This window comes from Dryas octopetala, chromosome 8, assembly GCF_963921425.1.
Source record: "Dryas octopetala chromosome 8, drDryOcto1.1, whole genome shotgun sequence".
Lineage (NCBI taxonomy): Eukaryota > Viridiplantae > Streptophyta > Magnoliopsida > Rosales > Rosaceae > Dryas > Dryas octopetala.
The window spans coordinates 8280773-8395447 of record NC_141373.1 but is presented as its reverse complement, the minus strand read 5'-3'; the positions used below and the strand labels follow the sequence as shown (position 1 = coordinate 8395447).

The 114675-nt window shown below is 35.8% G+C and overlaps 18 protein-coding genes, 1 long non-coding RNA gene and 3 pseudogenes across 28 annotated transcripts; 12 read left to right on the top strand and 10 right to left on the bottom strand.

The window, feature by feature from the left end:
• Positions 1 to 3829: 3829 nt before the first annotated feature.
• On the bottom strand, positions 3830 to 5389 carry LOC147276849 (B3 domain-containing protein Os01g0723500-like; annotated as a pseudogene).
• Positions 5390 to 8407: 3018 nt separating this feature from the next.
• LOC147276848 (B3 domain-containing protein At5g18090-like) lies at positions 8408 to 11232 on the bottom strand. The gene is made up of 7 exons (XM_086255572.1): positions 11143 to 11232; positions 10613 to 10988; positions 10335 to 10505; positions 10063 to 10226; positions 9320 to 9704; positions 9048 to 9205; positions 8408 to 8641 (listed from the first exon to the last, which is right to left on the bottom strand). The coding sequence occupies exons 1-7, from the start codon at positions 11230 to 11232 to the stop codon at positions 8408 to 8410; spliced, it is 1578 nt and encodes a 525-aa protein (XP_086111698.1).
• Positions 11233 to 12745: 1513 nt separating this feature from the next.
• Positions 12746 to 15341, bottom strand: LOC147276847 (B3 domain-containing protein Os01g0723500-like). 6 transcript variants are annotated; one of them, XM_086252839.1, is made up of 5 exons: positions 15077 to 15341; positions 14477 to 14867; positions 14210 to 14373; positions 13685 to 13917; positions 12946 to 13126 (listed from the first exon to the last, which is right to left on the bottom strand). In XM_086252839.1, exons 1-5 carry the CDS (start codon positions 15164 to 15166, stop codon positions 13087 to 13089), a joined length of 918 nt encoding a protein of 305 aa, XP_086108965.1. In that variant the 5' UTR covers positions 15167 to 15341; the 3' UTR covers positions 12946 to 13086. The 6 variants fall into 6 exon arrangements, with proteins under 6 accessions (XP_086108968.1, XP_086108965.1, XP_086108966.1 ...); XM_086252840.1 differs by having other exon boundaries at positions 14210 to 14367; XM_086252843.1 differs by having other exon boundaries at positions 15164 to 15341.
• Positions 15342 to 17281: 1940 nt separating this feature from the next.
• LOC147276846 (B3 domain-containing protein Os01g0723500-like) lies at positions 17282 to 19035 on the bottom strand. Its single transcript, XM_086255571.1, has 4 exons — positions 18946 to 19035; positions 18418 to 18769; positions 18145 to 18308; positions 17282 to 17518 (listed from the first exon to the last, which is right to left on the bottom strand). The coding sequence occupies exons 1-4, from the start codon at positions 19033 to 19035 to the stop codon at positions 17282 to 17284; spliced, it is 843 nt and encodes a 280-aa protein (XP_086111697.1).
• A 2123-nt stretch (positions 19036 to 21158) lies between these two features.
• Positions 21159 to 24033, top strand: LOC147276845 (wall-associated receptor kinase-like 1). The gene is made up of 3 exons (XM_086252830.1): positions 21159 to 22158; positions 22443 to 22562; positions 22787 to 24033. The coding sequence occupies exons 1-3, from the start codon at positions 21159 to 21161 to the stop codon at positions 24031 to 24033; spliced, it is 2367 nt and encodes a 788-aa protein (XP_086108956.1).
• Positions 24034 to 25732: 1699 nt separating this feature from the next.
• Positions 25733 to 27788, top strand: LOC147276844 (uncharacterized). Its single transcript, XM_086252847.1, has 4 exons — positions 25733 to 25833; positions 26151 to 26497; positions 27103 to 27210; positions 27331 to 27788. The coding sequence occupies exons 2-4, from the start codon at positions 26183 to 26185 to the stop codon at positions 27607 to 27609; spliced, it is 702 nt and encodes a 233-aa protein (XP_086108973.1). The 5' UTR covers positions 25733 to 25833; positions 26151 to 26182; the 3' UTR covers positions 27610 to 27788.
• LOC147276843 (uncharacterized) lies at positions 27480 to 31710 on the bottom strand. Of its 2 annotated transcripts, XR_015123744.1 has the most exons (6): positions 31356 to 31710; positions 30978 to 31214; positions 29555 to 29638; positions 29134 to 29263; positions 28515 to 28793; positions 27480 to 27600 (listed from the first exon to the last, which is right to left on the bottom strand). XR_015123744.1 is itself a non-coding variant. In XM_086252845.1 (5 exons), exons 1-5 carry the CDS (start codon positions 31616 to 31618, stop codon positions 28590 to 28592), a joined length of 918 nt encoding a protein of 305 aa, XP_086108971.1. In that variant the 5' UTR covers positions 31619 to 31710; the 3' UTR covers positions 28422 to 28589. The 2 variants fall into 2 exon arrangements, 1 of the variants encoding a protein (XP_086108971.1); XM_086252845.1 differs by lacking the exon at positions 27480 to 27600 and having other exon boundaries at positions 28422 to 28793.
• A 1590-nt stretch (positions 31711 to 33300) lies between these two features.
• On the bottom strand, positions 33301 to 45896 carry LOC147276842 (phox domain-containing protein). Of its 2 annotated transcripts, none has more exons than XM_086252828.1 (15): positions 45510 to 45896; positions 44777 to 45182; positions 44506 to 44683; positions 44280 to 44419; positions 42984 to 43833; positions 42721 to 42821; positions 42076 to 42220; positions 41909 to 41977; positions 39960 to 40005; positions 38385 to 38833; positions 37204 to 37283; positions 36363 to 36498; positions 34799 to 34973; positions 34112 to 34194; positions 33301 to 33992 (listed from the first exon to the last, which is right to left on the bottom strand). In XM_086252828.1, the coding sequence occupies exons 1-15, from the start codon at positions 45607 to 45609 to the stop codon at positions 33870 to 33872; spliced, it is 3081 nt and encodes a 1026-aa protein (XP_086108954.1). In that variant the 5' UTR covers positions 45610 to 45896; the 3' UTR covers positions 33301 to 33869. The 2 variants fall into 2 exon arrangements, with proteins under 2 accessions (XP_086108954.1, XP_086108955.1); XM_086252829.1 differs by having other exon boundaries at positions 38385 to 38830; positions 45510 to 45895.
• A 4584-nt stretch (positions 45897 to 50480) lies between these two features.
• On the top strand, positions 50481 to 51980 carry MEE14 (maternal effect embryo arrest 14). The gene is made up of 3 exons (XM_086254431.1): positions 50481 to 50810; positions 51023 to 51096; positions 51238 to 51980. The coding sequence occupies exons 1-3, from the start codon at positions 50579 to 50581 to the stop codon at positions 51550 to 51552; spliced, it is 621 nt and encodes a 206-aa protein (XP_086110557.1). The 5' UTR covers positions 50481 to 50578; the 3' UTR covers positions 51553 to 51980.
• A 2346-nt stretch (positions 51981 to 54326) lies between these two features.
• LOC147276840 (Leucine-rich repeat (LRR) family protein) lies at positions 54327 to 56804 on the top strand. The gene has a single exon (XM_086255570.1). The coding sequence runs from the start codon at positions 54327 to 54329 to the stop codon at positions 56802 to 56804; it is 2478 nt and encodes an 825-aa protein (XP_086111696.1).
• Positions 56805 to 60471: 3667 nt separating this feature from the next.
• On the bottom strand, positions 60472 to 62311 carry LOC147276839 (uncharacterized). Its single transcript, XM_086255569.1, has 6 exons — positions 62269 to 62311; positions 61943 to 62175; positions 61639 to 61857; positions 61468 to 61560; positions 61262 to 61363; positions 60472 to 61170 (listed from the first exon to the last, which is right to left on the bottom strand). Exons 1-6 carry the CDS (start codon positions 62309 to 62311, stop codon positions 60472 to 60474), a joined length of 1389 nt encoding a protein of 462 aa, XP_086111695.1.
• A 272-nt stretch (positions 62312 to 62583) lies between these two features.
• LOC147276838 (uncharacterized) lies at positions 62584 to 66123 on the bottom strand. Its single transcript, XM_086255568.1, has 3 exons — positions 63854 to 66123; positions 63356 to 63770; positions 62584 to 63273 (listed from the first exon to the last, which is right to left on the bottom strand). The coding sequence occupies exons 1-3, from the start codon at positions 66121 to 66123 to the stop codon at positions 62584 to 62586; spliced, it is 3375 nt and encodes a 1124-aa protein (XP_086111694.1).
• Positions 66124 to 72012: 5889 nt separating this feature from the next.
• On the top strand, positions 72013 to 76966 carry LOC147276837 (BAT2 domain protein). The gene is made up of 9 exons (XM_086254023.1): positions 72013 to 72431; positions 72787 to 72975; positions 73282 to 73379; positions 74009 to 74087; positions 74162 to 74365; positions 74447 to 74703; positions 75348 to 75438; positions 75543 to 75759; positions 76395 to 76966. The coding sequence occupies exons 1-9, from the start codon at positions 72246 to 72248 to the stop codon at positions 76604 to 76606; spliced, it is 1533 nt and encodes a 510-aa protein (XP_086110149.1). The 5' UTR covers positions 72013 to 72245; the 3' UTR covers positions 76607 to 76966.
• Positions 76967 to 77365: 399 nt separating this feature from the next.
• LOC147276836 (protein DMR6-LIKE OXYGENASE 2-like) lies at positions 77366 to 79632 on the top strand (annotated as a pseudogene). Its single transcript, XR_015124020.1, has 3 exons — positions 77366 to 78029; positions 78472 to 78802; positions 79225 to 79632. The product of XR_015124020.1 is annotated as a protein DMR6-LIKE OXYGENASE 2-like (transcript).
• A 149-nt stretch (positions 79633 to 79781) lies between these two features.
• Positions 79782 to 82508, top strand: LOC147276835 (protein LATERAL BRANCHING OXIDOREDUCTASE 1-like). Its single transcript, XM_086255290.1, has 3 exons — positions 79782 to 80662; positions 80954 to 81281; positions 82028 to 82508. Exons 1-3 carry the CDS (start codon positions 80190 to 80192, stop codon positions 82286 to 82288), a joined length of 1062 nt encoding a protein of 353 aa, XP_086111416.1. The 5' UTR covers positions 79782 to 80189; the 3' UTR covers positions 82289 to 82508.
• On the bottom strand, positions 82157 to 87322 carry LOC147276833 (uncharacterized). The gene is made up of 3 exons (XR_015124021.1): positions 86915 to 87322; positions 85073 to 85248; positions 82157 to 82255 (listed from the first exon to the last, which is right to left on the bottom strand). It is a non-coding gene; the product is annotated as an uncharacterized LOC147276833 (long non-coding RNA).
• LOC147276834 (protein LATERAL BRANCHING OXIDOREDUCTASE 1-like) lies at positions 82766 to 84837 on the top strand. The gene is made up of 3 exons (XM_086255289.1): positions 82766 to 83367; positions 83703 to 84030; positions 84358 to 84837. The coding sequence occupies exons 1-3, from the start codon at positions 82895 to 82897 to the stop codon at positions 84616 to 84618; spliced, it is 1062 nt and encodes a 353-aa protein (XP_086111415.1). The 5' UTR covers positions 82766 to 82894; the 3' UTR covers positions 84619 to 84837.
• A 1622-nt stretch (positions 87323 to 88944) lies between the features above and the next one.
• Positions 88945 to 90912, top strand: LOC147276832 (protein LATERAL BRANCHING OXIDOREDUCTASE 1-like). Its single transcript, XM_086253417.1, has 3 exons — positions 88945 to 89460; positions 89793 to 90120; positions 90451 to 90912. Exons 1-3 carry the CDS (start codon positions 88988 to 88990, stop codon positions 90709 to 90711), a joined length of 1062 nt encoding a protein of 353 aa, XP_086109543.1. The 5' UTR covers positions 88945 to 88987; the 3' UTR covers positions 90712 to 90912.
• Positions 90913 to 91702: 790 nt separating this feature from the next.
• Positions 91703 to 93403, top strand: LOC147276831 (protein LATERAL BRANCHING OXIDOREDUCTASE 1-like). The gene is made up of 3 exons (XM_086254203.1): positions 91703 to 92190; positions 92500 to 92827; positions 93005 to 93403. The coding sequence occupies exons 1-3, from the start codon at positions 91718 to 91720 to the stop codon at positions 93263 to 93265; spliced, it is 1062 nt and encodes a 353-aa protein (XP_086110329.1). The 5' UTR covers positions 91703 to 91717; the 3' UTR covers positions 93266 to 93403.
• A 1016-nt stretch (positions 93404 to 94419) lies between these two features.
• On the top strand, positions 94420 to 96349 carry LOC147276830 (protein LATERAL BRANCHING OXIDOREDUCTASE 1-like). Its single transcript, XM_086253730.1, has 3 exons — positions 94420 to 94982; positions 95303 to 95630; positions 95789 to 96349. Exons 1-3 carry the CDS (start codon positions 94510 to 94512, stop codon positions 96047 to 96049), a joined length of 1062 nt encoding a protein of 353 aa, XP_086109856.1. The 5' UTR covers positions 94420 to 94509; the 3' UTR covers positions 96050 to 96349.
• Positions 96350 to 97054: 705 nt separating this feature from the next.
• Positions 97055 to 98583, bottom strand: LOC147276829 (mediator of RNA polymerase II transcription subunit 11). 2 transcript variants are annotated; one of them, XM_086254981.1, is made up of 4 exons: positions 98458 to 98583; positions 98094 to 98197; positions 97900 to 98016; positions 97055 to 97356 (listed from the first exon to the last, which is right to left on the bottom strand). In XM_086254981.1, exons 2-4 carry the CDS (start codon positions 98145 to 98147, stop codon positions 97180 to 97182), a joined length of 348 nt encoding a protein of 115 aa, XP_086111107.1. In that variant the 5' UTR covers positions 98148 to 98197; positions 98458 to 98583; the 3' UTR covers positions 97055 to 97179. The 2 variants fall into 2 exon arrangements, with proteins under 2 accessions (XP_086111107.1, XP_086111108.1); XM_086254982.1 differs by having other exon boundaries at positions 98094 to 98178; positions 98458 to 98578.
• A 12712-nt stretch (positions 98584 to 111295) lies between these two features.
• Positions 111296 to 112797, top strand: LOC147276828 (methyl jasmonate esterase 1 pseudogene; annotated as a pseudogene).
• Positions 112798 to 114675: the final 1878 nt, after the last annotated feature.

Sequence of the window (114675 nt, the reverse complement as noted above, 5' to 3'; positions counted from 1 at the left end):
ATATTAATTTAACTTTTAAAGTGCATTTTCACTTAATGTGATTCTTTATCTTTACTACCACACATCAATATTGTCTTTCTATTATATTTTGTTCGAATTTTCGTAAAAAAAAATGTCATATGCATGCACGTGACCTTTTCTCATGGTCATAATGATCTTCACACGTCCCATAATCACTTAAAAAGATCCTATAAATTTTTTAATTTTAAGTTTACCCTTAAAAAAGATAAAAAATAAAAGAAAAAAATTTTATCCTCAACTCATTCTTAAGTTAAGTCTTAACACATCTTTTCTAAGTGCTTACGGAAATTATTGTTTTCATTTTTATGAAAAAATATAATATGTTAAGAAAAACCCTCTTTTGCAGACTTTAAATTGATAAATAAACTCAAAACTTTAAATTTTTTTTATCCACGCGAGTGGGGTTTTTTACGGTCATTTTTAATCAATGACACTACTAGAACTGAAGTTGAGTGTCTCACAGTGACACATATAAAGTGAGAGAGAGTTTGACTATTTTCTATTAGACTTGTGTGTATGAGCTTTGCTTTTTGTACTAGCGTATTAGCATTTTACAAATAATATATGACAAAAAGTGATGTGCATGTCATAATAACATAATTAATTATCTTGAATTCAGATGTCTCTGACTAATGGTTACCGTGTGAGTGTGTGTGTGACTAACTTTGTCATAAGTGGACTAGATTGTCTAATTTTGGGGGAATTTGTCTATTTGTGCATGGTGTATCTTATTTGAACTTATCTCTAATTGATCCATAAAAAATACTTCCATTATTTTTTCATGTGTCCTTGAAAGTTAGTGTTTTTTTTTTTTGAGAATAAGGCAAATCATTGTATTAAAACAGCCAAAAAGGCAGAGAGAATACAAAATATGAGCCTAAAGGCTTACAAGAAAACAAAAACCCACAAAAGTGGAGCAGAAAAGCCCACAGAAATTCGAAGATCTCATAACATCGGCATCGAGCAGATACTATAGCCATCAAACGGAGCCAGAGAGGCACCGTAGGAATTAGCGAACTAGTCGCGTTTGGGTTCACGATCCTACCAACATCTCTAAGTCGAGGCTGACAATAGCGCAAAGTGGCGGATGTGGCAATAGTAACCGGTGGAAATATGACCGGTACCGGCGAAAATAGTGACTCCCTAACACCTTGTGATGAGCGCCAGAGAAAACCTGAAAGCATCAAAACACAAAACAAACCAAAACAAACAAAATCTGAAAAACTCTCACGAAGAGAGGTGGAAAAACTCTCACAAGGAGAGATGAAAACACTCTCACTTATTGGGATGAGAGTATCCCAAAGGACAAAAATAAAAACACAGAAAAAGGAAAAGAAAAACAAAAGAGAGAGGGGCGAGGGGAGGAGCAGTCTGTGAGAACACAAGGGCCGCCCCTCCCCCATGGAGAGGTTAAGGAGAGGAGAGAGTTTTTTCTTTTTTCCAACCTCTTGTTTCCCTAACAAAGAAAAACCCTAGCCGCCATCCCTTGAAAGTTAGTGTTAAAAGGCATAATTAGTAATATACGGGATGACAAAAATATGTATAAAATATATATGTGTATTATTCGAAATATTTGCTTTAAAAGTATAGTGAAAAATTTGGCTATAATATAAATTTTTAATTTTTTTAAAAGTATGCAAATAATATGTGAAAATATTCCATACTTGTTTAATTACACTTATAATTGAATAAGTTTTTTCATAAATATGTTTTAATGGGTCACCATTCGCAAATCCCAATAGATTAATTAACTATACTTTTTTTTAAAAAAAATTAGAATTTATTAGATATTATAGAAAATTATGAGTAAATACCCAATATCAATAGTTTTTTAGCAAAGCAGTATGACACTAATTTTTTTTTTTAGTTTAGGAATTAACCTAAAGTAAGACATTTTGGATTATGTCACAAATTGGTTTGCTATACAGTTGTGACTACCGAACAGTAATTGTAACGGCTTCAAATTCATAAAAATTCAAAATTCAAAATTTATAAAGGTTTAATGCTTTTGATTTAGGCTTGAGGGATGAAGTCCTATAACTCAGAAACTAAACATTAAAGTTTAATCCTTACAAATACTTAAAAAACAACAAATCAATAAAAAAATTATAACTGTTAGACAATCACAGCTCGGTATAACCATATTTTTTAATGTTGATACCTAAACTAAAATTTAGTACATAAAGAAAAATGATCTAAACGTTTTATTAGTTAAAATAAAAAAATATTGTAATTTGGTACTAAAGTCAACAGACCTTAGATATTATTGTGATTTATTAGCGTATGATTTATGAAAGTTTAGGACTTGGATTTTAGAAGATTAAGATTTCTTATATAAGTCTTTTCTTTTTTGGTGATATTATATAAGTCTTTTCATTGATATACTTTGCTTGACAAAGAAAAAAGGGAGCACAAGGGAATGGGGTAAAGCCGTAAAAGGTGGTGATCCTGTCCCATGTATGGTCGTAAAAGGATCAAATGGATGGCGTGTGTCGGGTTTGGGCTAAAAAATAGTCCAAATTCAACCTTTTGTTCGGGCTAAAGCCCAAATTCCCAGTGGGCCACACATCGTGAAATAAAGGCATTAACTTTCTTTTTTAATAAATAAAACGCATTAGTGCATAACTTTGAACTTTTTTCAAAAAAACTAAGGTGAGGGATTATTTGAACTGAAGACCTCAGAATTGGAACCACTAGAGCTACAAATCCTATATACATATATATATATATATATATAACTTGAACTTTCTAACAAGTAAATTCATTGTGGTAAAGAGTTATTATGAATTTATGACCTAACTCAGGTAGGCAATGATTTAAGAACACTATGTCAACGGCTAAATTCTATTTTTCCTAAAAATTTATTTAGTTGTTGGAGTAGTCTTTTTCAATAATTAATGGGTCTGATAGAGTTTTGCAGCATGGTGTTTACACCTGGTAGGCTGGTTTGCTAGAACCATGTCACAGGGGCTGACTCAGTTTCATTGAATGCTTATTGCATACAATAAATAAAGGGTTTTAGGATTCTGATAGCTTAATTGCATGACAATGAAACTTTCCTTTGTGAGAAAGTGACAAATTTGACCATGCTGCATGCGGTGTCCTTCATTTTGGTAGTCAATACTGACCCTGTAAGCAAAAGAGTAATACTATGCTTCTGTGAAAAACTTGGAAAGTGAAAATAAAAAGGAGAAAAAAAACATGAAAGAGTGAAAGGTTCAAAAACTCCAAAGTAGGAGTAGCTTAAAACAGTACTGGATTTAATATATGGATATTTGTATACAATTCAAAAGTATGCAGTGGCTATTTTCATGAATCATACTTGATTACCTTGGAGCAGTGTAATAAGATATATCATTGATCAATATGTGGCTCACAATTAGGCTCACTAAATATTAAACCTCTAGACTCTAATCACTCTACTAAAGTACTCTACCTATACTATTTGATAATGCCTCTTTGAGGTTATTATCTCAAATGAATGAGCATAAATAAATATGGATTGTGATAGGCAATGGAAGTACTATGTGGTCCTAAGGTTTTCCACCAGAGAAAAGTGATAATAGCTGAGAATTACTTTACAGATGGAATATTGTGTTGAACTTAGAAGTATTAGTGTTGACCAAAATAGGCAAAGAATCCAATCCCCAATACCCAATTTCTTAATATATACAATACCAACCAGTCCATACAATATGAGAAGTAATAATACAAGCCAGTACAATACTAGTATGCCTGATGATCAGCTACCTAGAAAACCTTAAAGCTCACAACCTAAATGACCATGTTAACAGCTGCTAATTCAAACTCACTTCCTAAAAATGTGAACCACCATTTTGTTTCTACTCACAAGCTCAAATATGCAGACATCACCGAGCTTGACTTGGTTAGCCTGTGCAGAAGGAGCCCACCCTTTACAAAGAAAATGTGTTCTAAGGTTAGGCACAGCAGTCACTTTCCATGTGTTTCCCTCTAAATTTTTCAGGGAAGCCTTGAATTTGCTTGGAGAAAGATGCTCCCTAGAGAAGGCTGTGGGGACTGGCTGCATGAGTGACATCCAATATCAATTGTTAATATGAAATGTGTGTGTGTGTGTGTGAGAGAGAGAGAGAGAGAGAGAGAGAGAGAGAGAGAGAGAGCTCCAAAACTTCAAATAAGACTAAACACAGCAAGAAATTTACATAAAACACTCACCAGAATATTTAGTTCTATGTTTCCATATATATATATATATATCAATCTAATAGGTACAAATTGATGGCATTAAATAGGCAGGGGCTTAACTGTGTCTAGAACATAATGCATAATAACTCACTCTTAAGATCATAAGATGCTGTTTGTTTGCAGCTTATTAGGCAGGAGTCACAAAAATGATGGCCAAAAATTACACTAATGAAAAAATGAAAACAACTAAAGTAATGGGTTAGCTTGCTTACCACAATATAAGGTTGTTTAATAACGCTTTTAAAATGAGGAAATTAAGATTTGAAAGATTCAGCAGTTTCCCAATCCTGATCAGCTGTGCTGTCTTGGTAATCATCTTCCTCTTCACAACTTGGGAGATTTTTATCTGCAGCTTCAGATACAAAAATGAAACATAGCAAGTGTAATATATAAGTACATGAGTTATGGGTTCCATGAGTAATGTATATGTACATGGATGTGTTCTGCAGATACCTGAATAACCTTTGCTAAACTTCGAAGATGGACGGAGACGCTTATTACTGATCACAGGGGATGTTCTTGGTCTACCAGGAGTCCTTTTAGTGTTAGCAAAGGTGGGATTTTGATGTTTTTGATGTCAGGAAAATCAACTCTCTCACACCCATTTTTGTTAAAAATCTGTACGCTGAAACACATTTTCCCATCATATCTGAACACTAAAAACTCTTTGTCACCTAAAGAGTTGTCTTTTAAAAACTCCTGCCAGCCATCCCCCAAATATACACCTCTTGTTGTTTCTATTACTTTAACATTCCATGAACAATCTGAAGAAACCTTCACTTTCAAAGTTGCCCTCTCAGACAGTTCATTCCTTATATGCTTCAAGAAACTAGGTGGGATTCGCTTTAAGAAAATAAACAAGAAGAATGGAGAAACTTAAATTTCAGAATTACACAAATGACGGAGAACTCAAGTAGATATGCTTACAACCGTTGGAACCCAAAAAAATATTATAAATCAAATAGTTGCAGTGTAACAAACAACAGTATTCAGGAAATTAAAGAAATCTCAAATCTAAGACACAGGCACACAGCAGTAGTTGGAGTTAATTTACCAAATGATCAGTGCTGTAATCAGCAAGAATAATCTTGAAGAAGGAAGGCCTCTTCCTCTTGATACGATTGTTGGATAATTTTCTCACCATTTCTCCTCTGTCAATATATATATGTCAATAAGAATGTTGTTGGTGGGAAGCTGAAGCTTAAGGGAAAGGCTCTAGATCTGAAGGCTGCTGGGATGATGAAGTAAAAGCAAAAGAAAAAACATAGAGATCAATTTTTTTTATTTTTTTTTCACAGAAAATGAGCACTCAACTGGTGGAAAGTACAGAAGCATCAAGCAATCCTGAAACGAAGGGGAAACCCCAACCCAGAACACAAACAAACATGGAATTGGAAAAGCCTAACAAAACCTAATAAGTAACATGAAGCAAACAACAAGGAACTACAATCCAGTTAAAAATCATACAATGCCATGAAGAAAACAGAACACTCCAGTAGTCAAGCAAATCAGTATTATTAGAAAATGGAAATTTACTTAGCAGAAAAAGCCAAAAAGCCAAAAAGCCAAAAGCCAAAAATCCAAAACCAAACCCAGAACACAAACAAAGTACCAAACTAACATGAAACTGAAAAAGCCTAACAAAGTTGTATGTTTGCGCATTTGACCCCCAAATGTCCCAAAGAGAGCCTAATAAGTAACAGGAAGCAAAGAACATGGAACTAAATCAACCCAGAAGAAAACACAGTTTCAAAAGAATACTATATAATGCCATGCATGGAAAACAAAACACTCATCAAATTACTTCCAAGCAGCTGAGATTGTATTCTATAGTTATGAGATTGAAAGAAAGAATCAACGAAATTAAGTTTGCAGAATCAAAATATAAGAGGGAGTAGAGGGTTAGAGATAGAACCAGATTGAATTGGCAGAATGAAGAGAACAATGTTAATATTTGAGAAAAAAAAAAAACTGAGGTTGATGCAAGAGAGAAAAGAGAGAAAGAGGACTGAACCATGATGCACACGTGTCGAAACAGGGTTGCATGATGCATTGGCGTTGGAAGATGAGGAGACAACACAATGTATATACTTGACTCCTTGAACTTTGATAAAACTTGGAAGAAAAAATGCACATCCTAAATTATCCAAATAGGCTGAATTTTATTTTTCCTAAAATTTATTTAGTGTTGGAGAAGTCTTTTTCAAAAATGGGTTTGATAGATTTTGTACCATCATTGATATTTAGTATTTACACCTGATAGGTTGGGTTTGCTATAAGCCTATAACCCTGTCACAGAGGCTGACTCAGTTTCCTTGTCTGCTTGTGATGTAAAACAAATTGGCATAACAGTTTGCTATTCTAGTTTTCTGAAGGATCGGGTCCCATGTTTGCTTTAGATGATCTGCAGATCCATTTGAATGGAACAACGAGACGAGTCAATAAAACAGCATTTTAAGATTTTTAGGCCAAATTCCATCGTTAAGTTTGTATGAAATTTCCGAATTTCTGTTATTTTCCCTTTTTTTTTTTTTTTTTTTTTAAATTTGGCTTCCTAGTAAAGTTAGGATTTTGTGGTAGTATTTAAAATAATTTAAACTTGTTTAAGATTATTATTCTATATTACTCAACTTTCTGGTGAATTCCACCTATCTTTGTTGGGTTAACACATTTTTTTTTTTTTGGATTAATGTCATTTTGGTCTCCAGACTATTACACTTGTATCAGTTTGGTCCCCAAACTTCTAATTTGGAAAAATAAGGACCTTGACTTTTTTAATTTTGCCAATTGAGGTTATTCCGTCAATGTACACATTTTTCATCAAAATTTTCGTTTGCATAGCATCATGTGCCAATCACGTGGGGTCCTTTTTTTGGGCAAAATAGTCCCTTCCATTTATTTCTTACCCTTTTTTCCCTCCTTGATTTTCCGCTAAATTTGGATAGAAAATGTGTAAATTGACGTAATAACCTCAATTGGCAAAATTATAAAAGTCAGGGTCCTTAATTTTCTAAATTAGAAGTCTGGGGAACAAACTGATACAAGTGTAATAGTCTGGGGACCAAAATGACCTTAATCCCTTTTTTTTTTTTACGTTGCATTAGCTTGTTTGTGGTAATTTTTGTTACCACGATATTGGTGTATAATGCTTAGTTGGAAAGAAAAAGTGAGTGAGAATGATGGTCTTGACGGAAATGTTCCAATAGTTACATCTTCAAATTTCAAATATCATAATGTTGTTTGTTTTTAGGTCAACTTTCCAGTTAGTGTTGCTTATTGTATACATAAATAAAGGGCTTTAGAATTGTAACTCATTGAGGTGATTCTAATATAGGCTAATAGCTTGCATGGGGATGACAGTTTTCCTTTGTAGGAAAAGTGACAATTGACCATGCTAAATGCAGTCTCCTTCACTTTGATAGCCATTGCTTTGAGAAAAAACAAAAGTCATACTACTTCTGTGAAAAACTTGAAATGTCAAAAAAAAAAAAGCTAATTAAAACAAAGATGAAAAAGTGAAAGCTTTAATGTCCAAAGTAACTTAAAAAAATATGGTGCAATTATCGACAAAGAAAAAAAGTTGGGTGCAATAATGCAGTGGCTATTTCATGAATCATAATTGATCACCTTGGTGAAGTGTAATAAGATAATTAAATAATGGCTCACAATTAGGCTCACTAGTCACTACCTAGACTATTATATAATGTCTCTTTGAGGTTATTATCTCAAATGAATGAGCTTGACAAATAAGGATTGTGATAGGCAAGCATTAGCTAGGTACTCCTTTGTAATCTAATTAAAGGATTTCCAACATGGAAAAAGTGACAATAGCTGAGAATTACTTAATTTATCATAGAATATTTTTGTTAAACTTAGAAGTACTTTCTATTTCTATCAAGTTCAGGATGTATATATTAGTGTTCACCAAAATAGGCAATTAAGCAATAAACTAATTAACTTTTCACTCATTTAAAATAAAAACTCAATTCATAATCTTACACCGATATCCAACTTCTTAATAAGTATAATACAAACCAGTCCAATACAATATGAGAAGTAATACAAGCCGTCCGGTACTATACTAGTATGTTTAATGATCAGCTTGAAAACCTTAAAGCTAACGTACAACTTAAACTACCATGTCAGCAGCTAAAATTCAACCTCAATTCCTACAAATGTGAACAACCATTTTGTTTTTACTCACAAGCTCAAAAATGCAGACATCATCGAGCTTGACTTTGTTAGCACGTGTAAAATCAACCCACCCTTTACAAAACTTGTATGTTGCATTGGAAGGCACAGCACTCACTTCCCATGTGTTCCCCTTTGAATTTTTCAGGTAAACCTTGAATTTTCCTAGAGGAAGATGCTCCCTAGAGAAGGGTGTGGGGATCGCCTGCATGAGTGATCACATCCAATATATCAATTGTAAATATGAAATGTGTGTACGTGTGTGTGTGTGTGAGAGAGAGAGAGAGAGATTGAACCCCAAAAGTCCAGAAAAACTCTAAACACAGCAAGAAATTCACATAAACACTCACAAATTTGTTCTACTTTTCCATATGGTATATATAGGCATATATATATATATATACACATTAATCTAATAGTTACAAATTTATGGCATTAGATAGGAAGGGGATTAATTGTGTCTAGAACATAATGCATAAAGTTCCTCACTCTTAAGATCATAAGATGTTGTCCGATTGCGGCTTATTAGGTAGGAGTCACAAAAATGATGGCCTAAAATTATAGTAAAAGAGAAAATGAAAACAATTAAAGTAAAGGGTTAGTTTGCTTACCACAGAATAATGGCTTTTAATAACACTTTGAAAATGAGGAAATTTGGATTTGAAAGATTCAGCAGTTTCCCAATCCTCAGCTGTATTGTCTTGGTAATCTTCTTCCTCTTCTTTAACCTCTTTGAGTTTATCAGATTCACAACTTGGGAGATTTCTACCTGCAGCTTCACATACAAAAATAAAACATAGCAAGTGTAATATATATGTGTCCATGAATTATGTGTTCCACTAGTAATATATAATATATGTACATCAATGTGTTCTGCAGATACCTGAATTATCTTTGCAAGACTTCGATGGTGGACGAAGGTGCTGCTTAGTACTGATCACAGGGGATTTTCTTGGTCTACCACGAGGCCTTTTGGTGTTAGCAAAGGTGGGATCTTCTTCCTCCTCTTTAACCTCTTCGAGTTTATCAGATTTAAACTTCCTAAAAATGTGACCTACCATTGTGTTTCTACTAACAAGCTCAAATATGCAGACATCATGGAGCTTGACTTGGTTAGCACGTGCAAAAGCAACCCACCCTTTACAAAGCTGGTGTGTTGCCCGGGAAGGCACAAAACTCACTTCCCATGTTTTTCCCTTTGAATTTTTCAGGGAAGCCTTGAATTTGCCTGGAGAGAGATGCTCCCTAGAGAAGGGTGTGGGGATTACCTGCATGAGTGATCACATCCAATATATCAATTGTAAATATGAAATGTCTGTGTGTGTGCGTGGGAGAGGGAGAGATTGAACCCCAAAAGTTCAGAAAACACCAAACACAGCAAGAAATTCGCATAAACACTCACAAATTTGTTCTGCTTTTCCATATGGTAGTGCATGTTAGCATGTATATATATTAATCTAATAGGTAAGTACAAATAGATGGCATTAGATAGGCAGGGGCTTAACTTTGTCTAGAACATAATACATAAAGTTTCTCAATCTTAAGATCATAAGATGTTGTTTGTTTGGCTAAAATTACACCAAAGAAAAAATGAAAACAACTAAAGTAAAGGGTAAGTTTGCTTACCACACAATAAGGTCTTCTAATAATGCTTTTAAAATGAGGATATTTGGATTTGAAAGATTCAGCAGTTTCCCGATCCTCAGCTGCGTGGTCTTGGCAATCTTCTTCCTCTTCTTTAACCTCTTTGAGTTTATCAGATTCACAACTTGGGAGATTTTTACCTTCAGCTTCACATACAAAAATAAAACATAGCAAGAGTAATAAATGCGTACATAATTATAGGTTCCACTAGTAATATATATGTACAATTGTACATCAATGTGTTCTGCAGATACCTGAATTATCTTTGCAAGACTCCGATGATGGACGAAGGTGCTGCTTAGTACTGATCACAGGGTGTATTCTCGGTCTACCACGAGGCCTTTTGGTGTTAGAAAAGGTGGGATCTTCTTCCTCTTCTTTAACATCTTTGAATATATCAGATTTACAACTTGGGAGATTCTTACCTGCAACTTCACATACAAAAATAAAACAGGGCAAGAGTAATATATGTGTACGTGAATTATGGGTTCCACTAGTAATATATATGTACATCAATGTGTTCTGTAGATACCTGAATTATCTTTACAAGAACTCGATGATGGACGAAGGCGCTTAGTGATGACAGGGGATTCACGAGGCCTTTTAGTGTTAGCAAAGGTGGGATTTTGATGTGTTCTGATGTTGGGAAATTCAACTCTCTCACACCCATTTCTTCCAAAAATCTGTATGGTGAAATGCATTTTTCCATCATATCTGAATACTAAAAACTCATAGTCACCTAAAGAGTTGTGTTTTAAAAACTCCTGCCAGCCATCCCCTAAATATACACCTCTTGTTGTTTTTATTACTTCAACATTCCATGAAAAACCTGAAAAAGCCTTCAATTTCAAAGTTGCCCTCTCAGACAGTTCATCCCATATATGCTTCAAGAAACTTGATGGGATTCGCTTTAAGAAACAAAGAGAATGGGAGTTAAAATTTCAGAAATGTGCAACGACAGTATTCAAGAAAATTTCTAAACCAAATAGTTGCAGATTGACAACGACAGTATTCAAGAAAATGCAGGAAATCAAAGACACAGAAATAGTTAAAGTTAATTACCAAATGATCAGTGGAGTTATCAGCATTAATAAATTTCAAGAAGTAAGGCATCTTCTCCTTGATATCATTGCTCGGTATTTTTCTCACCATTTTTCTCCTCTGTCAAAATCAATAGTGAAGCTCTGTACAGTCAGCATTATTGGCATTAAAAAGGAAATCTATTGAGCAGAAAACAGAGAAAGATAAAAAGGGGGAAACCAAACCCAAACCCAAACCCAGAACACAAAAAAACTACCAAACTAACATGAAACTAAAAAAGCCTAACTAAGTTTTCTCTTTTGGGCCTTTGGGTCCCCAAATGTGCAAAAGGAAAAGCCTAAACAAAGCCTAATATGTAACAGGAAGGAAAGAACAAGGAACTACAGCAACCCAGAAGAAAACCCAGTTCAAAAAGCAAAATATATAATGCCATGGATAAAACAAAATACTCATCAAGTTAGAGAAGTCACTTCCAAGCAGCTGAGATTGTATTCTATAGTTCTGAGATTGAAAGAAAGAACCAACGAAATTAAGCTTGCAGAATCATAATATAAGAGGGAGTAAGTAGAGGTTAGAGATAAACCACATAGAATTTGCAGAATGAAGAGAACTGGAAGCTTGATGAAAGTGTCAGAGAAGGCGTGGTTTGATTGGTATTACCCTTGTGGTAGCTCTAGCTCTGATACCATGATAATATTCTTGAGAAAAAAAAAAAAAAAACTGAGATTGATACAAAAGGAGAGAAGAGAGAGAGACTGAATTGTTGGGTATTAACCAGATTAACCAACTCCTAACCACTCTAAACAGATTTTAAGAAACTTAGTTAACAGGGGAGGCTCCATAGTAGTCAAGCAAGAGCTGAAAGTAGAGCGCAGACTGCAGGCTGCATGTACTATTGTGCAGACTGCATGTACTATTGGTGCAGAATGCAATAGGGATAAAGTGGTAAATTCCTTTACACATTTCTTTTCAGTTTTCACTACTGTACAAGGTCATTGGGTTGTTTTTGTTTTTTTTTTTTGTAAGATCATTGGGTTTTCGATGAAGGTAAAGAAATGGAAAAACACAATTATAATGAGCAGCATACTTTATTATTGTTTATAATTTTTGCATACACTTAGCAATGTAAAAGTAAATTAAATACATGTCTCACCCAAAAAAGTAAACACATGGTGTTTAACTCACAAGTCACAACACATTTGGCCACACGTCAAGGAAAAAAGCTATGAATCTTCTCTATTGTACACTTGTATGGTAGAACCGCACACGTTAGATTTTTGGCACCCAAGACACATAATGGCATTGTCCACACCAGCTATATTGTCATAAGTTACACTAATTTTGTATGACTTGTTGCACCCATAAAAAATTTCTGTCCGGAGAGGTCAAATAATATTAGCTAAAAGAGAAAAAATTTCTTTTGGGAAAAGTGACAAATTGACCATGCTGTATGCAGTCTTCTTCACTTTGAAAAAAAATCATACTACTTCTGTGAGAAACTTGAAAAGTGAAAAAAAAAAAGGATGCATGTATTAGTGTTCACCAAAATAAGCAAATAAGCAATGAACTAATTAACTTTTGACTAATTGAATATAAAAACTCAATTCATAATCTTGCACCAATATCCAACTTCTTAATAAATACAATACCACCCAATACAATATGAGAAGTAATACAAGGCAGTGCAATACTAGTATGTCTAATGAATGGTAGCTAGAAAACCTTAAACCTCACAAGTTAAATTACAATGTTAACAGCTGCTAATTCAAACTCACTTCCTAAAACTGTGAACCACCATTTTGTTTCTACTCACAAGCTCAAATATGCAGACATCATGGAGCTTGACTTGGTTAGCACGTGCAAAATCAACCCACCCTTTACAAAACTTGTGTGTTCCACTGGAAGGCACAGCATTCACTTCCCATATTCTTCCCTTTGAATTTTTCAGGGAAGCCTTGAATTTTCCTAGAGAAAAATGCTCCTTAGAGAAGTGTGAGGGGAGTGCCTGCATCGATCATATCCAATATAATATGTAAATATGAAATGTCTATGTGTGAGTGAGAGAGAGAGAGAGAGAGAGAGAGAGAGAGAGAGAGAGAGAGAGAGAGAGAGATTGAACCCCAAAAGTTCAAACAACACCAAACACATCACATAAACACACAAGATTTTGGTGCTACTTTTCCATATGGTAGAGGTATATGTATTAATCTAATAGGTAAAAATTGATGGCATTAGATAGGCAGGATCACGCATGCAGAGTAGGTGAAGACCTTTATTGATATAGTCAAGAATTTATCATTGCATATTTTGTGTGACACTAAAGATGTATAGATGTAAATAGATAATGAACTAATTACCTTTTGACTATTTAAAAATAAAAACTCAATACATAATCTTGCACCAATATCCAACTTCTTAATAAATACATTACCAACCAGTCCAATACAATATGAGAAGTAATACAAGCCATGTACAATACTAGTATGTCTAATGATCAGCTAGCTAGAACACCTTAAAGCTCACAACCTAAATTAAATGTTAACAGGTGCTAATTCAAACTCACATCCTAAGAATGTGAACCACCATTTTGTTTCTACCCACAAGCTCAAATATACAGACATCATTGAGCTTGACTTGGTTGGCACGTGCGAAAGCAATCCACCCTTTACAAAGCTGGTGTGTTCCACAGGTAGGCACAACACTCACTTCCCATGTTTTATTTCCCTTAGAATTTTGCAGGGAAGCCTTGAATTTTCCTGGAAAAAGATGCTCCCTAGAGAAGGATGTGGAGACTGGCTGCACCAATATATCAGTTGTTGATATGCAATGTGAGAGAGAGACTGAACCCCAAAATTTTGGTTCTTCAAAGTACAAACAACACCAAACACAGCAAGAAATTCACATATACACTCACAAGATTTTTGTTCTACTTTTCCATATGGTAAGGGCATATATATTAATCTAATAGGTACAAATTGATGGCATTAAGCAGGATGGGGCTTATTAGGCAGGACTCACAGAAATAATGGCCTAAAATGACACTAAGGAAAAAATGAAAACAAGTAAAGTAAAGGGTTAGCTTGCTTACCACAGAATAAAGTTCTCTAATAACGCGTGTAAAATGAGGGAATTTGGATTTGAAAGATTTAGCAGCTTCCCAATCCTCAGCTGTGTTGTCTTGGTAATCTTCTTTCTCTTCTTTACTCTCCATGACTTCACCAGATTCACAACTTCGCAGATTTTTACCTGCAGCTTCACATACAAAAATAAAACACAGCAAAAGTACATGAATTATGTGTTATATAAGTACATGAATTATGTGTTATATAAGTACATGAATGTGTTCTGCAGATACCTGAATTATCTGTGCAAGACGTAGATGATGGATGACAATGCTTGGTACTGATCACAGGGGATTTTCTTGGTCTACCATGAGTCCTTTTAGTGTTAGCAGAGGTGGGATTTTGATGTGTTTCGGTGCTTGGAAAATCGACTCTCTCACACCCATTTTTGTTAAAAATCTGTATTTTGAAATGCATTTTCCCATCATATCTGAACACTAAAAACTCTTTGTCACCTAAAGAGTTGTCTTTTAAAAACGCCTGCCAGCCATCCCCCAAATATACACCTCTTGTTGTTTCTATTACTTTAACATTCCATGAACAACCTGAAGAAGCCTTCAGTTTCAAAGTTGCTCTTTCACACAGTTCATTCCTTATATGCTTCAAGAAACTTGGTGGGATTCGCTTTAAGAAAATAAACAAAAAGAATGGAGAAACTAAAATTTCAGAATTACACAAATGATGGAGAACTTAAGTAGATATGCTTATAACAGTAAGAACCCAAAAATATATTCTAAATCAAATAGTTGCAGAGTAACAAACAACAGTATTCAGGAAATTAAAGAAATCTCAAATCTAAGACAGGCAGACAGCAGTAGTTGGAGTTAATTTACCAAATGATCAGTGCTGTAATCAGCAAGAATAATCTTGAAGAAGGAAGGCATCTTCTTCTTGATACCATTGTTGGGTATTTTTCTCACCATTTTCTACTCTGTCAATGCCAAAAAGAATGTTGTTGACTTGTTGGTGGGAAGCTGAAGCTTAAGGGAAAGGCTCTAGATCTGAAGGCTGCTGGGATGATGAAGTAAAAGCAAAAGAAAAAACATAAAGATCAATTTTTTTTCTCCATTTGATGGTGGCTTGAACCAGGTATTTTTGGTGTTCTGCATACTGAAGTAGGAGAACAAACAAAAGGAAAAAGACCGTTATAATGAGCAGCATACATTATTATTCCTTTTCGGCTTTTGCATACACTTAGCAATGTAAAAGTAAATACTTAGTGCTTTATTGACCAAAAAAAAGAATGCATGGTCCTTTTACTTAAAACACTTTTTCCCACACCTCAAGGAAAATAACTATGAATCTACCTTATGATACACTATGTACCCGTTCAGTGCACTGCCTTGTATGGTAGAACAGCACACGTTAGAAATTTAGCACCTAAGACACTTATGGCAGTGTCTCTACTAGCTACATTATTGCACCCATCAGTTACATTGAGCTGGATTCAAGTCTATATGTACATCACGAGAAAAAACTTACCTTCAAGTGTATACACTTTATGTGTCTATCTCTCTCATCACGTTCATTAGCACGTAATAAGAGAAACTTAAATAGTAAATGTGTGTACCCATTATATGAAAATTTTACTTGTACATCACATGTGTAATGTGAAGTAAAGAATTAAGTGCCATATGTACAACCCTACAGTTTTACCAAATTTTTTGTCACTCTCTACTTATGTTTGAACACTCATAAGTCATCACTCTACTGTCAAAATGATTTTTCAGAAAATATTTTCTGTCCCTTTCCTTAGCATAATGCTATCCTTATATACTGGACCATTATATTACAATGAATATTTACTTCTCCAAAACTATAGCTATAAACTCCCTAAGATTGAGTCTTTACAAATGAATGCCATAATTACATATAACAGCTGTAGTATCCTTTCTGATATCGTTAGTTAAGGCTCAATCCCTAGTTCAAGCAATCAGCTCAATCATCTCAGAAACTTCTGATTTCCTCAATTATAGGGTGAATTCCTTAATTCAAGAAAACACCATAATCAGCTCTAACATCTACAATGTAATTGTTGACCAGTTACAGTCGACAATTACATTAAAATAATAGATATATAAGTCTATGTTACAGTTAATTGTGAAAGATTACTATATTAATATAAGAAATTAATACATACAAGTATGAAGAAAAAAAAAAAAGAAGCAATCTTCTATTTCCAAAATTTGATTGTTACTATATTATAATTAACCGACAATTACACAAGCACCTAGATAAATACATAGAGCCTTCTAACGCTGAATTTAAAACTGAATATATGGAAGTATTGTAATAAATATTTGGTAGAATTACGCCCCCATTATGAAATTATTCTGGCTCCGCCACTTTATGTTATGAGCATTGTATTGATGGCTAGAACTCAGAAGTGTTTTACTTCTTTGTTTACAATTGGCAACCAATGTTTATTTGCAAGTGGTAACTGAATTTTCTACTCATAGTCATTGATTCAGACTAATTGGTGAAGGTGAAGACCTGTCCATGATGGGGACAATAACAATGGTGAAAAAGACGATGATCAAGATCCTTGCTGTTGATAATGAGTATGTTTGTTGCAGATGCAATTGATACAAACAATGTTTATGATCCATGCTCAGATACAAATCCAGAAGGGTTTAATTGCAGAGAAGTAATGCCCAACTTGCTGTGTTTATGCCCAAAGTTGATGAGATTTATTATAGAATATGTTGTAAGTTTAATTGCAGCTCTTAATTCTTCTAAGTTATGGTTCTCATTTTGATAATAGTCTGTCAACATGTCAATAACTTATTATAGCATATGGTGTGTAACATTAAAGATATACAAATGTAAATAAAAATGGAGACTTAATTCATTTTTGACTATCTAAAACTAAAAATTCCATACATCCCAATATCCAAATTCTTAATCTTTCATAATACTAAACAGTAAATATACCATACAACCAATACAAGCCACCAGTACAGTACTAGTATGTCTACTTAGCAAGAAAATCCTCATGCTCACAATTAACTTAAACTACCATGTTAACAGCTTCAAACTCACTTCCTAAAAATGTGAACCACCATTTTGTTTCTGCTCACAAGCTCAAATATGCAGACATCATCAAGCTCGACTTGGTTGACACGTGCGAAAGCAACCCACCCTCTGCAAATCTGGTGTGTTCCACAGGTAGGCACAACACTCACTTCCCATGTTTTTGTTCCCTTTGAATCTTTCAGGGAAGCCTTGAATTTGCCTGGAGAAAGATGCTTCCTAGAGAAGGCTGTGGGGACTGACTGCATGAGTGATCACATCCAATATATCAGTTGTAAATATGAAATGTCAGAGAGAGAGAGAGAGAGAGTGAACCCCAAAAGTTCAAACAACACCAAACACAGCAAGAAATTCACATAGCACTCACAAGAATTTCGTTCACTAAATTTACATAAACATCAAAGTTCACTAAATTGCTCTGTTTTGAAGGTTTTATAGTTTTGGCAATTTCATCTGCACTAGTTGAATAGTTGCATAGAAATGGGCAGAGAAGATATGACTAAATATTGATCGAATGCATAGTTTGGAATCCTATGCTGCATGAATGCCTATGTCTCATTTCAGAATCAAACATAGTATACCAAAATATGAAAAGGTGTTGCAATCTGAGCATCCAATTCTCTTATCTGACCCTGCAGGGGCTATGTATAATCTAACATGTAGTCCTAAGATCATTTATACAATCATACATGTATTTGAAAACTTCAAGATGATGAAATAGATTCCAAAAGCAACTTGGCAAAACCAGTCACTCATACACCCATGTACACCATGTTGCCTATATTTTTGTCACAAAAATGATGACCTAAAACTCCACTAAAAGAAAAAAATGGAAACAACTAAGTAAAGGGTCGGTTAGCTTGCTTACCACACAATAATGTCTGTTAATTTTGCTTGCAAAATGAGGGAACTTGGTTTTGAAAGATTCAGCAGCTTCCCCATCCTCAGCTGTGTTGTCTTGGTAATCTTCTTCCTCTTCTTTAATCTCTATGAATTCAACAGATTTACGACTTGGGAGGTTTTTACCTGCAGCTTCACATACAAAAAGAACACATACCAAGAGTAGTTAAGTTATATACATGTGAATGAGTTATGGGTTCCATGAGTAATATATATGTCCATAAATGTGTTCAGGAGATACCTGAATTATCTTTGCAAGACTTCTTTGGTCTACCAGGAGGCCTTTTAGAGTTAGCAGTGGTGGAATTTTGATGTGTTCTTCTGGTGTCGGGAAATTCGACTCTCTCACACGCATTTTTGCAAAAAATCCGTATCCTGAAATGCATTTTCCCATCATATTTGAACACTAAGAGGTCCTTGTCACCTAAAGAGTTGTCCTTCAAAAACTCCTGCCAGCCATCCCTGAAATATACACCTCCTGTTGTTTCTATGACTTTAACAGTCCATGAACAATCTGAAGAATGCTTCAATTTCAAAGTTGCCCTCTCAGACAGATCGTTCCTTATATTCTTCAAGAAACTTGGTGGGATTCGCTTTAAGAAACAAACAAAAAGACAAGAGAAACAAAAATTTCAGAATTATGCAATTAATGGAGAACTTAAGTATAAATAAGTATAAATATAGTTGGAGAGTAACAAACAACAATATTCAAGAAATGCAGGAAATTGATCAAAGACACAGACACACAGCAGTAGTTGGAGTTAATTACCATTTGACCAGTGCTGTAATCAGCAAGAATAATCTTGAAGAAAGAAGGCCTCTTCTTCTTGATACCATTGTTGGGCATTTTTCTCACCATTTTCGATCTCCTCTGTCAATGTCAGTAAGAATGTTGTTGGTGGGAAGCTGAAGCTTAAGGGGAAGGCTCTGGATGTGAAGGCTGCTGGGATGAAGAAGAAACATAAAAATAAAAAACATAAAGATCAATTTTTTTGTGACAGAAAATGAGCTCAGTGTAGACATTCAAACAAAGATCTGTTTGGTAACTAAGAAAAGAAAAATGAAAACTTGCAGATACAAAAATATCTCTCTCATTTCATTAGCTAAAAGCCTAAAACGCAACTGAATACAATAGATTTTTTTAATTTTTATACATTAATAGTTACTTAACGTTCTCTTCTTTTAGTCATCATCGTGCTATATGTTCTTACTTATAGTTATATAAAAATACATGTGTGCAAAGCATATGCCTCTAATTCATATGTGCCTCTGTGTTATATGAAGGTAATATGTGTGTTTCATGCTAGAGATTCGGACTTAAAACTCTTACTAATCAATAGTGCAAGCAAATATGCCTTTGGCCCCCGAATGTACCAAAGACAAAGCCTAACAAAGCCTAATAAGTAACACGAAGCCAAAAACAAGAAACTAAATCAACCCAGAAGAAAACCCAGTTCATAAAACATATAATGTATAATGCCATGGAGAAAACAAAACACTCCATCAAATTAACCAAGTCACTTCCAAGCAGCTAAGATTGTATTTTATAGTTCTGAGATTGAAAGAAAGAATAAACGAAATTAAGTTTGCGGAATCCAAATATAAGAGGGAGTAAGTAGAGGGTTAGAGATAGATCACCCGATCGAATTTGCAGAATGAGAACTGGTAGCTTGATGAAAGTGGCAGAAAAAATGATGATATTCTTGAGAAAAAAAAAAAAAAAAAAACTGAGATTGATGCAAGAGGAGAAGAGAGAAATGAGAGAAAAAGAGACTGAAGTGTTGTCCAAGAAGAAAACGCAGTTAAAAAGCATTCTAATGCCATGGAGATCAATCATGTTTTATTATTGGTGTTCTGCAGAATGCAGAAGGGTTAAAGTGGCAAGTTCCTTAAATTGGACAAAGTTTAAAGGTCATTGGGTCAGTCATTGGTTTTTTGCTTAAATATAGCAATGGAGAAGTAAATAGATGATGTTGAAGTGTTCAACTTACAAAGACATGCATGTTGCACGTCACATTAGCTATGTAAATGTAGTGTGATTCTTTGAAGTAAACAATGGTCTGTGACAAAGACATATTACCTACAACCCTACAATTTTAGTAACTTTTGTTCTCCCATCCTACATAGCATGTTAGCTTATAATGGTATGGTATGGTGTGACAATCTAATGTAGGGTTACTTTTTCGTTTGGCCGGTTGTATTTAGGGACTAAAATCACAATTATTTTAAGGAGATACTGCAATATTAAGGTCAAATGACGGTCTTAAGAGATATTTCAATTATTTTAATAATCATGTCGTGTTTGTACCAACCCAAATAATTAAAACCTAGGTCATGATTCACATTCTATAGCCCTTTCATGCTTGTGTCATGCCTTAAACAGGCTGCCCCACAAGCCTATTTTCTTTTGATCTTTTTAGGGTTAGAAAACTTGTTTTATGTCATTTTTTCTTTCTTATAACTAAATATTAATATTTTTTTGCTTGGAAAAACGAATTTTTTTGTTGAAAAGTTCTTTAAAAATGTAAAAACAAGGTTAAATGAGTTGTGCATAATTCAGCCCAATTTCATGCTCGTGCCGTGCCTACTGGGTTAAAAAATTCAACCGATCCCAACACATGCATGTGTAATGCTTGTGCCGTCTAACCTGTTTCGTGCTCGTGCGGTCCCATTTCACACCTCTAATACTAATCAAGAATTACCGGTCAATCAAGACGGCCAATATATGTATAATTTCCACACAAACTACAAAAGGAAAGGACCCTACGTACCCACTTGTTCCCTTTTCTTCGATGGTATGGAGAAGATAAGACAAGCACTAAGTTATAAAATGTCTTTTCTTATGTCATTTTAATTTTCTAATTCACCAATCTCTTTTCTTTATATAAGGAAAGCTTGATAATCATTAATTTGCTTTACTACCTTCTTAGCAAACAGCAACTGAGAAACAGAGGAAGAAGCAGAGGAATGCATTACAATGCAATGCAATTGCTAGTTGAACAACATATGACATTCATAGTTTTTGTGTTGTTATGGCGCACAAGCAGTGCTACAGCTACACCAGCATCAGGAGCAGAAGCAGTAGCACCGATGTCAATGCCGAATTGCACAACGCATTGCGGAGATGTTAGCATCCCATACCCTTTCGGGGTTGGACCAAAAAAGGATTGTTACTTAAACGAATGGTTTCAAATAGACTGCAACAAGACTACCGGGCACAAGCCTTTCTTGAGGCTTGCCCAATTGGAGGTGCTGGATATTTCTATCAATGGCACGCTTCGGGTTAACAGCCCCGTTACTTTTTTGTGCAAGGCCAACGCCACAAATGATCAAGGTAGCGAATTAGTGGCAAATTTGACCGGAAGCTTTTTCGTCTTCTCTCAGAGATACAATGTGTTCACTGCAGTGAGTTGCGGCTTCCTTGCCGTTGTGATCAGCTCAAATGATGATTATATCCAAGATGTTGATTATGATCACAATAATGGTGGGTATATCGTTGGTGGATGTAGGTCCATTTGTAATGATTATCAAGAGGGAAAGCCAAACTATGATGGCAGCTGCAATGGTATCAACTGTTGCCAGACCACCATCCCACCAAATCTTACAGCTATCACTACTCACATACTACATGCAAATACATCGAGTGTGGATTGCTCGATCCACGTTCCAACAATCTATGAAGATAAGACTAACTATGCATTCCTGGTGGACCGAGAATGGATTCAGAACACTTCATCAAGAGCCGTCGAGACTATGGACAAGGTCCCTGTGGTGCTGGAATGGGGCTTACAATTCAGTACTTCAACCGACATCTTTAGATCTCTCATGGAAAGAAAGCCTTCCAGGCATGATCCAACACCTTATTGCAAAGTAGATCAATCTTCCACTCACTTCTTTACGTCATTTCATATGTCCGCAACGTTTTATTGTTACTGCCCTGATGGCTTTGAAGGAAACCCCTATCTTCGCCGATCTTGCAAAGGTAAACTCTCTAGCTATAGCTACCATCTTAATTTAAGATCCATATATTTGAAAAAGGTAATGTTAGGGGTACCATCTAAATGTACCATCTTTCTAATAGAGGTGAGCTCCATTTGGGTGACCTCTAGCATTTTCTATTTGAAAATTCACGGATTGAGGGTTATGTCAATCGCCACAACTTTGGAAGTCTAACAGTCAATAATCATAAATGTTAAGTTATGCAAATTTTCATGCATGATCTTTATCATTTCATTTTTTTTTTGTTTTTTTGACATTATATTTCAGATATTGATGAATGCGCATATCTTCCTAACCTATGCTTGGCCGGCAGCAAGTGTGTGAATGATTATGGGGGTTACCATTGCTCCCGATATAATATGACTACTCTCAAATGGGCCCTTAAAGGTATGGCCATAAAACAGTACTGCTACAGAATTTATTTAAATGTAAGAGCCTTATGATTTAATGCGAAAGATGTTCAATTTAATGCAAATTATAATATGAACAAGCTCACTGGTTTATTAAATATGAAAAAAAACTAAGGTCACTAGTTAACCTCTGAGTCTCTGACAACTTAAAATCAAAGTTATTTTCTTCATTTGTCGATCATTTCATATTGAATTGTGCAGGCCTTGGAATGGGACTTGGACCAGTATTACTACTTACTGGTTCATGGTTGGGATACAGACTCATAAAGAAAATGAATGACAATAAACGCAAGAAAAAGTTTTTCAAGCGAAATGGTGGTTTATTATTGGAACAACAATTATCGTCAGGTGAAGTTAATGTTGAAAAAATCAAGTTGTTCAAATCAAATGAGTTAGAGAAGTCTACTGATAATTTCAATGTCAACAGAATTCTTGGCCAGGGAGGCCAAGGTACAGTTTACAAAGGAATGTTGACAAATGGACAAATTGTTGCTGTAAAAAAGTCTAGAATAGTTCATGAAGGCCAACTTTCAGAATTCATCAATGAGGTTGTGATTCTTTCACAAATCAACCACAGAAATGTGGTTAAAATATTGGGTTGTTGTTTAGAGACAGAAGTTCCTCTTTTGGTTTATGAGTTCATACCAAATGGAACCCTTTCTCAGTATATCCAAGGCCAAATTGAAGAGTTTACACTTAAATGGGAAATGCGTTTACGAATTGCCGCAGAAATTGCAGGAGCTCTGTCCTACTTACACTCTGCAGCTTCCTTTCCTATTTATCACAGAGATATCAAGTCTACAAACATACTGTTAGATGAAAAATACAGAGCAAAAGTTGCTGACTTTGGAACTTCAAGATCAATTGTCATTGGTCAAACCCACCTGACCACACTTGCACATGGCACATTTGGTTACTTGGACCCTGAATACTTCCAATCAAGCCAATTTACGGAGAAAAGTGATGTGTATAGCTTCGGTGTTGTTCTTGTTGAGCTCTTGACTGGACAAAAACCAGTTCGTGCAGTAACAAGATCGACAGGAGAAGAAGAAGAAGAAGAATACAGAAGTCTTGTCACATATTTCATTAATTCGATGGAGGAAGATCGTCTATTTGACATTATTGATTCCGGAGTTATGAAGGAGGGCTCTGAAACAGAGATCAGGGTAGTTGCTAAACTTGCAAGAAGGTGTTTGAATTTGAAAGGAAGGAAGCGCCCTACAATGAGAGAGATAACAGCCGACTTGGAGGCCATCCAAATGTCCACGAAAAACACTTCTAATGCTCAAAAAGATTATGAAGGGGTGGAATTTGTCGAAAATAAATGTATTGAGCATTGGGATGTTGTTTCAACTTCAACAGGAACCGGGTCAGCTTGGGACCGGGATGGTGATGATCCTACTTCATCATTACTTGAACTTCCACGATTATCTTTCAAGACATGGTGAATCAAATATTTCTTGTAATGTATGTTCTTCTTTTGGGTTAATCAGCAAGAGTACCCATATCTTTTATTTGAATAATATATCGCAGGACTTTATGGAACACACTCATATAATATACTATATTTTTTTTAAATTAAAGTCTTATCTACTCTCAATGCCCCATTTACTCACGATGCTCACACCCAAGTACACAATTCACAGTGATAAACTTAGGGGTGGGTTTGGTTCGATTACCGAGTCGAGAAGCTCAAACTGGATACCGAACCGAGTCACCCTGTCGATCAGCCTCCATCACTACCGAGATCGAGACCAGAAATTTGGTAAACCGGTGGTCGGTATACCGGAGGTGTCATCTCGGTACGACGGTTCAGAATAGGCCTTGACTGGGGAGAGGAAGAAATGGTCACTCAGAATTCAGTCCACATCAACAAACTGTGATTTTCAATTCCTACAAAATTAACTAAATTCAATCCACCCAAAAGCAAGAGGAGGTTAAGAGGATTGAATTTATACCCTTAATTGCCCAAAATCACCATTGGATTTGCCAGACAAAAGAGGAAAAGTCGCCGACCTTTAGAGTTTCGATTTGGCAATTGTGGTGGTCCGATGAACAATTGAAGACCACCATCATGTTCAAGAAATCAAGAGGAAGCTGACTGGGGTGGTAGATGATCGAGACGCTGCCAAAATCAAAAGCAACTATGACGAGGGCAAATCGAGAAAACATTGGTTTTCCTCCGTCATTGTTCGGATGAGATATTCGATGGCACCCCTGCGCTCAGAGAGAAACGGCAAGCAGAACTTGGCATCCCCCGCATCTCGTTATAACTAATCTGCAACAAAAATTAAAGGCCAATGACACTTTTGATTCCTGTACTTTCATGAAATTTTCACTTTGGTTATGTTCTTTTAATTTTGGCAATTTTAATTATGTACTTTCAATACGATAGCAATTAAGTCCAAATCGTTAATCTCATTTAAATTGATAATGGAAAACTTGACGTGTATTATACTTGAGTGACATTTGAGAGATTTTACTTCACTTGAATGTCTATATAAGCTCATACTTGCACTTATACGTAATCAATAAGGAAAAATAAGAAGTTTTAATGTCAAACTAAATATGTTAAATGGTGAGGAGGGGCTTAAATAAGCATCTAGGTGGACTAAAAGATTCGAAATGTCACTCATGTGTGAAGCATGTGCTATTAGGTCAGATTTTTCATCAACAATTTAAACGATGTTAACTATTTGGACTTAATTACTATCATACAAAAATTACATGATTAAAATCACCAAAAACAAAAGTACAATACTAAAGTAAAAATTTCATAAAAATATAAGAACCAAAAGTGTCATTTGCCAAAATTAAAATGTATGAACTTATCTGATCATGGAACTTCCAAGTCTTTCAACGTTCTCTATTATTTTACTTCATTTCACCTTTTTTTTTTTGGTGAAAATTTGCCACGTAAGCAGCACCAACTCCCATAACCGTTTCTTAGACAAGATCCGACTGGACTGCCGGGATAACCGTTTGGCGCGTCTCGGAGGAACAAAATTCCAATTAAACAACACAAAACCAAAACGCCACCATCATATAATCACTTTTAATATCTTTTACAAAAAATAAAATAATTAATCGTTCGTCCGAGGTTCTTGAAATTCATAAACCCATTTGCATGGATGTTTGTTTTCCACGTTTAGTTGCTTAAGCATTGATGTAATTTACATAGAATTCACGTACAGAAACAGAGAACTTTGTGATCTTTGGAAGAACATCCATCACCATTTTGGATCTTGGTACGTTTTGGTTCTTTTGAATGTCAATTTTTTCATTCCTATATGTATTGTTTATTGATGAATTTTGACAAAGGGTGCTTTTTCTTCTTTTTTTTTTTTTGAAAAAAAAAAAATTGTTGGGTTTTGTTGAAATTAATGCTATTGTGTGGTTGACAAACCCAATTTTTCTTGTTTTTCTCTATATATTTTATATTAGTTATTTTGTCATGCTATGAGCATTGTATTAATCGCCAGAAGAGTCATACTTCTTTGTTTACAATATTGGCAACCAATGTATCTTGGCAAGTGGTCACTGATTTTTCTTCTTATTGATTCAGATTAATTGGTGAAGGTGAAGATCAACCTGTCCATGATGGGCACAATAACAGCGAAAAAGATGACGATTGCCATGTTGTTGATGATGAATATGTTTGCTGTGGATGCAATTGATTCAAACAATGTTTATGATCCATGCTCGGATACAAAAATCCAGAGATGGGATGGGTTCACTTTTGGCCTTGCATTTTCAAAAAAAGATTCATTCTTTTTCAATGAGTCTCAACTTTCACCCTGTGATAAGCGCCTTCCCCTCTCAGGAAGTGGAAGTAATGCCCAACTTGCTGTGTTTAGGCCCAAAGTTGATGAGATCTCTTTCCTCACCATCAACAGTAGCACCTTCAATCCGGTATGTAATTCGTGTACTTAATTAGCTAAGTGTGGTTGGATGATGTATAGGTTTTTTTGGAGTATTGATATAAGATCTTGCTCTTTATGTCATTCGGATACTTCTGTTTCTAGAATAATTGAATGTAATAATACTAGAGTCACCAAATTATGCGGTAAGTAAGTTGAGATTTAGCACAATTATGGAAAAAAAAAAAAAGTAACATTGTCACGTAGTATATCCGAAACTGCTATGTTTCTAAATTTGCATTCACAAAATTACCAATTGGTTTCTGTCACATTTGAAGTTTTTGAACACCAAATTCTGAATTTGCAACTACATTTTTGTTTTGGGGTGATACCTGCATTCATTTTAATGGTCTAAAACTTGATTATGCCACTTCTCTAGCAGATTTAATTACTCTAATCTACACTATATAGCATAGAAGGGAAATTGTTCAAAGATGTCAAAACCCACTGTAATTATATAGCTGCTAATGTGAATGGTAATTTTATATTCTAGTTCGGTTCTTACCAATGATGGATATTATACCTGTCACTTGAGTCAGATTATTTTTACAATTTTTTGAGTAAGAGTTAGTGATGAGATCTCATGAATTTCCTCAGGTTATGGCTGGTGGGTACATGGTAGCATTTGCTGGGCGCAAGTATGCAGCAAGATCACTCCCAATATTGGTTGCAGATAACTCACACACCATAACCAGTTTCACCTTGGTACACCCATTTAATCAGACATGACTCTCTCTCTCTCTCTCTCTCTCTCTCTCTCTCTCTCTCTCTCTCTCTCTCTCTCTCACATATCAGTATTGGACTTGTGTTTCATTCATTCCACAGGTACTTGAATTCCAGGGGGGTACTCTTCAAAACTTGTACTGGAAGAAATTTGGGTGTAATGCATGCTCTGGGGATTATTCTGTCTGCCTCAACAACGAAGACTGTGCAGTCCCAAACTCAAAGTGCAAAAGCGGTGGTGGGTCTTTTGACTGCAATTTAAGCATACAGTTGACATTCTCAGGAACAGACAAGCATCTTGAAGTGCTCAATTCATGGTATGAGGTGAAAAATCTTCGACGGTTCTCACTGTATGGCCTCTTCTCCAATCTTCTGCAGTGACCATGCAACTGGTATTATGCTGATGCAATGGTTTCCAAGCTCACAAGCTTATATGGTTATCGTAATGAGAAAAACTTGGGTGAGATAGTTCTGCCACGACATCATGCCCAACCATTCATGAAAAACCACCAGAGGCTATAGTTTTTCTCTAATGTAATGAACTGTTTAATGATGTGAGTGCTTGTAATGAAAGAATTAATCTTCTCACTGGTAGCCTATACTGAACTTTGTAATTTCATCAAGTGAAGAGTTATGCATTACACGAGAATGGTATTTAAACTTCTTAATCCTTGTTTAAGAGTCTGCACTGCATAGAATATGCATGGCTCTTACAGATTTTGTTACTTGAACCAGTAAACCAAGTAGGGAAAAGTTTGTAACCTGTACAAAGTCAACATGGCACATCATGTCTAAGAAAAGGAATGCAGTTTTGGCAAATACTTTTATGGAACATTCTTACTTGCAAATATAAGAATGGATTTAATGAACATTAAGGTGCTTGCAGATGCAACTTTAATCTTTGATAATAATTTGCATACCACTCCACTACATTTGATCCCACCATAAGTGAATTCCCTTTCCCGGTGACTTTCACAATTCTAGATCCAGCATTACAAGATTTTTACCTTTCGTGTACGGGTATCAAGTATTGGTGATAGTGAAGAAAAACAGAGCAAGTAAGAAAAAGTTCTGAAATATCACTTCTTTTCATTTGCAAAACCAGCAACCTGGCTGATCCTATGTATGATCTATCAAAAGTCTAGATATTACCGATGCTCCCAAGTATACAGGAAGACAATTTAAGGAAATTCAGTAACTCCACAAAAATAATAGCTGCACTATATTAGTTGTCCTGATAATAAAAAAGGACTATTTGTGCTCAAAAGTGTTTGGTGTCTCCCAACCTTTCACCAGTTGATCCAGGACTAGTTTGTATTAAGAGCAGGCTTCATGTCCGGCAATTTATAATCAAGAAATATTTAGTTCCTGCTCACCCTTGTACTCCTTCTTGGCTTGTCCTTTGCCTCACCATCAACAGCATCACCAGCAACAGCAGAAGCAGCGTCTGGGTTACCCACATCATTCGAATCAACAACCTCTGCAACTGAGGTTTCTGAGTTTATTTGGGAACCACGGGTTTGAATAAGATAATGTGCCACAGACTTGTACCCCAGTTTTAAGACCTGATAAGTGGACAAAATTTAGCCATTGGTTCCCCATGTTAATTGTTGCCTTGGTCTTTCTATTAAGTACAAAAACTACAATGCCCAAACCATGGATTGAATGAATGCATGTTTGTACGTATTTAAGTGTGTGACCATGTGTGTGTCGTAATGCATGCTTTTCTCCTTTTTTTTTTTTTTTTCTTTTTTGAAAAGATAATAGGAACCCATTAAGGCGTGCATGCAAGGACCTAAGAGTATCAACTGAGAAATTGTGGGGGCCATGCTGGAAGAGAAGAGTATTAAATCAAATTATATAATGTCCATAAATACATGCATGCGTAAGGGTGATAGGGTTAACCTTTCTATACAGGTTACCGGTGGGTTCCCACCCATTTGCTTGACGGCAGAGACTGCAGTTGCAGATGCCCCGACAAACAGGGCAAATCCAATCAGGATTTTGGTTGGCTTCAATCACATTCTCTCCATATCTGTGGAAGTCAGTAAAATTCAATGCTATGACCATCAACGTTCATTACAAAAGACAATAAAGTTTGCTACACTAGTTCTTTGGATAACAACTAAATTAATGACATGCATAAGAATCTTTCTTTCATTACATGTACAATCTTTCATTCATTAATGACCATCAACCAACAACTGCGGTCTTTTAGTCAGTTGTCCTCAAGGTACCATGCACAAGTTTTTCATCCACATGATTTAGGTAAGAATTGAACATTAAAAAAATGTTACTTTTCAGGAAGTAATTTATAAAGATTTACCTCATGTATAAGCAATCTCCACATAACTGCCCTTGGACCAAGTCGCATTTGCTGCAATGTGTATGCTGGCCAAGAGTTTTCTGCCTGCAAGGAAACATGTCATCTCCAAGTATACTTTACCAAGTGAAAGGAGACCTTTAAGTAACAAGTAAAAAGTAAGCTCAATTTTCAAATAAAACATGATGAATATATTGTAATATTTAAATAATGAACCCAGTATAATAGTAAATTTAAGCACTTCTGCTATACACTTGAGAAGGTACCATCATCTGTTGGGTTATATATCATATGGATGATCTCCCTCAATCATCTTGGATCCCTAATATCTTTTGTCAAATTTATATTCAGAAAAAAAAAAATTACTTAAGAATATAGAAGAATAATATAACCATGAATAAGATTGCTGCAAGAACCAACCTATGCACTGCCAGACTCAAGGAAGAAGAATAGAAAGGAACAAATCCATTGGAAGAGCATCTGATGTATTGCAAATTTCAATAGGAAGCATAATTCGCATAGCAATGACAAGACTTCTTTTAAGACTACATTCTCATCTATATATAAGTAATTTGATGAACTGAAAGCTTAAAGCCAAAAAAGGTAACAAACTTGAAATGGTTCTAAAGTAATTGTGGAGTAAAACGATAGAACAATGGAAACTATAAGATAAGTTTTACGAAAATGTTTTGGAACGGCCCCGAAGAAGCACTGGATAAAACGGGAAAAAAAAATTACATCAGTTTGCGATTCTTACTCGAATCCGAACTGCAATCTTTCTGGACTCTGGTGCTCAGGGAATCCATTACCGATACTGATTCAAATGTCAAACTAGCCACTTGACAGAACTCTGTCAATCCATGTAACATGACTTGGCTAAGCTTGTATACTGACAGTTAGATAGTTTCTAAAATCTGAAATGCTATGCTTAACTTGACATGTTAAACTTTTATCTCATTGTTCAGATTATCACTACCAGATAGTCAATTAAGTTGGTTCAACTAATCAGAATAAACTATGAAAAAATTTCAGAGTTCAAGAGAAGTGATTGTCGAATGAGTGATTTATGCCTTTACCAAGAATAATTCTCACATTCATATGCATGGCATTCACATGTGGTCCGCATGAAATCCTATACAGGCAATCCTATATGCCAATCCCATGTATGCATATAGGATTGGCATATAAGATCGACATAATGGATTGCTGATCATGGTATTGGCATATAGGATTGCTCGATTATACAGAATTTCCATATAGGATTTCTATGTGGATTACATGTGGATGTCAAAATTGCTCCCTTCACCAATAAACATCTAAAATAATAATTCTATTTATCCATTCATTAGGACAAACAAAGTGAGTCATCTTTATAACATGCAATACTTATAAGAAAAGCAAGAAACCCACATGAGCCATGACCTACCTGCATTGGTGGCAAGTTTCTCCATTAACCCCATCATATATGCGCTTCCCATCTTCCCCATAGCCATCCACAGAAAGGGTCCAGTTTGTCACACAATCCCCCAACAGCTTCTCATGCTCTTCTGTATAAATCTCTAGCTTTGAACCCTCCTTTATATAAATCTCAACACTCTGTGAGAACTCTCTCTTCCCTTTAGGCCTTTTTTCCACATAAATCACTGGGGCCACAGTCTTCAACCTAAAAAAAAAAACCCCCATTTAAAAAAAAAAAAATCACACTTTTCGAAAATGCCTTGTACCCTTTCCTACTTTTTTCTTTTGCATTTTCCTGGAACCCAAACAAGGTCATAAAAAATAAAGGAAAATGACAGTGGGTTACCTAGAAGAGCGCCTTGGGGACCCAGAAATGGGAATTGGGTGGTGGGTTTTGGCCTGGGGACGTTTCGGAGGGGCAGCTTTGGACTTGAGCTTCAGTGAAAGGTCCAAAATGCCCAGCTTCTGCATCCTCTCCTTGTTCTCTCTGATCCTTTGGTCCCTGAACTGCTCGTACCCTGAAACCTCTGCAGTTCCATTATCTGGGGTTCCTTCACCGGCGTTCTCTTTAGAGTTGGGTCGGCCTCGCTTTCTCCGACCCTCCACCATCGTCAGCGCTCGACTGTGAAAATGAAACGGCTTTGTGTACGAAAGAGGCAGTCTGTGGGCGTGTGAGAGAGTCTGAGATGGAGAAGGTTAATAGTGGCGGGAATCTGCTGCAAAGGAATGAGAGATTGACACGTGTTTTTTGGACAGATGGAATTTTTTTAGAAAAATTACTTTTTAGAATTATACACTAAGACCGATTTATCTTTCTAGTTCCTCGAGTTTAAAACGTCACAATTGAGTCTTTAAATTTCGATTCAAGTGTTTAGTAAGAACAAAATAAAACATGTGTGTCTCACATATTGTATACAACAAGAGATATGTAAATTTTAACTATTGTATAAATATGTATGTTGGCATATCATCGATATCTTAAGCAACTTGTTTACCTTAACTAATAGATAATAAAGAAAGGAAGATATGAGTGGGATGTAAGAAGACGAAATGGTGTGAAAGTATAGGGCTTAGGGTTTAAGATGTAGAGTTTAGGAGTGAGATATATGAGGAACGGTTACATCAAATTACAAATGTTTTATTTTGCCCAAAAGTGGAAATCGATCAAAATTCAAGGACATTAGTGTATTTAAACCTATCTTTTTCAAAGATATGTATGTGTTAAGATTTTTTTTTTAATTTACGTGATATTAAATATAAGGTTAATTACAATTATATATCTCAACTATATACTACTTTTCAACTTAGTATCTCAAATTTAAAAAGTTGCATTAAGGTACCCCAACTACAAAATCGTGTCAGTTAGATACCTTTGTTAGTCTAGCCGTCAAAAAAGTCATTATCTGATGACGTAGCACACCACTAAAAGACTTCATTTCAATTTAGAACCTCAACTTTAACATGTTTTTCAAGTTCATACCTCAAGTTCAAAAACTTGCAAATAAATAAATGTTTTTCAATTTTTATCTCAACTTCACCCCAGCTTTTGACCCATCAAATCTCCACCAAAATTATCAATCTTATACTTATTTTGAAGCTATGAATCTCCTCTTTACAACCATATAAAAATCATGCAAAAATGAGGTATGAAACCCGAGATAATTGATCACAAAGTAGGATACCCGAAACTGCTAAATTTTCCAAACAAATTGGCAATTTCGACTAGCCTAATTTATGACTACTTATCTCGCGTTTCATAGCTCCTTTTTGAATTATGTCTATATGGTTATAAAGAGGAGATTCATAACTTCAAAGTAAGTATAAGATTGTTGATTTTGTTGAAGATTTGATGAATCAAAAGTTGGGGTGAAGTTGAGATAAAAACTGAAAAACATTTATTTATTAGCAACTTTTTAACCTAAGGTATGAACTTGAAAAACATGGTAAAGTTGAGATACTAAATTGAAATGAAGCCTTTTAGTAGCATATTACGTCATCAGATAATGGCATGGCCTTTTTGACGGCCAGACTAACAGAAACACCTAATTGACACGGTTTTGTAGTTAGTGTATCTTAATGCAACTTGTTGAACTTGAAAAACTAAGTTAAAAAGTGATATATAGTTGAAGTATATAATTATAATTTACCCTTAAATATATTTGTACAACTATTAGATTCTACTATTTATCAATAATATTTGGTCTAATTTGGCATATTATTTGATGATGTCTTAGACCTCAAATCTCATGAACAATAGATCTTTAGTAATAATAATAATAAAAAAAATAATTAAAAAAAAAACTCTTCTATTTTTTCTTTTTTATTCAAAACTTTTTATCAAGATAAAGGGAAGTGTAACAACTGAGACATGTAAACAGCTGAGTTCCCCAAAAATCTGAATAAGTCAAAAGCGAAAAAACATTCACCACTAAATGAAATGATACATCGAGACCAAAATAGACCCAAGACAGACATCAACAATTACTGATCATATTTCTCGAGTCTGCGCAACTGTACAAATGCCCTGACAAAAGGGCATGGCTTCCTCACGCAGAAGATATACACAAAAAAGATGATGCCTGTACACACCCTACATCTACATTTTTGTACAGTTGAAATGTGAGAGACAGTGAGACACAGACCTCTTTCTCACATTCCCAAAAGAATTTCTTGAATTTCAAATTCATGGTTCCTATTTATCTATAAAACGAATACCACAAGCAACCCCAAAAAAACTGAATCATGCACTCTTCAAGTCTTGCTTATCTTGATAAGTACCTCGGTATTTTGAGCTTTGTGATCATTGGGAAGATAACCAGCAACAACAAAGAGAAAGGGTGGACACAGGTATATCTATTCACTATACAGTTTGATCGACACCCTTCTCATGAATATCACGAACAAGATCCCGCAGCTCAGGAAAAATTGATATGAGCGATAATTCAAGTATTGCGTATGCAAGTTGCTTTATGCAGACAGTAGACTGCAATCACAATAATTCACAATCAGCTTGTAGGTTTGAAGAGGATGGAATCATTGAAGAATTCGTACAACCTAACAAACTAAATTGAAGCAGACAATGCAAGAGGATGAGAGACTAACCTGAGTGAAATAATAAATGTCTCTTGCACAGCGTCTGTACTGCTTATGCCCAATTAAGCTGACTAAGGCTGTTGGAGTTCCATCTGTCAGAAGTGGGGATCAGTTTTGTTTTTCATGAACTAGTCAGAGTAATTTCCTAGACAATGACGCAAGTAGTTCTAATCTTCAGTCATGGAATATTATATATATGAATGTATCAGGCTAAAAAAAAAAGTATGTATGTACGTATAACAAGAAAGGGGCAGAAGATTCACAATTTGTCACAGAATTCTGCTGCTAAGAACTTTGTTTCACCTCTCCTGACATGAGGCTATGATAACTGACATGAGCGTTTATTTCATGAAATATAATTCTCAGATCCCTAAAGAATGCATATTTCAGTTCTTTGGTATATTTTTATTCATATGAGATTGTAAGTTTCACATGAACGTGGTGGTTAACCTACAACTAAGAGGCCTTATTCTAAGTTAAAAAAGTCAAATGAACTCTCATAATTTGAAGCTTCATGCATACTAGGATTTTGCTATCCTAGGCATTTAATATAAGCATTTATTAGAAACCTGGGAAAACTGCAGTCATAACTTCTGGAACATAGATTTCATTGGCTAATGAAAAAACAGGGCAGCAGAACCTTTACAGGAAGACTAAGAAACATTGACCAGAAAAGAGATAATATCAATTACTCACCAAAGAGCAATTTCTTGAGATCACTAGCTCTACGAGCAGCCTCAAGCTGCTGCTCAAAAGACCCCGGTTTACCGACCTTACTGCCACCAAGTTGACTTATAGTTTGAAGAGAGTTTTGAGTGTCGTCTTGAGCATTACCGATTTTAAGGAAGAATGTGCCATTGGGCCACAGAACCTAAAAGAAATACATGATTAGCAAGCACAAACATTTGCATATGACTCTTTTCGCTTCAAATTTTTCAATTATTATTCCATTGACTGCAAGAAGAATTTTACCTGAAAAATAAATTTAGGAAATACACACTAAATTTATGATGATGATAAGACTTGGGACAAACTAAGATTCATCAAACAGAAGTATATGAAATCGCTCACTTCAAATGTAAGTAAAAAGTGTATAAGCTCCAAAGAGACAATTATACAGAAATAAAATAAAAATAAGACCTCCATATGTGACTGTAGGAAGATAATAAACTACAAAGAAAAACGGACATTCAACAAGGAGTTCTGTTTTTTACTGCTCAACAAAAACATTTATGTGATATTTATGTGATAGATACAAGGCCTTATGTTTGAACCCTTAAGCAATGTCATATAATATTACATGACATTTGAATGTAGATATAACTTCTGTCAGGTTCTCAAGCTGAGTAACGCCAACATCACAATTGAAATATTTATATAAAAACCAATGAAGAATTTAAGGGAAAAGTTATGCACAAGATTTGAGCCTGCAGAGGTTGGACTGACTCCATTTCAGAAACCTACTAAGGAATGCCCAGGAAAAGGTGACTCCATTTACATAAGAGAAACACAGTTATTGTTGTGTTTGGCTCATAAAAAATCTGGAAAGTAGCAGTTTGGGTTATTCCTAGTGGGGTACAGTTTTTAGGAATGCTGAGAGGACTTGCACAAGGTCTTCCTAGTTAAGGAAGGAGTTCTGAGTATTTCTAATTGTACAAGGAATTAGAATTAGCTAATTAGGCCAATTACCTAGTTCTATTAGGATTAGGAATCCCAGCTGAAACATAAGTGTTAGCTGCAACCTATGAGTTATAAATAGGTTGCTGCAGCCCTAGGTTTAGGTGAATGTCTTCGACACAAGCACCAGAAAAGAGAGAGCTGAGTGATTGAGAGATTTTTTTCAGGGTATTCTGCAGAGGGGATTTAGATTCTAGGGTTTCAAAAAGTCCTTGTAATCTCTGAATTTATTCCATAGTGCAGTGAATCTCTAAGGAGATATCACAACTGGACATAGGCACAAGTTTATTGCCGAACCAGTATAAATCTCTTGTGTTTGTGTGTGCTGCATGTGATTGTTTATTTTCTGTTTTTCAATTGTCGAAAGTCATCTCTAGTTCTAGGTCTAATTTACATCAAAGAACAAAGATTTCAAGGGCTTAAATTCAACAGTTATCCCATAATATATTTGGTGGACAGTAAGCACAAAGAAATATCCATATTACTATTCTTCTGCAGTATTCATGTAAAGCTTGTACGTCTCTAAGATGTTTTTTAACTATTTCAGTAAAATGAAAATATTTAAAATTGGTTCAGTCCTTACATCTTTAAGCCATCGAATTCCTGAAGCAATAACATCCTCCCTCCGAAGCCAATGAATCTGCCTCAAGAGCCAGTCATCAATAGCATCTTCCATCATTAGCTGTACTATTTGTTTTGACATCCAAAAGACCTGTCGTCTGCATCAACAAAAATAAACATGTCTAAGAGACCAATTAGAAAAGAAAGAGAAATATTTATCACTAAAATCAAAGCAGAACCATGCCAGAACAAACTACATAATAGGATAGTCTATTCCAACATAGAAAATATTCATACACTAGTGAAGCTAAAACCATTATAGAAAATTATTCATGCACTAACAAGAAAAGCACAAAGTTGTTAACTTGAAAGACCAAATTCAAATAAATCGGAACACAGGGAGAGAGAGAGATATGGTGTTGTTTCCTTTTAATGTTTTCAAGAAAACAAGCTGGATGGTAGAGTGTTTTACTATTCTGTTGGTGGACAGCTTGGCCACTGCTGGCCAATGCTGTTGTACTTTGCCTACTTTATTTGAATAAAGTTAGTTTCCTATCCAAAAAAGAAAAAACAAAGCAACCAAAACAGCATGCTGTCTCCAAATATTTATCCAAGACCAACTTACTAGAGCTTAATACATACCTCACATACACTCAGACATTAAAAAAAAAAAGATACTAAAATTAAACATCTGGTCAATAACAGCACAGCATAATCACTACAGACTTATACATCATCAGGATACATACCATGATTTCCTACAACTAATAGAAAAAAAAAATAGAAAAAAAGAAACCATGATTTCCCAGCAATGACTAAAATAAAAATAAATCTAAATCTAAATTAAGGCATGAACAACTCACCTTAGCCAGCCCCTTCTGTTAAGCTGAAATATCTTGTCCACTAGATTCAACAGAGGTACGCTAACATTGGGTGGAGTCCACTGAAAGAAACCAAGTTGTAAACATCCATATTAGACACAATAAAAAATGTTCCTTCAAAACAGTGTTATTTAATAGAAAAATGTTGATTACAATTGTGATCCTCATATAAATCTATGAAATAAACCAATAACCCTCACTGAAAATTCTAAAACTCATACATGCAACTCACAATTACTTTGATGACAGCCTCTCACTAGTCAGAATCTTATTTTCTTATGATTTACATGTTCATACAAAAATCCTGAAGCACATTGCTAACTTCAGCTAAGCTGTATTCAAATGGGCAACAACCACCATTTCTAGCCTTGAGCACACTTCAACCTATATCGTAAGGTTGAAAACTTTGAGAGTATCTTGGTGATCTAGATTTAACACCCATGAAGGTTTTATTATTCTGGTCCAGCAGTAAAAAACTTATCCTAAATTTTAAATTCAATATAAATGGCGTCTTGTATACAAAATAGAAGACCTATACTTTATAGGAAACATCATCTTGGTAGAGAAATTAATAAGCCCAATCAAATGTTCACAAAGGATTATAAAGAAAGTGAAAATGTATAACAAGATAAACTTCCTATTATATAAAATAGCAAAACTTTGGTTTAGTTGTGTAACATGCCACCAAAGAAGGAGATTTCTTACAAGACGCTACTCCTCTCACCTAAGTCTTTTCCTAATAAATTGAGTGAACTACAGAAGTCCTTTTCCCAAAGAACTTAAGGTGGCTCCTATAAAAAAAGTACTTAAGGTGGTTAACATGAATTCTTTTCTACCAGTCTGGCATAACCAAAGCCATATTCTTCAGTACATCTTCAATCATCTAAAGATTCAGCATATGTGCATCCAACTCTCAAAACAACTGTAACAAAAACAATAATAATGGTAATAACTCTTATTAAGATACTTCTTAGAGACACAATGTCCAATTTTGACTAGGTCAAACACTAGTTAGCAGTCTAGTGGTGGCTTACATGCTAAAAGAAACTTCAACAACCAAGAAAAAATTATTAATCACAATCAACTAAAGAATTTTAGGATACAAGTATCATGACAGTGAACTAATGCTTAAAGAGAATGAACTCAGATGAAACTTGAAATACCTCAGGTGGCATTCCAACTGGATCCTCCAAATTTAATGGAAAATTTGCTGCAGGAAGGGCACCCTCACTAACCCCAGATTTCACAGTTAAATCATTATTCTTCTTCAAACCTAAGCTCCTCGAGTGTCTAACCCGATGTGGATAACCCTTGGAGTTCAATTCATTGTCTGAATGCCACCCATTTTCTTGCGTACTAGATCTGACTTCCTCGGGGTCACAACTTTTAACTTTGTCACCTGCCTCATCATCAGAAAAGCTATTTGTTGTTTCCGCTGTATTTTGCCTAGAAACATGTTCACTTGTCTCATCTGCATTCCAGGACAAGTTCCATCCAGGAATTGAAGATGACGCCTCAGAAGTGGGTGAACCAACAACTTTACGCATTAAGCCATCTGAAACCCCTTTGAACTGGCGTACAATATCGTCCACAGCATCATCCACATTGACTGCTTTAATCAAATAAAAAAAATGAACCATGAAGACATTTAATAAAAAAAATCTCAAAAAGTGTTTAGCAAATATAAGAAAATGCCATAACATTAGATAAAGCAGACAGATCCACATTAAATCCAAAAGAAAGCAATTAGGATTTAGGACCATGAGCAATTTTGGAGAGGATCGATTAATGATCTCAGAATGTTAGAAAATGCCATGTTAAGGTTTTTTTACAAATGGCTTTCTCAGAAATATGTTGGCAATGGAGACTTTTGTTTCTAGATATTATCTGTATAAAGAAAATAAAGCACAAAGCTAATGTACACACTAGATAATTACTTAGCAGTTAGAACAATTTCCTTTGAATGGATATCCTATAATGAGATATTTCATAGTCTATAATGTATGAGTTAAAACTTGTTCTGAGCCTCTGAAAAATATATGCTGGACGCAGCAGAGCAACTCCTTTTCAGAAAGAAAACTAAAATAGTACATTATTAGTAAGCAACGATGACGTACAAATAACTATGTTGAAAGTATAAAAAGATATGCTCTTTCTCTTATGAGGATGTCCTCATTTTAAGAAATTTATTCCTACCCACACTCCTCCCCACCCAAATAAAAGAAAGAAAGAAACTCTTTCTCAAATTATCCACTGCTTCAGAAATCCGAGTTAAAAAACTGAATCTTACTGGAGTATGCACAAATCTCATGGGAAAGACTCCTCATTTGCTCACATCAACACCTAATGGATTTTTTATACTGATAACCATCACATAATTACAACCATCTATCATAAAGTAACTTCGTAAAACTTGTCAACATGATTTCTCCATGGGTTCTCTCAAATTCTTCATGTGTCCCATGCATGCATTCTTCTTTATATTTTCAATAACTTCTAATGTTTATTAAGAAAAAATTAAGGTCAACAAATTTCTAATCCAAGTAGCAGAAAATGACAGTATATATCGATACTCCTAAAACTAAAAAGCAATTATAATGCATCAAGAACCAATATAGCTGATAACTTGCAAGCCAAAATATGTGTGTGTTTAATCCGTACTAATTTATGAATGTAAACAGGGACGCCCCAGAAATATCAACTGCAAAGATGCAAAAACCAACAAGAAAACCACGTACCTGCAAGAGTTCTCATCACCGAGGGAGATTTTCCAAAAGAGTAATTCTAAAACAAAAGTAAAAGATATTGTTTAGAACATTCAGATAATTATAAGCTTTTACACTAAAAAAAAAAAAAAACAAAAAACATATGTATATATTTGTATTTGTGTGTTAGTTCCAGTGAGAGAGGAATGAGGCTGACTCCATGGGCAAAAGGGATGAATTCAGACAACTCTGTGAGTTTGAGGTTCTGAGTCTGACTGCATTCATTTATATTAGACACATCAAGAGTGTACTAAAGAACAGCATCTGTTGGAGCTTTACAGATTTAACTAGTATCATTTGGCCCACCTCAATTTTTGTATTCGATACTTGTTCACATGTGTGGTTATACTTATCCTGTTGCTTCTGTTTACCTCACTGTTTATATTTATCTCATTTTCAGTTTTTACATGCCTAAGGGTATTGTCGCACTTTTCCCCTTTGTACATTAATTAAAGATATAGCCATAGGGTGAGGGACTGGTCATACTTTCAAACCCTTTTCTCTTCCCTTTACCCGCCTTCTGGTATTTTTTTTATTTGTACATTGGATAGGATCAAACTGTGACGCATCCTAATCATAACCTTTTTCCCACTCCCTCCACACCACTTATGCCAGCCTCAGATGCTTTCTCTTTATTTTTTTCATGGTATAGTATTAGCTCTGCTAGTTCACCCTCAACAATATTTTTGACTTCATCATGACTAGAGAAAGACTGCTGAGAGCAAAAATATAAATAGGGGATACACATATATGTTATATGGTGCACCAACTAAATTGAGAAAGAAATTAAAAATAAACAAGAACGAAACATCTAGCAAAGAATTTCATATTCCAGGGTGAGTTACAGAGCAAAGCATGGGCGGTGCTGGGTTGAAATGGGTTTTGTGGTCCGGCAGCATAAAGCTTACTTGAAACCTAATTGACAGAGATCCTAAATTACACAAAGGGATCAGCCCCAAACCAACAACCCCTTATCCTAAAAAAGAGGGCATAGGGACAAACCAAATTATTAGGGAAAATATGACAAGGAACAAATAAACCCAATATCCTTTAAAATCTTCATAAAATAATAAATTTTCCCAGTTCTTAGTCCATAACCCTGTCACCTATTTTAATTTGGAAAACAAAACGAGAGAGAGAGAGAGAGAGCGAGGTTTACCATTTTAGAACTCTTTTTTCATTTTTTTCATTTGGTGCACAGGAAGTCTTCATTCTGACTAGTTTTTAGCTTCTTTTTATTTTCCTATCATTTTCATCTATTGCTGAAAGACTTAGAATTCTTTTCTGCTATGATGTTCTCTTTTGAAATACTAGACATTCTTGGACTCCCGCCTCAATTAATCCCTTCTCTCTTCTCCATGTTTTCTTTGTCAAAGTGTTTGACTTTGATGAAAGAAATTGGATCATGTGCAAGATAATTATTGTGCACAAAGACAGAGAAACATATATATATCAAGAATGCTCTAAAACTAATTTGTTAGTAAGTTAATACAAAACTAATTACCATGTTGGGCCCACTACACAATGTAATCTTAAAATTCGAACCATCTATTTTTTAGGCCCTACTTCAAAGATCATCCCTGTAAAAAAATCTCCAAAATCGGAAGTCATTTAGTCATTTGATTATAACAACAACTATTTATATGTTTTTATCGAAAACATTGATCGTCTATTTATTAGATCTCAATTAGATAACTAAATGATTTTCGATTTAGTTGATTTTTTGTAATGATAATCTTTGAAGTATGACCTAAATAATTGAAGGTTCGGATTATGAGATTAGTTATGTGGTGGTCCCAAAAGCATGGTTAGTCTCGTATTAACTTGCTAACTAGTTAGTTTTAGAGCACTCCTCTATATATATATATATATGTGGTCATCTAAGCTCTAACACAAAAAATCTACGTCATGAAGATGAATACCTTTGAGGAACCACTTAAAAAATCCCACACTTCATGCTGTTCTGCAACATTAGCTATTGACAAGAGATCCTGGGAAAATATAACACAATTAAAGCAACAGGGAGAAAAAATAAAGTGAGGAATTGGGGAGGCAGTAGAAGAAATACAGTGAAGAATCTACATTGTACCTGCAGATATTTGTCGAGCTGAATACATCGCTGATGAACAAAAGCATCCTCTGTGCTTGATGAAAATATTCTTTTGGGGGGCAAATGCAATGTGTAATTTGGAATGTCTTTAAGATGGCGATGTAATCGCTCAAAATTCCTATATCTGAAGATAAAATAAAAATTGAAAAAAAAAAAAAAAAAGGAAAAATCCATATGCAGACCAGGTAATGCTGGCATAGAGACTTCAGAAACTTTTTTAACATAATTAAGATCATATATATATATATATATATAAATCTCCTTTTCTAATGAGGAATGTCTTTATTTTAAGAAATGGACCACATCATGAAACCACCCCACAATGCAGTCCAATGACTTTAACATTTGAAACTGTTTGGTCATCTAATTGTCGTCAAATAAATAGACGAACACAATGTTTCCGATAAACATAGAAATTACTATGATGATAATCAAATGGCCTAAACAACTTTCAATTTAGCTAATTTCTGCAATGATCATCATTGAATGGAAACCTAAAAAATTCCAAAACAATTTGGCCCTTGCTTTTCTTAAAATAAAGATGCCCTCCATAGAGAAGGATTACATGTGTGACTAAATAAAGTAAAACGGAGTAATCCTGTTATATATAGATGAGAATGAAACCTTCTTTTCACAAACCAAGTTCTGTTTTCTGCATCTGTCACTGCAATTGAATAAACTGCAAAAGATTTTGACCCAAGTTTCTCAAAGTATGCTCCCATAACCTGTTGAGACAAATAGGACAAAAATGAAACTTGGATTGTGCGATACAACATATTTCAGTGCTCAAGAAGCTGCAATAGTTTAACTCTTGAATTCCTAAGATTTTAGCTAGGTCATTTCCCAAGTTTCTCTATTCCATCAAATTTCATCAGAAGAATGCTTACCCGGCACCTGAGCTTGGGAACTTGTTGTCCCACACTGTGGACTACCATATCCGAGGCACTCTTACCAATATGCTCTTCTCTATGCCTGCCAAACTCAGGGGTATAGAACTCTGAAATGATGGACCCTCCACCTTGTGTAAATGCCTTTTTTGTGTCAGGTTGGATTTTCAAAGCAGAAGTGCTATTTGATCTTTTAAGCCTACTTTTATTTCCATTATCGGCAGTATTTCTAGTGTTCTCCAATTCATCAACAAGACTCCCACCCTCAGTATATGATTCCTCTTTGGGATCTGAAGATAACTGTGACTCTCTTTTGGTCCCATCACTTAATTGAGTATCAAAACTTGTTTCAAGTGTTTGCTTCAGAATAGGTCTATCTTCCATTCCAGTAGAAATTTCATGCCTGTTAGCTAGCATTTCTTTCCCTGAATTTCTAGCAGGTACAGCACTATCAACTCCAAAACCCTTAGGTATAGGTTCCCGAACTCCTGCTATCATTTTCTTGTGCTCTTTCTTTTTATAATTTCTCCCTTTTGTCCACATGTTTTCAAGATTTTCAGGAGTAAGAACTTCAGTCCTTCTCTGCGTCGCAGCCTCCAGCACTCGTGCCCAATCAGCAGGCCGCAGCTGCAAAGGATCTTCCTGAAATGTGTTATAATCCAAGGACACTTCTCTGTGGTTATCAGTTTTAGCCAATATCATATCAGTCCTTTGATTAAAGGTTGCACATTTCCTCGATGGAGATTCATGATCATGTCCACCCTCTGCAGTTGACTGATCACCACCTAGTCCTTTAGCAATTTCATCTTTAAGGGCTATCAAAATATATTCAATCACCTCGTTGATATTCCTGATTAAAGAAAAATTGTAAGTAAAAATGGCTAGATTTTGGTAATGAAGGAGAGAGGCATGTAAAAATATGTAACTTTTTTCCTGAAAAATTGGAGGCACATTCATTATTATGATGTTCTACGCATATACACCCACCAGTATGATTAGATGTTCTATAAGCTCTAACTCATGACATCCAAATTTGGATCATGATAAAATAATAATTATGGATCAACCACAATTCCGTAATTGATGTTTAAATATCTGATCTGGAGAAAAATAAAATTAAGGATTAGCCCAGGCCACCATTAAATAATTTCTATAAATACTACATGCTATGCTTGTAAATAGTTCTATCGAAATCCCTTTTAAGAGAATTTAACAGCCTCTAGACAGGAAAAAAAAAATTCTAAAGAAGCAAAAGAATGATAACATAACATTCAAACAAAATATTCAATAACATACCCAGGACTCGCGAGATTCATAACAGGTTGAATTACCAAACTTGCTAATAGTTCTCTGGCAATAGATCGAATCACTGGACATTGAGCTTCTCGCGGTCTTAGAACCACAGCTATGACTCCACCCATTAGCCGCTGAAGAACCTATGGAAGATAAAAAGCATTAACCTGAATCCAAGAGATAAGATCCAAAAATAAAACATATTTCTGTAAGAACACTCCACTCACACCTTGTACTCACTCTCAGGTGATATTAGTGCAGGATGGAGCTCCTTGGAAGCCATGAGATGATGTTTTATCCTTTCATCTCTCTGCTCTGAAGACAATGTTTTCATAACATCACGACCTATAGCAGCGTGGTTTCTTCTGAAAAGCTCGAAATGATCCCCTATTAAATCAATTATATCCCTGAAACATTAGACCGCCATTAATTATGTTGCTTTAATGATAAAAGCTTCTTAACAGCTTGCAAATGGTTCACTTCTAAAGAAATGGGACTACCTTGTTAGCAAGTCAACAAGGTTTATCTCTTTAGCTCTTCTGGATACCTCACCAAGAGCATCCATGATTATCGCACGTATGTGATCTGGAGCCTCCATGTCTGGTGTTATATCTGAATACCACAAATCAATGACGAAATCCTTCATAATTTTGTCAATAAAATCTTTCATCGCATCCTCTACGATTCGAGACCCAATTTTCCTTTTCCATTTCATTGGCGGAATTGCAGTAGAAAGGCGTGAATCATTTATGGACAACTGTTTCTTCTCCAAATGAGACAAATATGTTTGCAGACGAACAGGTCTTTGACCCTTCCAATGGAAGTCCACCTCATTTAATAGAATACGTAATGCTGAAACCAATAAAATTGCAATGGGTACATTCATCCACATTGATTTACTTGTATCTGTGGTGAATGACAAAGAATTGGAGTCAGGAAAAACACTGTTCTAAGAGTAAAAAAATGAGAACATTTTCAAGAAAATCATGAAATTTTCACAACACCCACAGCATCTAAATAAGCATTTGGCTTTAGCTGAGTCTAAATAAACATTATCTTTCCATTTAATTCTTATCCACCAGTTTCTTAGAAGCCAAACAAAGAGTTATCAATAAGCTACTGATATAATCAAGAAACCATCAAAACTCCGCAGAAAACAACAATTTGATGAACTACAGCAAATTCGTAAACAAACAAACAAAGACCCAATTCAATCAATTTGAGGGCACTTACGGGAGAGGAAGTACGAAACGGCGAAGATAAACAGGAACCACCACACCGTTCGGAGCTTAACCTCATCGATCAGATCTTGTATGGTCCGTATGGCCTTCATCTTGTTCCCCAAAACCCTAAAATTCGAGTAAAATTACAGAATTCGCTAAAAGTGAATCAAATTACAGAAATTCGAATCAAATCCTCCTACAACTTCAACAAGATCGAATGTGGACCCTGAAACCCTGGAATCTAGGGTTTTGTTTGGCTCTCGTCAGCTCTCTCTCTCTCTCTCTCAGAAATTGCTTTCGGACCTACAGAGGAGAAGAAGAGTATCTGGAATTTGTTTTTTTTTTTTCTTTGTTTAATTTCCGTGAGTTCGTTTCTTTATTTTAATTTCGATTTCGATTTATTTTTGTACTATATAGTCTATATATAGTAAAGTCTGCGCTGGTTTACGTGCCAAATGGGAAGATAATAAGATAAAGAACGCTGTTGGTCGTTACTCGTTAGTTGTTACTGTTACCCGCGTGTATGTAGTGTTTGGGATTTCTTTGTTCAGCTCAGCTGTGCTCTCCACGTTATTGACTTATTGCCATAATAATTCAAGCATTGGCTTTTTGGCTTGATGCACAATTACGGATCAGAATATATCGATATTCAGAAAGATATATCGAAATTTGGAGTAGAATATCGACACTTACTAAAAAAAAATTAAAAAAAAAAGGCTTAAGTGGCTAATGAGAAAGATGACAAATTTGATAAAAGTGGATAATTAAAAATATAAAGGATATACTAGGGAGTAAAGTGAGTCTAAATTTGTTTTAAAAGACAAAATGAGATATCAAACATAATTGAGAGATTAAACATAATTACGCCAAAAAAAGAATATCAAAAAAGTTTTATAGTTATCTTTCGGTTGTTTCAAGAGGTGAAAAAATTATTTCTCATTTTGATTAGGTGGAGTAAAAATTAGGATTATATTAAATTTAAAGTTCGATTCCCTCTAATTTAAGTAAAAACATTTTATAGATGCTATCAAAAATTTAGACTAATTAATCAAGTGTGGGCAGCCTCATTACTACAATATAAGGTCAAATACCACTGAAACTCTATGTCTTGCAGGCGAGATGCATTTGATTTGAGCTTAACCACTGATTATTTGTAAATTGTTTTCTCGCTTATAAATGATTATAGGCATTAAGCATCATAAATTGCCCATGTGCGAACATTACTCATGACATCATTGTTCTGTACTTCTGTTAATCACCACCACTAAGAAAAGTGAGCTGTCTCAAAGCATTATGGCTTATAATTTTTGTTTGTTTGTCAATGGTTATGCTTTGTTTTTCGCGCAAGTCTCTAATGTCTCTTTTATAAAATTAATGGTTTATTACTCCCTAGGGGAGTCCAAAGCAATCATCTTGAACTTCTTACATTTTAGGTAAATTTGCCAAAAATCTCTAATACAAACTTCAAACACATTTTAATTCAAAAGGAGTGTTTTTTTCTTTTTCTTTTTTTTATTTGTTGGAGTCCTTTTTTTTTTATAAGCAATAACATTACACTAAAACAGTCAAAACGTATTAAAAATATAAAGTTATGGCAAGAAATCCTACAGCAATAGGGCCACCAAGCTAAACGCTTACAACGAAATAATAGCTCAATTTCGTAATGTCGGCATCGAGCAGACTGTACAGCTACCAAACATAATAAGCGAGGCACTGTAGAAATTAGCAAACTAATCGCGTTTAGATCCACAATCCTACCAACATCTCTAAATCGAGTATGACAATAAATCAAGGTAGGGGATCGGGCAATAGTAACTGACAGGACTGATGTCGGTGAGCATAGTGACATCCCTACACCTTATGACGATAACCAGAGACAAACTAAAAGAAAAATTTTTAGAAAACAACTAAGCGCTGTTAAAGCAGGATAACGCACATAATGCCACAGACAAACCAAACCAGAGCAATCGAAAAAGCTCTACTTTATTGAGAAGAAAAAAACTCTCGTATGGAGAGATAAAAAAGCTCTCACAAAGAGGGAGAAAAAGTATCCCTTAGTACAAGCCAAAACAACAAACAAAGAAGAAAATGAGAAATGAGAGGTGGGGTAGGAGCAATGGGCCTATGAGGATCATAGGAGCCACCGCCTCCCACCCCTGGAAATACTTGGCTGAGAAAGATAAAGTTGAGGAGAAAGAAGAAAGCGTTTGATTTGTTGGGGTCCTTGATGCGGGAGAGTGTTGATGCACTGGTTGTTTATTTCTTATATCATTTTTGGTTTAATTATGTGTATGCCCTATAAATTATACATGTGTCACATTTTATTTTTTAAATTCATTTGACACACTACTAAAAAGGGGAAAACATTTTGTGCCTTACTAGGGCACAAGATTTTTGTGCCATAATTTAATGTGGTAGTACCATATTATTAGGGCACCATAAGGCACAAAACATTATGGCACTCTAGCACTACCCGATAAGAAAAAAGGAATTACTAAACTTTTTTTTTTAAAAAAAATTCTTTCATATCCAATGTCTTAATTTTCATCAAGAAATTTGTCTTAGTCAATAAGGGGTGGCTTTATTGAGAATGTGTACATAGAAAGGGTGCATGCAGTGTATCAAACACTGTATGCCCGAATTGATTTCCTTCATCTAATTGCATTTAACTCATCCTTAACAAATAACAACACCCATTATTAACTAATAGCAACACCCACATCTCTCTCAAATGAAATCCTACAAAGCTACAACACATAAAGTACTTCAACATATATTTAAAACATATTCAAATATTTAGCATACAAAATCACCCAAACAGATATGGGTAATCATAACGGCAAAGTAGGTTAACGGTTCGGGCTCTTAAATATTGAAAGCCTCCGTGGTTTATAGATCCTTACATACTTGTATTATATGTTAGACTCAAATAAATGTATATGAAGGTTGAGCATCTTCGTGACTTGCCTCATATCCCCTAATCTTAAGATTATTCTTACTCAAACATAACTCAAACCCACAACCCACATTATTTAAGGTTGGTGGGGTCGACTTATGACTTGATTGAAATTTTTTTAGGCCACTTAATAAGAGTGATCGATCTCTATTGCACTGACTAAATATTATAGTTTGTTGATCAGGTTTGCTTATTTTTCTTCTAACATCTAAACAAATTTGTAATTTCCTCCAATATCTTAAAAACAATAGATGTATATCAAATGTAAACAGTCCTTGCAATAAAATTAAAACAGTTGAATGATACAGGCACATTAATTAGTACATTTTCTCTTCTTCTTTTTACTCTCTAATGAACATTATATCAGAAAGTCCCAGAACTATTGCTTAATTACTCACATATAATTTATATGGCGTCGGATCATTGCATTCTTGTTACACCATTGTTCATCCAAACTTAACATCCACATGCTTTTTATTTAATACACAATTCATACATAGTACATGTTAGATTAATTTTGGACATTTTTTCCTTTTTGGTAATCTTATGTGGTAGCTTAAATAACAATTGAAAAAAAAAAAGAGATAGTTGAATTAATCATCCAAAACACAAAATCTTTAAGTATTGACTCATAATTCCTAATTGTTTCAAAATCATTTTAATTTATACATAAACTTTTATTTGAAAAATAATTGTGTGTTTTAACCTAATTATTAAAATAATTATATATACCTTCAAAGTTTATGATAAGAATTTGTATCCAATTAATTAAAGGATGGATGACAAAAAATTATTATATGTGACTGATGAGGCTCAAAATATCGAAGGTAAGAAAAATTCTTGATGATCATTTGAATTTAATTCCTTCTTAGTTATTCTGTCATGTAAAATGTAACAATTGAGTCCTAACAACCTAAGGGGAGTTTACTCCTCCAAGGGTCTCTAATGCCTAAGTCAGTCATTATTCTAATCAATCAAATATCTTACTGAGTTCATCGGTGAAAATGACGTCCCCGTCCTCCTTCCATTTTCCAAGGTTTATACCCTTAGATTGGAGAAGTTACCTCTTGGAATGGTGGGCGGAATATCCTCAAGATAACTGTCCAGACAGGTTTTTTAACTGCCAAAACAGTTATATTAAATGATCGATTAACGAATTAAATCATTTATGGCCATTTAAGTATATTTTGGGCTTTTGGCCAAAAAAAAAAAAAAAAGAGTATATTTTGGGCTTAAGGCCTTTATTTTAAATTTTGGCCTTAAAAACGGAAATACTAACTAATTGCCCAAACTAGTTTAGGCCCATCAGTGACCGCAACACTATATGTCAAGTTAACGTAGGTAATATTATAATCAACTTAAATTATAACACATTTATAATTATTAATATTTAAATCTTAAACCCTAAAAATTACCCAACAAATATTATCACTATATATTATTTTTATTTTTTATTTTTGTTAGAATCACTAAAAAGTTCTTGCCAACAAGATAAGAGGTAATAGTTTGACTTGTCTCCCATAGAAGATGATCGACGAAACCGTCGAAGCAAAAGTGTCATGACTATGCTAGACTGCTAGTTGACAGAGTATTTGGCTGTAATCTGCATATTGCCACTACAAATATCTCTTCGGGGGCAAAAAAGGAAAGTAGGCGCGCTGTTCGCCACGTGTCACTGTCCCTTCCCGCCCACGGATTTTCACTCACACCGCCGCGTTTTGCTTAACTGATCCTCAAAACGACGCCGCACGTATCCCAATTCCACGACCCCCACTTCCGGTCCCACATTGACACTTTCCACCAAAAAGTCACCAAAACCACGGACCACACCCAATGCCCCCACTCCCCTCCACGTCAGATCATCTCAATTAATCAACGGCCATGATTCCTCAATTATCGTTTCCCATCACAGCCCTGTACAATTACCACCTCTCAAATATCTTAAAAAAAACGCGAAAATAGTATCTTAATCCTTGATCCTTATCCACTCGCGTTTTCGTATAAAAGACTAAAAGATTGTATCCCAATCAGAACAACACTAACCAAAATCTGCAACCAAAAAAACCAGAACCCAAATCCAAGAGAGAAAGAAAGCATTTTTATTTGGGGTGTGTTTGGAAACGATGATAAAGTCAGTCATGCTTCGTTCTTGTCCTTGTTCTTCTTCTCCTCTGCAATTCGAACCCAACAGAGATGCTTCTTATCCATCAACACAGGCGAAGTTCTCTTCCTCTGTTCGTTGCTCTTTGAGAACCCACGCTTACATTCCGAAGCTCGAGCCTTTTAGCCGGTCCAGGCTCGAACGCTCCATTAGAGACCCTCCCTTGATCGAAAAGTGCGAGAACGAGCTCTCTGGTACGTACCCATCTCGTAAATTAAATTTCTCTCGGTTTTGTGTACTGGCTTTTTGAATGCATGATCTAGTTTTGGTGGGTTGGATCTTGATTTTTGTGATTAACCCGTATGAATCTTTAATTTTGGGAGTTTATTTCTTTGTTCTATTGGGTGTTACGGTCAATCTGTGAAATTTGTATTCATTTATTTCCATTACTGTGATTTTGGTTCAGAGTACTGTTCGACGCTCGAAGGAGACGAGTCTTATAGCTGCTGGAGAGCGTATTTTGAGCTCAAAGATCTTGAGGTATGAGTTGCCAAACTTTCTTTCCTGTTATATAAACCGTTTGGTTGCTGATAAAATCACAAATTTTGAATCTTGTTCTTGACCCAAAAAAGATACAATGCAAAACGCCAAAACTGATAATGCGATTGCTGTTGGGTGCAGAAGGAGACACCAAAACAAGACGTAGAGAAGCTGATTCTGCAAGCAGGCGGCGTGAAGTCATTGGTGGGATGCTTACACGGCGTAGCAGCAATTCATAAGGGGAAGAAGAACGGATCAAACTCAGCTAAGCCGTCAGATGCGGCGAAAGAAAAGGAGAGACTCTGTCCCATACCGGACGGATTGCCGAAATCAGCGGAGGAGCTGGCGGAGGAAGAAGGAGCGAGAATGCCGGACTCACCCTTCACCAGGCTCCTTAGAATCAAGGGCACTCACCCTGCTTGGTATTCCCCTGCCCCCGACCATGAAACAGATTGATAGGGCACTAGGGTCGGTATTTTGGAGGCTCGAGGCGAACTCATGACCCTTTTGCATAAGTATATAAAGAATCTATAAAATTTCGGCGACGATTGCCTCATTCGCCTACCCTTAGTGCCTGCTCTGTAGGGCACACATGCCATCACTGCCATGTGTGTGTATATATGCATTTAGGAGTTTACTGGTTTAGGAATGTGGTGTTCTAACTGGTGTATATAGATGTGGGATTGTTTTTTGATTAGAGGACTTCACTGTATGATTTCCCATGAAGTTCAATGAACTAATTTTGCAAGCTAAGAGTTTCCTTCAAGTATGTTCAAGTTTCCAAACTAAATTGTCAACTTATCTGTATTTTCTTTGGGAAAGATGGAACTTTCAGAGAAGTGCCAAGAACTGTTTATATTGTAAAAATGAGTCATTATTTGGAATTTGGATACTGCAAATTGGGCCAAAGGAAATAAGGCTAACAATATTTTTCCTTTTTCTTGCCAAGCAAAAAAAATTTATGCTTAATTCTTAACATCTGATCCACTACCCACTAGAAAAACATTTTGTTATTGATATATGAGTGTGGTTTGCATATATAGTACTCTTGTAGATCATACAAGCAGACATTGTTAGCTTTTATCTGCAATTAATAGCCCATATATGATCATGTTAATTAATTGGTTTATATTATTAAATCAAATGAAATTCAGAGGACTGATAATCATCTGGGGTGTAAATGCAAATTGATTTCGTAATTTTGTTTGTAAATAGTTATTGATTGGTAGAGTGACTTGGTTCGAATTGATTATTGTGGCCTGCACAGTTTCTCTCTGGTGCAATGAAAATTTCTGAGAGTTACCCAAAAATAAAATCTAGTTTGATTTGAGATATTGTTGAAAATAAGTTGTATGTGTTGATTGGTGTTCATGATTGTTGTAAAGTTCAAGTGATTGTTCTATTATGACTCACAGAATTGCAGCTCTATGGATCACATTGAGTTTGCAAAATCCGGCGGCAAGAGAGTCGGGTCTAGCAGTACTAGCAGTATGACATATACTATGGGTATAAATTGAAAACGTCTCGAGGAACTTTTGAGTGGTTAATGTATAATAATAATCATAAGTTTTTTCCCCAAATAATGAGATTTATGTTGTAACAAAGAAAAAAGAAAGAGATTTATGCTACTGCTAAGTGGCAAATAGATATGAAGGAAGAGAATCTGACGCATAAACACTTAAGCAGTGCACCCATTAATATTATTCTCTCCTCAATATGAAAATATTCGAATCAAAGCCTTGAATAAAAAGAACACTTAAACAGTGTTGGTATCAAATAAATAATTATTAATTAAATTAAAAGTCTTGTATTTTAACATGCAAAATTACTTGGTTAATTATTAGTTTTTGTTTTTCTAATCTGTTCAATTAAGATTTTTTGTTTTTTTTGTTTTTTCACTTTGTAGGAATTTTGGGACATATGAATTTGTAATCACACTGATTAACGCGAAGGTCCAAAGTATATGAATCACTCTTACAGTTGGTAGTGTTTCTGAAACACTAAATTGTGATCTGTTTCTTAAAAGAAAAAGAAAGAACTGTCTATATCTTTCTTTACTCTTGACTTGCATTTCCTTCAAGTTCATGTGAACTGTGAAATACTTCTTTAACCAAAAAAAATAAAAAATAATATATATATATATATATATATATACACACTTGCATTCGATTGCTTCATGCTAATTAATATGGGTTAATTCCTACTTCTTAATTGTGGCTTTCATGTGCAAAATTGTTGATGACAGTGAGCCGGCCAGTTTAAAATAAGTTAGTAACTTAGTACGTATATACGACAGTCAGTAGATACGAATCATTCAATTTTAATTTTGGCATTAAAGTAGGATATTAATACTGGACTGGGTAGATGTTTTAGCTTTAATCTTCATTCTTAGATAGTATAAAGTTTAGAGGGATCTTGTTTTCCAATGAATTATGGGGCATCAATGCATGTGATTACTTTCAAGATTATTTCAGCATTTAGTAGAAACTAACAGCAAGTTAGGTTGCTGTTACTTTAAAGTTCATGTTGATCTCACTCTCTCCCTCCAGAAAAATAATTATATATAGTGTGGGTGTTGCACACTCTTGTAATTAGAATACAAGCAGCCATTCTTAGCTTTTAATTAACTGCAAATTAGTAGGCTTAATTCACTAGCAATTTGTGAGCAAAAGCATTCCATCTTCACTTTCTGCTTACTTGAATTGATAAGCTTATCGATGTCATTAATTCAATGTTATTCCCAGTTCTCACAACCATCAGCATTACATATATGAAGAACTTCTTAGTGGGTAATAATATAATCATTAATTATAATATTTTTTCTGCTCGATCAAAGAATGAAATTTATATTGATGCATAAACAGTACGTTAAACAGTGCATGAATAATCATTAATTAAATTAATAAATTTTGCATGCTAAATGTAGCATTCACCATGAAATCTGGTTGAAGGAGGACTAGGTCAATTTTCAGTTTTTAAATTCTTGTTTTACGGAGGCATATATATATCGAACATCTATCCAAATTTGCATACTAAAAATGGAAAGGTACCTCCAAATTTTGTGGGTGCATGAAAAGAGCTCCATACTTTCCGGTGCTAAAACAGGAACAGGCTGTTTTTCTACAGCCATTCAATGCATGTCAATGCACAACCACTTCCCAATAATATAACAATATTTACCTTATACCTCCTCTATAAGCAGCCTTTGGCCAACCTATGGAGGGTCATTAATGGCTAAACCTCACAGAACCGAGGCCTTGGGTTTCTACCTTGTGCTTGTCCTCTTCCTCTGTGCTTCCTCTCCCTTCTCTTTTGCCTTAACCGATGAGGAAGCCTCGCTCATAACCCGTCGCCAGCTTCATAGCCTCCCGAGGAATGATGACCTTCCTGAAAACTTTGAATATGAAGTTGATTTGGTTGTCACCTTTGCTAATGAGAGGCTGAAAAAGGCTTACGTTGGTCTTCAGGCGCTGAAAAAGGCCATCTATTCTGATCCGTATAACTTTACTGAAAATTGGGTCGGTGCCAATGTGTGCGGTTATAAAGGAGTCTTCTGCGCTCCGGCGCTTGACAGCCCTAGCCTGAGCGTTGTGGGTGGCCTAGATCTCAACGGTGCTGACATTGCAGGCCATCTTCCAGTCGAAATGGGGCTCATGACTGATCTTGCTCTCATCCACCTTAATTCAAATAGGTTTTGTGGCATTATACCAAAGAGCTTTAAGAGGCTTAAACTCATGTTTGAGTTTGATGTCAGCAACAACCGCTTTGTCGGCGAATTTCCTACAGTCGTCCTCGAATGGCCGAATGCGAAGTTCCTCGACCTCCGATACAATGATTTTGAAGGGGAGTTGCCTCCGGAACTGTTCCTCAAGGAGTTTGATGTCTTGTTCTTGAATAACAACAGATTCACATCGACCATCCCAGACACATTAGGTAACTCCACGGTTTCTGTTGTGTCTTTTGCGTTCAATAGCTTCAGTGGTTGCATTCCACACAGCATTGGGAACATGCCTAATGTGGAACAGATCATCTTCATGAACAACAATCTTAGTGGTTGCTACCCTCCTGAGATTGGAAATCTGAAAAATTTGGAGGTTCTGGATGTGAGCAATAATGGGTTCGTAGGTACCTTGCCAAAGACCTTTTCGGGTTTGGAGAGTATAGATGTGTTGAATATTGGGTTTAATAAGTTGACAGGTTTTGTGCCTGAGAAGATTTGCAAGTTGCCAAAGTTGGCCAATTTCACATTCGGTCACAACTACTTCAGTGGAGAGGCTCAGAAATGTGTGCCGAATCCCAAATTAGAGGTTTCGTTGGATGACACATATAATTGTTTGCCCGGAAGGCCCAATCAAAAGCTTACAAAGACATGCTTTCCTGTGGTGACTAAGCCTGTGGATTGTAGCAAGAACTGTGGTGGTCCTTCTACACCAAGTAAACCAAAGACACCAGGTAAGCCCGAGACACCAAAGGTTGAGACACCTCCCACACCAAAGGCCAAGCCACCTCCCACACCAAAGGCCAAGCCACCTCCCACGCCAAAGGCTGAGCCACCTCTCGCGCCAAAGGCCGAGCCGCCTCCCGCACCAAAGCCCGAGCCGCCTCCCACACCGAAGGCTAAGCCACCTTCCACACCAAAGGCCGAGCCACCTCCCACGCCAAATGCCAAGCCACCTCCTACGCCAAAGGCCGAACCACCTCCAACACCCAAGGCCGAGCCACCACCCGTACCAAAGGTTGAGCCACCTCCTGCACCCAAGACTGAGCCACCTCCAACACCCAAGGCCGAGCCACCTCCCACACCAAAGGTTGAGCCACCTCCAACACCCAAGGCCGAGCTACCTCCTACACCCAAGGTTGAGCCACCTTCAACACCCAAGGCTGAGCCACCTCCTACACCCAAGGTTAAGCCACCTCCCACACCAAAGGTCGAGCCACCTCCAACACCCAAGATCGAGCCACCTCCTACACCAAAGTCCAAACCACCTTCCACACCAAAGGCCGAGCCACCTCCGACTCCCAAGATCGAGCCATCTCCAACTCCTAAGGTCGAGCCACCTCCCATATCAAAGGCCGAACCACCTCCAACTCTCAAATTTGAGCCACCTCCAACTCCCAAGGCTCAACCACCTCCAACACCGAAGGTTGAGCCACCTTCAACACCGAAGGCTGAGCCACCTTCAACACCGAAGGCTGAGCCACCTTCAATGAAGGCTAAGCCACCTCCAACACCATCCCCAGAGCCGGTGCAATCACCCCCTCCACCACCGGTTTACTCTCCTCCACCACCAGTTCACTCCCCGCCACCACCTGTCCATTCCCCTCCACCACCAGTTCACTCTCCTCCACCACCAATTCACTCCCCGCCACCACCTGTCCATTCCCCTCCACCACCTGTTCACTCTCCTCCACCACCAATTCACTCCCCGCCACCACCTGTTCACTCCCCGCCACCACCAGTTCATTCCCCACCACCTCCAGTCCACTCTCCCCCACCACCGATTCAATCCCCGCCGCCACCTCCAGTCTACTCACCACCACCGCCAGTCCAATCGCCACCACCACCACCACCAGCTCCAATTCCATCTCCTTCTCCACCTCCTCCTGTATTGTCTCCACCACCACCAACCCACGAAGATATAGTCTTGCCACCAAACTTTGGCGCACAATACTCGTCACCACCACCGCCAATGTTTCCAGGATATTAAGTATTAGCTTGTAGTTAGGTTGTTTTCCTTATTTATTGTTTTATTTACTACTTTATACAAGGTCACTTTGCAACCTGATCAACTTTTGAGATAATATACATTAACTTGCAATTTGAACTTTCTTTCCACTCTTGTATAGTTGTATTGGTGTGCATAAAAAACTAATTTTTACGTGCATGCATGTTAGTACGCTTGTCGTGGTCTATTGTTATGAATAGAAAATTAATATTGCAAGAAAAAGTTAGATATGCCAAAAGAAAAAAAGGGTAAATAGAATTTGAGAGAAAAATGATGGAATATTGTGCTTTATGAATAAAGTTAAATATTATTTTGAATAAGTTAGAAGGTTAGTAATTGATAATGACATATCAGGAGATAGGGAGATAAATTGGCAGTAGTGCTAGACATCTCACATGCATTTATATACCATAATTTTATACCATTTTATGTGGTAACTTACATGATATTCATGCATTGGACACTAAAAAATAAAAACAAAAATCTAAAAAGAAAAAGAAAAACTTTGTCCAGTAAAATAATGACACGTAAGATGGTATAAAAATATGGTATAAGAATGTGGTAAATATAGCATTATTTATAAATCGGCCACATGCTCAAAGCTAATAGAAGCTAATAGAAGCCGGTCCATTTTACGTTTTTTCAACCCATGATTAAAAAAAAAAAAGTCACTTACATGGTTATTTTGCATGCCGCTTATGGAAATGTTAGTATATCTCTACAATAAAGTAATACACACAAGTTGGAAGAAAAAAATACTAAAAGAAAAAACAATTATCACTATTGGTGAGTAACATACTTATTACTATTTTGAGTAATAAGGGAATTCAAACACTCAAAATAACGTTCGAACCGTTCGTTTATAGAGAAAAACTTACTTATCCTCCTATGTGATACCACATGGTATTCCCACTCTCTCTCATCGGCTCTTTCTCTTTTCTCATTCTCTTTCTCTTATCTCTTGTCTTTATCTCTCTCTTCAAAATATGTCACATCACTACAACATGGAGATATGTAAGTTTTTTCCTTGTTTATAATGTCAATCAAGTTTATTTAAATATAAAAAAATGGTTTGTCTATTATAAAAATGTGTATATTGACATTTGGACCATTAATAAGCTATATGGTCACCAAACCTATATCCCATGGCTCAATATAATGTTGCCAAACTTGTTGCCATGTTCTCTAAAATTCAAAAATAATGTAATTACTTTTCTGAGATTATATCTAAATAGCTATATATTCGTTCTTCCCATTTCATTTTATAAAATTTGACAAGTACATATATATTAACAAACTTAAATGTGTGTTTCAAAAGATAAATACTATTTTTAAATTCCCCTGCAAAATCATCATTATCTAATAGTAATATGTTAATTAACGTGTAAGCATGATAATTAATGCAATAAGTACATAATATGCTAATGTGTTATAAAAATGTCGCCCTTTTACTCTTTTCAAAAAAAAAAAAAATAAGAGCCAACAATAGATGATTGATTAGTCCACTTTGAATTAATATTTCATTGATAAAATAATCTACCTAATTTGTTTAGTGTTAAAACCACCTTTCTTTAGGATGTTAAACCGGCCAAAAAAACCGGCCAAGGTTATTAGATCAGAGGCATGTTTTACGAGGCCTAGCGCTCCTTGTGTCTTTTTTTTGGGTACAGGTTTGATTGAAATTGTTGAACATAATCAATGCGTGTACCAAAAAATTGTTGAATAAAATTTGGGTGAGTGTAATTACAAATAATTGTACTTATGTATTTTGTGTTGGTTTATTTATTTTTTAATTTGTTCACATGTATAATGGAAAAACAAAACAAATTTGTATAAATATTATTTGTATACGATATTTGAACTGAAACTGTCCAACAGTATTAAGGGTTGCATTGAAATTTCCCACAATTTCAATAGGGGTGGGCATTTAAAACCGAAATACCGAAACCGTATACGTACCATACCGTACCATACCGACGTTATACCGAAAAACAATACCGATTATATACCGTACCGATACCGTACCGTACCGAGTCTAAATCGGTATGGTATAGGTATGGAACTTTCAATACCGAGAAATACCGTACCGTACCGAATTTATTTTTTATTTAATTATTTAATTTTTTTTAATTAAGTGTTGCTGTATATATGAGTATGACTTACGGTCAGTACATTTGATCTCACATAATACACATATTAGACTCAATTGGGCCTGGGCACTGGGCTAGACAATACGTTCAGTAATCAAACTCAGTACTTGGGCTAGACAATACGTTCAATATTAGACTATTAGTCAGTACTCAGTATTACTGTATTAGTCTATTAGACATTTAGACCTGTTGCTCACAGCAAATCAATTTCCTATTTTCCTGTTCCAGTCTTCAATCCCTAAATCAAGAATCCACTCTCGGACTCTCCAATCCCTAAATCAAAAATCCCTAAATCAAAAATCCCCAATCCCCACTCCCCAAGTCCCCAGCGAGTCCTCTAATCCTCCCTCTAATCCTCATCTGATCATCTCGATTTCCCTCCCTCTAATCCTCATCTCAGTCCAATCCATTCCTCCCTCCCTCCATCTCATCTCTGATCTCTCAAGTCTCAATCCATCCCTCTAATCCTCATCTCGATTTCCCTCCCTCTAATCCTCATCTCAGTCCAATCCATCCCTCCCTCCCTCCATCCATCTCATCTCTGATCTCTCAATCCCTCCATCTCATCCCTCACTCGGTAACTCCTCTCGGCTTTGAGTGAAGACAACGCGACGACGCGACGACGAGAAGACGACGCGACGACGAGAAGACGACGCGACGACGCAACGCCGAGACGACCTGTGAGGCTGTGACGACGGCTGGGTTCTGCAGTTCTAACTTGGAACATCATGGTGAGTGACTGAGTTCCTTATTTCCTCTGGGCTTTGAGTCTGAGGGTTTCTCTTCATTTTTAATTGAGCTGCGAAGGGGGCTTCAATGGGCGTAGATGATATGTTCACTGATAGGGATGATATGTTAATTGGCACTACTACAAAATCACTTATTCCTGGCGGAACTAAATCGCCAGGAATAATAATTTGCTGGCGGACAAATAGCTAAATCCGCCAGAATTATACAACAGTGGCGGATAAGGTCTCCGCCAGGATTGAAACCGCAGGCAAAACACTTTTCCTGGCGGACAAGTGTCCAAATCCGCCAGGAATATCATTTCACGCTGACAAGGCATTCAGTTCTTCCTGGCGGATATATCCGCCGGCATTGATTAATTGGTGGCGGATATATCCGCCGGCATTGATTAATTGGTGGCGGATATATCCGCCGGCATTAATTAATTGGTGGCGGATATATCCGCCGGCATTAATTAATTGGTGGCGGATATATCCGCCGGCATTAAAAATATATCCGCCGGCATTGATAATATATCCGCCGGCATTGATAATAAAATATATTAGAAAAATTCTTTCCTGGCGGATATAACCGCCAGGAATATTGAATATAAATAAAAAAAAATAAATAAAATTATATTTGAAATAATTAATATAAAACATTTCAAATAATAATTATATACTAATAAAGATAAAATCCTTCAACTAACAATACATGTCAAATAATATTGTTTCATCAATAAAAATAAGATAAAGTACGCAAACAAAAGTAATCTACTCAAGTCCAGCAGCAGAACCCGAACCAGAAGCTGAATGTGACCCTGATCCTCCCTGCGGACCAAACTGTCTCATAAATTCATCATCACCTAAATTGCCGGAAAGCAATCCGGAAAATCCAACACCCGTAGAATGATGTGACCCACCAGGAGATGGCTGAGAAGGTACCTCTGGCCGATACATAGGCATCTGCAAAGGTGACTGCGGCATAAACGGCATCTGGTACATAGGATGCATCGGGAACATTCCATAGGGAGAATGTGGAGGCTGACTCTGGCTAGAAGGCTGTTGTTGATGCGAGCTCTGCGGGTGTGTCTGAGGCATAAACGGCATCACTGGCTGTTGTTGCTGCATAATCATCATCATCTGTTGTTGCTGCTGCTGTAGCTGAGTCTTTAACAGCTCAATTGCCTCATCTTGGGCATATTGCTTAGCCTGCACAGCCTCATGCTTCTTCTGCCATTCAAGGCACTGTGCCTCCAAAAGAGCTTCTCTCGTCTTCGATGATCTCCGAGAAGAAGTACTAGATTGAGCCCTAGCATAAGGCACCATTTCAGGTGTCACCCCATGTCCATAGAGCCGAACTCTATTTTTCCTCTCAGGACCCATCTCCTCAACATACACTTCGGTACGAAGTTCAGAAGTGTCATCCGCTCCAGACTCAACTCGTGAGTCAACGGAACTCTCCATGGACATCTAATAAACAAATATTTAGATAAATTTGTAAGTAAAATGTAAGAACATAAAATACACATTATGGAAAAAAAAAATATATATAAATAATTACCCCTCTCTGCTCCGATGGCACATCAATCCAACTATTGTCTTTGCGTGTGTGGGTGACACGAAAGAAAGTAACAGGATCGGGTTCAACTCCATGCTTCTTCTTCTAAAAATTTAAATCATAAAAAAAAAATAATTTAGAACATATTTATGTGCTCTAATTAAATAAAATTGTATCTCAATATGATGAAAAAAATTAACTATACTCACATAATCTTCACGAAGACGTTCAAATGTCCACGATCCTGATGTATGGCTCATCGTTTGTTGAGAACGATTAGCTTTATTTTTCATAGCTATCTCCTAAAAAGTCAAACATAATATAAATTAATCATAATTGCACATACTAGTATTATTAAATATTTGATTAAAGAGTGTCACCTGAGTTTTCGGGTTATCCCAATGTTCCACCATCTTCGCCCACTGCACAGGATCTACATTATTGGGACATCTCAACCGCTGCAGATCTGTCCTGCCAGTGTAGTACTTCTCTTTCAAATATGCTCTATATTCTTTATAAGCATGTTCAGCAATTGCCAAGGTCATGGTCTTAATCACGGGCATTTTTTCCAAATCCTCATCACGAAAAGTGATAGTGCCCTACATCCAAAAAAAAAAAAAAATTATAAGTAAATATTTGCAAGTATTTTACTTTTAAGATTATTTCAAAAAAATAAATTGATACCCGTATTCTGTCCCACAAAGTGTTCTTTGTCTCTTCGTCAACCAATCTCCAATCATGCACTAGAGGAACATTATTGGGATCTTTTACTTCAGAAGATATAAACTTCGAAAACTCTATACTGTTCTGGGAAATACACTTCCCGCTCGGACTGAATTCACAATACTCTTTCCCCCTATGATCTTTACCAGCCCACTTAATCTTTCCAGGACCACGTCTTCTCCTTTGGGGCATTTCTACATATTAATCCAAATTAATATACATAAATGACAAAAATATTGTAAATAATAGAATAAATAAAAACTTTATATAAACAAACTATAGCTTACCATTTGAACTAGCCTCAACCTGCTCATCGTGGTGCTCGTCCATATGTTCTTCATTATTACTCATCTAAATAAATTATATATATATACATATATATACACCATCAAATACATACTACATAAATATTAATTAATTAAATAAAACTAAATTGCAATGAAACCAATATATAAACACACAAATATATTTTAACGTGGAAAACCCTCGAAAGGTAAAAACCACGGGACCTAGTCCAGCACAAAAAAAATTCACTAATAAAAAAGTATTACATAAGAGTTCTTAATTACAAAACAACACAAAAAAAAAATAAAAAAATTAATTTAAACATCCATATCATCATCAAGCTCATCGTCAGCAATTGAATTAACCAGCTCAGTAGGCAAAGGTAATGCTTCATCAAAAGGTGTCTCTTCCACGCCAACCCTTGTTTGCATATCTTCATTGTCAAGTACCCGATCATCTAGATTTGGTATGGCATAATCATCAATTGTATCTTTATCTTCTAATACATCAAAAAAATCCCTCGGATGCGTTCGGACCACTACATGCCAATCTTTTTCAATCGAATCTGCAACATAAAATACTTGCATTGCTTGTGAAGCTAGTATGAAAGGGTCATCCCTAAATCCCAATCGATTGAAGTTCACCAAGGTAAAACCATATTGATCTGTCTTCATACCCCTAGGACTTCCACTATCAACCCAATCACACTTAAACAACATCACACAACGACCCATATCTTCTGCCTCGGTGGGACCACAATATCTAACCAAAAACATATCTGTGACAACACCATAGCAATCAACTTGTCCAACACCACCCGGAATATTTGCAGGTACAAATACACCACAATTTTGATTCTTGTGCTTATCATCCACTGATTTTATTCGAAATCTAAAACCATTAATAGCGTGGCTTTTGTATTTCGTCACAAGTGTGCGAGGAGGATTAGCAAGCCAATGCAAGTCATCGGATATCAACGGATCATTAGCATAAAACCTTGCATTAATCTGGGAAAAAGATGATGTAGAAACATTAGGTAAAAATTAATATTACAAACATGATGTAGAAACTTAGTAATTGAATTCTTACATGTTTCTTGAACCATTCAGGAAATTCCTTCTTGCTTATCTCCATGATTTGTCTCCTTGTGAACCTTTCCCTTCGATGTTTATCTCTCAAAAAGTCCTCATGTTGCCTTCTAAAAGGAATTACTTCATCACAATTATCAAGAATGTATCTGTGGCATCGATTCCTATCATTTAGATCAAGCTCCACATTTTCACCTGAACCTAAATATTGACCTGTGGAGTCAAAAATTGATAACCCACCATATATTCCACGTCCAATACCATCTGCATTTCGACCCTTACGATTACGACGAGTATCAACATCTCTAAGGTACATGGAACAGAAAGACAAACCCTCATCAACCAAATACCCTTCAGCAATAGAACCTTCAGGACGACTCTTATTTCGCACATACCGCTTCAGTGTTTGCAAATACCTTCAATATTTAACATGACAAAAAAAAAATTAGAGAATCAAAACTAAAATGAATGCAAATTAAGCATAAGGAAATACCATTACCGTTCAATGGGATACATCCATCTATATTGAACGGGTCCTGCAATGGCAGCTTCATTTGCCAAGTGAATTGGGAGATGCACCATGATATCAAAAAATGAAGGAGGGAAAATCTTCTCCATCTGACATAAGGTTAATGCAATTCTAGAGTTCAGTTGATTGAATGCTTCCTCAGTCTCCTTCTTGCTACACAACTGTCTAAAGATTGCACTCAACTCTAGTAAAACCATAGTGACAGATTTGGGTAACACACCACGTATCGCAAGCGGAAGTAATTGTTGCATTAAAACATGGCAATCGTGACTTTTCAACCCATTTATTTTTCTCTCATTCACATTCACACATCGAGACAAATTTGCTGAATATCCATCAGGAACTCGAATAGTAGACAACACTTTGCAAAATGAGGTTTTTTCTTGTTTGCTCAATGTGAATATTGCCGGAGGCAAAAATGTTTTATCTCCTTCTCTGCGAGGGTGTTGACTAGGTCTTATATTCAAGACTTCAAGATCTGCACGTGCAGCCAATCCATCCTTTGTCCTCTTTGCAATATCCAACAATGTTCCAACCACACTATCACATACATTCTTCTCAATATGCATGACATCGAGATTGTGTCTGATCAAAAGATGCCTCCAATAGGGAAGTTCAAAAAATATGCTTTTCTTTCTCCACTGACCGTAATTACTTCTAGAAATTGAAGGCCTTCGTCTTCTTTGTCCAACAGGAGCATTTTGGTCATACTTTCCAAAAGTGAACCTCAAACTAGATAGTTGTTCAAGACATTGTAACCCATTCAACTGTCTTGGTGCATGACGATCTTCTCGATGACCATTAAATGCTGCTTGTTCCCTTCGAAACCTATGCCCAATTGGTAAAAATCTTCGATGCCCTAAATAACAAATCTTACGACTCACAGGCAAATGTTCTGATACAGTATCATCCATGCAATGCGGACATGCTTTATATCCCTTAGTACTCCATCCAGACAACATTCCATAAGCCGGAAAATCACTTATGGTCCATAACACAGCAGCCTTCATCGTAAAAGTTTGGTTTGAAAACACATCATACGTGGCAGTGCCAACCTCCCACAACTCATTCAACTCATCAATTAATGGTCGTAAATACACGTCAATGTCATTTCCAGGACTTCTCGGTCCTGGAATCAACAAGGACAATAATAAATTTGGTTGCTTCATACACATCCATGGGGGCAAATTGTAAACAGAAAGCACCACAGGCCATGTGCTATGGGCATTGCTCATATGACCAAATGGATTAAATCCATCACTTGCCAGCCCTAAACGCACATTTCGAATTTCTGACGCAAACTCAGGGTACAGAGTATCTAAATGCTTCCATGCCGGAGAATCTGATGGATGCCTCATAAACCCATCCTTGGGACATTCAGTTGCATGCCACCTCATATGTTCAGCAATATGCTTCGACATATAAAACCTCTTCAATCTCGACTTTAGAGGGAAGTACCACATAACCTTAGCTGAGACTTTATTTCTAGAAGTATCATCTTCCTTGTTATCTTTATATCTTGATTTGCCACACACCGAACATGCAATCAATTTTGAGGTTTCTTTCCAATATATCATGCAATCATTAGGACATGCATCAATTTTCTCATACGTGAGACCCAACCCATTTATAAGTTTTTTTGCCTTATAACAAGATTCAGGCAAACAATCTCCATCAGGCAACATTCTTTTTACCAATTCTAGTAACGTAGTGAATAAACTATCCGGCAAACTCCCTAAGCACTTAATCTGGTACAATCTTACAACGGCCTCCAATTTCTTAAACTCTTTACAACCAGGATACAACTCTTGATCTGCCTCTTCAAGCAACTTGAAAAAACTTTCAGCCTCTGCTGGACGCCCATCCACAATAGGGGGTTGCGTCGACGACCCGACCTCTTCTTCCGTTACTGGTTGAACAAATATGTCATTAAGAAAATCGTGCATACCATCCATCTCTCCTCTTACATCATCTTCTATCATCCTTAAATTTGGTTCTCCAATATTAGGCTCCCCATGATGACGCCACCAAGCTTTTTTATAATCTTTATCCATATCATGCCAAACAAGATGATCCACAATAGTTTGTCTTCCAAAGGTATATCGATTGCAACATTTTTTACAAGGACATTTGAACTTATCTGGCCCAACACCATTCGCAACCGCTTGATCCAAAAACAAATTGATTCCATTTACGTATGCCTCTAACTGTCGGGGTATCGTCAACCAACTCCTATCCATGCTTTACCTCCTAATAATCACAAGATATTACCCGACTCTTGGATGAAAACTCTAGACTCTAACGCCTACAATCTTTCAATCCCTATCATGTAGGCGTACCTATCCATACCTATTAGATTAAATTCAAAAAGCATTCAATAAATTAGGAAGAACACATTAATAAATTAAGAAGAACAAATTAATAAATTAAATTCACCAATTAGGAGGAACAAATTAATAAATTAATTTCTCTTATAATTTTTATTTTTAAGGTTGATACATGAATTTTTAAAGTTAAATAGTATGTTAGCTAAATAATTAATATTTTTCATACTATCCTAATAATATATTAACACTAACATGCAATATATGACAAAATAAACACAAATCTAACACATATATATATATCAATTAAACTAAGCATAAATAATTTTTAACATATTTCTAGCTCTAACAAATTTTTAACTACAACACATCAACATCAACCACAAAAAACAAATATCCAGGAAATAGAAAAACCTTGTTGCCAAATCAAAATCTACGCCCAAACCTTGCTGCACCAAAGGGTTGGCCTGTAAAATAAAACACAAAAAATCATAGTTTAGATCCAAATCAAACACAAAAAATCAGACCCAAATCAAAGGCAAAACTGAAAAATCAACCTAAAAATCAAAGGATGCACAAAATGAAACACCAATCGATCTTTGTTACAGATCGAACCTGAAAAAAAAAAAAAAAATGAAACCCAAAATCAGATCTATTTGAAACCCAAAATCTTAAATCAGAAACTCAAAATCAGATCTGTTTGAACTGAAAAATCAACCTAGGAGCAATCAGATCGCATCCAATCTCGCTATAACCGAGTTCCAAAAGCTTAAAAATCAACCAATCTGCACCAAAATCAGACACAAAATCAACCCTAAATTCACCTAAAACCAGACCCAAAATCAACACAAAATTACCAAAAATCAACCTGAAATCAATCGTGTTCAAACGAAGGAAGACCCAAATCAAACCCCAGCCAATCGAGTTCCAAATGCCGCACCTGAAAAGAAAATAATCCAACAAAATAAATAAAATAAAAAGATATTCCGAAGAGGAAGAACGAAAGAAGAAGAAAAGAAGAAGAAGAAAAGAAGAAGAAGGGAAGAAGGGAAGAAGGGAAGAAGAAGACCTTACAGAGAAGAAACGCGAAGGAGAAGAAGCAGAACTGGCGAAGGAGAAGAAGCAGAAACGCGAAGGAGAAGGAGAAGAAATGCGGCGAAGTGAAAGAGAAGAAGGGGGGGAGACTGGACGATGTAAGTGGTTAGAGCAATCCTGGCGGTTTGGACCGCCAGGATTAAATGTGATGGCGGTCTAATCCGCCAGGATTAGACTTTGACCGTCAACGGGCCTTCTGAACGCGGGAATTTTCCCGCTTATTTAATCCTGGCGGATATAACCGCCACTTTTGAGTAATGCTGGCGGTTAAATCCGCCACAATTGAGTTTATTTAATCCTGGCGGATATAACCGCCACTTTTGAGTAATTCTGGCGGTTGAATCCGCCACAATTGAGTAATCCTGGCGGTTTTATGTGTCCGCCAGGAATAGTATAGTATTCGCGTCGGACAGAATTAATCCGCCAGCACTGTCCGCCACAATTAACACTTTTTCTAGTAGTGTGGGTTTCAATGGGCTTCATTTTTAATTGGGTTTCTCTTCATTTTTAATAGGGATGATATGTTCACTGATATGTTCTGTACTTCTGTGATTTTGTTGATGCAGTCTCAAACTCAATCACAGCAGCATAGTGGGGTTGCTTGTTCTTCAACAGCAACCTCACCCTCACCATTGGGACCTCCAGCAACCTCACCCTCACCATTGGGACCTCCAGCAACAGTGGGAGAACCCATTCAATCTGCAACAGAAGTAAGTGAGCTGAATCCCCTTTCTAAACCTAGTATTGGTACCAAACGTAGTTGGGTTTGGGAGCATTTTAAACAGTATGATGTAATAAAAAAAGAAAAAAAAAAGATGAATCAGGGAAGATGATAGAGGTAGAAGTGATATATAAGAGAGCTAAATGCATATATTGTCCTAAGGGTATTCTAGGAGATTATGCATGTGATCCTATTCTAAATGGGACATCAGGAATGAGTACCCACATTAGAAAACTGTGCAAGTATTACCCACCAAACCAAAACAAAAACCAAAAGATTATTTGTGGTGATAAGGGTCAGGGTAACAAGATGGTTTCTAAGGGGTTTGTGCAGAGTGATGTGATGGAGGCTTGTGTTGAGATGATTGTACTAGATGAGATGCCATTTAGTGTGGTAGAAAAGAAGGGTTTTAGGAAGTTCTGTAGTAGGGCTTGCCCAATGTTTGAAATACCTAGCAGGAGAACTATAGTTAGGCAGTTTCTGAAAATGTATGATGAGCATAAGGAGAATTTGATGAAAGATTTGAGTGCACATAGGATCTGCCTAACTACTGACACTTGGACAAGTGTCCAAAACTGCAATTATATGGTGCTAACTGCCCATTTCATTGACAAGGATTGGAAGATGCACAAAAGAGTTTTAAACTTTTGTGTGATTCCTAATCACCAAGGGACCACTATAGGGAGGCTTATTGAGGCATGTTTGTTACAGTGGGGAATAGAGAAGGTGTTGACCATAACTGTTGATAATGCTTCTGCAAATAAAGTAGCTTTAGACTGGGTTAGGTCTAAAATGAATATGTGGGAGAAATCACAAGCCGTTTTGGGTGGGAAGTACTTGCATGTGAGATGTGTTGCTCACATAACCAATTTAATAGTGGGAAGTGGGTTGAAGAAGCTTAATAGGTCTGTTTTGGCCATTAGAAATTCTGTGAAGTATGTAAGGTCCTCTCCACAAAGATTAGAATATTTTAAATCTTCTGTGGAGAAGGAGAAACTGACCAGCAAGGGTCTTGTATGCATGGATGTCCCCACAAGGTGGAATTCAACATTTATAATGTTGGAGGCAGCCTTGAAGTTTAAGAAGGCTTTCACAAGAATGGTGGAGGATGAGGGCAGCACCTTTTTGGCTTACTTCAAGGAACCAGATGAAGAATTTGATGATGATGGCAATGTGGTTCAATGTAGTAGTAGGAGGCTTAGGATTGGGCCACCAAGTGAGGTTGATTGGAACAATGCTAGGGTGTTTGTAAAGTTTTTGAAAGTGTTTTATGATGTGACTTTAAGGGTTAGTGCATCTTTGCACCCCACTATCCACACAACTTTTCATGATGTTCTTGCTATTGAACATGCAATTGACAAGTTGTTTGTGACACCTGAGATGGCCACTGGTGATGAAACTGAACGAGTGTTGGCTGACATGGCAGCCAACATGAGAGGCAAATATAACAAGTATTTTGGCTCATTGAATGATCTGAACCCACTGGTGCTGATTGCACTTGTGTTGGATCCAAGGTTTAAGCTTAGACATATAACTCATTTGTTTAGGAAGGAGAGGTTTGATGAGGAAGAGGTGCAGCTGAAAACCAAAGAGATGAAAGGAGTGTTGATGAGCCTTTATGAAGAGTATGGTCCAAAAGTAGATGGTGGCATACACTTGAGAGGTAATGTGGATTCTAATTCACACAATACTAGTGCTGCAACTTATATGGTAGAAGATGAGGAGGGTAGGGATAATGGGAGGGATGATATTTTGGATGATTGGAGAAAGGTGGTGGAAGAGAGCAATGAGGCAGTGGTGGCACATGAAGTGGATACATACTTGATGGATCCTTTAGAATACACAACCCAAAGTTTTGACATTTTATTGTGGTGGAAGCTCAACGGTCCCAAGTACCCTGTGTTGGCAGCAATTGCAAGTGATGTTCTTGCAATTCAAGTATCAACAGTGGCATCAGAGAGCAGTTTTAGCACTGGGGGTAGAGTCATAAATTCATTTAGGAGTTCATTAACTCCTTCATCAGTGGAGGCCTTGATTTGTATGCAAAATTGGTTGAGTGGGGATGATATTTCCAGCTTGGAGGATGAACCTTGCATTGAAGAACTTGAATTTTATGAAGGTGTAGAATCAGGTAATGTTTTGTAAATATAATTACTTGCTTTGCTTTGTTGCTTGCTTTTAAAGTTTGCATTGAATTAATGAATTTTAATTATGTTGCCCTAAACTAGCTAAATGATAAATGTTTATATCTTATTACTATTATCCAGTAATTAATTGATGTTGATCAATACTAGCTCCAATATCCCCAGTTATATATATATGTATATAAATCTTGTTGCATTGCTAATCTGTGCAAATTTGTGTTGATCATGTTCATGGTAGTTAGTTTTCCCCATTTCTTATATGCATGTAGATTCAGGAAAGGTTGCTGTTTAGGGTAGCAAAAAATAGAGCTGGGCTTGCACCAAAAAGCTAGAAATTAATTAAGTCTGCTTTGTGTTTTCTCTCCATCTCGATCTCTAGATCTCTCCCCCAAAAAAACCAATGATTTTGTGGTTAATTACCTAAGAATGGATATAGATAATTAACATTGGATTGTATATACTATTCGGCAATATTGATGCTAGCTAGCTACTGAAATAAACACTGTACTGTATAGCAAGCATTCAATTAAATCTCTCACTGCCTACTTAATATATTATTAGGTGATACATTTTGGAGAAGTTATTGAATGGGGACTTAATGCCATATCTTTGATTTGTTTTATGATCCATTTTGTGTAGAACATGCAAGTGAAGTCAAGGCAAAGGGAAAGGGAAAATACTAAAATAGCATGTTTGAGCTCACTGCTGGCCAAGACCTTGCAGCTGGCCATCACTGCTGGTCTGCTGTCCATGTTGCCTTATGTTGTGTTCTGTCAATTTATCAGTTTCTTCTGTTATGCAAATTTATATGGCCCTGTCTCAAGGTGATGTGTTATGCATATTAGTGCGAGTTATGTAGTGGTGAAAGAGGAAGGGAAAACAAAAGCTCTCTGTAGTTCCATTTACTACTTCCATTTACAACCAAACAGCTTATTGCCTTATGTTGCTTACTTTTACGTTCTAAAACAGAGATGCAGTGTGTTCATTATCATGCTTACATTTTCTTTATATGGTGGTTCCTGTTGTTTTCTTTATATGGTGGTTCCTGTTGTTTTCTTTGGCATTGATATATATATTTCTTTTTTGTTGTTAAATATTGTTTTTTGACAAAAAAAAAATTAATTTTAAAATGTTGGTATATACCGAAACCATACCGAACCATACCGAATTTATAGAACACTGGTATGGTATGGTACGAGTTTTAAAAATGTCCATACCGTACCGATACCGTACCGAATAAAAATTTCGGTATGGTATCGGTATGGGGCTCATACCGTACCATACCGTACCGTGCCCACCCCTAAATTTCAATAATGTTTTTTTATAAAAAAAACACCGAGCACTCGGTGATTGCTTGGCTCATTAAAAAGTGGGCCGAGTTTTCTTAGCAACCAGCCCTTTTGTGTGGACAAGCCTTCATTTGGCCTTTAAAAAGAAAAAACCCCAAGCGCCTGTTTAATTTGCGAAACTGAATTCTTGATCCTTTCGATTCTCATTCCTATATTTGGTAATGCTAGAAAGTAAACAAGTTTTTTGATAGAGTTGGTAATTTCAAATTTTGAAAGGGGTAAAATGGTCTTGAAAAACATCATTAATGTTTTCTCATGAAAAGGAAAAACTAAACCAAAGTTGAGATAGAGGAATGATTCATTTCCCTCCTTTGGGGCATTGAATTCTCATAAGCCATAAAATGATTTCTTATATCTACACTTACTAAACATACTTAAGAATGAAATTATTATTCCCAACTTTCAAAACCTAAACCCAACCGGCCTAAGAGCTCTAGAAGTTTACTATATCCTACATTGGTGGTCTGTGTGAGTGTCAAACGATGTCGTTTTGCTGGCACAAAGAAACAGTCGTGGCTATGTTCTTTTGCCTTCGAAAGCACGTTGAATGAAAGCAGAGGTGAGGTAAGGCTTCGTCCATTTCAACTGACAAAAAGCCCCAACAAACTTCACACACATTCGAACTTCCAAGGCTTCTCATTTCAAATAAAAATCTGATCAAATTCCTCAAAATTCAAACTCCATTTCCTCAACTGCTCAAGATCTCAAGCGGACTGATTGGTTTCAACAATGGAGGAAGACAAACAGCCACTCAAGGAGGAAGAGAAGAAACCTCCACAAGAAGAGGAAAAGGAAGCAAAAGCAGCAGCTGAAGCAGAAGCACTGCCGGCGACAAGTGGAGGAGGATGGGGAGGCTGGGGATTTTCCTCTGTGTTCTCAGATCTCCAGAAGGCCGCCGAAGAGATCTCTCGCAATGTAAGCATCTCTACCATTTCATAAATGTATGTGAATTGTGAATTTCCATTTTTATTATAAATTCACTTGCTTTATTCTGTTTTTGGAAAATTAGGGTTTATAATTTTGGGGAAAGGTTCGTGATTGGATCTAATTTTCGTGGCTCTAGATGTATGCGTTGTTAATCTGAATATAGGTTTATGGTATTAGGACTTTGGTAAATTTAGTTTATTTTTTAAAAATTTATGTTTTTTGTGTTTGTGGCAATTGAATTATAAAATATGCAGAGATTTCTCTCTTTAATTCGAATGGAAGAGGTTTAGGCTTGCTGCATTTTGTGGTTCAATGGTGTGAAGTGGTGCTTTTGTGCATGCAGGCAGCTGCGGTTGCTCAGACGGCAGCAAAGAGCATTGCTGACATGCAAAACCCTGCTGAGGACTCGGAAGAATCTTCCAAGGAGGAGGAAGGGGATACTGAAAAGGAAAGCCAAGATGAGCATGAAAAGCAGCGGAAGGCTGCTCTGGATAAATTGGAGAAAGCTAGTGGAGATTCGTTTCTCGGTCAGGCAAGTCTTAAATTTATTAGGAGTTGCTATTGCCTTTTTTATCTCAAGTATTATGTGTTATTTTATTTACACTAATCATATCCATTCTGGTCTTACGTTCTAAAATTAGGATATGTGAAGTTTCTTTTCTTGAGTTCGTTATGTTCCTTACCTCGAAGTTTCTTCATTTATTGCCTATGTGGTACTGAATGAATCACGTGTAAAGCTATTTCTATCTCTAATGCAAATTTTACTGTTTCCTAACTAAGCATTCTATTTTGTATTTCACTAAGCATTCTGTTGCTTTGAACTTTTCAATATTTGCAGCATTTGAAGGTGCTTGATAGTTCTGTGGAGAATTTTGCTTCAGGAGCCTGGCAGGCATTAGGAAGCGCATTGAAAGGGGGTACCGGTCTAGTTCAAAAGTATGTCCACTGCAGTTGAATGCATTATAATCTTTAGCATTTTGCTAGAAGATATCAAGATTAGTTTTTGTATTGCATGTGGAAGAGAGTTTCTTGGGTTATGTTCTCTATCAAAATTAGTAAAGATAATAAACAGATGCTTACTGGCCTGATATTTTCTGTTGTTTCTTGGGCAGTTAACTAATTAATAATTTCATATTGAACTATGGGACAGAGGGCTATAACATAGATATAGAATTGATGATATTTGTGAAAATTTTGAATACAAATATAGAAAGATATTATTTTGTGGAATTGGGTTTCAGAATGAATTGGACAGTTCAAAGAATTCATTTTATCCTTAAAAAGACGCTACTGTATTTTTTACAATGATTATCATGCATGACAATACCCCAAGGTTGGTTTTCTGAACATAAAACACAGGTTCCATATGATCAAATATTATATGTGAATGTTCCTCTCACTTTATGGGTTTTGGTCAATTTGCCAGACTGTCAGACTAGTGACTACTTGAATAGTATTTTTGATATTGAATTAGTCTTTTTTAATTGAAACCTTTTTTTATTTACTATAACGACACCCTGACTTTTTCGTTTGTTAATTTCATTTTCTTGTTGTATGTTCTCTAGGCTTGAGCATTCTGCTGTGAACCTTGCGGGATCTATCCAGCAAGCACCTGCTGGTTCTGCTGCCCCATCCTTATTAGAGGTTTGCGTTCCCCTGTTACTTGGATTGTTAGCTAATATTGACATCATTGCTTATATCTTGGTTTTATGTTACAGACTGGAAAAGCTTTTACCTCAAAGGGAATGCAAGTACTTGAGTTTGTAGGCAAGGAAGCTTTGGATCTACTGATCACAGAGACTGGTATTGAAGTTGAGAAGAATTCTAAACACTCTGAAGAGGAAGTTGGAGAGGATCAGTTATATGAGGAAGTGGGATTTGATAGATGCTTCTACATATATGGAGGTCCAGAACAGTTGGAGGTCACTTTCTTAACTTTGAGTTTAAATCTTGTTATCTTAAGGAATAAATTTATTGAAGCTTTTATATTATAATACTGTCAGGAACTGGAGGCGTTGTCCAGCCATTATGCACTACTATTTAACCGGAGAAAAGGAAAATTATCATCAGAGCAGAAATCTATCTATGATGGAAAGCTTAAACAGGTCCAGCAGATTTTCAGTTTGAATAATGATTTGGACGGAAATGGTCCAGAGTCAGATAAAGGCAAGAAGAAAGAGACTGGAGCTGATGGAAATAGCGATGAGATGAAGAGTTTACATGATTCAAGTCTCAGCAAGGCTGCTGATATGGCTGCTGGGTAATTTTACCCTGTCCAATTTCTAATTTTATTTTGTTTTCAAAAAATGTTATTTATATTTTGTATGAATATCAGTAATAGATTATTGGCTTTCCTGAATGACTGTGTTAGTTGCTTCTTTTTGGACTTTCATATGATATTTGTCAGTTAATCATTATCTGATGTGTAAGGTTCTATAGGCTAGTAAAATATGCATACAAGATGTATGTGCAATATTACAAAAAAGAAAAATGTAGGGAGAAATTAAGGGGTAGTGGAGAGAAAATAGAAGTTGGAGTTAACATAGGTAGTGACCAGAAATAATAAACTTTTTTTAAAAAATTTTATTTACAGGTTTTTAATTTTATTGTTGTATCCCTGTTTAACTTTAAAATCATGTTGTAAGAGTTTTTTTTAGGTGTGGTTATGTTTGGATTTTTAAAAATTTCACCAACCCAAAAGTTATGGCTCTATGTAATAGAATAGATGATCTGCTAGCATGATCTAAGTCTAACCTACGTTGCTCTATTGCATTTATCCCCTATTTCTTTTATTTTCATTCTTTTATACATATCCTTCTTTATTTCTATTAGTTTTAAACTTTTATAGGTATGATATCCTTTTCTACAACCCTCTTAGAATCTTCTGTACTTGACATTTTTCAGGTTCCCAAGTGCCTTAACAGGACAAGCTGTTAACGATATAATTCAAAGAACCACTGGCAGATTAGAGAGTCTTCACTCAGAGGGGGTTCATGTATGGATATATCTAGGATAATCATATTGTATTCTATTGGGCCTTTGGCATTGCTTTTGTTGACCAAGTTAGTAGTTTTGAAGTAATCTTATATGTCTTTGCAGAGACTCTCAGAAATGTGTTGTTCTGCAGTGTCTCAACTGCTGATGCTTGGTAAATCCGTCATATCTAGTGCAAACAAAGTTCAGGTTGAAGATGTGGACACTGATCTGAGGAATATTGATTGGCCTGAGGATTCTGTGGAAAAAGCAAAGTTAATCAGATCAAAAGCACAAACAATGACAGGATATGTGGAAGCAGTGTCTAGCAGTTTCATCACAGGTTGATTCCCTGAAGCTCTGCTTATCTGTGGTTATTCTCATAATCAACTACTTTTTCCTAGCTTTGTATTATGCCATTGCAATTTACACTGTTATACTCAAAGGGAAAATACTCTGAGGTCTCCTTTTTTGTTGCTCTTAAGTACTCAGAAGTGGTCAGCTGTTAACTGACTGGCCAATTCTATGGTTAGAAGAGAACTATCTACTGGGATACATAGTATTGAACCTGAATAGGCCGGCCCTTGTATAGGCTGCTGAAGTTCAAACCACATATAGTATACTATAGGGGCTACAGAGCAAGTCTCTTGTCTTTCCTGCGTGCGGATGGAGTGAGGTCTTTGATAATTTTTCGTCTCTGAGTGGATTGGTTAACCCTATTTCTACCCTACTCTTCTGAGTTGAACGAGTACAATTTGCTTCCATTTTTATTTTATTCTACCCTACTCTTCAGAGTTGAAGCATGTAGATGTGGTATATGACCATTTTTTTTTTCCTTCGACCATGGTTGGCCACATATTTATGTTTAGTTTCATAACTGTATATTAAATATACAAGAAGATGTGCTTGATAGCAGATAATTGTGTTGAGCCTAGATGAACCTTAAGGCATATCTAATGTTTTGTTTTGGTAAATCAGGCATATCTGACGTTGCTGAAGCTTATCAGGAAGCCATAAAAGGCGCTTCTGCGGAATCGCATGAAGTGCTTCCACAGACATCAATGCAGGAAAAAGCGAATTCCTTTTCTAAACATCTCCGTGATGACCAGACCACAGCTTTGGCCAAAATCCAGGATGGACTTCACTACTTGTCTTATGTGGTGGTTTCGACTTCTATGCCTGCAGCTTGAGAACTTGGATCTTTAATTTGTCATAAGCTACATATTTGTTTAGCTTTGTAAATAGTCGCATTTAGGGTGGGTTTGAGTTCTCATATAATTTGAAGTGTTATTTTGTACCACTGAATTTGATTTCGTACAGAAATTGAAAGAAGATTCTTTTTTAGAACTTAAAAAAGTTGAGCAATTTCTAACAGATTTAAGAACAGTGAGGAAGGCAGAGATCATATGTTGCATCTAATTAAGGTGTTGTGGATTAATCACTTAGAACTGTAGAAATACAGGCATAATATATAGTTAATTAGCTATTCTTGCCTTCTTTATCTCATTAATAATTGGATGGTCGAGATTGGCCAGAGCAAATTATTATTATTATTTTCAATATTACTAGAAGCATTAATTGTTTTTTAAGTTTCAGTTGCCAGCTACTTTCTAGTATGAACAAACAACATATTGTTATATTAGTTGAAATTAAACATGAAACAGTTTCTGCAAATTATTTGTATTATTTTTTCTTTGTATCATACCCCTAAAGGGTTAATTACTAATTAGCCAGTCCTTTTGCAATAATTGTGTTTGAAAGCTTTGTATGATGCACATACGCGCTTCATGGGCGCGTAAAGGTTGTAGCATGGTCCTCTGTCACTAATAATCTATTGGCAGTTTGGCACTCATAGAAAAACAACCACATGTCCACATGTTACTAAGAATACCTGTCAAGCCTACAGTGATCCCTTTCAAACTATGTCTTCTATTTATCCAATCAACAGTCTCCACCCCAAAACCGTCTATGTTCATTGTACAAAGTACAAAGTACAAACTACAAAAGGAAAATTAAACCAAGAAAAACCCACAAAATATACAAACCAACATCACTTTCTTCCACCAAAGGACTACTTTCACTCACTACCCTCTGTTGCTAAAACACAGCCTTCTACTCCATTTTACACTCTCTCTGTCCTTGCATCTTAAGCCATGGGGGAGGTTGATTCAGCCTTCATCCAAGACATTGACCAGAGGCCAAAGCTCAAACCCACAAACCCAGTTGATGATGAAATCCCCATAATCGATCTCTCAGTCTTAAGCAGCCATGGTGATACCAAGCAACTGGTCTCAGAGATAGGCCATGCATGCAAAAAATGGGGATTTTTCCAAGTTGTCAACCATGGAGTACCATTGGAATTGGTCAAAAAAATTGAGAAGGTGGCTAAGATATTCTTTGACTTACCAGTAGAAGAAAAGAAGAAGGTGAAGAGAGACATGGTGAAGCAATGGGGTACCATGATGGTGAGCACACCAAAAATGTTAGAGATTGGAAGGAAGTCTTTGATTTCTTGGTGGAAGATCAGACTATGGTCCCAGCATCACATGAGCCTGATGATAAGGAGTTGAGGACATTGACTAATCAGTGGCCTCAGTACCCTTCTGAGTTCAGGTAATCTGTTTTTGTTTATTTTAGTTACTGATTTTGAAATTGGTCTTTGCTTGGTAATCAGATAATTAACATCAGCTGGTATAGAAAGATTTGCATAAAGTTGGTTGGCCAATTTTGGATTGCTTTTGTTGATAACAAAGTTGAAGTCCAAAAATTCTGCCTCTTTGATTATTTTTCCCCTCTTTAATTCAATATAAGAACTGTGGTTTTCTTGCTTGATTCATCAGACAATTTACTAAGTCTTTGAAGTTTTACAAGTTTGGGCATGTTTGGATTCATGTAAAACTGATTTGGGCTACATAAGTGACAAAAAATCTTCAGGGCAATTGGGTCTGAATCCTCTCAGATGTAAAACTGGTTTTGTATAACATTCCATGATGCTAACATTTTCCCTTTTAACTTGGCATGTGGTCTATTTACTCTAATTGGTTGTCTTGAGCAGAGAGGTCTGCCAGGAGTATGCTAGAGCAGTGGAAAAACTAGCTTACAAGTTGTTAGGACTAATTGCTCTGAGCCTAGACCAGCCAGAGAACAGGTTCAATGGCTTCTTCAAAGACCAGCAGATGAGCATGGCGAGACTCAATCACTACCCTCCATGTCCTTTCCCTCACCTAGCTCTAGGTGTTGGCCGCCACAAGGATGCTGGCGCCTTAACTGTCCTTGCCCAAGATGACGTCGGAGGACTAGAAGTTAGGCGGAAATCAGATGGAGAATGGGTTCCAGTTACACCCACCCCAGATGCCTATATCATCAATGTTGGTGACATTGTTCAGGTACCATTCATGAACATTGTAGTTTGAGTTAAATGAAATATCCCATCATGTTTTATGGACAATATTATGTAGAGGCAGCTCCCAAAGCGAATGTCTGCAAATATTGCGAATTTGTGGACCAAAACAGCTTTGAAGGGATTCTGGTTGCCTATTTGGTTGGTTCAAAGGGGTTTCGGTTTTGAAATCAAGGAATGAGATTGAATTTGAAATTGAAGAGATTTCAGTTTGGTCTGTAAATTTACAAGTTTTGGACGTCAGCTTTAGAAGCTCATTAATTCTATGTACATCTATAGATCCATAATCATGAATTAGATTGTTATTGCAAATGACCCTTTTACACAACATAAAAGTTCGAAACAAATGTATGGGATGTGCATATATATCATATTGTCAGCTTTGTGAAGAGGGTTTGTTTTGTACAGGTTTGGAGCAATGACAAATATGAGAGTGTGGAGCACAGAGTGGTGGTGAATTCCGAGAAAGAAAGGTTTTCAATTCCATTCTTCTTCTTCCCAGCCCACAATGTGATGGTGAAGCCCTTGGAGGAGCTAGTGAATGATGAAAACCCTGCCATATACAGGGAATACAATTGGGGAAAGTTTTTCGCTACTAGAAACCGCAGTGATTTCAAGAAACTTGAGGTGGAGAACATCCAAATTCACCATTTTAGGTTACCAGAATAGTTAAGATATATTATAGCTTGAAAATTTACTCACTGCTAAGTTGAAGTACCCTTGTGATTACTGTGCTTATGCTATGTAATCAGGTCAGGGGCTATGAAATTTGCTTTATAATAGAAACAGAGATGCATAGAACTTCTCCTTTACAAATGTGTTATCAAATTGTGGCATGGTTAAGCCGTTGGGATTAACCTAGTGATGATGATAGGATAATGAGTTCAGAATTCGATTTCTTCCGATGTAAAAAAATAATAATTATATGATTCAATTAACTGGTAGGCGCTTAGGACCCAGCCCAAAAGTAAAACCAAAGCCCTTGGAGTGAAACAATTATGTGAACAAATTAGCATTCATCTCAAGAAAGAATGAAACAAAATTAAAACATAGGCAAACAGTTATTCAGAATTAATACACACGTCCTTTGTGAAGAGTGAGTAGTGAACTTAGTAAAGCTGATACAACCTATCTCAATCAAACCCCACTTTTTCAAAGAAATATTAAATCTCAAGTCCATTTTGGTCTGCAATGGCATCATAGAAGAGAAAAAGACAACCATGCAAGCGCAAAACTCACAACCATCCAAAAACAAAACTGTGCAGCACATGCTAATCTCCAACTAACAGTCATAAAACCAACCACATCATAAAACCAACCATTCTTGTAACATCAAGAAAGCTTAGCTTTGTTACAAGTCAAGAACAGCAGCCATGGGAGAGGTCGATCCAGCTTTCATCCAAGACCCTGAGCACAGGCCTAAACTCACCATCACCGAAGCCGAAGGCATACCATTGATTGACCTGTCTCCAGTAAACTCCCCAGATTCCATTTCTGACCCTAAAGCCATTGAAGGGCTTGTTAGAGAAATAGGCAATGCCTGCAAGGACTGGGGGTTCTTCCAAGTGATCAACCATGGCGTGCCATTGGGTAAGTGCGAAAAGATTGAGGCTGCCGCAAGGAAGTTCTTTGATCAGCCTTTGGAGGAGAAGAGGAAGATTAGGAGGGATGAAAAAACTGTGGTGGGTTACTATGACTCTGAGCATACCAAGAATGTTAAAGACTGGAAGGAGGTGTTTGATTTCACTGTGGAGGAGCCTACCTTAGTCCCAGCTTCACCTGATCCTGAGGACAAGGAAGAGACAGAGTGGATTAACCAATGGCCTCAGTATCCTTCTGAATTAAGGTAACTCAATGATCACTAATGATAATAGTAACAAAAAATGGAATAATATGATTCAAGAAATCTAGATCTACTGTGATTTGGAAAAAAAATGGTTAGGACCCAATAGGGCCAATTACAATTTGCAACTCTATAGCTCACCTATAATCTAGATCACTTGTGAATTATAATTATAATGTGTATCAAGTAAAGAACACTAGTTCTCACTTGGAAACTCAATTGTTTTTTGCCATAAGGAATCCATGAATTCAGAACTTGATTTATATGATCTAATAGCTAGACTGCCTTGACCAGGGTGGTGTGTGAAGAATATGCTCGAGAAGTGGAAAAGCTAGCTCTGAAGTTAATGGGACTTATTGCTTTGAGCCTATGCTTGCCAGAAGACAGGTTCAACAGCTACTTCAAAGACCAAACCAGTTTTATCAGACTCAACCACTATCCACCTTGCCCTTCCCCTCAGTTGGCTCTTGGTGTTGGTCGCCACAAAGATGCCGGTGCCTTAACCGTTCTGGCTCAAGATTATGTTGGAGGATTGGAAGTGAAGAGAAAAACAGATGGAGAGTGGATTCGGGTTAAACCCACCTCAAATGCCTATATCATCAATGTTGGTGACATTATTCAGGTTCCACTCTTCGAACTTCATATTATCTTTCTATGTTCAAATTACCTTGAAATTTGTTAGTAGCCAAGTTTGCTTCCCATTTCTAATAGGCTTTATTACACTTTACCTGCCTAAACTTTGAGCTCAATCTCACTTCATCAATTAAAAAAAAATTATCTCAATTTACCACCTGAATTAAAAATTTTGTTGCAATGTACCAGCTCTGTCTCATTTTGTCTAAATTTTTGTTAAAAATAAGGGTATTTTGGTCTTTTCAAGTCAATTTTTTATTGTGTCAAAATAAGTAAAGTGTAAAAAAAACTATTTTTTTCTAACAATATAAACTTAAAAAAGACCAAAACACTCTTATTTTTAACAAAATTTTAGACAAAATCAGACAGAGATGGTACATTGTAACAAATTTTTAATTCAGGTGGTAAATTAAGACAATATTTTTTAAAAATAGTAAAGTGAGATTGAGTCTAAATTTCAGGTGGGTAAAATGTGAAAAAACCTTTCTAATATCCCAGGCCAAGCACGCCAATTTAGACCAAGGTAGCATTTTCAATGTCCAAATTCCACAGCCATTATTGAGTCACACAATAATTGAAGTTTATAACAAAGGCAGATCAATATAAATTTAAGTAATTTATCAGCATAATGACTTGTCCTAGAATTACTTTTCAAAACATGGTAATTAGTCTGTGCAGGTTATATATTGTTTCTGGCCAGTTTCATTCAAATAACAAATAGATATGTTTATGCAGGTTTGGAGCAATGACAGATACGAGAGTGTGGAACACAGGGTGATAGTGAACTCAGAGAAGGAAAGGTTTTCCATTCCATACTTCGTCAACCCAGCACACTACACCCTGGTAAAGCCCTTAGAGGAGCTGACCAATGAACAAAACCCTGCTAAGTATAGGCCATACAGCTGGGGCAAGTTTCTGACTAGCAAAAAGCTCAGTAATTTCAAGAAACTCAATGTTGAAAACCTCCAAATTTATCATTTCAGGGTATCAGAATAATTGGTTTAGGAGTATTAATTACCAAGTGAAAATGATGTTATCTCAGCTCCCGGCACATATATATCATGCCTGTATATCAATCCAGAAGATAACGTCATGCTGTATAGAGTAGTAGTAAGACACATTGGAAACCTGGTGTGGTTAACGGTCGTATGATTTCTTTTTTTCTAATAACAATGGTCGTATGATTCGTCTAATTATATGAACAAATTAGAATTCATCTCAAGGAAACTTTATTCAAGGCACTCAAATCGATCATTACATTTTCTTTTGTCCAGAAAGAAGGAAACAAAATTAATAAATACAACCTTTCTCAATCAAACCCCACTAATTGAAAGAAATATTAATCTCAAGTCCATTTTGGTCCCACATATGTTGTACGTATGCAGTGGCATCATAGTAGAGAACAAAACATCCCATGCAAGCACAAACGTCACAAGTCACAAGCATCCAAAACAGAAACGGGCAGCACTTTACTAACCTCCAACTAACAATCTACCATATCCCGTCCAGATTCAAGATAAAGGCTTAACTACTCACATTATAAAATAAACCATTCTTGTAACACCAAGTAGCTTAGCTTTGTACAAATTAACATCAGCAGCCATGGGAGAGGTTGATCCAGCTTTCATCCAAGACCCTGAGCACAGGCCTAAACTCACCATCACCGAAGCCAAAGGTATACCATTGATTGACTTGTCTCCAATAAACTCCCCAGAAAATATTTCTGACCCTAAAGCCATTGAAGGGGTTGTTAGAGAAATAGGCAATGCAAGCAAGGACTGGGGGTTCTTCCAAGTGATCAACCATGGCGTGCCATTGGGTATGCGCGAAAAGATTGAGGCTGCGGCGAGGAAGTTCTTTGCTCAGCCTTTGGAGGAGAAGAGGAAGATTAGGAGGGATGAAACAAGTGTGTTGGGTTACTATGAAACTGAGCATACCAAGAATGTTAGAGACTGGAAGGAGGTGTTTGATCTCGCAGTGGAGGATCCTACCTTAGTCCCAGCTTCCTCTGACCCTGATGACAAGGAAGAGACAGAGTGGACTAACAAATGGCCTCAGTATCCTCCTGAATTAAGGTAACTTAATGATCAATGAGAGTATGAATATTCGTTTTAGCTAATGATATTATGATAATATGAAGATGAAAGAAACAGAAAATGAAATAATTAATATGATTAAAGAAATCTAGATCACACACGATCTAGAAGGAAAATGACTTTGAAACCATATGTTCACCTGTAATCTAAATCACGTATGTATGATTTATAATGTGTATCAAGCAAAGAACACTAACTCTCACCTGGAAGCCTCATTGTTTTTTTCTGTAAGGACTCCATGCATTAAGAGTTGAAGGCATACTTGGAACTTGATTTATATGATCTAATAGCTAGGCTGCCTTGACCTTGACCAGATTGGTGTATGAAGAATATGCTCGAGAAGTAGAAAAGCTGGCTCTAAAGCTTATGGGGCTTATTGCCTTGAGCCTAGGCTTGCCAGAAGACAGGTTCAATAGCTACTTCAAAGACCAAACCAGTTTTATCAGACTCAACCACTATCCACCTTGCCCTTCCCCTCAGTTGGCTCTTGGTGTTGGTCGCCACAAAGATGGCGGTGCCTTAACCGTTCTGGCTCAAGATGATGTTGGAGGACTGGAAGTGAAGAGAAAAACAGATGGAGAGTGGATTCGTGTTAAACCCACCCCAAATGCCTATATCATCAATGTTGGTGACATTATTCAGGTTCCACTCTTCAAACTTCATATTAACTTGCTGTTCTCAAATTACTCTGAAATTTGCTAGTAACCAAGCTTGCTTTCCTCTCCTGATAGCTTAAGGACCTAACGTCAAGCACACCAATTTAGAACCATACAATATCCACATTCCATAGGAATTAATGGGAGAATCATACAATAATACATGGGAGAGGAATATATATATATATATATATTGAAGTAGTTTATCAACACAATGACTTGTCCCATTAGAATTACTTTTCCAGTTATGATAATCAGATATATATTGTTGCTGGTTTACATCATCACATAACAAATGGATATGCTTATGCAGGTTTGGAGCAATGAGAGATATGAGAGTGTGGAGCACAGGGTGATGGTGAACTCAGAGAAGGAAAGGTTTTCTATTCCATACTTTCTCAACCCAGCACATTACACCCTAGTCAAGCCCTTGGAGGAGCTGACCAATGAACAAAACCCTGCCAAGTATAGGCCGTACATCTGGGGCAACTTTTTGACTCAAAGAAAGCTCAGTAATTTCAAGAAACTCAATGTTGAAAACGTCCAAATTCATCATTTCAGGGTATCAGAATAATTGGGTTAGAAGAAGTATTATCGAGTGATAATAATGTTATCTCAGCTTCCTGGACATATGTATCATGCTGGGTATCAATCCAGAAAATAATGTCATGCTGTATAGAGTAGTAGTCAGACACTTCGAAAACATGGTGTGGTTAATGTATGAGATCAGCAATAAAAGGAACTATAAAACACATTATTTTGCTTCAGAAATAAAAGGACATATTTCAGAGAACCCTTTTAGCATTATACTACCTCAATAGATAGAAAACTAATTGTGTGCTAATGGTTATTTTTATAACTTGAAAACTTTTGGCATTATGAAGTAATGCCTTCATTAATCTGAAAAACGGATCAGAAAAGCTTTGAGAGTATAGGCACGTTAAAAGGGAAAGTAGTATTCAATGACAGCAAGACCAAAGACGAGGTACGATAATTACGATAATTTCAAGAAACTCAATGTTGAAAACCTCCAAATTTATCATTTCAGGGTATCAGAATAATTGGGTTAGGAGTATTACCAAGTGCTAATAATGTTATCTCAGCTTCCTGTACATATATACCATGCCTGTATATCAATCCAGAAGAATGTCTTGCCAGGGCTGGCCCTTACTTTTGGAAGCCCAGAGTGAAATCTAAATTGGGCCTGTAATAAAAATTTTGCAAAATAATTTACAATTGACAAGAAATCAATTAGAAAATTTTCGATCATATCAAGAAATCAATTAGGAAATTTTTGATTGAATGTCAAAAAAATAATAATTTATACGAATATAAGAGAAAAATTAAAAGAGAAAAACACACACTCAAAGGGAAAAATTACTTTTTTACCCCAATGGAACCTCTCTAATTTCTTTCAGATTAAAAGAGCCTGTGGAGAACAAAAAAAAAAAAAACCAGTTTTCCACAAGACTATATGAAGATGCAGATATCCGTCTTTGCCAATTCAAAGCAAACATGCTCTTTGAATCTAACTTTCTAGAAAGAAAGTATGTACTTTTGATGAAAAAGAAAAAAAGAGAAGAGGTGTAAACCTAAGGGCAAAAATGACCCACTACCATGCATATAAGGATTTGGCTTGATTCTCTTGTGATTCAAGTGAGAAGCCAAGGAAAAACTGAAGCAAGTTGGCCAAACACAGGTTAAGGAAATAAAAGGTGGTTTTCAACTAATAATTAAGGAAAAATAGGTTGCATAACCCAAACTTTATATCTTAAAATGGCCTACCTTTTTTTTTTTTTGGTACAAAGGAGGCCTAAGCCCAAAGAAACAATAAGTAGAAGGGTTAGTTGCAGCGAAAACATTATTAATAAATCCAACAACTATTTTTTTTAATATATATATATATTAATATATACATAATATAAAAATTTGTGGGCCCCCCTTAAAGGTGGGCCTTAGGCGGTCGCACTCCGTGCCCCCCTTCAGGGCCAACACTGTGTCTTGCTGTCGTATGATTTTTTTTTTTTTTTAACAATGGTCGTATGATTCGGTTAACCCTTTGAACTAAGCAAGTAGGCCCTTACGACATAGCCAAAAAATTTAAAACCAAAGTCCTTATAGACTTAGGGAGGTGTAATGTATATAGATTTATAAAGACTTTTGTAGACTTTTCAAGTGACAGACTTTTGCAAAATTTACAGATTTTCACTGAGTTTTACGGAGTTCTACAGAGTCTATAGAAATCCTTAGAAATCCGCAGGGAAGAGATCGAATTTATAATGACTTTGAAATACACATAAAAGTCTTTCAAAGTCTATTAAAATTCATCATTAAATGAATTCCATAAAAGTCAATGACTTTTTAAAAGTCTAAAAAGTCTTAATTGAATACCACATGATTTTTATAGACTCTTTAAAATTCTTAATTGAATACATATAGAATTTTACGGACTTTTTAAAAGTCTCAATTGAATACCACATGACTTTTAAACTCCACAAAATTTTTTAAAATCCACATATAATACACCCCACTTAGAGTAAAACAATGATGTGAACAAATTAGAATTCATCTCAAGGAAAAATTATTCAAGGCACTCAAATCGATCATTACATTTTCTTTTGTCCAGAAAGAAGGAAACTAAAATAATACATACTCACTCTTCTCAAAGAGTGAGTAGTGGACAAGTAAAGCTGATACAACGCAAGGGTTTAAATTTCGAAATTTTTGGCAAAATTTCGATTTTGAGGGGGTCCGAAATTTTAACACTGATTCGACAAAATTTCGAAATATTTCGTCGAACACCCTAACAGCCAAATTTTTTGAATTTCAGAGAAATTTCGTCGAAATTTAGCGAAATTTCGCTCACTTACCCAGAAAGTCTGAAACCCAGCCTTGGGTCTGAAATCTGAATGCTTCTGGGTCGCGTGCAATCGGGGCATCACTTTCAGCAAAACCCACTTGGGCTACAACCTTGCGAGCGCTTTCTTCAATTCTCTGCTCCTCAACATCATCTTCCAAGGATAAAAGTGGTGGCTTGTAGAGGCGGAGCTGCTGGGCCAAGGCCAAAAGTCTCTGTGAGTCGCCACAAGAATTGGACGGTTCCATCACCGGTGGAAGTGATGCAGATAGCCTTCTCAGGATTGAGATCATGGGCTGAACCGCTGAAGTTCTGCATAGTATAAATAAGAACAGTTATTGGGGAGACTTTTAGGTGGCTCACTCTCAGCAAAGGTGTTGTGGAAATGGTTCCAAGCTTCTGATTTGACCAATGGATCACCTTCAGCTCTTTTTTTTTTTTTTTTTGTTACTACTTACTACTGACTCATAACTTGGATTAGAATCATTAGATCCACTCATCCACACTGTGACACTGTTGTGTCTAGATCAGTCCACGTGTTATGATGGTGGATTTAGATCTTAGTGGGGTATGATATTAATTAATAAAATGTGGAAAGTGGTAACCCAAAAATAAATTATATAAATGCCCAACTTTACAAATAACGAATCAGAAAATACTAGCATTATAGCAGGGATTACGTGAAAATACCTCCAAAATATCATATCAAGTTATCAACGCTCTTTAAATAAACTCTCAACAAAACTCTGCAAAAGTTTATAGAATTCTTTTTTTTTTTTTTTTGCCAGAAAAGTTTATAGAATTCTAATTATGTGCAAATCCTCTTATGACAATTATTTCATCCTTGCACTTTATATTAAAAATAAATAAATGAAATAAACAACCAAGCACTTTTTTTATTTAGTTTCAATAAAATAATTGGGAATAGTTTCTCTTTTTATTTTTATCTTATTTTTTCTTCAAATTCCATTCACAACACAACCTTATTATGTCTCATACAACATGATTAAATTCACTTTAATATCTATTAATTTTAGTTGTTGTGTTAAATTTAAGGATTGAATGTATTTTTCCTCATTTTAAGCCTATGAAGTAAGCACTTATATATCATTTTATACTCTTAATTGAGGTATTATTGAAGTAATTATTAATTAGTGAAACATTTTTTTAACAATATTTGCCTCCAGCGCACATTATATTCATCACATATCACATGAAACATACCATATAATTCGGTTTTTTTAATGTTTTTTATCAATGTAGTAGATAATATGTTAAATAAATATATGGTAAAGTTTCATTCAAAATTTTCGTATTTTGATAGCAATTTCCGTCGAATTTTTGTCGAAATTTAAAAATCTTCAAAATTTCCGTCGAAATTTCCTCGAAACTCGAAATTTTATTCCTTGATACAAAGTATTTCAATCAAACCCCACTTATTCAATTATGTAATTTATGTGTACGTTTGCAATGGCATCATAGCAGAGAAAAAGACAACCCATGCAAGCGCAAACTTCACAACCATCCAAAACAAAAACGTGCAGCACTTTAATAACTACCAACTAACAATCTACCATATCCCGTCCAGATTCAAGATAAATGTTTAACAACTCACAATATAAAATAAAGGGATTAATGTCATTTTGCTCCCCAGACTATTACACATGTATCAGTTTGCTCCCCAGACTTCTAATTTGGAAAATTAAGGACCCTGACTTTTTCAATTTTGCCAATTAAGGTTATTCCGTCAATTTATACATTTTTCATCTAAAATGTCGAGATGATCAAGCAAAATTTAGCAAGAAATAAAAGAGGAAAAATGATGCATGAGGAAAAAATGATAAGATCTAATTGGAAGGGACCATTTTGCCCTCAAAGATTTGGATAAAAAATGTGTAAATTGACAAAAGAACCTCAATTGGCAAAATTGAAAAAGTCAGAGTCCTTAATTTTCCAAATTAGAAGTCTGGGGAGCAAACTGATACAAGTGTAATAGTCGGGGGAGCAAAATGGTATTAATCCCTAAAATAAACCATTATTGTAACACCAAGTAACTTAGCTTTGTTACAAATTAACATCAGCAGCCATGGGAGAGGTTGATCCAGCTTTCATCCAAGACCCTGAGCACAGGCCTAAACTCACCATCACCGAAGCCCAAGGCATACCATTGATTGACTTGTCTCCACTAAACTCCCTAGACAACATTTCTGACCCTCAAGCCATTGAAGGGATTGTTAGAGAAATAGGCAATGCATGCAAGGACTGGGGGTTCTTCCAAGTGATCAACCATGGTGTGCCATTGGGTACGCGCGAAAAGATTGAGACTGCGGCAAGGAAGTTCTTTGCTCAGCCTTTGGAGGAGAAGAGGAAGATTAGGAGGGATGAGAAAGTTGCGTTGGGTTACTTTGACACTGAGCTTACCAAGAATGTTAGAGACTGGAAGGAGGTGTTTGATCTCGCAGTGGAGGATCCTACCTTAGTCCCAGCTTCCTCTGACCCTGATGACAAGGAAGAGACAGAGTGGCATAACCAATGGCCTCAGTATCCTCCTGAATTAAGGTAACTTAATGATCAATGAGAGTATGAATATTCGTTTTAGCTAATGATATTATGATAATATGTAGATGAAAGAAACAGAAAATGAAATAATATGGTTAAATAAATCTAGATCAACTGTGTGTGATCTAGAAGGAAATTGACTTTGAAACCATATAGTTCAACTGTAATCTCAATCACCTATGAATTATAATGTGTATAAAGCAAAGAATACTAACTCTCACTTGGAAGCCTCATTGTTTTTTTCTGTAAGTACTCCATGCATTAAGAGTTGAAGGCATACTTGGAACTTGATTTATATGATCTAATAGCTAGACTGCCTTGACCTTGACCAGAATGGTGTGTGAAGACTATGCTCGAGAAGTAGAAAAGCTGGCTCTAAAGCTGATGGGGCTTATTGCCTTGAGCCTAGGCTTGCCAGAAGACAGGTTCAAGAGCTACTTCAAAGACCAAACCAGTTTTATCAGACTCAACCACTATCCACCTTGCCCTTCCCCTCAGTTAGCTCTTGGTCTTGGTCGCCACAAAGATGGCGGCGCCTTAACTGTTCTGGCTCAAGATGATGTTGGAGGACTGGAAGTGAAGAGAAAAACAGATGGAGAGTGGATTTGGGTTAAACCCACCCCAAATGCCTATATCATCAATGTTGGTGACACTATTCAGGTACCAATCTTCAAACATCATATTAACTTGCTATTCTCAAATTACTCTGAAATTTGCTTGTAACCAAGCTTGCTTTCCACTCCCAATAGCTTAAGGACCTAACATCAAGCACACCAATTTAGAACCATACAATATCCACATTCAATAGGAATTAATGGGAGAATCATACAATAATTAGAGTTTATATAAAACATGGAATATATATATATATATTGAAGTAGTTTATCAGCACAATGACTTGTCCCATTAGAATTACTTTTCCAGATATGATAATCAGAAATATATTGTTCCTGATTTACATTCACATAACAAATGGTTATGCTTATGCAGGTTTGGAGCAATGAGAGATATGAGAGTGTGGAGCACAGGGTGATGGTGAACTCAGAGAAGGAAAGGTTTTCCATTCCGTACTTTCTCAACCCTGCACATTACACCCTAGTCAAGCCCTTGGAGGAGCTGACCAATGAACAAAACCCTGCCAAGTATAGGCCGTACAGTTGGGGCAAGTTTATGACTCACAGGAGGTTCACTAATTTCAAGAAACTCAATGTTGAAAACATCCAAATTTATCATTTCAGGGTATCAGAATAACTGGGTTAGAAGAAGTATTATTGAGTGATAATAATGTTATGTCAGCTTCCTGGACATATGTACCATGTTGTATATCAATCTAGAAAATAATGTCATGCTGTATAGAGTAGTAGTCAGACACTTCGGAAACATGGTGTGGTTAATGTATGAGATCAGCAATAAAATGAACTATAAACACATTATTTTGCTTCAGAAATAAAAGGACATATTTCAGAGAACCCTTTTAGCATTATACTACCTCAATAGATAGAAAACCAATTGTGTGCTAATGGTTATTTTTATAACTTGAAAAGTTTTAGCATTATGAAGTAATGCCCTCATTAATCTGAAAAACGGATCAGAAAAGCTTTGAGAGTATAGGCATGTTAAAAGGGAAGGTAGTATTCGATGAGAGTGGAAAGCCAATCAGCAGCCTGAAGATTGGCCTGATGACCAAAGAGGAGGTATGATAATTTCAACATGACTCAAATCCAATACAAAACTCTTTACTATAACTTTACACAAACCCATAAATAGCACAATCTGCTACATACAAATCCGAATAACTCGATTATGCCAATGTGATTAAATATAGAAGTCGGATTAGAGTTTACTGATATGTAATGTGTATCCAAAATAACACGATATACATGGATTTCTTGGTTAGAAAGACAAATGTGCTGGTGATTTGGAACCATGTATGATACCATCACAAAGACTCTAATGTGGGGAAACAGACAAAAGGCTTTGTAATTAGCCAATGAAAATGAAAAGACAAAAGGCTTTGTACCTGGTCACTGAATGATAAATTAGTAATGACTCAAAAACCCAGTATTAGTAGTTGTAGTGAGCAGTGAGCAGTGAGCAGTGAGCCACCCTCCACAACAAAAACATCAACATCTGCCGCACCAAAAGAATCAGCATCTGCCGCACCAACTAAAGGTTCTCACATTATAAAACCTACCATTCTAGTTTCTTCCACAAGCTCTTGCAAAACAAATCATTTCTTAAATCAAGATCACCAGGCATGGGAGAGATCGGTCCAGCTTTCATCCAAGACCCTGAGCACAGGCCCAAACTCTCCATCATTGAAGCCGAAGGCATACCATTGATTGACCTCTCTCCATTAAACACCCCAGACTCCATTTCTGACCCTAAGTCCATTGAAGTGCTCGTTAGAGAAATAGGCGATGCATGCAAGAAGTGGGGGTTCTTCCAAGTGATCAACCATGGGGTGCCATTGGATAAGCGCCAAAGAATTGAGGCTGCTGCAAAAGAGTTCTTTGCTCAGCCTTTGGAGGAGAAGAGGAAGATTAGAAGGGATGAAAAAAGCGTATTGGGTTACTATGACACTGAGCATACCAAGAATGTTAGAGACTGGAAGGAGGTGTTTGATTTCACAGTGGAGGATCCTATCTTAGTGCCAGCTTCCTCTGACCCTGAGGACAAAGAAGAAACAGAGTGGAGTAACCAATGGCCTGAGTATCCTCAGGAATTAAGGTAACTCAATGATTAAAAAAGGTAGTATGAATATATTCATTTTAGCTAATGATAACATGAAGATGAAAGAAACAGAAAAGGAATATTATGGTTAAAGAAATCTAGATCACCTGTGATCTTTAAAGGAAAGACTTAGGAACCTATCAAAGCGTCAATTATGTACACCTTCCACCCTATGGTTCACCTGTGAATTATAATTGGTATCAAGCAAAAAAAAACACCTCTCATTTAATTATCTTTTTCTGTAAGGACCCCATGCATATTTGGAACTTTATTTATCTGATCTAATAGCTAGACTGCCTTGACCAGGGTGGTGTGTGAAGAATATGCTCGAGCTGTAGAAAAGCTAGCTCTAAAGTTGATGGAACTTGTTGCGTTGAGCCTAGGCTTGCGAGAAAACAGGTTCACCAGCTACTTCAAAGACCAAACCAGTTCTATCAGACTCAATCATTATCCACCTTGCCCTTCCCCTCAGCTAGCTCTTGGCGTTGGTCGCCACAAGGATGGTGGTGCTTTAACCGTCCTGGCTCAAGATGATGTTGGAGGACTGGAAGTGAAGAGAAAAACAGATGGAGAGTGGATTCGGGTTAAACCCATCCCAAATGCTTATGTCATCAATCTGGGTGACAGTATTCAGGTTCCAATCTTCAAACTTCATATCAACTTGCTTTGCACAAAACACTTTGAAATTTGTTAACAGCACAATGACCGGTCAAATTAGACTTACTTTTCAAGATATATTAATTAGTCTATGCAGGATATATACTGACATTGGACAGTTTCATTCACATAACAAATGGATATGTTCATGCAGGTTTGGAGCAATGAGATATATCCGAGTGTGGAACACAGGGTGATGGTAAACTCAGAGAAGGATAGGTTTTCTATTCCATACTTCCTCAACCCAGCACACTACACCGTAATCAAGCCCTTGGAGGAGCTGACCAATGAACAAAACCCTGCTAAGTATAGGCCGTACAGATGGGGCCAGTTTATGACTCACAGAAAGCTCAGTAATTTCAAGAAACAGAATGTTGAAAACATCCAAATTCATCATTTTAAGGTATCGGAATAAGTGGGTTAGAACTTAGGAGGAGTATTACCGTGGTATAATAATGTTATTTCAGCTTCCTGTACATACCAATGCTGCATATCCAATCCAGAAAATAATGCCATGTATATAGAGAGTTGTAATAAGACATTGTGAAATCATCGTGTGGTTAATGTTTGAGATAAAATCAGCAATAAATTGAACTACAAACACATATTTTGCTTGAAAAAATTTAGCATTATAAAGTGTGGCCCTCACTAATCAGAAGCAACAAGCAAAGCCTTGAGGGTATAGGCACGTTAAAAGGGTAGGTAGTGCTAAATGAGTTCAAGACCTAACTAGAGAGAGAGAGAGAGAGAGAGAGTGGAAATCCCAATCAGCAACCTGAGGTATGGCCTTATGAGCAAAGGAGGACAGATGATAATTTCAAACCGACTTAAAACCAATATGAAACTATTTACTATTACCTACCACAAACCTATATTGCACTATCTTCTAAATACCAATAATAATGAAGTCAGGCTAGTGTTAAACACAAATAACTCGATTATGCCAGATTCTGACACGAAAAATCTGTTTAACTGGTATTGTATAAAAATGTTTTTTTTTTTTCTTTTTACATTGCTTTATGACAAGATTTTTTTTCTTTGTCTTTCTAGATTTGGATCATGTAGATGTTTATTGTATGAGTTCATTATCGGTGTGAATTATAAATAAAATTATTCTAATATTAAGTTTTTTAGTTCATAAGATATCTGAGTTTTGATCTGATCTTAAGATATCCAACATGATTAATCAAAGAAGTCTGATTAGAGTTTACTAGTATTAAACCACGAATCCGAAATAACACCATTACAACACGATTCGATATGTGCGATTTAGATGGATTTCTTGGTTAGACAGTGGAATTTTGTCATTAAAAAATGGAAGACAAAGGACAATTGTGCAGGTGATTTGGTACCAATGCCATCACAAAGACTCCATATGTAGAGAAACAGACAAAAGGCTATGTCATTAGCCAATGAAAGAAAAGACAAAAGGCTCTGTACCTGGTCACTTATTGTTATTGATTGGATAGTGATGACTCAAACCCAGGATTAGTAGTTGTAGTGAGCAGCCAACATCCCTTAACACAAAAAGCATCAATAATTCAATATATACCACACCGACTATAGTTTCTCACATTATTAAAAACTACCATTCTAGTTTCTTCCACAAGCTCTTCTTGCAACAAAACAAGCCATTTGTTTAAATCAAGATCACCAGCCATGGGAGAGGTTGGTCCAGCTTTTATCCAAGACCCCGAGCACAGGCCTAAACTCACCATCACCGAAGCCGAAGGCATACCATTGATTGACCTCTCTCCAATAAACACCCATGAATCCATTTCTGACCCTAAAGCCATTGAAGGGGTTGTTAGAGGAATAGGAAATGCATGCAAGGAGTGGGGGTTCTTCCAAGTGATCAACCATGGGGTGCAATTGGATAAGCGCCAAAAGATTGAGACTGCTGCGAGAAAGTTCTTTGCTCAGCCTTTGGAGGAGAAGAGGAAGGTTAGGAGAGATGAGAAAAATGCGTTGGGTTACTATGACACTGAGCTTACCAAGAATGTTAGGGACTGGAAGGAGGTGTTTGATTTCACACTGGAGCAGCCTACCTTAGTCCCAGCTTCCCCTGACCCTGAGGACAAGGAAGAAACAGAGTGGACTAACCAATGGCCTGAGTATATTCCAGAGTTAAGGTAACACACTGATTAATAAAGGAAGATATTCATTTTAGCAAATGATTATATGAAGATGAAAGAAACACAAATGGAATAATATGGTTACAGACATCTAGATCACCTATGTCTAGAAGCAAAATGCTTAGGAGCACATCAAGAGGTCAATTATGTACACCTTCCACCCTATGGTTCACCTGTGAATTATAATGTGTATCAAGTAAAAAACATTAGCTCTTACTTGGAAATTTAATTGTTTTTTCTGTAAGTACCCCATTAAGGGTTGAACACATATATGCAACTTGATTTATATGATCTAATAGCTAGACTGCCTTGACCAGAGTGGCGTGTGAAGAATATGCTCGAGAAGTAGAAAAGCTAGCTCGAAAGTTGATGGAACTTATTTCCTTGAGCCTAGGCTTGCCAGCCAACAGGTTCACCAGCTACTTTGAAGACCAAACCACTCGTATCAGACTCAATCACTACCCACCTTGTCCTTCCCCTCAGTTAGCTCTTGGTGTTGGCCGCCACAAGGATGGTGGTGCTTTAACCGTCCTGGCTCAAGATGATGTTGGAGGACTGGAAGTGAAGCGAAAAACAGATGGAGAGTGGATTCGGGTTAAACCCACCCAAAATGCCTATATCATCAATGTTGGTGACAGTATTCAGGTTCCACTCCTCCAACTTCATAGTAACTTACTATGCTTGAAACACTTGGAAATTTCTTATTATAACAATGACTTGTCCAAATAGATTTACTTTTCAAGATATGTTAACTGATGATGTTGGCCAGTAAATTCACATAACAAATGGATATGTTTATGCAGGTTTGGAGCAATGAGATATATGAGAGTGTGGAACACAGGGTGATGGTGAACTCAGAGAAGGATAGGTTATCCATTCCATTCTTCTACAACCCAGCACACTACACCCTAATCAATCCCTTGGAGGAGCTGATCAATGAACAAAACCCTGCCAAATATAGGCCGTACAGCTGGGGCAAGTTTATGACTCACAGGAGGCTCAGTAATTTCAAGAAACTCAATGTTGAAAACATCCAAATTCTTCATTTCAGGGTATCGGAATAAGTGGGTTACAGCTTAGAAGGTGTATTACCGAGTGATAATAAATTAATAATGTTATTTCAGTTTCCTGTACATACCATGCTGTATATCAAATCCAGTAAAAATGCCATGCTGCATAGAGTAGTAAGAAACTTCGGAGGGATGGTTTGGTTAATGTATGATATCAGTACCAGATTATTTTGCTCCAAAAATTATGGACATCTAATCAAATTGAGCGCATCAATATCCGTGCAAAGAATATATTCTGACTTCTCAATCTGGCTGTATTAGCCACAAAATCAATATTGGAGATGAATAGATCGATTGGCCCCATGTTAATAGAAGTTTCTTAGTTTATAATATCTCATATTCTTTTCTTATTAGTGAGTATTAATATTAAATTCAATGCTTTTTTCTTCACTTCATTCAAAATTTTCTATTGAAAGCAACATAGAAATTCTCATGCATTCATAAATGATAAACCACTCCATGTGGCCATTTCTTCTCTTATGCTCACCAAGGTGAACAAAGAAAACTTTTCTGCTCGTGTAATTTTAATTGCAGTCGTTCATAAAATTAAAACAGAGTTGTTCCAAAGACTACTATTCTGGCATACATAATCAAAACTAGATTTCATTGTAGAACTAGAAAAGTTAGGGTGTTTCATTGAATTGTAGATTTGATTGACTCAGTGGTTTGGATGTTTCATTGAATTATGATTTTCTCGTATGGTTGGAGTAGTTGCAAGACTATTAATCCAAGTTATCTAAGAAAACCAAGTGTATCTTATACGCAGTCAAAAACAAGTTATTATTAAGTATCAAGGACAACGTACCATTAGTTTCTTTATCACTCAACTTGAATAGACAAGCGACACAAACTCAATTAGGAAGGAAGCTTACAAGCTAGATTTATGAGATTCTAGCAAAACATCAGCACATTATTTGTTTTATAGCCCAGTTTCTCTCTTTGCTTCCCGATTCCCACAATCTGGTAAAATAAACATATGACCATATGACAGAATCAGAGTGATATCTTTTTGCAGATTCTGACACTTATATCCTTCTTATAAAAATCAAAACTATATCATTGCAAAAGCTTTACATTCTAGAAGTCTGATACAAAAAAGGAGAAACCATAATGAGAATGCATCTTCAAACTGCATTATGATATTCATCAATTGTTTCTTTCATTCCATCCAACTGTGAAAGAACATATTCCAGTTTCTTGCAACAGATCTCATTAGCTATTCTTGAACTGTAATCACACTTCTCAAATGGACGGTAATCACAGGCACTCTTGATTTCATCCCGCAATGCCACTTGAATATCCTGATCCACAAAAGAACCAAATATACCAAAACCTTCAACCCCAGTTTCGAAAATAATAAGCCCAAATCAGAACATATTAGACTAACCTACTCACCCAGACCAAATGTTTCTCACAACTTTCACCAAAATTCTATTTACACACCAAAATAAAAGTACTCAGGAATGTTGATACTTCAATCAAATTTCCAAAATACAATACTTAGGTACTAATGTCCTTGACCAAATTTAGATTATCCCTTCATGATTCAATGAAACATCCATACCACTCAGTCAAATTTCCACCTAGTTTAATTCTCACAATTAAAAACACAACCTCCTTGACCCCTAAAACCCTAGTCCCAAAATTTCCCCTATTTATCCTAGCATTATAGGTGCCAATTTTGCAAACACATTCTGACTGAATCAATTATCAGACTCCACTCAAATTTCCAAATCTTAAATTTCACACACCATAATTACTGCAATTTTCAGAGATTACATATATAGCTACTATTCTATGTGTGGAAGACAGACCATGGTTAGCACCAAGAAGAAAGGACAGACCTTGATCAATTGCATGAACTCGCGGCAATGGTTGTTGATGAACTCCTTTCTGGGACCAGTAGGATTTGCAAGCTCATCCATGACACCTCCGGCTAGCTCCAAAACCTTAACGATTCTCTGTGCAATTCAGAAAAAACTTTCTTATTGTAATTGGTGTCTTAAAAGCAATAAAAATTCAGTACTTCATTGCTTACCTTCTCCACATTTTGAAGCCTTTGCAAAGAGGTGTTCTGGGTCGGCGAGTCCATGGGTTTGTTAGAGACAGTTCACTGTTTTCAGCTGAGAAAAAAGTTGAAGGCTTTTGTAGAGTTAATACAAAAGCCAACCAAAATCAAACAGCTAAACCAGATGGGTATTTGAGAAAATAAAGGAACTAAAGCTAATGAATGCCAAAAGCAACAAATCACAATGAAAATGAAAAACCTGAGGAGCTGAAAAAATTAGACCCCAAATTTAAATCTGAATTAAACCCTTTAATTCAAACCTCAATTGAATCCTTATTAAATCCTAAATTAGAAAAAAAAAAATTAAAAAGTAAAGGAAGAGAAAGAGGAATACCTGGGGTCAGTGGGTGAGAGAGGCTGTGAGGCTTAGTAGAAGAAGATGGTCCCAAGAACAGCAGGAAGAAGAAGAATGGAAGAGAAAGAGGGAGAAGGTTGCGTTCTGGACTTGGGGTTGGTGATGTGGAACCAGGGGTTTGGGCTGAGGGCGGGAAAGGATGGGCTCTGGTTAGCGGCTGCTGTGGCTTTTTTGTAGTTGGGTTGGGCTATAGGCTATAAAGCCCACCCAATCTTGTGTTTATTGGTAAATTCTAGGGGTGGGCATTTATTACCGAAATACCGAAACCGAACTCGTACCATACCGTACCATGTCAATGTTATATCGAAAAATAATACCGATTATATACCGTACCGATACCGTACCGTACCGAGTCTAAATCGGTATGGTATAGGTATGAAACTTTCAATACCGTGAAATACCGTACCGTATCGATATATTTTTAATTTAATTATTTAATATTTTTTTAATTAAGTGTTGTCATATCAGTGGCTATTTGGGCAAGTCTATAGACTATAATAGAAAGCATTATCATGCTTTCTATACTTGGGTCTGAGTTGCTGTTGTGTTTTACTGTTTTACTCTTCCTTTTGTCATTGTTGTAGTTTCTTTGGCATTGATATATATATATATAGAATGGTGTGTGATCTATGATCAGTTGTTTTCTTTTCTAATTCTGTGTTTACACTGGTTGATGATGAATTTGGTTAGAATTATATATGTGCTTAATTAGTCGTTTGATGGTTAATTAAGGATCAATACCATCGGTCATAGTTCACAACAGAAATGAAAGGAACGTACAAGTTGGGTTTTGTTTTATCTTTTGGTTGGGAAAAAGTATTTTTTTTTTTGTGGTTAAATATTGTTTTTTGACAAAAAAAAAAAGTTTAAAATGTTGGTATATACCGAAACCATACTGAACCATACCGAATTCATAGAACACTGGTATGGTATGGTACAAGTTTTAAAAATGTCCATACTGTACCGAATAAAAATTTCGGTATGGTATCGGTATAGGGCTCATACCGTATCATACCGTACCGTGCCCACCCCTAGTAAATTCTGAACCGGCATCCTGGTTTATTCTCCAAACCCCACAATTTTTTTTTTCCCTAAATTTTTTAACTTTACCCCTCAAACGTAAAATAAAAAATAAAAAAACAAAACCGAGCAACTTCCCATCTAACACAATCAGCGCGAAGGTCACCGAGCTCCCTTTGCATTGGATAGGAGAGAGGGAGAGAAGAGGGAAGAGAGATAAAAAGGGATCGAGAAAAAGAGAAAGAGAAAGAGAGGGAAGGAGAGAGAGGAAGGTAGGGGAGGAGAGAGAGGGAAGGCAATGCTCGCCGTTGGTGGGCCCAGTAGGGTAAGTGGTTTTAGGTAGGGGTTGCTCGATTTTGAATTTTTTTTTTTTGAGATTTAGAGTTCAGCTCATTTTATGAGTTTTTCTTAGCTTAAAACCGATATTGATTTAAAATTTTTAATCAAGTTTTTTTTTTTTCCGCGGCTTTATATTAGGTTTTAACTCCGAAATTTTGGATTACAAAGCCCACTCTACACCTTAGGAGGGGAAATACCTTTCAAATTGGGTATGACTTTATTATGAATTAAAATAATTTTCTTATAAATTAAAATGACTTTATTATTAATTTTAAAAAATTTCTTATAAATTAAAAGACTTAATTATGAATTAAAATGATTTTCTTATAAATTTTAAAGCACTCTCGGTCTCCATCTAAAAACTGTTTTTTTAAAGGACCTAAGCCTAATTATTATTATTATCTTTTTTACATTTGAGGGATAAAGTTGGAAATTTTAAATAAAAGATTGTGAAGTTTAGAAAGGACCTAAGGGGATCCTATTAGATATTATTCATATTTTGGCTACCTATGGTCCAACAATGACTCACTCTGAAAGCATTTCTTAAAAAGTTGGTCTTTCATGGTCAACAATTTCTGAAAATTGCCGCTACATAGTTTTAAATTTCATACTTTGTGTGTGATTCGAAAAAGACAAAATGCATAGTTTATATGTGTTGTTCCCACAAATTCAAATTGGTATGCCCCTAATCTAATCCTTTCCTATATATAATCACTCTCTTTACATCACTTCTCTCTCAACCCATCTTTCTCTTTCTTTCTTTCTTCTCAACCCCTCAAACCCCCAATCCCCTTTCTGCTAGCCTTCCCTTGGTCATGGCTGTTTCTTTTCAAGGCTTTGTTTTAATCTTTTTTGAGCCCTCCTCCACCTCCATTTTGGTTTTTCAATCGGTTTCCCTCCCCAGTTGTTGAGGTATGCCTAAAATCAAAGGCACATTTACATTGTTGAAATGGGAGGTGTCGGTATTTACATTGTTAGTTTCGTAACATAAGAAGTCTATTTGAACAATTCAAAAACAAATGTTTTTAGACTTTAAAAGTTAATGATCCAAGACTTCAGAGGCCATTTTTTTCAAGGATGTTTTATAAAGGAGGTACCCAAATTCAAACTAACATGGTTGCCTTATTGGGCACGTGTAAAATGAGTCCCCACGTGACAAAAAAAACACGTGCTAGAATCCATTTGACACTTTGATTTTTGCACATGAGCTTTAGTTTCACTGTTTGTGCTAAATGGATGCAAAAAACACAAAGACATTTCACTTTAATTAGGAGGAGCTAGAAATTGTAGGGCTTGGTTATTCTCTTGGTTTTTTATTGCAACGGATCCTTAATGAGTCATATTATGTTTTATTACACCGTTACACGAGATCAAAATGAATGTGCAAAACTAGATATTTTCTCATGATCAAAATAAAAAATAATCCAATTACACCTACAATCTTTGTACTTTTGTAGTTTTCGCGATTATTCACTTTAGTCCATGTAGTTTAAATATTTGACAATTAAAGACTTATAATTTACTATAGTTTATAATTAGCCACATTCCGTAAATAAGCAACTTCAGACCACAATTTCAAGACCTAAGATATATTCAAGACTTCAACTTTGGATCCCAATTCAAGACTTTAACGGTTATACGTGTTTTCACATTACTTAGTATAAATTGTTCATGTCTTTGGCTTGAGTGATGTCTCACATGCGGAATGTGTTGAGAGAAAAATCTCACATTTAAAAATGTGAGATCTTATATATATAATAACTTATAAGAATTATGAGCTACTACATACTCTCATTGTTAATTGATTTTAAGATGAACACCTAAATTTTTTTCAGAAATAATATTTAAATATGCTTAGCTCATAGGACTGGATTGTGTTTAGAGTGTTTTTTTTTGTCTATACTCACAATAGGTAGAAATATTGATACAATGGATGCAATCATACAAATAAGAAAAAATTCAGCCCCAGTAAGAAACTCATGGCTTGTGTTCGTGTTATGTAAAATTATCGAAAATCCAAACCCAACCCGTTAACTTATTATGTCTACAAATATATATATATATATAAACCCAAATTGATTCGCAAAATTAACTATCAACTATGTTACATCTATATGTGTATATCTAGCTAGTCATTTAATTAAATTACACGTCTCTAGTATCTACTATCTAGTCATTTAAAACCTATTTCTATGGAAACCATTAAAGCATAATTAATGATCAAGCTTGTGAAGCGAAAACTAATAACATATCAATTAAGCTTTTGAATTAAGCTTCTATTGTCCGGATACATCCCAAAGTTACTATAAAAATCAGATAAGCAAATCAATGAGTTCAAATTCCACTGAAATCTAACTAATTAGCGTTTAAGAATTGAGATAGAGATACTTGATGAGATCACTCGTTTAAGAATGTTTAAGCACTAGTGCTTGAATGGTTAAATGATAAAGTTGTTAGGTGGTAATTCAATGGTTAAATGATAAACTGCTTGAATACTTATAACAAATTCTATACTGATTACAATTTACAAACCAATGGAAAGTGGGTCCTCTATCAGATTTTTTAGATACCAGACTATACCAGGGTATTCCAATAGTTTATATGGCACCACATGAGCTTTAAATAAATAAATAAACAAACTTGAACTCGAAGCGGCAAAACTAAGCCATAAAAGATTATTTGAGGGTGTTGGGATTTATTAACAGGAAAAATAAAACGTCTGGTATAGTCTAGTACACATGTTCTCTGATAAAGAATCAGATTCCAATTGAATGACTATATCTTTATTTTCAATTTTTTTTTCAATAATGCTAAAGATATCACATTTTTTCTACTACATGTATATCACATTTTTAATAAAAGAAGAAACTACTTATATAAGGGGATCGACTTTATTAAAAATGTGATCGGTATGTTGTAAAAAAATGTGTTACTCCTAACATTATTATTATTATTATTATTATTATTATTATTATTATTATTGCAAGAAATGATCCATCGACTATCCCTCCCTATAGAAAGATGCATATTAATTCCCTCCCTATTATTCATTGCATCTAATGCTTTCATTCTTGTTGGGAGAAGCTGATTGAATCATGTTCTTTCTCTCTTGGAGGAATCTCTGTAGAGATCTCTTCAGGGATCCACTTGCAGGAGGTCCATGGATTTGAGACTGCAATGCAAACGATGTTGCTGCTGCGTTGGAAGACCCTGATGCCATTCCTCCTTGCATTTCCTTGCTTGCTAACAAAATTATGGCCCTAGCCTACATGAAATTAAAATTAGTATTACTTAGGCAAAAATAAAAAAAAAAACGATTCAACCCATATGTGAAGTTGAAGCCTTAATCAAAACATAACCAAGAAAAATATTATATATCTAGAAAGAATTCTCTTAAAATCTACTAACAAATAGAAAAAAAAAATATTCAAGAAATAAAGTAGTTACAATTGAGATATTTTTCCATCAAATTAACAAATTTCTGGAAGAAAAACTTAAGGTAAATTAGTGTAATGGTAGTATAATAAGGGGGTCACACACTCATGCCATCACAATTATATCTTGTAATCTTAATGGTACGTATTGAGATTTTTCCATACCACCTTAGTACAACTGTACAAGAATATTTGCTTGCTTAAAAGACAATTTGAATTCATGATTTCCATGCTGTAACAAACTGGTTAGATCAGTAATGAAAGAAAACAACAAAAATAAAAACCAGTACATCATAGTGACTCACACATGACTATAAGTGAGATATATGTTGTATACAACCAGTATAAATAAGTTTTTATTGTGATATAGATGATCTAAACATACTGTTGGTTGGTTTTGGGTTGGGTTGGGTTTAAGCTATTATTAAAATTAACACTTTAGTTTATTCAGAAAAAGAGAAGTTGTGTGTTTATCTATTAAACCAAATGATTATTGACAATATATTTCAATATTAATGACAAATAACTTATAAGAACTTTGAATATGCCGGTTATATATAACTTTTGATAGATCAACTATATAGTAGTGGGACTTATACATATATATATAGTAATGATCACTCGTTCATCATAGAGCGGGGAATTTCCCGCTCACCTAGCCATCCAGCAAAGAATTTCAATGATTGGAATCGTCCATATTTTAGGGCATCATTCAAAAATCACCCTTGCAAGCCAAATCAGAAACTGTTTAACTAGTGTATTAGTTAACATCATTTCAACATTATCTGATGAATTGTATTTGTCTGCAAAGTTTGGAAGACCAAATAATTATCGATTTGACTGATTTTTTATATGGACGACCCTTAAAGATGGACCTAAAAAATGAATGATTTTGATAATTGAATTCTCTGCACCGTAGTGAGCGGGTAATCATTTCTATATAAATATATATATATCTAATTTGCACATATAATTAATTATATTTTTAAAAAAGTAAAATTTATTTTATATTATTAATTATGCAATACCTGAAGTTCAATTGCGTCGCAATCGAAAGTTTGTCGTTGGCTGAGAGTTGACCGCCGGTCCCTAAAATTTGTTTGTGTTCCCAAAATCAATTATCATTACAGCAATGGAGGAAACAAGAAAAGAAAAGTCAAAACACAAAAGAAAAAAATAAAAAACAACCATTTGGTTGATCGTTCTAATTTCTTGGCATGATATATAATTAAATTTCCTCGAGAAAAATAAAGAAGACAATGACATTGCTACTAAACAAAAGAATATTTTAAACAAACAAAAACGAGAGATAGAAAGTGGTTTATGATTTATGAACGCAAGCAGCCACCACTTCAGAAAAAAACAAATTCAAATTTAAGAAAAAACAACTGTGGCTCTGTGGCCTACCCCCACGTCAGAAAAAAAACGAATACAAATTTCAGAAAAAATAAATGTGGCTCTGTGGCCTACCCCCACTTCAGAAAAAAACAAATACAAATTTCAGGCCGAAATCCCACCCAACCCAATTTTTTTTCTTCTCTCACTTCTTTTTCTGTCACTTTTTGACATTTTTGTTCTTCTCTGTTGCTTCTTCTTATTTTGACACTTATTCTAGAAAAAACAATTAGATGTAAATTTGAAAATATCATTAAAAAATCGAGATTCTACATAAATTTTAGAAAAAACTAGTTTGGAGATTAAGCTTATTCCATTCATTTCAGAATCATAATTTCGTGCTGATTGCGAGGTCCTGCTCAGATGAATTTCAAATAATTAATATATATGAATTTCTCAATAATAATAAATTTCAACGATTGACAATCGTTCACAGATTTATAAACTGATTGATAGTAAAAACATAGCACATTGGTGAACTTACATCAACGGAGCGTCTCGGCATTCGAGTGACGGCCTTGAAGAAGTGGTGGTCAGAGAAAGGCGGAGGTCCAAGTTGGAGTTCATCATTGTTGATGGTCAGTAGAGAGAGGGAGAGTGAGAGAGACCCACATACACACACTACACCATTTCTTACAAGAATAGGAAGAGAGATGCTTGAAGGCTAGCTCTCGGTGTTATAAGATGTTGGACGAAAGCATGCTAATTATGTGAAAATCATTTTTCACATGGGAAATCGTGAAATTAAGCATGTAAAATCTACTTGTAAAATTCAAATTTATTGACATGCTTTTAAATGGAGTGTTGGTCCTCTACTAGATTAAAATGTACTACGTACCACTCTTCTAATCTTAGCCTTTCAAAAAATTTCAACAGCTGATATTGTGCCATGTCAATAAAACATCAAGAAAGGCTTATTAAAATGATATAACCCAAAATGATGGAAATAACTTAGGCCCAAACAACTTGGTAACAAATTGTAGAAATATACAAAAAAAAAAAAAAGGGTATATGTAACACAGAATGACGGAAAAAGCCACTAATCCAAGCCGACCTTAAATTTTGATGGTATAGAATAGACCAACCAAATAGCGACTTTATAAGAGTGTTTACATAATTGAAATTACGAGTGAAAATTGAATTTGCAGTAAAAACTTAAAATGCGGGTGAAAATTAAAACAGTTTACGATTAAATTTGTTTGCATAGTGCTGAAGCTATTTTGGGTTGTGGGTGAGTTTATGTTATCTGAAAATTAAATCTGTGGTTTTGTGTGTATTGATGTTACTTGAAATTTAAATTTATAATTGTAAGTGAATTGATATTATCTTAAAATTAAATTTGTAAGATCGGATGTTTTTAGTTAAATTTTTGGGCTATAAGTAACTTAAAGTTAACGGACCCAATCCAAGATATAGGGTTCCAAGGTAATGGCAATGCTTAAATTTGCAAAGCTCCTCCACCACAAAGGCTTTTACATAATCTTTGTCAAAGACAGAGTTAAGTTCAACCATATGCATGCGCTTTCTTATATCTCCAGGCCCCAACTCTCTCGATGGCTTGCCCGATTTTCAGTTCGAAACCATCTCAGATGGCCTTCCAGATTCAGATTCGATCAGATTCAAATGCCACCCAAGACCTCACTTTAGTTTGTGAGGCCGTCAGAAAAAAATAACTTGTTGGCTCCGTTTTGTGATCTCCTCACTTTAGTTTCAGATGGTTTCATGTCGACCTTCTCCATCACAGCCGCTGAAGAACTTGGAATCCCCACCGCACTGGTCTACACGATCACTGCATGCATCAGCTTCATGGCATATAATCAATATCGCGCTTTGATTGAAAAAAGGTACACACTCAAATTAATATATAACTGTTAATTGATGCTCAAAAATAGGAGAACACGAAAGTGTATAGTGGTTGATCCGATCTTATTTGGATTAGAACTACGTCTACTTTAGTTGTGCTCTGTTTCACTATAAACAAATGAGTGTTACAATTTACAATGAAAAAGCATCAGAGCTAAAAAGGAGAGACATATGAGAGATCTCCCTTCTGAAAAGAACAAAAAAAAAAAAAAGAGACCTCCCTTATGTGTCATATTTTGATACGAAGCCCTCCACTTAATTTACAATTTCATAAACATAGACTATTGCACAAATAAGACCAATTTGTAAATGACAGATATCTGTTTAAGAGATTTTCCGAGCAACTTTCGACCTACAAATCCCGATGACACTAATTTCGGTATGGAAGGAATTGACAGAGTTGATGAAGCTTGAGCACTTGTTATAATTGCATCTGCAAATTGAGCTGCATCAGTATCTGCAATTAGCGTTCAATTTTTTTATTTTTTATTTTTTACTTACATCTTGATATTTGTTGGGTTGATTTAGTTGTTTATAATGTGTTTTAAGAGATTTGTTGATTAAATATTTAAAATTAGGGGTTTTATTCAAAATATATAATGTAGCTGTAAAGCCTGTAATGTTAACAAATGCACGTGCCTTAAATTTTACAAATACAGCTGTCGAACACTTCACCGTAATTTTTGTCTTGAAAATTATTATTGCAACCGACTGTCATTGTGGTAATGAAATCATATTTATTGTCCTTTACTTAAAGCACCCTATAAGAGAAGTAGAATTTAACTCGTCCAAAAAAATACCTCACTAAGACCAAAAAAAAAAAATGTACAAGGCTGAAATCTTATTGCAATCAATACACGTTCTCGCCAACCATTCGATCATAATAATCCTACAAGATTCAAGATTGAAATTTGTTTTCACCAATGGCATCAGCAATGTTAATAATTAATGAAACCGAAACGTTCGATTAGTGAAGATCGAGGATATGTGTCATGTAGCCATGTGCTCATAGGTGCTAAATATATTTATTGCCTAGGGATCAAATTCATAGTGTTCACGTTATATGTCTAATAACAAAAATAACGTGACAAAGATAACAAGAGAAAAATCAAATTCAATTGTTTTATATAATTTGAAGGGGTCCAATATGTTGCAAGACGTTTATTTAATTTACTTATTAATTTTTCTTTTTTAACAAGAAAAACCCACATGGCTCACTAGCTCTGTCATCTATATTGTATAACTTTAAGTGAACCATTAAAACAACATCTTTTAAAAAAATTATATGCGCAATAGAAGAAAAATATAGTTAATTTGTATGCGCAAAATACGTGTCAAGAGACTAAGTGTTATATATAGTTTTAAGCAAAGACTAGATACCTCTAATCACTTATCACACATAACATGTGTAAAATCTTTTATATTTTGTATTTGTGAATGTTTGAATCTAGGAGGTTTAAAGTTGGTTTTATGTTCATCCTTTTGCGATTGAGTGAGTCACATGTGTCTGTTTAGATGATATATTTCTACCAATCACATTAAAGTCACTCTTCTAGACAAATGCTAACCTTATATTCTCTGGAGATACAACTTTAAATTGTAGTCAAATTTAATAAAAAGGAAAAATGGTTGAATATAAAAGTTGATCACATCATCTTCAAGAGAATGATTTGTACGTCCAAGAATAGCTTCTTGTCAAAACCTAACCCGCTGAACTTGATGAGTATAAATTGGTAAACAACAAACATATGTATATATATGCATGTATGCTTCCTAATCAATATATATAGTGTAACTATGTAACCAACCCAAACACACATGGATCAAAGAAACCATCATTTCACCATATCACTCACTCTTCTAATCATTTTTCTCTGTGTGCCAAACAAGATAGAATCAAAGCCCACACAACCTAACAAGAAGCACTTTGTTTTAGTCCATGGGTCCTGCTTTGGAGCTTGGTCTTTTCTTTTTTTTTTGGTCAAATTTGGAGCTTGGTCTTGGTACAAGCTAGCTTGTGAGTTGTGACCCTAATAGAGTCCTCTGGTCACAATATCACTGCCCTAATTGATCCTTTTTTTTTTTTTTTTTTAAGATTGGATTTATTTGAACCCCATTATTTTGTATTTTATTCTTAGCCCAACTTTTTGTATGTAATTAATTTTTTTCCCCCACATTTATACTTGTAAAAAGCTACAACCATTGATAATTTATTCTTATAAGTTTCCTTTGTTTTAAGAACCATACATCTTGTCAATTTCTTAAATAAAATCCCTCTATTAAATCAAATAAGAAAATTAACATTTAAAAACTAGGTATTACACAAAGCGTTAAAGACAATTGATGATGTTGATGATTAGTGCAACAAATGTATAAAACATATTATTCCAACCATAATTTCTTAACATGCTCATAATAAATAAACTCTAGTTGTATATATATGTATATGAATTTACAAAAATTTTATGAATATATTTTTGGTGTAGTTTCATTCCAAGAATGTGTCATACCATATATTCATACTAATTATATGAGAATTTAATATATGTATATGTACACAACTTTACAATTTCATACTATTTTTTTGTAATAATAAGAATAGTTATAGAAAAAAAATTTTAGACACTATATATTAAAATTATTTGGTGAGATATTGGTGAGAATTAAATATTTATATTTCAGCCCTCTAACATAGAATCTTGTCTCCACCCTAGTCGATAGAGAGAGGAAGAGTGAGAGAGACCCACACACTACTCCATTTCTTACGAGAATAGGAAAGGCTATGCTTTATAAGAATGTTGTTGGACAAAACCATGCCTATGATGTTGTTGGTCCTCTACTCGATTAAAATGGTACCATGTACACTTCTAATCTTAGCCTTTCAAAAAATTTCAACATGTCAATAAAACATGAAGAAAGGCATTTAAATGATATAACCCGAAATGATGGAAATAACTTAGGCCCAAACAACTTAATTGGTAACAAATTATTTTAGCAATATACAAAAAGAAAGAAAGAAAAAAGCAATATGTAGCACAAAATGACCAAAGAAGCCACTAATCCAATACAATTAATTAACCGCCGGCCTTAAATTTTGATGGTATATAATAGACCAATCAAATAACTCTATACTTTCCTTATGAATAATTGATCTAACATTACTACACAAAAAGGTATTCACAAAAGCATTACTAAGAAACGAATTAAGTGGATATCTTGTTGGAGAATGATGGCTAGATAAGAACTATATATGTATGTAGTTTCAGAGATTGAAAGCAAGGTTGAAGAAGTGGAGCACACAATTCTTGCTGGTAATCATATGTCATGGCAACGTCAGACTTGGTCCCCTTGCTGAGGTTGAGGGGGATGTTAAGTATACAGCTGTCAGAATTCTAGTGGCTCTAGTTGTTAAAAGGATTAGTTAGTATTGGCCAATAGAAATGTGACATGTGGATTACTCAGTTAGAAAGGAATGAGTTAGTTGAAATTGTTGTTAGTCTTGTTAGTCTGTTTCGTTGGTTTAGCTGACTCTTGATATAATTAAGCTTTGTGTATCTCTCGTTCTCTGTAACTTCATCTCATTAATCAATCTAAGAGCTTCATTTATTTCTTCTTCATCATTCATTTTCTTTTGCTTCTTGAATATTCTTTTGCTTCTGTTCATCTCGTGATGATGCACAAAACTAGTACTGAGTTTTGACTATGAGATGACATATGAAGAATATATGACTCTAACTCGTAAAATTAGAGATTAATTTCAGAGAAATGAGGCAAGCATAACATGTTTGAATAAGTTGAGGTTTGTTGATATCGACATTTGTGGTGTACTGGTGTGTGTCAGCCACTACAATCAATCTAATGATTTTATTAATTTAGAAAATAAGTTATTTCATAGAGATTGTAAGTAAAGTAACGATTCGTAGTAGAGCGAGAAGGCAAGTGGAACCCTTGCCACCGTGTTTGAGAGAGTGCTTTTCCCACCAAAGCTATAAACCGCACGTATTGACAGGTTAACATCAATTTAATTCCTTCATCACTTGTGTTGTTGAACAATTAACAAAAACAGGTCGGTGGTTGAGTTGCCTTCGTCGGTGGTCTCTGAGGATCTAGTTCGGTAAGCTTGTCAATCGCCCTGTGTACAATAAACAAACCGCAGTGAGTCATCTAGGCACCGGTGTGGCACCGGCCAAAGGATCTCCTACGGTTAAGTCATTAAGTGTACAAGATCGATGAACAACAGTCAGTGAGAGTGATGATGATTACTCACCTTTTGTGAACAGGTGATGGCACTATATTTGCTTGTGATGTTTCCCTTCTTGACAGGTGGACCTGTTTGGGATGAACACGTGGGTAATAACCCGACTTTCCTCCGGGTTTGTATTGATTCCCCATCTCCAAACCAAAAAATAATAACAAATAAAAAAACACGTTCATTCAACTTAGACTTATTTAAGATTATAAAATATACAAGACAATTCGATCACTTTATACTTGTGTGACAAAATAAAAAATAAAAACAAAACCAGCCCCGTTCAAACTAGATAGCCCTAGAATTTTAAATTGCAGTCAAATTCAATGAAAGGAAAAATGGTCGAAACCTTATCACATCATCTTCAAGAAAATGATTTGTCGAAGAATAGCTTCTAGTCAAAACCTAACCCGCTGAACTTGTGGAGTATAAATTGATAAACAACAAACATAATATATATGCTTCCTAATCAATATAGTACTGTAACTGTGTAACGTACCAATTAACCCAAACACACATGGATCAAAGAAAGCATCATTTGACCATATCACTCACTCTTCTAATCATTCTTCTCTGTGTGCTAAACAAGATAGAATCAAAGCCCACACAATCTGACAAGAAGCACTTTGTTTTAGTTCATGGGTCCTGCTTTGGAGCTTGGTCTTGGTACAAGCTTGTGACCCTAATAAAGTCCTCTGGCCACAATTTCACTGCCCTAGACTTGGCTGCTTCTGGGGTTGAGCCACAGCAGGCAAAGGACTTGGAATCAATTTCTGACTTCTTCAAGCCCTTGAGGGAATTCATGGAATCCCTTCCTCCACATGAAAGGGTCATCCTTGTGGGTCATAGTCTTGGTGGGTTGGCCATTTCTCAAGCCATGGAAAGGTTTCCGAGTAAGATTTCTGTAGCTGTTTTTGTCACTGCCTTGATGCCTGGCCCTTCCCTCAACATTTCCACTCTTAATCAAGAGGTACCACTACTTTGCATTTGCTCTTTATTGTTATCACACCCAAATATATGATCACTACACCCAACATCCAAGATATTCTAGTTATACCCTTTTCATAATTTTTATTAAATTTTTAAAGAAAAAAAAAAGTAGGAGCTATTGGAAAGGGCAGAATTGAAAAATTCAAAAAAAAAATGTGGGTGTTGGGCATAATGAATCAATGAATCATTGGGTGTAAATAACAACACTCAATTCATTTATGTGGTACGATTCTTCTATATGTGACGCAATATATCGCATTCTAGTAAAATTCATATGAAACCATTAAACGCTAATTACTCCCATTTATTTTTATTAGGTTTTTTTCTTTTGTATATGACAAAGGGAATTCAAACATAGAATCTAAAATGATGAAAAATGCCAATAGACCAATAATAAGTTGATATCATTGATTTATTATAAGAGTCTGATGATACAGTGCGTTTGACGATTTTTTTTTGGGAAACTTTCCAGCTTTTTTATGTTCTAATTATTTGTTTTTGGGTCTTATTCTGAATTTCTGATGGAATTGAAGTCATTCGGGAGACAAGAATCTCTATTGGACAGTCGATACACATATGACCAAGGCCCAAACAACCCTCCAACCACTTTCATATTCGGCCCATTATACTTATTAACAAGGGTGTACCAACTTAGCCCAATTGAGGTAAGTAAAATCTAACCGTACAATTGTCTTCAACCTACAAGATCTGACGGTTCAAGTAATGGGTCATATTTTGCTCCAGGATATAGCACTGGGCATCATGTTACTGAGACCACTGCGTTTGTTCAGTGAAGAGGACATGTCCAAGGAACTCAAGCTATCCAATGAGAAGTACGGGTCAGTCAATCGGGTTTTTATAATATCCGATGGAGATTTGGTGGGAAGAAGGATTTTTCAACGGTGGATGATTGAGAAAAATCGGCCAAATCGTGTGGTGGAAATCACAGGATCTGATCACATGGTCATGATGTCTAAGCCATTAGAGCTTTGGGTGCATCTCCAAAGAATTGCTGAAAAATATTTGTGATTGTTGAGTTTTTTATTTTAAAAATAAAAAGCCATGGAAATTGGCTTTATCTTCTCCTATTAGGCTAATGAGCATCATGTGTAGCTCATAATAATGTGATTAATTGCAAATATTGCATGGTAGAAGCACAAGTTTTGTGTTGCTTTAAAAAAACAGTTCCATTTCACTTAAATGGTTGGCATCCTGACTATCAAAACAATAAACGAAAGTACTAAACTCAATTTCTCAATACACTCTCCCCTCCAAAAGAATTTCAAAAATTTATATTTTATCCTCAATAAAAAAATGAATTAAAAAATAAATTCAATACACCAACTAATTTTTCAATGTGACCGGCACGCTGCTATGTGGTATTATAACACATGTATATGTATTAATACTATACCATAATGACACATTTATTAACAAGGAATGAGAGTGGAAAGAATATGAGTCACTCTCATTTCACTCCAGCCTTGTGTTTATTTATATTTGGGAATAAAAAAGTAAGTGATGCCCACTCCAAAATCAATAATCACATGGCTCTCCAAAATCAATAATCACATGGCTCTTCTTTCATCAATCACATGCACTCTTTAGGGAGATTTTGTATTGAATCTCATTCCACCTCTAGAGTAATAGCTTCATACCAAAATTACCCTCAAACTTTTTATTAACCTAAAATACCTATTAAAAAATAAAACGTTTTAGTATTTAAACTAGTTTTAATTTCGATTCATGATCATTACTAAATACAAAAGTAAAAATCAACTTTATTTTATAATGATTTCCAATGGTTAGTAAACGGCTTAATGAGAATGACTCATTCTAACTCAAATTCATTCTCTCTCTAATTTATTTTTCACTCTCATTTCATATTAGTAAATGTGTCATAGAGGTATAAACTCATCGTCCACCCACATGTGAATTAGTGATACCACATGACAATGTGATAGATACATGAGTTTTCCAAAATACCATTCCAACAACCCCTTTCCCCATCGGCTTCCACACTGCCGGCAACCCTTCTCCTTTCTCAATCGCCGTTTCTTTCTCTCTTTCTCTCTCTACAATGTTCTCATCAAAGAGCTAAAGAAAGGTCGGCCAAGTCATCGACCTTCTTTTGACACCAGTCATAAATCTAATTTTGTGAGAAGAATTTTGTATATAACAGTTGCATGTAAGAATTGTTCATTTTTGGAAAAATAAAAAACAGCCTTTCATCTTGAAAAAATAATTGATTTCCATCAACATTTGATTACCCAACTCACTCTACAAAGATTTTTCAATGTTCAATTTTTTCCCCATCTGTGGGCTGTGGGCCTGTGGCTTGTTGAGTGCGATATCTCCAACAGTCATATCAGATATCTTTTCAGCTAAACATTATTGGCTGCTACAGATATCCAACCAGACATCACTGTATTTGTTCGGTAGTAATAATTGGATAACATCCAAGTTGTTCAATTCAGCAGTGAATTTGGCATTTTGCTTCACATGAGTAAATTACTAAATTTTCATTGACAATCACACCATTCTCTTTTTTTCTTTTTTGGGTGGAATTTTCACACCATTCTCTTCCTACCCTTATCTATGCAACCCTTTTCTTATTGGACAAAGTTTGTGAATTAGATCTTGAAAAAAATGTTCAATGCCAACCAATTAAGAACAACAAAATTGAAAATGCAATCACATCTTGGGTACTATGAGTTGTGACCAACCAAATTAGCCATATTGAAGCAAATCTAAAGAGAGTAATGAGTAAACTCACTTTTGCAAAATCGGCTTACAATAAAAGAATGTTCATATGTAATTATACACTACATATTCCCAAAGCTCGAGTAGCTAAGCTGAGCTTGTAAATCATATACCCAACAAAAATTCAGACCAAATTCACAAACG

Excerpts from the sequence above, each read along its gene's own strand:
- LOC147276848 (XM_086255572.1), bottom strand. The coding sequence starts at position 11,232 with ATGGTGAGAAAAATACCGAGCAATGATATCAAGGAGAAGATGCCTTAC. Across the intron at positions 10,506-10,612 it reads TTCTTGTAAAGATAATTCAG|GTAAGAATCTCCCAAGTTGT; the intron begins GTATCTACAGAA and ends GTGAAGTTGCAG. Across the intron at positions 8,642-9,047 it reads TTAAAAGCCATTATTCTGTG|GCGATCCCCACACCCTTCTC; the intron begins GTAAGCAAACTA and ends TCACTCATGCAG.
- LOC147276847 (XM_086252839.1), bottom strand. The coding sequence starts at position 15,166 with ATGGTGAGAAAAATACCCAACAATGGTATCAAGAAGAAGATGCCTTCC. Across the intron at positions 14,374-14,476 it reads GTCTTGCACAGATAATTCAG|CTGCAGGTAAAAATCTGCGA; the intron begins GTATCTGCAGAA and ends TTGTATGTGAAG. Across the intron at positions 13,918-14,209 it reads TTAGAGAACTTTATTCTGTG|CCAGTCTCCACATCCTTCTC; the intron begins GTAAGCAAGCTA and ends ATATTGGTGCAG.
- LOC147276846 (XM_086255571.1), bottom strand. The coding sequence starts at position 19,035 with ATGGTGAGAAAAATGCCCAACAATGGTATCAAGAAGAAGAGGCCTTCT. Across the intron at positions 18,309-18,417 it reads GTCTTGCAAAGATAATTCAG|CTGCAGGTAAAAACCTCCCA; the intron begins GTATCTCCTGAA and ends TTGTATGTGAAG. Across the intron at positions 17,519-18,144 it reads TTAACAGACATTATTGTGTG|TCAGTCCCCACAGCCTTCTC; the intron begins GTAAGCAAGCTA and ends TCACTCATGCAG.
- LOC147276845 (XM_086252830.1), top strand. The coding sequence starts at position 21,159 with ATGCAATTGCTAGTTGAACAACATATGACATTCATAGTTTTTGTGTTG. Across the intron at positions 22,159-22,442 it reads TCTTCGCCGATCTTGCAAAG|ATATTGATGAATGCGCATAT; the intron begins GTAAACTCTCTA and ends ATTATATTTCAG. Across the intron at positions 22,563-22,786 it reads TCTCAAATGGGCCCTTAAAG|GCCTTGGAATGGGACTTGGA; the intron begins GTATGGCCATAA and ends TGAATTGTGCAG.
- LOC147276844 (XM_086252847.1), top strand. The coding sequence starts at position 26,183 with ATGATGGGCACAATAACAGCGAAAAAGATGACGATTGCCATGTTGTTG. Across the intron at positions 26,498-27,102 it reads ACAGTAGCACCTTCAATCCG|GTTATGGCTGGTGGGTACAT; the intron begins GTATGTAATTCG and ends GAATTTCCTCAG. Across the intron at positions 27,211-27,330 it reads CCATAACCAGTTTCACCTTG|GTACTTGAATTCCAGGGGGG; the intron begins GTACACCCATTT and ends TTCATTCCACAG.
- LOC147276843 (XM_086252845.1), bottom strand. The coding sequence starts at position 31,618 with ATGGTGGAGGGTCGGAGAAAGCGAGGCCGACCCAACTCTAAAGAGAAC. Across the intron at positions 31,215-31,355 it reads TCCCCAAGGCGCTCTTCTAG|GTTGAAGACTGTGGCCCCAG; the intron begins GTAACCCACTGT and ends TTTTTTTTTTAG. Across the intron at positions 29,639-30,977 it reads GAAACTTGCCACCAATGCAG|GCAGAAAACTCTTGGCCAGC; the intron begins GTAGGTCATGGC and ends GTTTCCTTGCAG.
- LOC147276842 (XM_086252828.1), bottom strand. The coding sequence starts at position 45,609 with ATGAAGGCCATACGGACCATACAAGATCTGATCGATGAGGTTAAGCTC. Across the intron at positions 42,822-42,983 it reads TTCCCAAGCTCAGGTGCCGG|GTTATGGGAGCATACTTTGA; the intron begins GTAAGCATTCTT and ends TTGTCTCAACAG. Across the intron at positions 40,006-41,908 it reads TTTTAAGTGGTTCCTCAAAG|AATTACTCTTTTGGAAAATC; the intron begins GTATTCATCTTC and ends CTTTTGTTTTAG.
- MEE14 (XM_086254431.1), top strand. The coding sequence starts at position 50,579 with ATGATAAAGTCAGTCATGCTTCGTTCTTGTCCTTGTTCTTCTTCTCCT. Across the intron at positions 50,811-51,022 it reads GTGCGAGAACGAGCTCTCTG|AGTACTGTTCGACGCTCGAA; the intron begins GTACGTACCCAT and ends ATTTTGGTTCAG. Across the intron at positions 51,097-51,237 it reads TTGAGCTCAAAGATCTTGAG|AAGGAGACACCAAAACAAGA; the intron begins GTATGAGTTGCC and ends TGTTGGGTGCAG.
- LOC147276840 (XM_086255570.1), top strand. The coding sequence starts at position 54,327 with ATGGCTAAACCTCACAGAACCGAGGCCTTGGGTTTCTACCTTGTGCTT.
- LOC147276839 (XM_086255569.1), bottom strand. The coding sequence starts at position 62,311 with ATGGACGAGCACCACGATGAGCAGGTTGAGGCTAGTTCAAATG. Across the intron at positions 61,561-61,638 it reads GGGATAACCCGAAAACTCAG|GAGATAGCTATGAAAAATAA; the intron begins GTGACACTCTTT and ends TTGACTTTTTAG. Across the intron at positions 61,171-61,261 it reads TGCCATCGGAGCAGAGAGGG|ATGTCCATGGAGAGTTCCGT; the intron begins GTAATTATTTAT and ends TTTGTTTATTAG.
- LOC147276838 (XM_086255568.1), bottom strand. The coding sequence starts at position 66,123 with ATGGATAGGAGTTGGTTGACGATACCCCGACAGTTAGAGGCATACGTA. Across the intron at positions 63,771-63,853 it reads TGGATGTATCCCATTGAACG|GTATTTGCAAACACTGAAGC; the intron begins GTAATGGTATTT and ends TAAATATTGAAG. Across the intron at positions 63,274-63,355 it reads CTGAATGGTTCAAGAAACAT|ATTAATGCAAGGTTTTATGC; the intron begins GTAAGAATTCAA and ends TCTTTTTCCCAG.
- LOC147276837 (XM_086254023.1), top strand. The coding sequence starts at position 72,246 with ATGGAGGAAGACAAACAGCCACTCAAGGAGGAAGAGAAGAAACCTCCA. Across the intron at positions 74,088-74,161 it reads CTGCCCCATCCTTATTAGAG|ACTGGAAAAGCTTTTACCTC; the intron begins GTTTGCGTTCCC and ends TTTATGTTACAG. Across the intron at positions 75,760-76,394 it reads GTCTAGCAGTTTCATCACAG|GCATATCTGACGTTGCTGAA; the intron begins GTTGATTCCCTG and ends TTGGTAAATCAG.
- LOC147276835 (XM_086255290.1), top strand. The coding sequence starts at position 80,190 with ATGGGAGAGGTCGATCCAGCTTTCATCCAAGACCCTGAGCACAGGCCT. Across the intron at positions 80,663-80,953 it reads CAGTATCCTTCTGAATTAAG|GGTGGTGTGTGAAGAATATG; the intron begins GTAACTCAATGA and ends TGCCTTGACCAG. Across the intron at positions 81,282-82,027 it reads ATGTTGGTGACATTATTCAG|GTTTGGAGCAATGACAGATA; the intron begins GTTCCACTCTTC and ends ATGTTTATGCAG.
- LOC147276834 (XM_086255289.1), top strand. The coding sequence starts at position 82,895 with ATGGGAGAGGTTGATCCAGCTTTCATCCAAGACCCTGAGCACAGGCCT. Across the intron at positions 83,368-83,702 it reads CAGTATCCTCCTGAATTAAG|ATTGGTGTATGAAGAATATG; the intron begins GTAACTTAATGA and ends GACCTTGACCAG. Across the intron at positions 84,031-84,357 it reads ATGTTGGTGACATTATTCAG|GTTTGGAGCAATGAGAGATA; the intron begins GTTCCACTCTTC and ends ATGCTTATGCAG.
- LOC147276832 (XM_086253417.1), top strand. The coding sequence starts at position 88,988 with ATGGGAGAGGTTGATCCAGCTTTCATCCAAGACCCTGAGCACAGGCCT. Across the intron at positions 89,461-89,792 it reads CAGTATCCTCCTGAATTAAG|AATGGTGTGTGAAGACTATG; the intron begins GTAACTTAATGA and ends GACCTTGACCAG. Across the intron at positions 90,121-90,450 it reads ATGTTGGTGACACTATTCAG|GTTTGGAGCAATGAGAGATA; the intron begins GTACCAATCTTC and ends ATGCTTATGCAG.
- LOC147276831 (XM_086254203.1), top strand. The coding sequence starts at position 91,718 with ATGGGAGAGATCGGTCCAGCTTTCATCCAAGACCCTGAGCACAGGCCC. Across the intron at positions 92,191-92,499 it reads GAGTATCCTCAGGAATTAAG|GGTGGTGTGTGAAGAATATG; the intron begins GTAACTCAATGA and ends TGCCTTGACCAG. Across the intron at positions 92,828-93,004 it reads ATCTGGGTGACAGTATTCAG|GTTTGGAGCAATGAGATATA; the intron begins GTTCCAATCTTC and ends ATGTTCATGCAG.
- LOC147276830 (XM_086253730.1), top strand. The coding sequence starts at position 94,510 with ATGGGAGAGGTTGGTCCAGCTTTTATCCAAGACCCCGAGCACAGGCCT. Across the intron at positions 94,983-95,302 it reads GAGTATATTCCAGAGTTAAG|AGTGGCGTGTGAAGAATATG; the intron begins GTAACACACTGA and ends TGCCTTGACCAG. Across the intron at positions 95,631-95,788 it reads ATGTTGGTGACAGTATTCAG|GTTTGGAGCAATGAGATATA; the intron begins GTTCCACTCCTC and ends ATGTTTATGCAG.
- LOC147276829 (XM_086254981.1), bottom strand. The coding sequence starts at position 98,147 with ATGGACTCGCCGACCCAGAACACCTCTTTGCAAAGGCTTCAAAATGTG. Across the intron at positions 98,017-98,093 it reads GGCTTCAAAATGTGGAGAAG|AGAATCGTTAAGGTTTTGGA; the intron begins GTAAGCAATGAA and ends TGAATTGCACAG. Across the intron at positions 97,357-97,899 it reads AGTTCATGCAATTGATCAAG|GATATTCAAGTGGCATTGCG; the intron begins GTCTGTCCTTTC and ends TTTGTGGATCAG.